General features: G+C 47.3%; 1 protein-coding gene and 1 long non-coding RNA gene across 7 annotated transcripts; one reads left to right on the top strand and one right to left on the bottom strand.

Moving 5' to 3' along the window:
* The first annotated feature begins 17,569 nt into the window (after positions 1-17,569).
* Positions 17,570-20,079, top strand: LOC120886806 (uncharacterized). The gene is made up of 2 exons (XR_005729917.2): positions 17,570-17,715; positions 19,062-20,079. It is a non-coding gene; the product is annotated as an uncharacterized LOC120886806 (long non-coding RNA).
* An 18,065-nt stretch (positions 20,080-38,144) lies between these two features.
* Positions 38,145-127,250, bottom strand: Bcas1 (brain enriched myelin associated protein 1). 6 transcript variants are annotated; one of them, XR_013439776.1, is made up of 13 exons: positions 127,190-127,250; positions 114,255-114,802; positions 90,083-90,241; positions 89,088-89,132; positions 86,713-86,847; positions 80,990-81,202; positions 71,761-71,802; positions 64,385-64,558; positions 57,507-57,572; positions 52,372-52,641; positions 45,556-45,626; positions 41,017-42,552; positions 38,145-39,740 (listed from the first exon to the last, which is right to left on the bottom strand). XR_013439776.1 is itself a non-coding variant. In XM_078051891.1 (12 exons), exons 1-12 carry the CDS (start codon positions 127,233-127,235, stop codon positions 42,486-42,488), a joined length of 1,836 nt encoding a protein of 611 aa, XP_077908017.1. In that variant the 5' UTR covers positions 127,236-127,250; the 3' UTR covers positions 38,145-42,485. The 6 variants fall into 6 exon arrangements, 1 of the variants encoding a protein (XP_077908017.1); XR_013439777.1 differs by lacking the exon at positions 57,507-57,572; XR_013439778.1 differs by lacking the exon at positions 64,385-64,558.
* Positions 127,251-143,749: the final 16,499 nt, after the last annotated feature.

Below are 143,749 nucleotides of genomic sequence, written 5' to 3'. Positions count from 1 at the left end.
CAGTCACATGGCCTCAGACTGCCACTTAGCACCAGTGTGGCCCCTGGTGAGGCGCTAACCTCATTAGGATCCAGGAGCCTCACCTGCAAAATTGGGTGATAGTGTTGGTGGAGACACCTATGGGAAGTGCTGATGGGATTCCTAGCACAGCCCAGGCTGCTCCCCAGGAAACTCGAACCCTAATCCAGACCTCAACCTGTTTTCATTTTGAAAACAAGTTGCTGAGGCTGGCCTGAACGTGCGATCCTCCAGCCTCAGACTCCCTGTGGCTATGGGCGTGTGTCACTGAACTCTACCCACCTTCCTCATGTTTTAATAATAGTGGGCACGGACTGGCACCTCATTGTGGCTTAGCTGTAATTCTTTCCATCTATCCAAAGCCGATGGCCCACTGCTGGTTCTTCTCCCCCACACAGACGTAGCTCTTTACCTCCAAGTTGTTATCACAGCCTGTCCTTCTGTGTGTTGAACGCTGGCCTTGTGGACTGGCCCAGAGTTGGCAGCAATGGCCCGAGGCTGCAGGTCAAATCTGGTGCTGCTTGTTTTTACATAGTCCACCAGCTAAAAATAAATAGCTGTTGCACTTACCCGGTTATTAAAAATCAGAGGAAGAATAATATTTTGTGAAATGTAAAAATCACTTGAAAATCAGATTGCTTTGTCCATAAGAAGTCTTAAAGGAACAGGTCATGCCTGGGCATCACTCGCTGCCCGAGTTGTCTTTGGACTTGGAAGACAAAGGAAGGTAGCTGCAAAGGGGACCGTGTGGCCTGCAGAGCCTAAAATAGTCACAACAGGGCCTTTACAGAGCAAGTTTCCTGAACCCTGGCCTAAACCTGAACTCAGAGACAATAAATCTCCATTCTCGGCAGCACCTGACTATTGGGAGGTAATTAATAAGTGGTCCTGGGCTGGGGTTGTGGCTCAGCAGTACAGTCCTTGCCTAGCATGTGCAAGGGTCTGGATTCGATCCTCAGCACCACATAAAAATAAATAAAATAAAGGTATTGTGTCCAACTACAACTAAAAAATAAATATTAAAAAAATAATAAATGATCCTATTTGTTGGTCCTTTCTCCAAACTAACTCCAGACACAAAAATAAATTTGAGATAGATCAGAGAACTCAATGTAAAAACTAGAAATAGAATCTTCTAGAAGAAAACAGAAAAGAAGACTATCAATTGCAAACTTGGGCTGGGCAGACATTTAGGACCAAAGAGGTACTTAATCATAAAATAAAATAAATGAATTGATCAACACTTAAACTTTCAATTTCTGATGATCCAAAGATCTTATTAAAGATCTACTTATTAAAATGAGTAGACAAGCCACAGTTTTGGGAGAGAAATTTTCAATAACTGTAAGTGACAATTTGTACGAAGAATATATGAAGAACTACAAATAATAATAAAAAGGCAAACTTTTAAAATGGGCTAAAAGATTCAGAAGTGCAATTGAAAATCACAAGAAGATACAATTTCTCATTCATTAGAATAGCCAAATATATATATATATATAACAAAACCCAAAACCAAAACCAAAACCCAGAAAAACAAAACCAACAAATGTTGGTGAGAATGAAGAGAAACCAGGAAGAGGGGTATTCACTGTTGAGGAAGAACTGTTTGGCATTTTCTTATAAATTCCACTCCTAGGCAACACCCAAGAGAAATGAAAACTTGTCTCCAACACAGATTAGCTGTGAATGTGCTCAGCAGCTTTCTTCATAAAAGCCACAAACAGAAACCACCCCGATGGCACTATTAGTAAAACAGATGCTTAAAAATGAGAAGCACCCCCCCATCTGTGGACTACTAGTTGGTAATGGCTAGAAAGGATCACCTGCATACAGGTGGGCCTCCAAATTGTGCAGTGAAAGACAAACATGAAGGTGCCCAGACTGCGGGTTCCACTCTTATGAAGCCATGGAAAAGACACCAGGCAGATGGTGACAGAAAGCACAGCATTAATTGCGGGGGGGGGGCAGCATTTGTGATTGGCATCACCTACAAAAGGGCCCAGGGAACTCTCTGGGCTACTGAGCATACCCATAACTTGCTCTGGGTGGACATCAGTGACAGGGGTGCATATAGTTATCAAAACTCAGCAGGAGACACTAGAATCTGTTGTAAATTATGCTTTCATCTAGATAAAGAGATAAAGACAGCTGTCCCTGAAAGGTGAGAAATGTCCCTTTGTCACAGACAGTCTGCAAAGCGTCAGCCCCTCCTGCTGCTGCCCTGGCCGAGGGCCCTCAGACTTGCAAAGGAAGAGGAGAAACCACAGTGCCCTGATGTCTGCCAGTTGTGAATGAAATGGTGACAATTCGCATTTCCTGTTTCCTAGGAAGGAAAAAACAGCAGCCCTGGGACTGCGTGTGTGTCTGGAGGGCCGTTCCTGGCCTCAGACAAGGACAGCACTGCTGACTCAGTTGGAACTGGCCACTCAGGCTTTTCTGGGACTCGTCAGTAGCCTGCTTCCTCTCAGGGCTTAAGAGGACCCCGAAGTTTACTCAGGGGTCCCCAGCATGGCAGCAGTGAAGCCTCTGGCTTTATCTTTAGAAGTTGAGTGAAGCAAAGCTGTCTCCGCAGGCAAGTTGTCAGGACCTCCACCTCTTTCTAAATCTGAGACTGCCTCTCAATCTCGCCCCACTGTATGAGTTTCTATGGCTGCTGTAACAAAGAGCCTCAAGTAATTGACGGCTTAAAACAATGCAAGTTCACTCTCTCACAGTTTCAGTGCTCCCAAGTCCAACGTGAGTTTCACTGGGCTGAAACCAAGGCCTGCCCTCCTTGTGAGGGAGCTAGGGGAAAGGCTGTCACCTCACCTCTCCAGCTGCAGAGGCCAGCCGCGTTCCTTGGCTCTCGGCTCCTTCCTTCGTTTCAAACCCTGTGATCTCTGTGCCTTTCTTCTTTGGCCACGGCTCCCCTCAACTTCTCTCTGGCTTCCTCCTCTGATTTACGGACACTTGATATAATCCAAGCTAAGCTTTTTAAGGTTGTCTGATGATAATCTTAATTCTGTCTCCAATCTTACTTCCCCCTTGTCTCACAGGGTAGCAGATTCACAGGTTCTTGGGACTTAGATGTGGTCATCTTTGGAGAGCCATCCTGCTGCACGCTCCGATGTTCAAGTCTGATTTAACTCACCCCTGCACTCTCTTGAAGTGGACCTGGATTGAGAGCTCGGTTCTGAGACTTACCAGTTGCATGGAGAATGGCAACGATCATGGTGACCTACTCTGAGAGCATGGTAAGACCCAGGCACAGAAGACACTGATCCCATTTGATGCTTATAGGATCCTTGGGAGTAGGGTTAGCAACCTTATTGCACATAGGAAAACCGAGTCTCAGGCAGTGTGCACAACCAGCCCCAGGTTGCTAGCTTTTAAATGGCAGATGCAAGTTTGGAACTTGAGTTTGTCTGACTTTAGAGTCTTGACGGCAAATGACTTATAGCAAACCTCTACCATGTCTCCCAGTGAAGCTTCCTGTGAGCAGAGACTTTATATAAGGATTCAAGATGAGGTCTGTCCAACACTTAGTGTGGGAGAAGCAGAGACATGGAACTTTCTCAGGTTTCATTACCTCTTTATGCCTCCTCTTTCTCCTTTCCTCCTTCCCTCCTTCCCTCTCTTCCTTCCTCCCAAGGTATCTGTTAAAGTGGGTGCAATGTGGCATAATAGTTGAAATCAAGGCTCCAATGCGGGCTCCCTGGGCTCAACTTCATTAGCATATCATCTGCTTCCATATGGGCCCACATCACCGTAAGCCTCCAGTTCCTCCTCGTTTGTAAAACCTGGCGTGTGATCCTACCTACTTTACTAAGCGCCGGGTGGACTAGAAACCACCCATGCACAGCACGAGGTGAATCATTATGAATCCACTCCTTACAGACCCACTCTTCATGTCCACTCCCAAAGCCAGTTGTGTGCAGAAGGGAAGAACGCCGGACCTCTGTTTGTGAGGACTGTTCTCTCTCTCTCTCTCATCCACACTCCAATTTGACATGAAGTGCAACATCACAAGGGATTGAAAGTTGGCGACCAAGACTGTTCACAGCATGGTTCTAGTGTGTGGCTAAGAAAGGCATGAAGGAGTGGGTCCCCCAGTACTCAGAGAAAGGAGGGGTTCGCTTAGGAAGATGGATGAGTGAATCTCAGTGTCTGCTGCAGTGAGATCCTGTGGCTGGCTATTTCAGTCGCCAGAAGTGGTCTATCACAGTGTTTCCTACAGCCGTTCACTTACGGGCGTCATGATTTCCACCGAATCTGTTGCCGCCTCGGATAGTGTTTACATAATATTTTCCTTTAAATCAATCCATTCTTTATACTTGATAGCATCTATATGAAAAGGAAAGTGATGTTTCTATAGTAGGTAGGAGGCTGACTGGCTTATCATGGTTAGAAAGAAACTGAAAATAAAGGCACGACTATTAAAAGTAATACATAATTTTGTCCACTTTTACCTGGAGCCATTCTGCAGCCTCGCTCTCAGCAGAACACCCTTTGGAGTGCGACACTGCTGCTGAGAGCAGTGAGGACCCTGGGTTTTGGTCCCTTGATGCTTGACTTTCCTGCTTCTCCTCATGGGGGAGGGGAGTGGGGTTAATAAAAGCACCCACCTTTCTCGGCAAATGACTGAGCTGAGCCCTTTTCACCCTGGGTCCGTCTTCTCAAAAAAGTTCCCCAGTGGGGTATTATTGTTGAGGTTCTAGCTCTGAAGAAACCAAGGCACAGAGAGGGGAAGTGGTTTTGCTCTGTCGCACAGCTCATGCATGGGGAACTACACTAGACTTTTTCTGAATCGACTCATCACCTCATGGTAGGTGATCCTTATTTGCAGTCTGATCCTTATTCCCATTTTACAATGAACTAAGTTAATGTTACATTTACTTGCTACTTGTCAGCGGAGGACCTAGATTGGAACCCAGTGGATCTGAACTATGACCTCTCACCTGACCCAGCAGCTGGGCTGCTTAGGTCACCTGCCAGGGATGGTTTCACTTCCACAACTGAACATTTATCAATCAGCCCCGGGCTCTTATCTGGCCCTGCCTGGCCGTGCCTTGTTCTATTTCCTGTTTAAGGTGGTATTAGATGACCTTGGCCTTGTAAGACAGTAACCTCTTGCCAGGAAAGTGCTCACTCATTCATTCAGCCCTCCAGCCTTATATTTTATTTAGGCTACGTTGGGTGCTCTGTGTCAGGCCCTGTGCTCTGTCCGGCCCTGTGCTACCATCTTGGACACAGGAGAGGTGCTCTGCCGTGTGGTGTGGTCGGAGACGCGTGTGCCTGAGATTCACGCCCTGTACCAGCACCCCCCAGCTGTGGGACGTGCTTTCAACCACCCCGGAGCATGAGTCTCCTCTTCTGTAAAATAATACTCTATGCAAGTTCATAACTTCTCTCCTCTGCAGGGAACTTTCTGGGTGAATTCTCACTCTATTTATATCTCCTTATTCACCGTCCTCTGTTGAACAGTGGAATATCATCATGATTTTCACTTTTTTTTTCCCATCTGTGAAAATGATACAGACTCATAATTTTATATCCTAAAACCCATGGACCAAATGCAGTTTGTAAACTAATTTTTGCTTTTTTTTTTTTTTTTTCAGAGTCCAGATGTGTTTTGTTTACATCAATGTCAAATAACACAGTGACACTTCTTCAGAGAAATGAATGGGTGTTCATACCACCTGAGAGCATTGAGGGCAACAGGTAAACTCAAAAGGGTTTTTGGTTTGTTATCAAATGAGCAACTGTAGATTTGGGAGCTGTAGGTGAGGGATTATGAGTGGGTCTTACCTATGTTTATGGTAGAAATTTTGGAAAATCACAGTAAAGTATTAAGACAAAAATAATCACTAACTAAAAAGAACAACTGGAATCTCCATATGTCATGTCTAATTTATTGGATTTTCAGTGACATCACTGAATGCTTATTCATGTTCTAGGTCAGTGGTTTTCAACCAGAGGCAATTTGGTCCCTCGAGAGATATTTGGCAATATTTGGAGACACTTTGTTTGTCACAGCTGGAGCCAGGAGTACTGGCATCTAGAGAGCAGACTGCACAATAGGTTCTCATGACAAAGCAGTATCCTCCCCTGAGATGTCAGTCTGCGTGGTTCAGGAATCCTGGTCTAGGCTCTGGGCACAAGGCAATGAGCAAAGCAGTAAAAAGTTAACCATCTACTACATCTCTAAGATATGTGAGATTTTATATATATATATATATATATATATATATTTTTCTCACATATCTTATGTGTGTGTGTGTGTGTGTGTGTGTGCGCTTTAGTAATTTGGTAGTATTCATAAATATATAGTTTTTATTTAACATGGTTTCATAAATACAAAATCAAAATTTCTAGCCAGGCACACTGGTATACACCTGTAATCCCAGTAACTCAGGAGGCTGAGGCAGGAGGATTACAAGTTCCAAACCAGCCTGGACAATTCAGTAAGGCTCTGTCTCAAAATTTAAATTTAAAAATAAATAAATAAATAAATAAAATCAAAGGCTGGGGTATGATTTAGTGGCAAAACACCCCTGGGTTCAATGCTCAGCAATGAAAAAAGAAAGAAAGAAAGAAAGAAAGAAAGAAAGAAAGAAAGAAAGAAAGAAAGAAAGAAAGAAAGAACATCCTTTTATGCCTATAAAATATTTCATCAGGAAGATTATTTTTAGCTATTCCTTTACGTAAATATTGATTTTTGCCGGGCTTGGTGGCACATGCCTGTAGTCCCAAGGGCTCGGGAAACTGAGGAAGGAGGATTATGAGTTCAAAGCAAAAGAGAGGTGCTAAGCAACTCAGTGAGACCTTGCATCTAAATAAAATATAAAATAGGGCTGGGGATGTGGCTTGGTGGGCTAGTTCCCCTGAGTTCAATCCCCACCCCCCACCCCCCGCAAATATTGATTTTTTCTCCCACTTTAAAAATACACCAGGGGGAGCTGAGGTTGTGGCTCAGTGGCAGAGTGCTTGCCTAGCATGTGTGAGGCATTGGGTTTAATTCTCAGCACCACATATAAATGACTATAAAGGTCCATTGACAAAAATAAAATAAAATAAAAGACCATGATGGACATCCTTATATGCCCATCGCTGAGGGCATCTGGTTGATTCCCAGATTCCCAGGTGGGCTTCCGTTAGCATGGGGCTGTTGGGCCAGGTGCGGGCCGGGAATCCTTGGTGATGAAACTGCTTTGCAGAAAGTGCGTCTCTCTTTTCATCAGTGCAGGGATTTCCATTTAGACACCAGAGTCTTCTGGTATCAGGAAACAAACAGCTGATACAGTGAATAACCAAAAGCGAACGGCGCGTGCGTCCACATGGGCCATTCGCTCCTCTGCACGGGGTGTGTCTCCTCTCCCTGGGTCCCATGGTGCAGTCAGGCTGGAAACGGTTCAAAGACTGGGCAACAAAACATCATTAAGAATGATTAACTTAAGGAAAAAAAGATGAGAGCCCAGGACCTGGAGGTAGAAAACCCTAGGGGGAGGCGACTGCCACTCAGAGCAGCCCAGGGTGGTGAAGACTGGGGAGGAGCCCAGGCCAATGGGACAGACTGGAGCCGAGCCGCAGGATACTTCCTTGCTGTGGTTCTCTGTAAGAACAATCCCGAGGAGTGACAGAATTCCTTTTGGAGGGTGACGAAGGGACTAAGCACGGGGCATGGGCTGATAGACATGAGAATCTGCCTTCCAGCCAGCATGTGTGAGAAGGGACAAAGAAGACTCCAGTCCTCAGGGAGGCCAGCCATCGGTGCCCTGCAGACCACCCTGAGGGGAGACCTCAGGCAGTGGGAGAAGGCCCCCACTTTCTTTTTTTTCAAAGGCTGAAGGGGAAGAGGCAGCTCATGGCGTACAGTAGGGCTGCCCGTTGTGGGAGCCACATGGATAGAGTCATTTCTCTGGCTCTATGTCACCTCCCCAGCTCTGCCTGTGCCACCACAGAGAGTGGGTGTGTGTTTCAAGGAAGCTTCATTTACAAAAGCTGGCAGGAACCAGGGCCACAGTTAGCTGACTGCTGAGCTCAAGAAGTGGGCAAGAAACTAAAATGACTTCACACCAAAACCCCAAATAGCCCAGCCAATAAACGGGCAAAGAACTAAACATGCACTTCACAGAAGAAGAGATGACAATCGATCGACAAATATATGAAAAATCATGCTCAACATCTCTAGCAATTAGAGAAATGCAAATTAAAATTACCCCGAGATTCCATCTCACTCCAGTCAGAATGGCAATTATCAGGAATACAAGGAAAAATAAACGTTGGCAAGGATGTGTGTGTGGGGGAAATACACTCATACATTGCTGGTAGGTCTGCAAATAGGTACAATCCCTCTAGAAAACAATACGGAGATTCCTCAGAAAAATTGGAATGGAACCACCATTTGACCCACTCTTCGCCATATATCCAAAGGACTTAAAATCAGCATACTGTAGTGATAGGGCCACATCAATGTTTTTAGCAGCTCAATTCACAACAGCTAAGCTATGGAACCAACCTAGGTGTCCTTCAAAAGACGAATGATTCAAGAAATTGTGGTGTACAAACGCAACAGAATGTTACTCAGCTGTAAATGAGAATAGAATTATGGCATTGGCCAGTAAATGGATAGAACTGGAGACTATGAGGCTAAGTAAAATAAGCCACTCCCCCAAAACCAAAGGCTGACTGTTCTCTCTGATATATGGATGCTAACACACGATATGGGTGTGGGAGGGAAGGAGAGTCGTTCACTGGATTGGACAAAGGGGAATGAAGGGAAGGGAGGGAGGGTGGGAATAGGAAAGGCAGTAGAATGAATCAGACAACTAAGTTATGGCCATTGTAACCCTAGACAGGTTAGTTAATTGTTTTGAACACGGGTTTTCTAGTAAACAGGGGTTCATGGACGTGCCCTGGGTTTGCTCTCAAAACCAATCAGAACAATGCCTGACAGGTTTATCACACAGCTCAGGGGCAGGAGGCACAACAGTAGCAGAGAGGATCTTGCTGCAGTCCTTACCCTTGAATTTGGGTCTGTGTAACTCTTTCTCCCATCACCACGAGCTCCTGGGGTTCAAGAGCCAGGTCTTGGGCTAGGGGCAGGGTAGCTCAGTGATAGAGCAGGTGTGAGGCCCTGGGTTCCATGTGCAGCACTGCAAGACAAACCAACGAAAACCCCACATCTTGCTCAACACCTTGACACCTGAGGGTGGCCTCTGGCAAGGTCTGAGAGCAGAACTAGGGACAGGGACAGCCATGGGGGGAAGGGAAGGCTCCCAGGGAAGTGGGCAAAGGAACTGAGTGAGGGATTTCCTTACCTGACCCCTGGACCCTCAGCCTGGACCCCCCACCCTGTCCCGCATTGCCCCACACCCGCAGCCTCGGTCTCACCCCTGAAGGGGGCTGGTCTCTCATCTCACACCCTTGCACAGTCAGCTGCCAGTTGCTGCTGTCCCCGGGGATGGGCTCGTGTGGCCGGGAGCTGTTGGCTGTCAGGGCAGCGGGGCAGGTGCTCTCCTGGCAGGAAGATCGGGGACCTGGCAGCCTGTGCCCGGAGCCCAGTCCCTGCTTGTTCCATAAAAGCCCACGTGGTCCAAACTTAGGCTCTAGCTGGTTTATAGGAACAGGGAGAGGGCCGAGCCAGCACCACTAAGTTGTCACCTGTCACTCCAAATTGCTCAGGGATGGGACTTTGAGTCGAGGATGGCAATGTTCTCATCTGGCCGGGACAGGAAGTGGATTCTTTTCCAGTGGCTCGAGGGTGTTTCCTTTGCCTGGAGGTAGTGTCACCGAGGTGACCGCGGCTGGGATCCTGGGCTGTGCTTGGCAGGCCTTTGGAGAGTGTCCCTGTCACATCTGCCTGGGTTCTGACCTTTAGCAGCAGTGGGACCGAGTCCTAGTTCTGCCACTCAAGCTGAGTGACCCTCAGCCAGCTACTTAGTGGCTCAGTCTCGGGTTCCTTTATCTGTAAGACAGGGAGAGCCGTTTCCTGATTCTTCGGTTTTTGTGAGGACCAGGGTGAATGCTTATAAAATATTTCGTCTAGTGCCTTGAATCTGATTAAGGCTCAGTTTCCATCCTTGGTGATTTTATTTGATTCACTGCTGTTGTTTGAGAAATGGTATCATCCTCTAGGTATGTTTCTCGATTGTCCTTTGCATACTACTTTGGATTTTGCCACATCTGTGGCCACCTGTACTATTACTTACTTAAGATACATTAATTCACTCTTAAAAATTTAAATACAGTACAATAAACTTGCAGATAGGATGGGTGCAATGGTGGTTTCAGATGGGCCTGTTTCATTCCTTCCTTTCAGAACCGAGTTTTTTGCTGACTCTACCATGAGGTCACAGCTTAGCTTCTGTGTAAACGAACCCCTGCGCTCTTAGGGGGGCTCGCTTGGCTAGGAATCGTGTGCCTAATGTCAAGGGATTTCTTTTTTTTCCCCTCTGTTAAATAACTTGGGGCCCTGATAGATTATAAGGAAGTGGTTACTCAGAGCTGAGCCCTCAAAGCCGAGAGGAGGGAGCAGTGGAAATTCCCCTTCCTCGCCTAAAATAACTGGCACCGGAGCCGGACAGTGTGAGCTTTGTCCTGGCTTGAAACAATATCCTTCCAAGTGCGTTTCGTATGGAAATTCTTAACCAATATATGGTGGTGGTTCTCCCTGACAGGCTAGAAAAAGATTAGTCATTCTGTGCTCCATAACTAAAAGGGCCATTGTTAGTCACAATGAGTCCCAGAGGAGTGAAAGGGAAGCCTGTGGGCAGCCGTATTGGGCTTAGCTGACTTCTCCCTGCCTCTTATCCCATTTGATTTCTTTACTATCACAAGAATCTCATCCCGGAAATAGACTGCTCTCATTTATTTGATTATTTTCATTGCATGCCTATTTGTGGCAACCTTCCCCTGGACACTCCCGAGCCAGTTTGGTGGAAATGAGAGATGGGAACGCTCAGATCCTTCTAGTAGAGCAGAGTTCAGAGGATCTGCCTCCGCTGGGTGTCTGTGGGTTCCTGTTCCACAGCAGGTTTTAATCCGGTGCCTTGAGCTGGGTCAGAAGTTTCATAATTTGAGTGAGGGCAGGTGTGTAGCCTTCGGCCAGCTCAGGATTTTTGGTTTGGATCAAAATCTTAACACTTAAATGGATATTCTGACTATTGGAGACTTCAGGAGGAAAAAAAAAAAAAAGAAAAACAGACCCAGTAAGATCTTGTGAAGTGTGTAACTCTGGTTTTGAAATAATTTAGTTTATTATCTAAAGAAAATTTAAGGCTGGGAGGAAAAAAGGGTGGGAATAAAATTGGAAAGCTATAAGTAAACTTTTTGTGTGTGTTTTAGTAAGCTGCAAGAAATTCTGTTAATGCTGTTTATATTAACCCAGCTGTGCTTCTCATCTCTCTGTCGCTATAACAAAATGCCTGAGATAATGAACTTGAAGAGAGAAGAGGTTCATTTTGGTGCATAGCTTGGGAGATTCCCCATGATCAATTGGACTCATTGATTTGGGCCTGTGGGGAGGCAGAACATCATGGTGGGGGTGTGTAGCAGAGCAAAACGGTCCATCTCATGGTTAGGGAGAAAAGATGGTGAGAGAGGAGAAAGAGCCCATCATCCCCTTAAAGGGCTCAGCTCCAATGACCTAAAGACCTTTCTTCAGGCCCCACCTCTTAAAGGGTCCACCACCTTCCCATAGTCCCACCCTGGGGCCCAAGCCTTTAACACGTGGACATTTGGGTCACATTTAATCTATTGTGATTTATTAAGATGCAGCATTCATGCCAGGAGACCTCCTTCTACAGGAAGAAGAGGTGGAGTATAAAGGTCATTTTGACTTCTTTCCTGGCTCAGACCTCTGTCTATTGGCACGCCCACGTGACAGGCCTCCTCCTGGAGAGTCTCCCTCGCCCACCAACCTTACAGGTTCGGGGGTGAAGTGCTAGGTGGGAATATACTCCATCCACCAGGTGAAGCCGGCTGATTCCGGCGTGAGTGGAGTGACAGTTGGGACTCTGAGCTCACTCCAGCCTCCCCTTGCTTCTCCCTCGCACGTCCTGCCCACCAATGCTAGGAGATGGCCCCTGAGTGTGTCCTCCAGCTCTGTGATCTCACCCCCCAGACGTGGTGGTAGCAGAGAGAAATAACAACATTGGTGACGCTGGCGATGGGACCTGCCGATTCACTCCTATGTGCATGTCCCAGGGAGCCCAGGTATAACCAGGCACCACTTCCCAGGGCTGCCCACTAAGGTCTTCCAATTGCATTCGAATAGCTATTTGTAACTTAACCTGAGCAGGCATTACTGTTCCTCCCTCAGGATCCGTCTTGTTCCTGAGCGTGTAAGCACTGTTTACAAATTCAGAGTCACCTCCGTGCTCCACAACAACCTCACGGGAAGGCCCAAGGAGGCCTGAAAGGAAAGGCCATGGTGGGTGGTGCATAATGGTGAAAAATGGCCTACCCAGGGAATGGCCAGAGAAGGCGCCAGGGGTTCTGGGCTGGGGCTGTGCTCCACAGCAGGGCAGATGCTCGCCTGGGAGTGTGGTTAGAGTGACGGGGACAAGCAGGTGATTGCTTGGCATTCCCACGGGAGAGCCTACTTAGAAATCATGCCAACATGGAGAAGAGGGGCGCGCAGAAGTGGAGAGGGCCGTGGTCCTGATCACCCTGTGCACTACCCACACCTAGCTGCGCTGAAGGGAGCGGTCAAGTGGACACTTCTGCTGGACGAAGAGATAAATTCCTTGTTATTTTTTTCCGGTGCTGGGATGAAACCCAGGACCTGTGCGGCTGAGCCAGTGCTCCATTGAGCCGCTTCCCGCCCTCCTTTTTATTCTCCATCCAGATCAAGAGATGCAGCTGTCACTCACAATTTAAGTGCTCTATCACACTCCCCTCCTTCTGATCTGGACTCCAAGGTATAGGTAAGGAGTTCTTTTGGTGAATGACTAGACTCTCTTTTTTTGAGAGGAAAAAAATCCACTAATCCAAGGATCTAATGCTGAGGCTCACCCATCTCAAGGTTGGATCCACGTGAAGGAACCAGCCTTCCCTCTCAATTTGCCCAAGGTCTTCCAATTGCACTTGAATAGCTATTTGTAGCTTAACCCGGATTAGTGAACACTTCATATGTCGGTATCTGTGATGAGCCTGAGGATTTCTTCAACCATCTTTTCTTCGTAACAGAAGTGCACACTCACGCCTGAGTCACTGCTTGGCTAATAGTTCTCTTCCCCTCTCTCTCGGCTCTTCACCCACATTTGGAGTTCATGACAACACACTCCTAAATTTCCGTCCTTAAGGAGTCTCTGTGTCATGCTCTGGCACGTGGGATGTCGCCCTGTCATTCAGGGGCTCAGGTATAACCAGGCACCACTTCCCAGGGCTGCCCACTGAGTGAGTGGCGATTTCGCCATCAGAGACATAGGCCTTTGACTTGTTTTTCCTGCAGAGATGTTTCATGCCAAGTCATCCACAGAACAGCACGCAACCGGGGACAGGCCAAGCTGTCTAGAGATGCAAAATAAAGTTTTATAAGCCCATTGCATAACCATCCATCATGTCCTGTTAGAGCGCGCCTCAGAGGCCTGCCTTCCTCTCCCAGCTCTCCAGAGAGCCGGAGCCCCGGGAAGCAAGGACCATGGGGATCCATCTCCAGGAAGGCAGACACCAAACAGGTGCAGGGACTGGAGAGGTCCAGGCCACACCCACTCGGAGGCTCCTGGTGGCTCCACAGGAAAAAATAAAGAGATGTCAAAACAAGGGTTACCCCAAATTAGGGAGTGTTTAAACTGAACAGAATAAGAGCTGACCACACACATGGGCACCCGAGTCACTGTCTGTTGGAGCGCCGTTGTGCTGAACGCAGGAGCGTGGGATTTATAAAGCAGTGTCTTAGCATGGGCCTGAGGCAGCTGGGGCTGTGCAGCAGCCACGGGGTAAAGCTGTCCCGTTCTGCATCTCTGTGAGTGTGCGCCATCCTCTTGGAGATGACATCAGAAGACCAACTGAAGGCTTAGGCCAGATGCCCCCTAACTCCTCACTACCACCAACTACATGTCAATAAATTTAAAAAAGGTTAAACATTAAGACATGATTCGATTGAGCCTTATGCCTCTTGTCTCCTTAGGCCTGAAAGGGAAGGGCCATGTGTCGGAAGGACCCATCACTTACTTGGTGGGGACTCAAGGGAATTCAGTATTGAATTCCAAAGTTGGCTTTGCCCCAACTTGCTGTGTGAATTTGGGGAAGTAGCTGGCCCTCTGTGAATTTCCTCTTTTATGAAGTGTCATGTTGGATGAAGGCCTCGCAAGTTCCTTCTAAAACTTTGTGATCACACCAGTTGCATGTGATTGGTGTAGGTGCCAGGGGCACAGAGATGAACCCACCCCACCCCAATCCAGACCTTGGTGCAGGGAACTTACATCCTATGCACAGGTGAGACCCAGGACAGGAAGTGGGGATGTCCATGGGTACGCTGATAAAAGTATCAGCTGTGCACTGTCAGAGAGGGTAACTGCTACAAAGCCAGCACAGCAATGAAAGGAGACAGCAGGGTCAGCAGAGGCCTCTGGCCTGGTTCCCACACTCTTCAAGACACTAATAAGGAGTGTTCCATAGAGAGGCCGGAGGACCCCATGAGCAGAAGGGCCACTGAAGGACTAATGGGTACAGGAAGTGACCCCCTGGTGAGTCAAGACTGGGAGAAGAGATCCCAGGAGCACCTGCGAGCAGGTAGGTCTGGATGGAACCTCCACCTGCTGTGTGGCCTCGGGTCCACCTCCTCTCTGACCCTCAAGCTCTTCATCTGTAGAAAGGACCTACGGAGCAGCTCTGTTGTGTAAGGGAGGAATGGAACAATGTCACCTGAGAGCCTGGAACAGACTGGCACAGGAATAAAGCCCCTTCCAGGATCAGGCTAGAGCTTGTGTTCGGCGCTCTTTCTAAACACGCCCTCCTTCCCCTTCCCCTGACGCACCTCTGGGGCAGACTCTGTCATGATACCACTTGGTGAGTCAGGTAAGTGGTTTCATCACGGCTTTGGTGTTATACATCATGATTACGTCCTCTGGCAGCGCCAGGGGAGGGTCAGGTGACCTCAACGCTTAGCAAGGCCGTCCGCTGAGACCCAGCTGCTGAGTGGCGGGTGGCTCTGGAGGAGGAAATGGAGAGGCATCGTGTTGGACAGAAGTGACCCGCTCCAGGCCTGCATTCCGTGGAGGGGCACGGATGCTGCCCACGCTGTGCCAACGCACATCTTGTTGGAGTTCCAATGCACGTGTGGGCAGTTAACTGTCACCACAGCAAGGCGGCCGCTGGATCGCCATCTGTCCTTATTATTTGTCTTTTCTAGGTTTCCCGTGGGTGGGATCAACCCTCCTCCCACAGAACAGGAGGCTCCTGAGACTCCCGAATATTCTGGTCCTAGTGGACCTTCCTGTCCTCAGGCTGCCCACAACACTCTGTCCTGGAGCTGGGCCACCACTGAGCTAGTCACTCACTGGCTGAGGGACATTTGGGCTCTTTTTAGTCATTGGCTATGAATAAAACTGCTGTGAACGTTGGAGAGAAAAGTTTTGTGTGGGTGTATTTTTCCCCCGGAAAATACCTGAAAGTGGGCTTGCTGGGTCATAGGCTAAATGTGGATTTCTCTTTAGGGAACCCCAAACTGTTTGACAAAAGCCACCTTGCATTCCCATCAGCACTGAAGGAAAGTTTCCAATCGTTCCCGTCTTCATCAATGCCTGGTATTATCAATCTCTTAAAAATTAGCTATTCTAGTGTGTGCATGCAAAAAGCTCATTATGGATTTTAATCTGTACTTCCCCAATGACTAGCGATTTTGAGTTCCTGTGCATATACTTATTTGATATCCTAATAACTGCTTTCATAGAACTGTATGTTCAAGCATTTTGCTCATTGAAAGATTGTATTCTTGGTAGATGTGGTGGTGCATACCTGTAATCCCAGTGACTTGGAAGGCTGAGGCAGGAGGATTGCAAGTTTCACTCTCCTCCTCCTTCCCCTCTCCCTCCCCCTCCTTCCCCTCTCTCTCCTCCTCCCTTCCCTCTCCCTCCTCCTCCCTCCCCTCTGCCTCCTCCCTCCTCCCCTCTCCCTCCTCCCCTCTCCCCTCTCCCTCCCCCTTCTTCCCCTCTCTCTCCTCCTCCCTTCCCTCTCCCTCCTCCCCTCTCCCCTCTCCCTCCTCCTCCCTCCCCTCTCCCTCCTCCCTCCTCCCCTCTCCCTCCTCCCCTCTCCCCTCTCCCTCCCCCTCCTTCCCCTCTCTCTCCTCCTCCCTTCCCTCTCCCTCCTCCTCTCTCCCCTCTCCCTCCTCCCTCCTCCCCTCTCCCTCCTCCTCCCTCCCCTCTCTCTCCTCCTCCCTCCCCTCTCCCATTCTCCTTCCTCTGCTCCACTAAGCTACCTTTAGCTCATCTATTCATTTGCATTTGATGGTTCTTTCTACCTCTGTGTAAAGGTGAAGCTCCCTGTGGCCAATTTGCAGATGCACAGAACATGATCTTTTAAGAATTCACCCTGCACAACCGCCCCTTCCCTTCCCTTCCCTTCCCTTCACTCTGCCCCTTGATCTCCTCCTTCTACATTGCCCATCTTCTCTTCACTATCCAATCCTTCTCTCCACCTTTCCTTTATTTCACTCTAGCCTCTGCGTATGAAAGAAAACGTTTGACCTTTGAGTTTCTGAGTTTGGGTTATTTCACTTAGCACAATATTCTCCATTTCCATTCATTAACCAGGAAATGCCATAATTTCATTCTTTTTTATGCCTGAGTAGAACCCCATTGTACATAATTTCTTAATCTATTCATCTGTTGATGGGCACCTGGGTTGATTGCATAATTTACTATTGAAAATTATGCTGCTGTGAACATTGAGGTGACTGTATCACTGTAGTATTCCAATTTTAAATCTTTGGGGAAAGACCAAGGAGTGGTTTTAGCTGGGTCATAAGGTGTCTCCATCTTCTTTGTGTATTCTGGATATTCTTTGTGTATTCTGGATATTAATTCCCTAGTGGAGGGGTAAGTGGCCAAGATTTTCCCCCATTCTGCAGGCTCTCTTCATGCTCTGAATTGTTTCCTTTGCTGTGCAGGAGATTTTTACTTTGATGTCATCCCATTATTGATTCTTGGTTTATACTTCCTGTGCTTTGGGGGTCTTGTTAAGGAAGAGAGTGATAGCACCTCTTAATAGTGACATTTGAAGACGAAGGGTTCTAATTTTTATGGGGACCAACATTCCATTGTTTTATGATTAACAAGAATCTTGTTGTCCTAAGAAATATTTGTCTGATCTAATTTCACAGAGATTTTTCTCCTATGATTTCTTCTAAGAGTTTTATAAATTTATCTTCCACATTTAAGCCTGTTAGTGCTATAATACATTTCAGGCTAATGTTGTACTTTAAGGGTTGAGTTTCGTTATTTTTGCAGATGGATTTCCAACTTTTACAGCATCATTTGTTGAAAAGACTCCATTGACCATTTTTTTTATTATTAAATTAACTTGGTGCCTTTTTATAAAATCAATGGACTGTATTTGTGTGAGTGTATTTCTGGATGTTCCATTGATCTGTGCATTTCTCCTTGTGCCAATGACAGACATTCTTGTCTACTGCAGAATCACACCAAATCTTGAACTCGGGCAGTTAAAAATCTTCTGATCTGGTTCTCCATCCCATAACATTTATGGAAGGTATGTATCCAGCTCTGCTCATTTATTTAGTGATTCATTAAGGAAGTATGGAGCATGTCAATGTGCCAGGCTTGGCTCTGGGGGCTGGAAGACACTCTTGGCCCTCCTGAGAGTTTTCCAGAGCTGAAGGGGGACGGGGGTTGGCTGAAGGGGGAGCGGGTTGGATAATCAGAAATATATATGTATATGTCTGTTTGTCAGATAAGCACTCTGGTGTGTGGGCAGGTAGTCATCAGTGCCATGAAGACAGACCAACAGATAGAAGGGAGGTCAGGCAGAGACACACCGAGGAGGTGACTGGAGCCTAAGCCCAGGGAAGAGGGCGTGAGCCACGCAGCACCACAGCACTGCAGCACCACAGCACCGTGGGGAATGTGTTCCTGCAGCCCAGGAGCTGTTCGCTCTGGTTCCTGCCCTGAGGGAGCCTATATTTGTGTGGAAGGAATAAAAAACCCACTTAGTTCTCATTTCTGTGGACAAAATAGAGTGGGGAGACAGCCCAAGAGCCCCAAGGGAGGAGACAGGCAGTTACCAAAGCCCCAGGCAGCCCTGCCAGGGAGACCACAGGTGGACCGGCTCCAGGGCAGACAGGGCTTGGCGGTCTCAGGGATGAAAGGCCAGCGAGGACAGGAGTCCTCCAGGTGGAGTCCCACGGACGCACTGAGCCCCAGGCCACGGGGCTGGGCACTGGGGTAAGGGCTGGATTTTATTCTAAGGCGCATCGTGCAGCAACGAGGGGCTCAGGAGTGGTCTGTGCTTCTGAGCGGTTGCATGTTATGGAATCAATTCTCTTATTTAGCTGCTTCCGTGTAACTTAGAGGCCTGGATTTCAGAAACATCTAGAGCCTGGTTGCACCATCTGGAAACTTCCAGTGAGCTCCCAACCTGGGGTGATTCATGACAATGTCAGGAATAGACACACTTCACATTCTGGCTATTGCACTCACCTGGAGGCAGAGAGGACTCTTCATTTGACACCAGAAACAGCGAGCTGCTGAGTCAGGAAGTGCTCGTTGTCTTTCCACATTTCAACCAAGTGGACTTCTGTTTATTGTTTATGCTCTCTGTCCATCCCCAGCTACAAAAAATTTTTTATTTGAAAATAAGACCAAAGTTACCAAAGGAGTCACCAATATGGAAATACTACAGAGATTATCTGCACAGCCTTCCTTTCCTGATCTAGTGGCCGTTGGTCGGATCGTGTCCTCTGGAAGCTTTCTGTGTCTTTTATGATGGCGGCAGTTTGGGACAATATAGCTGCTCCCCTTCCCTCCCTCCACCCCGCTGCCCTTGTCACACGGGAGATTTCTTCATTTGGTGTCTGTGTGACCTTTCTTCATGATTAGGTGCAGCCCGTGCATTCTTGGCTGGAAGGTGAGACATAGACGGTGTTGGATGATTCCCGGTGCAGTACATCTGGAGGCTCCTGATGTCCACCTGTCTGTCACTGGTGACAGTACACACCCCCAGGCCTTCACCCAGCGTGGAGATGGAGTGGAGGACGGGTGGAAGAGCATTGGAGGGACAGGAAGACGGAACTGGCAGCAGTGCAAACCCAGAATGAGGACCCGAAGCCTGCTGTGAGGGTGTGCTACCAAGTACACGACAAACACACACACACACACACACACACACACACACACACAAACACCCCCTGCAACACACATACCCGCCCCCCACATGCACATACCACACACAGCACACAGGCTCAGATCCTCTTTGTAGTTTTCAGTTCTCAACGAGGTCCTGTTTTAGCACAGAGGCAGGTCATTGCAAGAAATATTTGGGAGAGATTTTTCAAATTTCTGCATTTGAACTTTGCATGTGCTCCCTCCCCGCTTTTTGACTTGTTGGGTTTTCCAGCCTTTGCAGCTATGATTAGGAGGTCTGATTGCCACCGTGTGCCTTGGCATAAAGCGGTGGCGTTTGGCCCTGGCAGGTTTTTAATTCTCCAGGGTGTTTGAAATACCCAGCGCTGCGCAGACCCCACCTGGGACCCACTGAACTGGGACTCTGAGGCAGGAGGAGCTGGAAGAGCCCAGGGGTACCTGCTGCGTACTGTGTGACGACCGTGGACTCCATCTCCGCTCTCTGGCTAAGTTCCGTGGCTGGCTGACACGCACTGAGCACTTGCTGGGGCAGGCCATGTGTCACAGGCATCTGAGGGCTTTGTCTTTGCAGCCTCCATTTTCCCTTTGGGTAAAAGCTTCCTGATTCCTCTTGGGCTGCCACCACCCCCACTTTCAGCTCATGTGGTTTTGGGGACACGGACCTGTGACCTTGACTTTAGGAGTAGACATGGATCTCAGTCTTGGCAAATTGATCAACTTGTACCCAGGACTTTCACTGAGATGATTGGCAAAATGATGCTCTCTCTCATTTGGAGCTTCAAACTGAGAGGATGTAAATGTAAAATTGCCAGGGGCTACTGCAGAGAAGGTACCATCCCAAGGGTGAAACCAACAAAGAAGACAGCAGGAAAAGAGATGAACCCTGGGGGGTATGGTTTGAGTCCCTAGATCCATCCATGCCTGAAGCTATCTCTCCTGTATCTCTAAATTATAAGTCAATAAATTCCTATTTACTCAAGTCAGTTTGAGTTGAGGTTTTTGTCCATTACAACCAAAATATTCTCTTCTAAAATATACTTAAAACTAAAAAAAAAAAAATTACAGTAAGTCTAGGAAGCAGCTCTTACTAGTATATTCATTTTACAGATGCTTTACAGATCTGAGGCTCAGGACGTTAAACTCTCCAGGTGATTCTTACGTATCCTTTGATTTCAGAATCACTGATATAGGTTATAATGGACCGGCTGCTTCTTAAGGATGATATCACTTCGCTAGAGAGATTTTTTTTCCTCTTTGATATACTTTTAATTTATTTTCTTCTCCTTTAAAAAGTGAGCCAAGAACTAACACAGGCTAGTTAAAGGGGCACTTAGAATCCGGGGTGGGGAGGTCTGCTAGCCCTGCACCTCAGCACACAGAGCTGTCCGTTCTCAGGTGGCTGTGGTCCTTGTAGGAAGATGTGTCCAACACACTTCTCTGCCCTGGGCCATTTCTCGCCTCTGTTTGGCCAAGGCCCATGTCACCTAGGGAAAGGGTTTTAAGCAGGACGAGGCAACGCACTGTACGTTTTTAAACAACACTGATTCTGCTCCGTGGAGAGCGGACCATGGGCATGAGGGCAGGCAGGGGTGCAGAGGGACCCATCACCCCTATGTGGGCCTTTCAGTAATTAAACCAGCACCGTCCCAGACACCGGGATGAGTCAATCACCCTAAAGCAGAAAGCAGAGAGAGAAGCTCTCCAGCAGGCTTTGACCAGAGAGGTGTGACCAGGACAGACTCAGAACACTGGAGCAGTGATAAGGTGTGACACTCAGTGAAGGTAGCGATAACAGCAGCTACTGCTTTAAGAAGCAGGTAGGACTGCAGCCTGGTGTGACCTTTACGGCAGGTGGGGCTGATGTCATTTCTAGGAGCCTGCATAAAATTTGATAAGGCCTTTGGGAAGCTGGTGGAGCAGGAAGTAGGGATATTTATAAAGAGAAGCCGTGCCTCCTTTGACCATGGCAGCACCCTCTCTGTTTGGGGCACATGTGAGCAGGACACAGTTGGAGGCCCGGGTTTTACTGGCAAGGTTGCTTTCTACACTCACTGCACCATCTTCCAAGTCCAGGGTGTAGGCAGGAGATGCGGCCCCTTTGCCTGGTGTTCTCTGCCCGAGCCCTCACCTGCCGCCCTGCTGCCATGTTGGTTCTTTACCTGGGCCATGGTCTGTCATTGGCAGGTGGGGTCCTTTCAATTTGCAAGGCCATCTGAGGGGTCTGCATGTATTGTAAACATGACGGGGTCCTCTCTCCAGTCCCCAATTAGATTTAAAAGAAAAAAAAACCCAATTCATAATATTTAATTAGACTTTTTGAAATGACTACAACTTTGTATGCCACGCTTGCTCATCTTTTCTCCAGGTGTTCTCGTTCTTTCTCGTGGGGAAGGCCAACCCCTTCTGTGCTTAGCCTTAACTGTAACTCGTGGTGGGGTGAGAAATCCTGTGCCGACCGAGCACCCAGTCCAGTGCTCAGACTCCTGGTCCGTCAGCCCAGCACCCCCAACAGGATGGGATTCCAGGTCACCCCTCTCAATCTCCAGGGTATCTTATCTAGATACCCATGTTTCTATCTATCTCTCCTCTTTTAAAACTATGTATCTATTTGCCATCTTTCTCTCTCTTTTCTTTCTTTCTACCAAGGTATCTGTTATCTATCTATATCTATGTATCTAGTCTACCCATACGTGTGTGTGTGTGTGTGTGTGTGTGTGTGTGTGTGTGTGTGTGTTTGTGTCTACCTATTATCTGTCTGGTCAATCTGCCCATCCATGCACCTATCCATCCCTGTGTCTATCTATCCACCCATGTATGTAGTATGTACGTAGTATGTATGTAGTATGTGTCTATCTATATATTGCCTGTCTATCCACTCATGTGTCTATCTAGCCATCCACACATCATCTATTTCCCATGCATGCATTTAACTACTATGTACCTACCACCCATGTATCTGTCCATCTCTGTCTGTCTGTCTGGTCTCCCACGCCTGGCCCTACTACTTTGTCTTTCACCTTTGCCTAAGCTTCCCCAGGCCACATGTTAGGTTTTCTGTAGAATGACCTTATAACTTTAGTCCCACAGAGGACACAGGACACAGGGTCAAGTACATGAGGTGTGGTTAACTCAGGTATAGATCAGGGCTGCCTAGATGCTGGGGTGTGTGGTGGGGGTGGTTAGGTATGTAGTGGGCCCTGGCAAGAGCGCCAAAGAGGTGCCCTGAGTGTGTTTTGCGCCCGGTCTAGGGAGTGGTGCAGAGAGGCCTTGTAGAGCAATGTCTTACAACCTCATAGAGAGGAGGTCAAAGGTGAGGGCCAAGCCTGTCCTAAGGAGTCTGGGGTTCAGTAGTGCAGAACTGCTTCACCGGGCATCAGATCCAGCATGGTGTTATTCCTTCCTTAAGGAAGGCCCGGTTATTACAGAAGAAGGAAAGCCGGTGCTGCGGTCAGACCTTCTGCCCACTGCCCCCCACTACTGCCGGGATTAGCCACAGGCTGGGTTTCTTCTCCAGGGCGCCAGGAGCAGCACTGGGCACTTCCCATCCAGCAGTCCCTTGGGAAGGTGTGCGGGCATCTTAAGTAGTTAACCTCTATTTAGAAAGGAACTTTTCAATCCGATAAATATGTCCAGTGCACCAAAACACACCCTCAGAACAACCCAGACTCTTAACTCCTCCCACTACTTAAGAACTACTAATAGCTGCTTGGTACTGAGTTAGCAGCACCCCGGGGCGGGAGGGTGCTGCAGGGAGCCGCGCAGGGGAATGGGGCGAGAGGTGAGGGGAAAGGGAGAGAGACCGGGCGCCACCAGTGCTGTGCAGCTGGGGAGGGGACAACCCAAGCAAGGTGCCCAACGTCTCGGGCGCCTCCCCCTTGCCAGTCACCACCATTTTGTCGCCAGGCAGAAGTGGAGATGCGAGCCCGTTCACAGCCCGCGCCAAGAGCCCTTGGTCCCGAGCGCGCTCAGTCCAGCCCGCGAGCGCAGCGGGCTGTCGCGGTGCCCCGACGCGGAGCGCGGCCCGACCCCTTCCTAAGAGTTCTGCAAAATGGTGTCGTCCTTGTCACCGGCGCCGCCCCGCTGCTGCGCCCCCAGCGCGGCCCTAGGAGCTTCCTAGGGCCTGAGGTTAACTGCACTTCATGGCTCTGGTCCCCAGGTGACCAATATTTTCTGCCACCTACGGTAGCAGCTCACACAAAAAGTGTCCCTGGAAGGAAGAAAAAAAAAAAAAAAAAAAAAAACCAAACCCGAGCGATCGGGTGCACTCCTTGCTGGGAATCTTTGAACGCAGCTGCCCTCTGCTGGGGACACGCGAGGGCCGCGGCTCGCCAGGTCCCAGCCGATCCCGGCATCCTTCCTGGCAGGGGCCCGAGCTGTTTTAGGCCAGGGCTGGGGAGGGTGAAGAACGAAACCGAAAGTGCTGACAAGTCAGTCTCTTTTGGAGAACAGATAATGGGCTCACCTGGATCTTTTTCTGCCCATCTATTATTGAATTGTTGGATTTTATAGGTGGGAATTAGGAAAAAGAGAAGAGGCTGCAGAACACCACCAACTTTTTCCTCAAGACAGAGAGCCCTAGATCTCAGGTGGCTCAGTGGTTAGAGACAGTAGGACATACCATGACATTGTGAGAGTGGAAGAGAGCACCAAATCAGACCATTTAATCCAGCGCTGTACAAAGAGGACTTTCCAGGATAAGAATGTTATGTGTTGCTCCTGTCTAAGAGGGTAACCACCACCCACAAATAGCTGCTCAGTACTTGAAAAGAGGCTTATGAAACTGAAAAAACAAAATGTTTGCTTCATTTAATTTTTGTTTATCTGAATTTGTATTTAAATAGTTCCACATGTCTAGTGGCTTCATGTTCAGGTGTGGATCAGCAGCGCTCAGGCCATAGTGTCTGTAGGAACTGACCAGAAGCCTCAGCACAATGGTGGAAGCCCCAGGCAGAGGCTTGCTGGGAGAGGCCCCCCAACATCAGCTTGTTGAGCAAATAAAAACTCAACAATAAAAAGTCACTGTGCTCTGACTCCACAGGGATGGGAATTCAGACCCATTCTTGGAGATGAGCAGGAACTTTGAGGAACACAATTTCACTTGGGGAGTGCCAAGAGCCCAGTGACATTTCTTATGCACTGTCCAAGGCTGGCCCTGATCTTGAGCAACGGCCCTCACCCGTGGCTCTGCACTGGCAGTAGGAAAGTTCATCTTAACTTACTTCCAGGGCTTTCCTGGTAGCATCCTGAATGGGGGCTGGTTTCACGAGCCACTTTAAAAATTTCTTTAATTGTCTCCTGGTGTTATAGATTTGGCATTTTTGTTTCTAATTATACATTCCTGGGTGATGTCATGAAATCCCCAAACACCCGGAGGGGCTGTACTGAATAGGGAAAGACAATATGCTAACAAGTTATCTGGAGGTGTCAGAAAGAAATGATGAGAAACAGTACACTGGGGGGAAATGTTTTCCAGCCTGCTCTCTGGTTTTAGCAACTGCTCTGGAAGAGATAAGACACACATGGCTCTTATAAGGAGGCACTGGGGTCTCCAGGGAACATGAGGCAGAAGAAAAGAACTGGGCTGAAAACGTGCAGTCGTCGCATGTTCACGGAGAAAGAGATTGCAGCGTGGCCAGGGAGCTGCGGCAGGGACCTTTGGGGCAGAGATTCAGTGGGCTCTGGGACAACTTGACTTCAACTAGATGGTATTTGAATAATCTGCTAGAGAGAAAACAGATATAGCACACATTGTCACATTTAGCATTGAAACTCTCGGTTTGACTATGAGTAATGTGCAGCCATGCCCAGAGGTCAGGCCTACACTCACTCAAAAACAAGTGGGGAATTGAAGCAATTATTCAGATAATCCATAGACATAGTGCTATGGCCGGTGCTGCATCCTTGATTTAGCCCAGAAACAGTAATGCTATTATAAACTATTAGTGATTTGTGGAGCTATCTTGAATGTATTAAGGAAAGAAGATTACAGAAAGATCCAGAATGTCAATGGAGATGCATTTAGGTTGAGTCATACAAAGTGGGAAACTGAGGGCCTCCCACTCCCGAAAGGAACATCTTGCTTTCAGCCAAAATGGAAAAATTTAGGTTTGAATGTTGCAGATGGTCACAGACTTGGGGTCTCCAAGCCACTATTTTTGCACCTACAGCTGATAATTTTCACATTGGATTGTATTTGGCCCAACAGACAGAAAATGATAAAATAGGTCATTAAGAATTGTGAGACTTTATGGATAAAATAATATTATTTACAACTATCCCTTCATTACTACCTTCCTGCGGTTTTTAATAGGCTAGTTATTGGAGAAAAGGTGTTTCTTTTTCCTTCTTCAGTTGTTCGAAGTCATTTACCTGCCTAAAAAGAAAAACCCAAAATCAAGCAGCTAAGATTTATTTTTTCTATCCAGTGTGAAATCCAGAGGTAGGTGACTGCCAGCGTTGTTGTAGTGTGGGTACTAAGGCCAGACTTGTGGCCTTTTCCTGAGTCACACAGCATTTAGCTAGCAGGAAGGGAGAGGCACAAGCTGCACTCCTGCACACCTCCACCTTTAAGGAGCTGTTGGAAAGCCCCGCCCAGCGGCTGCTGACATCCCATTGGCCAGAAGTCTGTTAAGGCCATTCCTAGCTGCAAAGGAGGCTGGGAACTGTAGTTTTAAAAACCTCTCACGGAAGTCTGATACTCTGTTAGTAAGAAAGAAGGAAGATTGGATAACAAACATCAAGTAGACCACCATGTCCAAGAACTTTGATACAAAAGGAACAAACAGAAAAACTATACTTTTTAGTAAGTTTTATAAAAATAAGCCTAACTCAATGATTCATTTCAGCAACTTTTATTTGTAACTAATTATCAGGGAATGAAACAATTATTGTGTATAATAAATATGTATATCAAGGACAAGAGTCAAAGGGAGTGTGTGTGTGTGTGTGTGTGTGTGTGTGTGTGTTAAGGGTATGAGTGGCTTTTGGGGGGGTTTGGTTTAATTTTCTTTATAGAAATTATAGGTATTTAATAGGTTTGTGGTATTAATATCACTGATGATAACATCACTGAAAATTTCAGAGTTATACATTATAACTCTACAAAAATAAGTCATATATATTAAAAGAATTTGATTTATGTTAAGATAAACATCTCTGGGCTAATATCATAAGCACCAGAAATACTTCCTACACAAACTCAGCCCGTATCTGCAGCATCACAGCATCGTCATTGTGGACATAACCATGGAGTACCACCACCACAGCACCTGCCAGGGACAGCCATACACTTTGTTATTTAACCAGGTTCCTCAAAACTGTCGTTTCCTTAAATGACACAAAATTTTGTCAGTTGGGACCAAAAGAGTTCTTTCTATCCTTCATATTTTAAAAGGTTCTGAAAAATACACATAATTTAAAATGTTGTCGGTAGAGCAAAATTTTTCATAATTCCTAATAATATTCTCCAAGGTACGGAACTTGGCAATCATGGTTTCTTGCCTCAGAAGATCAAGATGGTCACGAATGTGGCCCCATAGCCTCTAGCCCACTTCCAGACTCAGGTGAGGTCAGAATGAGCCTCACCGCATTTCTCTGGGTCGGGGATGGATGAGGTGTGTCTTTGCAAAGCAGCTCCTTGGAGTGTGAGCTGAGTAGGATACTCCTGAGCACTAAATAAAGAGCCTCAGCAGTAGATTCTTAAACCTGAAATGCACTGTCTACAGCAAGTTCAACTTCATTAGCAATTTGAGGAGTGATTTATTGAGTCAAAGGAAGACCTCTCTGAATGGAGCTTGTCCTCCTTGATTAAAGTGGCTCAAGCAGCCGTGGCATTTGAGTGGTGGTTAGGTTCAGGTCTGAAACAATTTCTTTGTGAGTCAGCTCTTATTAGCGGGAGAAGAAAGGATGGAACAGAAGGAAGGCTGGGAACAGAGGCTATGCTGGGGCAGGGGGCCCCCATCTCACGGGTCTTGTGTGTACAGTACGGGCTGAGCTGTGGCCTGGGGCTGGGAGTTGCAACCTGCCTAGGCGCCAGGCATGGGCTGGTGGGAGTGAGGAAGCAGAGAAGGGGGCAGAATGGCAAGACTACGAATCACCTGATTCCCAAGGCCACGGCCACTGCTTGGCTCCTGCCAGATTTTTCAGGTAAAGTCCATTATCTGAACATCCAGAGGGAATCTGATTGGATAAAGTTGGATCAAATTTTATAATGCTGGGTCGAATGCGGATTGAACGTGGCTACATTTGGCAATACTGCTTTTGGGCAACAAGGTGTTCATGAGGCTCTGGGCAGAAGAGGGACGTAGTACCTCCTCCTCCTGTCCGTCTCCTCTCACGTGAGGCTCCATCTGGCTGCCATGGTGAGGAGACTTCTAGAAGAAGAGGGTAGCACAGGCAGCTGAGGGCAGCATAGGACTATCAGCTGATGACAGGAAGGCCAGGTAGGATGTCGTGGTGAGAGGGTGGGATTTGGCGAGAACAGTGAAGACGGACGGGTGGGTTGATTCTAGGACAGTACTCAGGTGGAATCACAGGAGGAGGGTCTGATGGGAAGGATACAAGTGAAGAAAGGAGGACTTGAGGAAGGGGAGTGAGTTGGGTTACAGTTAACACTGCTAATTTTCATCTTTTATGAAACTGTGAGCTGTTACATTCAAATCGAGATTTGCAGTTTCTTTTGAAAAAAAAAAAAAAAGAAAGAAAACCTGAGAGCATTGGACTTGGATCTCAATAAAGCCACAGCCACTGGAGCTATGGATGGGGTTGAGCTTGGGCAACCGGGGACAGTTGCGTGGACTCCTGAGTATTTCTTTCGCTGTTCTGGCTCCCACAGGTATTTCAGTCTATGACCCCTAAAGGGTCAGGTTGTGCAAGGTGTAGGGATAAATGCAGTCACTCAGGCAGAGCAAGAAGTCAGGAATTCCAGGCAACAAGTGCATTTCAGGACAGAGGGAGCAGGGGAAGATGGCAAAGGGGATTTAGAGAAGATAATCTGAGAGAGAAGAAAACCAGGGGGAAGAAGTGGAATTAAAAAAAGGAAAGCTCAGTGCTGCTCAGCAGGTCAGTTGCACAAAGATGGAAATAAGTTGGCTGTGTCATTGTGTGCTGCCACTGAGGAGTGGGCGTCAAAGCGTAGTCACATAAAAGGAGAAGGTACACACACTCGGATGGCCTGCAGGTGCAACTGTCTCTCTGCTCCAGAGCAATGAAATCCCACAGGTGTGCCCAGAAAGAGGGTGGTAAAGCATGCGCTTTGGTGCATTACTGTTTGTTACGGTGAAGAACTGGAAACAACCTTTTTACCAGCAGACTTATAGGTAAATAAACCATGGGTTAATTGTGCTGTGGAGGCCTGAAGAACAGTTAGAAAGATCAGACACACTGGAAAATTTCCAAAGAAAATAAACACTGCATGTACGCCCTGCTCCACTCATCCCAACAGAATGTCCATCCCTCAAACTCTCCGTGTCCTTCGTCAAAGGGGAAAGTTTCCAAGATTGGGAGTAAGAGGCCAGAAGGGACTGTATTCGCCTTTATGTTTAAATTGTTAGTAATTATTTTAACGAGGAGAATGCATTTTGTGTATCACTTGTGAAAGTGAACATTAGTCAGAGCATCGAACAATGAATCTGGCATTTTGGCAAGTGCTGCTTCAGCAGAACAGAGGGAGTGCAGAATAGATGACCACATGTTGAGGCGGAACTAGGAGACGAAGAAGCAGAAATCTAAGTTAAGGGGACAAGGAACGTAAGACTACAGAAAGGATGGAGTGGGGACCAAGAGAGTCTAGGGGATGTCTTTGTTGGTCTGCTTGTATCAGGGATGACCCAAAAACTCCACTCAAGGCGTTGGCCTCTCCTTGGAGGCTGTTGCTTCTTCAGAAGAGAAACGAACTTTGTTTCAGAGTTGGATCACACTTTACTGTGATTTGCATCCAAACTCTTCTGATGATCTCTGTGTAAGGGTTAAACATTTATATGGATAAAACATTGCCTGATGCAGAATGCGTACGATGTCCGCCAGTAGAGGGATGATTAAATGCTACCCGTGGTCATGGAGATTATTACTCAGTTATTAAAATCCTGTTTTCCAAGTTTTCTTGTAAACATGCTACAAAAAAAATCACATACAGTTGAGTCTAATTGTGCCAAGAAAGAAGTTGATGTGTACAAGAAAAAAAGAGGAGAAGCACTGAATGCTCACTGTGGTTCTCCCTGGACGACGGTGATTTTATTTTTTATGCATTTCTGTTGACGCAGCAATTTTCTACCAAAAACATTATTGCTCTTATAATTCCCCAAAGGAACTGTTTTTCAAACTGCAGTTTGAACATCGTTTATGAGGAAAGACAGCCAGGGAAGGGTTCCCGTTGGGCAGGGACTCAGGAGGCAGGCCCTCGGCGCCTGGCTTCCCTTTTGCCCACATATCAAATGTCAGGCTCCCACACGCTTACAGAGGATCTAGAGCGATCCACTTCCCCACGGCTGGGTGACAAAAGTCAGCTCCTCCCTGTGCCCAATGCCAGTGGCTGTCGTGTGTGTTAGGTTTACAAGAGAAAGCGGCCCTCTAGCAGGCTGGAGCCTCAAGCCAGAAGCAGAACTGTGGCCCGGCTCCTCAGCAGATCCCAAAGGACAGAGAGAAAACGGCTCCTCTCTCTCACACCGAATCCCCCTGCAGCCCCCAAGATGGCGGCAGGCAATGACACCTCCTGATTAACTCTGGAATCCGGTGTGCCTGTGTGGAATCTTTGGTCTTTTCACCTACCAGCTCTGTGGCTTCTGGAAAATTCTGTAACTTCTTTGAACCTCAGTTTCTCATGTGTAGAAGGGGAATGAAGATACCTTCCTCTTCCCAGCCACCACTGGGTTTCTCTGAAGATTGAAGAGGATAAAATGTACGGAGTGGAACATGCAATGATCACTAAACCAGTGTTTCATGCTCAGGAGCTCTAATTAATTATATGTCTTCACACTCTATGTTATGGCCAGATCTGCAGATTTTCTGGGAAAGGCCAAGACTTCCCAATGCTAGGTCCTTCTCCATCAGGAGTCAGTGAACGCATCTGATGACCATGGTTGCCTTCCATGCAGGGGGCTTCCGCCTCCTTCCAGGTAGATGACCAGAGTTCACAAGGATGATAGGATCCTTTCATGATGCGCTGAAATAAATCCTGGAAGCAGCCAGTCCCACCACGCCTTGGGCAGTCACACAAACCCAGGTCACTACCTTTTCTTGCTCGGTGATAATGGCTTTCTATATTTACTCTTCCCACTTGTAGAGAACTTTGGGATCATATCAAGTAGGAGAAAAATGAATTTTTAGAGCTGGGCATTAGGCCCAAGGGTTTAAAGGTGAGGACTTAATGATGTCCTGCTCACTAGGTGGCCAGTGACAGAGCTGTTGTTCCCACTCAGGGCTGCCTGGCTCTGGGGATCACTGCTCTGGGAAGTGAGCCTAGACATGCAGCCGGCTGACCTGGCCTCTCACAGAGGGAAATACATGGTTCCTCTTTGCTTTCCCTGCTCCATGAGGGAGAAGCATATCCATCTAACATGTCCTAAGAGTCTGGAGGTTTGCTGCTTTAGAAAACAACACATAGCTGGAAATATTCAGCTTGTTAAAGCCAATCTTAGAATGAGTTAGGTCTGCTGCGGGCTTTCTTCACTTATCTACTAAGAGTGAATTATTGATGCTTTTGCTAATGCGGACCTCAAAATGCTCAATCTTTTACTGAGCTGTGGTGTAAGAGAACAACTTACACCATGATTGCATGTAACAGTAAAAAGCAAGGTTTCAGAATGAAAATCTGATCACGATGCGATTTCATCATTTTGTGGATTTCGTCTTATTACTTCTTTTGGAAGGAATCCCAGTTTGGTTTAAGCTTTTTTTAGGTTCTGTTAGCAGATAACTTAAAAGGTTTTGCCTAAAATATTTATTTCCATAGTCTACAATTATCTTGGGGAAGTTTGTAAAAATTGAAAACAACAATAACAACAAAAACAGCAACAAAAACAACCCGCAATAGGATGCAGAAGTATTTATAGTGGTGTTATCTAATACGGGGTGGTCTACAGTAATTCCTTTTATAACTGGTCAGCTAAAGGGAACGCCTTCTTCAAGGCTTGACATTGACACAAGATACCTGTGGCCATAAACCATAAACATGTAGCTTACGGAAAACACACAAGGGAAATGTACACAATATCATTGTAGATACACAAAACATAAAACCAACAAACAAAATGGCTTGCCTTGAACTGGGAGTCAGACGTTCAGTGAGTACTTTGTTGAGTAAATAAGAGTTGAGAGTCTCCTACATGCTGAGGATGTTTATGACCACCCTGGGAGTCTGGGTGTCAGCTAGCTGGTCCCCTCGCTTTGAGCCCCCATAGGCTGAATCAGTGCATTAGTCAGGGTTGCCGGGCAGAGAGGAGGGCTGAGGGGACTATGGAAAGATAAGATTGTGTCCAAGGGGAAGGATTATGGTGGACCATGTGCCATTTCCCCCATAAAATTTTGAAACATCCTGGTTTAATAATTTTTAAAGAAACTAAAGGAATATCTGAAACAGCAAGGTGATAAAAATGACAAATGTTCATTTGTGCTAACTGGGCCTCAGGTGCTGCTCTGAGCAGTTTGTGCCCACACCTGATTTTCTTCTAGGATGACAGTATGGTCAACATCACGGCTCTTTACAGCCAGGAGGTGCATGGAGACAGGACACCTCCTATCAGACAGTATCTTTGAGTCTTTTGGGAGTGGAACTCCGGAAACCACATCCTCAGTTACTCCAAACACATCACCCAAGGGCACCGACAGCATCATGTGCCCAGGTCCCCCTTGGGTGGCCCCTCCCGCAGACTGCAGTGTTCTTTATTGTTCACTTCCGTGAATCCGGACTCACAGTGTGCACTGAATCAGCTGATGAATAAACCCTGTCAGTTCCCTTCTCACGAAAGAGACGGGGAGGAGGGTTGGCCACTCATTTGTTCAGAGCTATCTGTGAGCTCCCTGGGAGGTTCCTGGAGTTTCTCTTCCAGACTGATGATGCCAGCTTACAAGACAAGCACACACTCACACTGGGAAGGCAGTGACAAAAACAGGAAATTAGTTCATCCTGGGAAAATTCCAGAAACCAAGTTTGAATAATTGCTGCATGTTCAGGTGGACATAGGTTCACTCCCAGGCTGACTCACACATGTAAATGCTCCTGGCTACACTCTGACTGCAGTGTACACACACACACGCACACACACATCTTGCTGAGCAGTGGCATGAATGAGTCACTCTGGATGTGGGAGCTCTGAGCCCTCCGCCATCCACCCTTGGTTCCTCTTCTGCTCTCCCACTCACATCCAGTCCAACAGCACCTGCCGCCCCTCCCTCTCAGTATATCCAGAATCTCACCCTCTGCTCACGTTCCAGTCATCTTAGAGCTGGAGGACAGCTGTCACCTCCAAACCCCTCTCCTGGTTTCCTCCATCAGAAGGTTTGTGCAGATTGGGACATGATCACATTTTGGAAGCATCTCTATCCCCCCACTTTCTAGGTGACTTTATAGGCTGCAGTGGGAATGGGAGATCAGCAGGAGCTCTGCCTGCCCTCCTCTCTCTGCTATCGCTACAGTCCAGCTCTGGACCACCCCCAGCACACACAGGGTGCACTCACTGCCTAGTTGTCGAGTGAACACCTGTGAGTTCATTTTCTACTGTTGTGATGACTGCTCAGTCCGCACCTTCCACTTGGAACCCTTCTCTGGGCTTCCAGCCTCCCGCCCACGGGCCAGCACAGCAACCTGACATTGCTCATCTAAAGGTTCCTTGAGCTCAGAGAGCATGACCCTTCCCACGTAGGTCACTTTCCCAGTCCCTCCTGGTGGGTGCTTCTCCTTCCTGGTGGGGCTAAAGGCATCCACCTCCACCTGGTCAACCAACCACAGATGGGAGCCATGATTTTGGCCCTCTTTCTCTCTCTTGCTTCCCTAACAGGTGGAGTTAGAAATCTGCCCTCTGAAAATCTTTCCTGGAGTCCAGGCAGGCAGAGGGCTTGTTTTGGGGGGGAGTTCGCCTCTTCTTTGGAAAATAATATTAATGGAAATTTAATTACAGAATGAAAAGCCTGTTGGAAGGGAAGTGACAAATTAATCTCCTCGAAGGAGCAGAAGAAAAACACATCACATAGAACGATGGGACCCTGCCATTTCCCTGTTGAGTGTTCCAGCACCTTCCTATCAAAGCCAGGCTCCGTCTAGCTCTTGTGGCTAGGAGGGCTTTGCGGTGCCTGATAGCCCCTCTGACTTCGCCTCCGGGGCACAAGTCTCTTTCAGATGGGTCCTTTAAGCAATCACAGAGGGCTTCTTTGGTACCCCGTCCTTCAGTCTGGTGTGCTTTCCTGCTCATGATTTGCATGATTGACTCCTGACTTCATGAAATGCTGGTCACATGTCACCTTAAAGAAGCCTTCCCTGGTCCCTCTCGTGAGTGCACCTGCCTCTCTCTGTGTTACCTCTCTTCGTCCTTCACCGTGCGGTCCTCGTCCTCCTGTCCATCCTTGCTCTAGTCTTTTCTGGTTGCCAGTTTTTCTGCACTGACACAAACTCTTTGAAGGCAGGAACTTTGCTTCGCTTACTTCCTGTTCTAAGAAATTAGTACAGTGGCTTCCAGGCAACAGAGATCCTCAGTCAGTATTGCTTGACTCATTGAATGAATGAAGGAGTGGGCGAGTGCATGCAAGGATGGACGGACAGGTGGGCGGTGGGGCTTTGGACCAGCAGTGAGAATCGCTGCATCTCTGCAGGGATGGTTCAGTGTGTTTTTGTTCTCTTTTTCACAACTTTCTTCTTCCACATTTTTTTAAATTGGTGCTAGCAAAGATTTTCTCTCATTCTGTAGGTTCTCTCTTTGTTTCCTTTGCTGTGCAGAAGCTTTTCAACTTGATGCCATCTCATTTATTAACTCCTGCCATTATTTTCTAGGCTTCTTCATATGGAAGGCCACTTGTCCCAGCACCATTTGTTTAAAAAGGCTGTCTTTTCTCCAGTGAATGTTTTGGCCCCTTTGTCAAAGATCAGATGACTGTAGATGTGTGGGTTTGTCTCTGTGTTTTTTAAGCCAGTGCCATGCAGTTTTGTTGCTATAGCTCTGTAGTATAATTTGAAGTCAGCTATTGTGATGCTTCCAGCATTGGTTTCTTGACTTATAATTTATTTGTCTATTCTGGGTCTTTTATTCTTCCAAATAAGTTTTAGGACTTTTTTTTTTTTTGTTCCCTAGTTCTATGAAGAATGTCTTTGGTTTGTTGACGGGAATGGCATTGAATCTGTATATTGCTTTTGGTAGTATGGTCATTTTTTGATGGGGGTGGGGTACCAGGGATTGAACTCAGGGGCACTCAACCACTGAGCCACATCCCCAGCCCAGTTTTGTGTTCTATTAGAGACAGGGTCTCACTGAGTTGTTTAGTGCTTCGCCATTGCCGAGCCTGGCTTTGAACTTGCAATCCTCCTGTCTCAGCCTCCCAAGGTGCTGGGATTACAGGCATGCACCACCGTGCCTGGCTAGTATGGCCATTTTAACAATATTAATTCTGCCAATCCATGAACATGGGAAGCCTTGATATTATCTTTTGTTACTGATTCCTAGCTAATTCCACTGTGGTCTGAAAACACGTATGCTTTTATCCTTTGCAGTTTATTGAGACCTGATCCACTGCCAGCATGTGACCATATCTGATAAGTGTGACATGTGTACTTAAGAACATGAACTTGTGCAGCTGTTGGCTGTTCTGCTTCATAAATGACAGGGGGGTCACCGTGTGTGTGGTACTGGTCAACGTTTCTTCACCCTTACTGGTTACTGTCTTTGTTTATCAGCTACTGATGGAGGTACAGCCCATCCCTGTATGTGATTTCTTTACTTCTCCTTTTAGATCTGGCTGTTTCTGCTCTTGGCCTGCCGAGGCTGTGTTAGTAGGTACTTGTAGCAGAAATGCTTTATCTTTCTGGTGGGTAACTTGGCTGTCATAAAATGTCCCTCTTTGTTCATATTGTTTCTTGCCTTAGAATCTATTTCCCTTGATACTGGAAGAGCTGCACTGGTTTTCCTTTGTTTCCTTCAGTCAGTGGGAGCTTCCGTCTCTTATTTCATCCTTTCTGTGTGTTCATATTTAGAGATACAGTTGGAGTTGTTTTTTCTTTTCATTCAGTGTGAAATTTTTTATTGGGCTATTTAGTTCCTTTCTATTTAATGTAATTACTAATACATCACTCATATAGATTATTGTCTGTTTTCAATAGTTTCATCTGTTGTGAGCCCCCCCTTTCTCCTTTCTGACCTTTTAATGAAGAGAGGAGTTTCTTAGATATTCTATTTATCCTATCAGCTTGCTATTGCTACATTTTCTTCTTTTATTACCATATGGGTTATCTTCAACTTCTCAGAGACTAATAAAACAAATTTGACCACAATTCCACAGACATTACGGGAACTTGGGACATGTTTGTTGGCTTCCTCTGCATGCCTGCCTTTTGTGCTGTTGCTGCCTTGTTCAATTACACAATCTTTTAAACCCTACAAGACATTGTTTTTGTCTTAACAGTTGATATTTATTTAGACTTACTGACAATTTATTCTTCTGTCGCTACATTCTTTCCTACATTTTTATTCTCCCACCTGAGATCATTTTATTTCTCTCCAGAGGGCTCCTTTTGGCATTTGTGTGTGTGTGTGTGTGTGTGTGTGTGTGTGTGTGTGTGTGTCTGTCTGTCTGTCTACTGGTAAAGAATTAACTCAGTTATCATTTTCCTTCGAGTATTTATTTCCTCTTCAGTTCTGCTGGGCATTTCCTTCTGGATCTAGGGTTATAGGTTGGCAGTTATTTTCTTTCAGCCCCTTAATTCCTTCTTTCTTCCTTCTTTTTGTTCCTTTCTTTCTTCCTTGTACCTGTTTTATTCTCTGTCTTTCACAAGTTCTGCTGAAAAAAAAAATCAACTATTGGGCCTCATAGTTGTTTTCCACTGGGGCGGAACATGGCTGCATTGTCCCAGGTACCTTAAGAATATATATATGTATTTTGGCTGCTTTGGGCCATTGTATTCAGTGGATGAGGTAAATGGAGATAGTCAATGGCTTTGACTTTCCCTGGCTGTGGTTGGAGAGAGCAGGTGGAGCGGGAGGGAATGAGAGGCCATGGGAGGGTGAGAGAGAAAGATGGAGGAGAAACTGTACTTAGGAGCAGTTGACCCCAGAAGATCAGCAGCAGGCTGGGACCCAAGGAGACTGCGGGAGACAGCGGGACACCCTCCTGCAGGGAAGCCCAGCACTCCTGCGACAGTGTCATCCAATCCGACATCTGGTATTTCTCTGCTGTGTTCCTTCTGCTTCCCTGAAAGCCCTCAGCGAGGAGGCGGGTCAGCACAGGAGAAGAGTTACAATGGTCATTTCTTGGACCAGGCCCAGTTTTTCAGAGCTGCTATCTTGGGCTGCTTGGCTGCTGAGGGATTAAAGAAAAAATGCCTCCCCCGCCACTCCAGAATTTCCTGTCCCGTCTTGTGGTCGGCTGAGAACGTTTTCTCACCAGCTCTTCTTCATGGTTAGGGTGGTTAGAAATTTGCAAAGGAAATGATTAAGCAAATCCAGAGATCTTGGCCACGGGGCCTGATTTTTCAAGGCCCTCATTTTTGAGGGCTGAAGGATTTTGCACATGAGTGTTGGAGCCTCAGCCGGGGTTGGGGCTCTTCCTGTTTTTGTCTTCTCAAAACTGCTAAAGCTACTTGTGAGCAACTGGCCAACAAGATAGGGAGGGGTGGGGGGTGCGAGAGAGGGCTGCCAGCCAGCAGGGAGGAGGGGGCGCGCCCCCCAGCACTGGCAGGACCTCTGTGACAGCGGAAAGATGTTTTGAAGACATCTAGGGGCAGACTGCAGCCCTGAAGTGGGGGGAGAAGAAGAACCGAGTCCTAGCAGGAGTGGGAATGGGCTGACAGCTGCTCAAAGAGCAGCGCAGTCTCCAACCGCTCCTGCAGCGGACAGGCTGATCAGGCCCTGGTTATGTGGCAGGCGTGGTGCTGAGGGTCTTGTGTGGCACAGTGCCACACACCTGGCTGTGGCCACTGGCTCCACTTCATAGATGTGAAAGTGAGGCTTGGAGAAGTCGAGAACTTGCTCAAGGCCACGAGGCTAGTGAGCTGCAGAACTTGGATTCCAGCCAAGGCCATTTGGTCCCAAGCTTGTGTTCCTAATCACTCCTCTGTTCTGAAGATGCAGAAGGTGACAGGTCTGTCACCAGGACTGCTGTAACACGATCTTCATTGATTCAGACCCAGGGTAGGAGCTGGAGCCCTAACCATGGCTGCTCCCTGATTTTTTTCCCCTCCGACTGTGCTGGGCATTGGCCTGCATGCTCTCGGGTCTTCTTCCCAACGGCCCTTCAAACTGCAGTTTCCCAGGTTGCGTTGCCAAGTGGCTCTGGTTGGGAGAGGCCAGTGGGGTTCCTGCCCCTCCCACAGCAGATCCCTGAATGGCCCAGCTCCCCTGGGCTCCTCAGCACCCCCACCCCCGCCCCATGCACTTGGCCTTCACATCCTGGGGTGCTCATGCTCCCTGGCTCTAGTACCTTTGCCTCTCCCCTGCCCTCTGTGTCTAAGAGAAGCCCTGGCCTCTGTATCTCTGCCTTTGCTGCCTCCCTGCCTTAGGACTCCTTTGGGCCTCCTCTAGCATCTCGAAGACTCCTGTCGTATTCACTTCCCTCCGTCCCCATCCTTGGCAGGGGCTCAGTTGATCTGAGAGGACCCTAAGTGAGATGCAGACGCTGAGACCGGCACGGGATGCACTTGTTTATTGGGGAGGGGACCCCAGGAAGCACAGAGCAGGGAGGGTGGGGTCGGGAGCACAATGCGACTGGGGGCGGCTGTGTCCAGTCCTGCTGAGGACCCCGTGGGAAGGCCCAGAAGAACCTCAAGTGTGTCCCCCTGAGAGATGGGAACTGATAAATCCTGGGGTCGACGTTTCCCATGCCTCTTTGGTGGAGGGTTGCCCCTCGGGCACAAAATCTCAGATGTTTCCAGAAAGCCCCGCAGGTGGACTAAACAAGAGCCCACCGCCTCTGCAAAAAGCCACCAAAAAAGAACAAGAAGGCTGGGGGCGTTGAGCTGGGAAGCCGCCGGGGCTGCTGGGCGTTCAGCGGTGGGCCGAAGAGCCCTCGGGTGGGGCATCTGCCCCTTCTGCTGCCATGGCAACCGGGCTCCTGTTCTCAGTGGGTCCAACAAGGAAAGCCAACGACCCTCCGGAGGTTTCTCTCTGCTTCAGAACGGGATGAGCCCTGAGGAAACTGGCCTCTTTCTTGGTCTTCTCTCCTTCCTCCTTTCTCTCGCTGCCCGGCAGCTAAAGACTTGGTGGCTTTGGGGCCCACGCACTAAAGAGAGAACCCGTGTTCTCCCTGGACAGATGTCACCTGCACCCTCGGCAGGAATGCTTCCTGCGCACCTGTCAGCTGCCGGCTCTGGACTCTCCCTAAGAGACTCCCATTTCCTGCCCTCAGAGGCCCGCTCGCTCAGGGACGTGTCTTTATTATTCCCATTCTAGAGAAGGACAAACTAAGGCTCCGAGAGGCAAAGCCACTTGCTCAAGACCTCACTGCCTTGGACCTGGCTGTGGATCATCTGGGAGGATGGGTAGGCCAAATTCCAAGTCCACACTTATGACGCTTGGGAATGAACAGTTATGTGTCCTTTTAAGAGCTAAAGCCACTTAGATGTTGATCTGAGCATTGGTTACAAACTTAAAGGAAAATGATTCACTTTATAATCAACATCTGGCAGATAGGCCACTGGATGAATATTACTTGAATGTCGTTGGGATTGGATCCTACCCAAACCTGACTTTGCCACTCTCCAGCTCAAGTCTCTTCCTAGGCTCCCTATTGCCCTCCGCAGATAGCTTTTCTTCCTTTCTTTTTTCCTTCCTTGTGCTGCTGGGGAGGGAACCGCGGCCTCCTGCAGGCTCAGCATGCCCTGGGCCACTGAGCGACATCCCGAGCCCCTAGACAGTTTAAACTTCTTACCCTGAACTCCTTCCTACATGTCCCGACGCATCTGGCTGGGCCGCTTCCCGCCTCTCTCCTCCCGCCGTGCTCTGACTTGCTGAGCTACTTGCTGTGCTCTCTCTGGACTCTGCTCTAGCACTTGCTGCTCTTCCGGGGACTCTATCCTTTGTCAGTCTGGCTGTCACCATCTCAGGTGTGCCCTCCAGGTGGTCTTCTGCTGTGCCTTCCTCTGGGTCCCACGATGTCCCATGGCATCACACCATAATCTTTTGGCCTGTCTCTCCCACAGGCACGAAAGTGGGCCTTTAGGAGCTTAGGATGGGTTTCCACGTTGGGCAAAGTTGCTTTTTCTCTCTCAGCCTTAGTTTTTTTCATCTGTAAAATGATCAGTAAACAAGATTTGTGGGATGCACGATGCCTGGGACATGGCATGGCAAAGTTCAATGCCAGCTTTTGTTATCGGTGCATGTTCAGGGCCAATGCTCACTGAAGTGGCAGCTCCTCTGAGACCAGTGGTTTTCAGAGTCTCTCCTACGTTAGAACCACGGGGAGGGCTCCGTAGACAGAGACCAGGTCCCACTCCGAGAGCTCTTGATCCTGTGGATCTGGGGTAGGGCTTGTAATCTGTATTCCTAACACCATCTCAGGTAAGGCAGATCCTGCTGACCTGGAAGCACACTTAGAGAGCCACTGGGCTGGCCACCTGTGGAGGTGGGTATCTGATGAGAATGAGCAGCACTTGGAGCTAAAATATGCTCATACAACAATAGAAGGCAACCTGCTTGAAGCAGGAAGTCTCTGTGGAATATTTATTTATCAATTTATCCATGCAGCCAGCACTTATTGAGCATCTACTACTCCAGGCATTGTGCTAGACACAGACCAGAACAGAGCCATCCATGAGATGAGCCAGAAGGCCCCCCATCCCCTGCTTTGGAGAGAGGAGCTTCATAATTACCCAGGGACTATCAATCTGAATTGAAAAGGGGTGATTTGTTGGGAAATGGCTCACCTTAAAAATACCGGTATGGAGGACAGCACGCGTTCACCAAAACGGTTAGTTGACACTGACAATATTGACCCCCCACTCCCCTTGCCTGGAACAGCAGCCGTCGCTCGGCCACTAGTTTGAGGATGAAGTCAACCCATACAACAAGGCAGAGCCTCAGAGAACCAGGGTCAGACTGTGACCTGACACCTGTTGCAGGTAATGTTGTGTCTCCTCATGGTTGCCATCAGCCAGCACAGAGTCTCAGATAGTCAAAGCCAAGGCTGTTACCCAATGCCTATATGTGAAATAATCCAGATCTTCGTTGTTATTATCGTATTAGCTAATTTGACTTGGGGCTTTCTGTTACTTGGCACTAAAGCGCCCTCTGGTAGAGGTGCTCTCACTAAATGCTCCTTGCGTGCCCCCCAGCGTGCCTGTCAGCGTGCCCACCACTGCACCAAGTGGCTGGAACCATCTCCCAGCTCACGACAACAGGTGTGGAGGGTGGGAGGCAAGGTGGCTATGTGGGGCCTGATGACCAGTAAGGGTGACTGAAATGTTTCACAGTCCCACAGCCTTGGTCTTGCAGGATGGAGCACATAAGGATGGAGACACACTTGCCTTTGGAGGGTTGGGAATCATAGAAAGCAAATGACTTGCCTGTTTGGCCTTCTCGCCTGGTTGTCCTCATCAAAGTTGACTACTTTCTAGAAGCTGATCTGCAACACACTCCGGATACTGCTTTGGCCCAACTTCCTTGTTAGGCCATCTTGGGAAAACGCCTAGAGCTGGTAGGACCCCAGGTCCTGGAGTGCCCCCGTGTGGCTGGATTTGGGGACAGTCGGTGGGTAAGGAAAGACTTTCTCTGGCAATCATTAGCAGAGGTGCAGCTGGGGGCCATTTTGTCAAGAAGTGCTCATTTGAAAAACAACAACAAAACTCACACAGGCGCCTGCCAGTCACCCCCATGATGAAATGCAACCAAGGAAGCAATTAAATTCAATTAGGGGCATTTGGCTTTAAATTAGATAATGCATTCAGAAAACAGTCTGTAAACTGTAATGTGTTCCCCTTACTCCTGTGAAATTGCCTGGGCTGCTGCTTCTGCCTCTGCCAATTAGATGCCTGGGGATGGAGAGCAAAGAGGGCAGCAGAGGCTAAAGAGTCACACTCCTCAGAAAAACCAATTTTTGCTAAGGGCTGGACCCTGACGGAGCAGGGAGGTTGGGCCTGGGCTGCAGAGCTGCCTTACCCATGTGCAGAATCTGCTGTTCATAATTTCTTTTCTTCCTAACGCAGCCTGTAATTTCCAGGGGGCCAGTGCCTCTTCATTTTCACTGATAGAGCAAACAAAATCTTGACCACGGAGAAGCCTAATTCTACTCACCGTGCAAAATTGCCTTCTTAAAAGGCTTAAAGGGGGCATTGAGAGCATGGTGAAAGCCAAGCCCCCCAACCGCACGTGGCTGCAAAGCGCCCCTCACCCGCCCCCAGTGTGAGCAAGTTAGACGGGCACATTTCCCTCAGGGCAGTAGGAGAGGTGACGTTGTGTTTTAAGGCTTCAGATGAAGCTGGGACTATCTGACAGAAGAAATGACCCTGTCAAATCCTGGCTGCACAGATCTGCTCTTTTGCTAGCTCTTTGAGAAGGATCCAGAGGGACATGTTCTGGCCTCTTGGAATCTAATTTAATGGGATCTCAGCACATCTGGACTCTTTGCAAACAGTAAGGGCAGCCGAGAGAGTGAGAGGGGCGGGGGAGCCTCTGTGGGAGAGACAGACAGACTGTGCTTACATCCCTGACAACATGCTTGAAGAAAAGGGGTACAAACAACCAACTTCCCTGCTCTCTTTCCTCCCCTCCGCTGCAGCTCCTGGCGGGTTGCTTGTTCCCCAAGGTGGTGGATTCAAAGGGGCCTCCTGGGCTGCTGGGAACAGCTGCTTTTTTCAATAATTCTTCTATGGATATCAGTCAAAAGTCACCGTTAGCTGGAACTGGAAAGCAGAGTGTGTGTGTGTGTGTGTGTGTGTGTGTGTGTGTGTGTGTGTTTGTGCATGTATGTGTGTGTGTGCATGTGAGAGTGTGCACGTTTCTGTGGGTGTGCGCGCATGGTGGCAGCCATTTCAGGTCACCAGCGCCGTTCCTGGAAAGGCCACATCTTCTTGGCATGGGAGAAGATACACTTCCCTGTGCACCTAAAAATAAACCAGTACAGAAGTCAATGAATCACCCTCATCGAGAGGCACCTTTGCCCTCCCGCGGCCTGAGGCCCTGTTTCCCGGAGGGCAGGCTGCAGTGACGAGCTGTGGCCACTTGGGCTCTGCCTCTGTCCCCTTTGGGGACACAGCTGGGCTGGGCATTGGTGGAATCAGTCCCTCCCTGAATCCTAATCCTTCTGTGTCCTCAGGGCTCTCCTGAGCTCCACTGCAGAATTTCTGCCCTTTTGTACCCTAGGAGTGGAGATTAGTGTTGTTGTAAATGGCCAGGAAAGGGGATGCAACTGAAGACAAGAAGCGAGTGCGGGGAGCCAGAGACCAGGACAGGACACACACAACAGAGTGGAGTGGAAACTCGCTCTTTCCACAACAGCTGGATTTAGGGTGCCCCAGCAAGGCATTTTTTGAGTTCTCCGTGGTTTACATGTTCTTGTCTTTAAAAAAAATTTTTTTTTCATTAAAAGATTTTTCTTTTCTTTGGCCCTAGAGGAGAGCACACCAGTTATAAAACAAAAACAAAAACAAAAAACATCTGCCATGCTTCATGGAGTCAAAGAATGCTTTTTGTTTTTTCCCTGTTTTGTTTTGTTTTGTTTCTGGGAGGTATAGAGGGAGGGTCAGTCTGCATCAGTGACCCAGCCTGGCCACTCACTCTTCCCGTCCCCACCTCCTGCTGGGGACATTTCTCATCTAGGCAAAAAGCCTCCTGTGCCCAGCGAGGTGAAACTTGCAAATGATACTGTCACCTTCCTCAATGGACAGCCGCCAGCAGCTCACCAAAGGTCACAGCAGGCAAACCCTCAGGGGCTTGGGGACAAAGGAGCCGTCAGCTGCCTGATTTCCGGGATCCATCCCCTGTTCTCAGATGGCCACAGCAGAGGGACGGTCTCCCCACAGGCTTCCCGGAGGGGTCCTTCCTGCTTTGTGGAAGCAGCAGTCAGACTGGGGTGGCCCGAGAGCTCTCAACAGCGTGAAGCCAGGCACCAGTCATCTCCAGGTCTGGTCAGGACCGAAGAAACCAATCCAGCTTGAAGCAGGCGGCCTCTGGTCTCTCCTTGCACCTAGAGTCTCGATGGGTGCTGGCAGGTCCCACAGCAAACCCTCCACTCAAGTTTGGGTGATGGGAGAGATGGGACTTGGGGACATGTCTCAAGAAGCCAGCTTGCCAAAGGCCGTGGCCCCGTGCTGTGGTCCATGTAGGGAGACTGTGTTCAAGGCTCAGTTCTGATCAGTGTGGGGTGGATCTGGAGAGCAGGGAGTGCGTGTGGGTCTGTGTGCACCGCGTATGCTCCACCCCTACACTTTTCTGTTTGTAAACATGAGTGTGCAAGTGTATAGAGGTGGGCATAAATACACTTCTGGACATACACTTGTAATTGCCGTGGACACTGCCCACGCACACATCCTCTGGTTGCTGAGGGTCCCAAGCTCTCAGATGGATGGGAGCAGCTCTCTGACCCTGCCACTTCCCAGGACAGCTGTGGCTCACTTCCAGGGGCCCAGGGCTGGCCTCCTGCCTCAGGCTGGAATGAACCGTGTAGTGCAATTCGCAGGCCAACAGAGACCCCCTTTCCCCTCTGCCCACTCTCAATATATCACAAGCATTTAAATCCCTGTCTTGAGCTCTGCTCTCAGCATCCTGGCCTAAGACAGCATTGTATTAGCACTATGCATATGCTAATGCACAGGCACACACATGTGTGCACGCACGTGTGTGCTCTCCATGCGCACCCACACATGAGGAAATCCAGGAGGATCGGAGGGGAGAGAATTATCTTCCAAAGATTCCAAAAGGATCTTCCAAAGAGGAAGAGCATTGATTTTTTTCACTGGGGAAGGTCAAGCCACGTCAAACAGAATAGGAGCACCTTGCTTTAAAAGTTGAACATCAAAGGATACTTTAGAAATAAATGAATTTTTTATTAAATCAGAAAAAGAAAGATACAGTATACATGACTGTCAGTCAATCCTATGCTGCTGTGAATTACATTGTAACAGACTCATCGCCCTATTTAGTCCTCTCTACAAGGGTTAAAAAAAAAAAAACTTCAGGTATTTGAGTAACATTCTGTAAATTTTTATTAACTGGGGTTATGGGGAGGGTTTTATGAGAGCACATCCTGAGAACATTAGGAAATTACAGACAGACTTGAGATAAGCGTCAGACGGAACAGATGAAGCAAGCCCCCCAGCCATCTGAGAGACATTAATAATGTAAGCTTCGCGAGACCAGATCCTTGTTAGGGATGCGGGATGCAGAATAAAAAGGGGAGACCTTGGCGCCCCCTTGTGTTGCAAGACAAACGTGCAACCTCCTGTATTGTATTCTTGTTTTCTGAAGCTGTGATCCTTTTCCTTGTCCCTGAGCCTAAAGAACAATTGTCCCAAATCGTTTCAAGCCCTCTCCAGTCAATCGTTTCCCTCCTGTCAATAACTCTCAAGGGCCCTGTTTGAAAACCTACTCTTATTCATTCCTTTCTCATACCCCACACATTCCATTTCAGGAAATTGGCAACCGCCCAACACAGAGCCCGTGCTCTCCCTCCTTCAAGTGTGAACTTAAACAAACGGATCTTCCCCCTCCCCTCTTCAAACTTAGAGGAGGAGCATGCATTTGCTACAATGCCTCCCCCCCCCCTCAGGCAATTTTCTTCTGTGACTTCCTTGTTATCCATCTTTCATAGCTTAACACAAATGCATCCCCCCACCTCCTTCCTCCCCGGCTCAGCAGTCAACTCTCTGGACCTAAGGATTCAACCTGCGGACCCATGCTTACAGTTATTTGCTAGGAAAGACTGGACCAGAGAGATAAATAATACACCTCAATATACAACAGCTCAGGCTTAATTTGTAGGCAAAATTTCATTTGATGGCCATGAGAAGAAAAAAATATATATACAGAGTGTGTTTAGGGAGGAGATGGAGTGGGGAGAAAACATCCTGGTGGTGGGAGACCCTGGTGGGGACTGTGGTGATGTTTACTTGGATTTGCCAACTGGTCCGATGGATACCGGGTCTGTCTGCACTTGAGCATCTGACATCCGCTTTGGTCCCTGGAAAAAAAACAAAGAAGGGGTAGCCCATTGAAGATGGGTAATAGCAACAGCAAAAATCACCTTTTGGTGAGCACTTATTCCGTGCTAGGTGTCATGCTGAGTCAATGTTTCTTAGACCTGAGTGTTGGATAGGAGAACGGTCTCCAATCAGATGTCCAGATTCACTGCCCAGCTAGATTACCTTCTAGCTTTGCCAGATCTTGGACAAATTACAAATTTATCATTACAAATGAAAAAACTATTCCCAGAGGCTGGTTCCCAACACAAAGCAAGTTTATACTTATAATGCAGTTAGAACAGTCCCTGGGGTGTACACCCCACACTTCAGCTGTCCCTTCGCAATCCCTGTCTTATTCGCTCATAAGCCAACCCTGTTTTATTTTATCGGAAGTGAGCTTCTCATCTGTCTTGTGAGTCTCACACCTGCCTCCTGACAGGGTGCAAGCTCCGTGGATTCTGTCTGCTGTGTCCTCGGTGCCTTGCAAGGACCTGGCACACCGTGGCTGCTCCTGAAGGGTGAAGGCTGAGGGCACCTGCCATTGCCACTGTGGTTATTGCTGTTCTACCTGTTCTGTCCAGTAGAACTTATGAAACTGTCCCTTTCCGTCTGTAGTGATATAAGCGTGGATCAACATGTGACCAGGTCACATTAGCACCACCCAAACCAACATATCGCATGGGTTCATTTTCCCCCACCCCACCTTGTCCCCTTTACAGTTAAGCCTCCCCAGTCGAGACTGACCCCAGACCCTGGCAGCCACTGATCTGTTTCCTATTCCAGAGTTGTGCCTCTTCCAGAATGTCATGTCAAGAAATGGTGAAGTACGCAGCCTTTGAACCTGGCTTCTTTTACATGTCGTGATGGGTCTGAGGTTCACACAGGCTGGGCATGGTCAGAGGCACCAGCATTGCTGGTCCAGAGTAGAGCAGTAGGGTTGGTGGAGTATACTGGAGTGCATGAGTGATAAAGTATGTGGATAATAAGTACAGAATAGTGCAATGTGGCAAAGCATGTATGGTATACAGAGGTGGGGGCAGGTAGTGTAATGCTGGGACAGAGAAACATTGGTGGTTGGTATAGGTTATATGGTAAATATGGAAGATATTTAGTATGCATGGAATATATACATAGTATAGCCTACTGTACTAAACATAATACATACAGCATAGTATTAGAGCACATTATATAAACTACAGTATTGCCTTATATATGTAGCATAGGGTAACATACATAGTGCAGGATAATGTTGGTTAGGGTAATAAAATATACATCCTTGGTGCACATGACATAGCCCGTGTGCACAGTGCCGTGTGGTATAATGTGGTCTACATGGTAACAGAGGATCGTATAAGCCATAGCCAGCATATATAACTCTAAGGACACTGTATACCATCTCATTTCATTTTCATGCTGACCCTATGACATCAGTACTATTAGCCTCATTAAAGAGGTACCTGATGCTCGAGGTGCCGACTTGACCTGGCTGCACAGCCACTGAGACGGAGAGCTAGGCTCAAACCCAGGAGCCAGCTGCACCCGGTGCACCTCCCTGGTGTCCCGGTGTGCACACGCTTCTCTGCCAACGCTTCCTCCTTGGGAGTCCCCTGACCTCAGTCCCAATGGGCTAAACACAGCAAACTTAGGCGGCCCAGTGGACTTTCACAAGAAATGCTCTCTTATTTTAACATTAAATCTGACATTTAAAAATCCAGTGCTTTCATGTACATGGCTGCTGGTGGCACTCTGTTTAAACAGCACTTGCTCTTCAGGTTGCAAAGACCCCCTCCTTCCCCGGGGCCCACTCCTTCCTGCACCGTCTCTTTTGCGGCTTGGGGTTGGACTCTGGAGGTGGGAGTCCTGTATGTGTTGCTTTGTGTGTCAGGAGGGCGCTTCACAGTTAATAGTGCCAAAGCCACTCTCTCTTCTTTTCTCTTACCAATGTGGTGAGTTGGGCAGCGGCCACTAACCCATTTTACAGATGAGGCAAGTGAATCTCCAAGAAGACCCAGGACTGCACTGTGCCAGATGGTCAGGCCGCCCTGACCTGAAGCCTGGGCCTTGGCTCACCCCTCCCCGGCCCCTTCCTGCACACTCTCCACTCCTTCTAGTCCCTGTCCCAAGCTCCTTGTGGTGCAGAGCTGATGGGTGTAAGCCTTAGGCCATGCCCAGTGGGAGACCGTCTTCCCTGGGCAAGTCGCCCGCTGACCATCTGCTACACCTGCAGATCACAGCGCACACAGTTCCAGAGCTTTGGGGACCTGTGAGTAGCAGAAAGGTGAGGAGGACAGGAAGTTGGGGGGGCTTGGGGGAAGTGGGACCCAATCTCCACCGGCCAGGGTAGTTCACTTTTATCAGGTGTGTGTGTGTGTGTGTGTGTGTGTGTGTGTGTGTGCGCGCGAGAGAGAGAGAGAGTCCCTTTGCATAAAAAGAAGAGAAAAATCCAAGCCCCAGGACTTCCTTCCAGGTCCTTCCTGACCTGTCAGCATCAGCCAGGCAGCTCTGGGTGGGAACCCCAGCAGCTGGAGGGGGAAGGAGGAGATGAGGACTGAGAGAGGTGGGTGGCCGAGGAGGGCCTGGTGGACACGCGGTCAGAGGCAGGACCTCATTTCCTGTGGGCGACGGGCACTGCAAGGCACCCTCCTGGTGCCAGTGCTGGCACCACCAATACCTTCTCGGGAAGGGGCTGGGCAACCACAGGAATGTGCCAGCTGGAAGTTCCTGGGGGTCCCATCTCTGGAGAGTGTCAGAAACCCCTCCCTCCTGCCTCCACCGTGGCTGCAGGTCTCCTGGCAGTGGCCGGAGGCAGGCAGGAGCTGAGTCCCGCCTCCTCTCTGCCTCCAGATGCCGTGGGATGCCCAGGAGAGGACACCACTTCTGGCGGACTCATCCAAGACGTGGGAATAAGTACTCCCACCGGGAGGGCTTGCTGCCGTAACTGAGGAGATGATGTCCGTAAGAAGCTGGTCCCAGAGCAGGGACCAGTGACTACAACTGTGATTAGTGTCTTAAACGCATCCACCCGTCACCTCTGCGGCGGACATCACTAGGCTAAACCGTCACCAGCCTCCAGGCTCACAAGGACATGCTCTATCTCTGGGGTTGCCCTTGACAGCCTCTTCTGGGCCTCAGCCATGCAGCCTTTACAGCCAGGACGGGATCCCACTCCTCCTGCTCAACTCTGTGACTAGCTTCCCAGTTTACCCAGGGCCCTGGCCACGTCCTCTCCCCGCCCAGGGTTCCTGTCTCACCCCCTGTTATCCACTGTGTCCCCGGCCACTCAGGCCTCTGTCTCCTCTTCAAACACCTTGGACTCCCCCAGCTCGACCCCTCCCTGGGGCCTTATGCCATGGCTGCTTCTCCAGGAAGTGCCCTGCTGGTCTGCTGTCTGACACCTTGACCCCTCTGCTATCACCTGAGATATTTTCTCTGCTGGGACATTTCTGGATCCAATTCAAAGTAGCAATTGCACTCCCACGTACCCTGCTCATTTCCCTCAGTGACCTCCCTCACACACTGATTCCTCCTCTTCTTCTTTTTTTGACCGGGGCTTGAACCCAGGGGTGCTCTACCACTGAGCCACATCCCCAACCTTTTTATTTCTTATTTTAGGACAGGGCCTTGCTGAGTTGCTGAGTCTGGCCTTGAACTTGCCATCCTCCTGCTTCAGCCTCCGGAGCCGCTGACATTACAGGTATGTGTCACCACCTGGCCCACACTTACATTCTCGTCTGCTAACTTAGTTTACCAATTTTGTTTGTTAATTTGTAGAACAATGATGGGAGAAGAAAGGAAGGGAGAGAGGGAATATCTTCCACATCTAGAGATCAGTGCGCAGGGAGAGGAGGAGGCCAGGGCCCTGGGTAACCCGGGAAGCTAGTCACAGGGAGAAAGAAAGGAAGGAATCTGAATTATTTCAAAGAGTAAATCAAACCATAAAGAATACCAGGCCTCAGTGTCTCCATCCAGAAGTGGACTCTTGAAAACATGCAAGTAGAACCCCTAAGTGCGGCTGAAGTTGAGAACAACATTCCATTAAAGGGTAACAAATTCAAGTAAGTTATTTGATTCTTGGGCACAATATTTTAATATCCATTATATTTTCTTCTTTCTGCTCGTCCCTCTGTTTACTGGGTGCATGTTGTGTGCGTGGTCCTATTCTGGGTGTGTGGGAACCAGCCGTGACCCCAAAAGATGAAGCCCTACGATTGGGATCTGAGGTCTGATGGTAGAGGGGGTACTTCCATGTTGTGGGGAGATTGAAATAAGCAAATCTAAAATACCTTCTCCTCAGTCTGCCTAAAATTGCAACCAATACAAGGGAATTCTGCATCTGGCAGCCATTGCTCCCACAACTGGGGAGATTGAACTGGGCATTTATATCCTGTTAAATTAAATAAACAGGAGGCTTTTAGCCTGAGGCTATCTCTTTACTTTAAGTTCTATGTGACAAGCCACAACCTAGCTTACTTCAAGAACAAACCAATACCTACTCAGGAGTGTAATTTATAAACAACGAATACCTGGGTTTCTGGCAATCACAGCTGAGCGTGGCCAATTGCAGGCTGCCAGCTAGTCAGACCCCACCCAAGGAAGGCCAGTGCCTCCTCAGGCCATGCTGAACAGGACAAGGCATCCCCGTGGCCAACAGGCCAGAGGCGATGTCCCCCTCTGTCCCTGGCACACGTCTGTGAGGTCACTGCTCACGCTGCAGGGTGGAGCTCTCTGAACCTCTTCTGGTCCTGAATCCTGCCTGATTCTTGGATTGTTCTTTGCTCAAATCAACTCTCTTAAATTTAATTTATGTAGTTTTTCTGTTAACACCCCCACAACGGTACAACGTAAATGGGATAAGCTGATAATGCATTCATGCCCCATACATTCCTTCAATAAATATGTGCCTAGAGCATCGGCCACCTGCAAGACATTGGCCCCTCCAGAGGATGAGCTGGAGGAGGAGGAAGGCTCCAATATGCAGCTTTGCTCATTTGACCCGTTGGTAGTTGGACCATCGGGTTTTGCAGTTCAAAACCCAGCACCATGGACCAAGGAACCCAGGGCAGGGAATCACATTTAGAATGTGGGAAGGGACTGGGCAGATGGCCTGGGGGAGGGAGTGAGGGAGGACCCTGGATGTGGGCTGCAGGGAGAAGGGAAGGGAGAAGGGATCCCCCTGTGGTGACTTTTACTACTGAACTCCTGCTTCGTGCTGGGCACTGGGCCCCGTGGTTTAAATAGTCATTCAGTTCCCACAGGAGCATCAAGACCATGGCTGTAATCATGAGCTCAGTTTTACAGGTGGAGCCTGAGCCTCAGAGGGGGCGGGCAGTTAAACTGAGGTCATGCGCAGGACCTAGGAGGAAGGGGCTTCAGCCAAGCCTCTGGCACTGACGTCCAGCACAGACTCTCAGCTAATCCCCCTTCTGTCCACTGTCCTGTGCTATTGGGTTAGAACAGGGCTCCTCCACCTTGGTCCTGTGGATGCTCTGGGCTGGTCACTTCTTTGTTGTGGGTACTGTCCTGTGCCCTGTAGATAACTTAGCCATACCCCTGTCTCTACTGACATCTCAAGAAGACTTACTCCCAGCTGTGACTGTCAAAAACTTGTTTCTGTACACTGCCAAACGTCCCCCGGAGGACAATATCATTCCTGGTTAAGGACCCTTGGATTAGCTCCCCTCCCCTGAGCCAGGGTAAGGAGAGAGCGCAGACTGCATTTTGGATCTGTGGCCAAAGACACTAGGACCCACAGAGAAAGAGAGGAAGCAGGCTGTGGACTCAGAAGCACCAGGGCCACCCGCCCCTGCAGACCATGTTCCACCCAATGCCACAGCACTGCAGTGACCAGTTCCACCAGAACACAGCACAGAAAAAGGAGACAAAATCACTGAGAAAAGTGGGACTAGGGTTTGCACTTCTCCCTGAGGAGCGGGAGCCCAGAATGGAGACAAACTCTCCAACAGGACCACCCAGGGGCCACCAATCTGCATGCAGCCCCTTGTTTTGATGGATACCCATCTTTTCTTCAAGGGAAGGGCTTTTCTCCTGAGGAGCTGGGGAGAGCTGGGCTTCCGGCCAGGCTTCCACATTGCCAAGCAGCCTCAAGTCTGGGTTCTTAACACCGCCTTCAACTGGGGTTCCACATACACACTCGAGGACAGAGACGCGGGATAGCAAGACGATGACATTTACCACAGAACCTGAAACTTAGGGCCTGAAATCTGTGTTTCTAACAAGCTCCCCGGAGATGCTGCTGGGAGCCACATGCAGGGCAGGGGAGAGAGAGTGCCCACTGACCTCCTCGCCAGAGCTCACTGATGCCCCCTGGTATCTACGGAATGAAACGGTTATGACTGCATAAAGGGTCAGCACCTGTGCACCTGTGGATCCCTCCATCTAGAACATGCCGTGCCTTGGCCTCCCCTGGCCTGCTTTCCAGGCTAAGGTGAGGTCCTGCCCGAGACGGAATCTGCTCTGCAAGGCCTCCCTGTCCCTCCTCTCAAACCCAAGGCCAGACTCAGCCCCGTTCAGCCTTCCTTCACGAGCCTCCTTCCCCTCTCCCACCTCCCCCTACACTCAGCACCTGGCCACCCCCTCCATCCAGCACCTGACCATGAACCCGGAAATACCTATGGCCTTGTCTCTTTCCTGCTCCCGAAGCCCAGCCAGCCCTCCCCTTCAGAGGTATGGAAACTGCATCCCTTGCCTGAGAGCTCCGATAGAAGAGGCGAAAAATCCACCTACCAGGCCCTTAAGGAAGCCCCCCAGGGACTGTCGCGGTTTCTCCAGTTTCTTTGGGGACTTGCCCCCGTTCTGCAGCGAGTTCGCGTCCACTGTGACCTGCTCCGTGCACGGGGCGGGTTCTTTGGCCTCCTGCTTGCTGTTCTTCTGCTTGGTGGTCTCGGCTGCGGGCCTCTTGTCCTTGGAGGAGGCCTCTGAGCCCTTCTGGGCCGCCCCCGCGGGCGTGGGCTCGGGCTCTGGTGGCGTGGTGGGCTTCTCCGTGGAGCTGGACGTCTGCGGCAATTTCAAACAAAGCCCATTTTTAGTGACTGCAAGGCAACTGCCAAAGGCAGCGGAGTGAATGTGTGGAAGCAGGGATGTTCAAATGAGGGGTGGCGTCTGCAGGTTCATAAGTCTTGGGTGAAATGAGAAAAAAATTATATGAGGTTACGCTCGGTGCGGGACATTTCTTATCCATGAACCCTTGAGTTAATGCTATGTTTTTCCAGCAAGCGTTCTTCCTCCTTTGTTGGTACCAGAACTTGGATTGCTCTTTGGAAACCAGCCTTTTCCCTTCATGGGGTCTAAGAAAACTCATTCTATCCATGGGCAAGCACACCTGATGCAGGCCTGGCCAATCAGAACTCTGTGTGGTGATTGGGCAGCTATGATTGGTTCAGGAGAGCAGAAGAGCAAAAGCTGAGCTACTCTCAGAACTTAAGAGGCACAGATTTGAAGCTGTGAAAAGGTAAGCCTGGGGCTTTCAGAACCAACACCATTTTTAGGGTACACGTGCCTGGAAAGGAAGCCAACACAAGAAAGCAGAGCGGAGACAGGGAGAAAACGACAAGGTGTTGATGGAATCATGTGAGACCACTTGACCTAGCTGTTCTTGAAGCCCCCTTTGTGCTTAAACCAGCTTAAAATCTACTTATAACCAGATGGACTCTTCCCCTTGGGGATACCCATTCTTTTCTTTGTGATTGGATCTACCTTAATTTTTGATATGAAACTGTCCTTTCACTTCATGAAATGGTGGCAAAAGAAGATGATTGGCTGATTTTGAGTTTCGATGTACATTCTTCTATGCCACGACAAGAAGCTGACGATTGCCGTTGGTTCCTACCATCTAGAGAGCTGAAGCTATGGAGTCTAGAAAATGGTGGGTAAATTCCAGATTTACAGATCAAAAAAAGGGAAAAAAAGTTAGGAAATAGAGATCCTTTTCTTGTAATTTTCTTAAACGCCAATGCCTACAAGGGCAAGACAGATAATGTGAATGCAAAAGAAAAAAGAAAAAAAGAAAAAGAAAAAAGAAGCCAAGGGTAAGAATAGCCAGTTGGAGATCTTCTTTCCCCAGCGGTGCGAGCAACACAGGTCAAAGAAGTATTTCTCGAGTGTGAGAAAAACACCAGTTCAAGGAACGCTGGTTTTGGTAATGGGGAGATAAGCGGAAGCCGGGTCAGAGGGACTGCTCTGAACTGAAAGTCACATGCCCTGGCCAAAGAGATCCCAGCTGCGAGGCACCGGGTGGGCGTGCAGACTGCTGCTGACGGATGGGCTGTATTTTCATTGGAACCTCAAAGCTAAATCTTTTAAAAATGAAAAATGTGCCGATTTTCGACTTTAAAATACTGACTTCAAAAGTTTTCAAGCCGTGGTCACAGCAAACAAGAGGAGCCACTGAATACGTGGTCACCACCTGATCCATCGAGGTATGTGCTGTCCCCAGGAAAGAAGTTCTCTGACAGAGCTGCAGCTATGATTGAGAAGACCACAAGCAAAGAACGATCATTTTGAACCCAGTGAACCCAGCGCGCCACTTAGATGAGCCTCTTCAGCCCTGAAGGTGGCCTCAGGTGGCCACTCTCAGGAGGCAGAAGACCTTGGAGAAAAAGCACCAGAGAAGCCGAGCTTCGGCTACACACCCTCCACGCCCTGCCCCAGCCCAGCAGCCAAGTTGCAGCAAGTGCTAAGACGTCGATGTCCAAGTACCATGGACAGCCTGGAGCAGGCCTGGCCTCAGAATGACACAGAAAAGCCCACCATGGTGCTCTGCAGAGAGGTCAGAAGCCTGTGACCCATTTCTGTTGGGTGGAAGAGGTCAAGATCTAGTAAGGGCTAAAGGCTCAGGGTCCAGAGTCACAGGGCTCTGGTTTGGATCTAGTTCCATCACATCCTTGCTATGACCTGGAATAAACGGTTCCGTCTCTTGGTGTCCTTGTCTGTATGAATATGAAAAGACACCTTGTGGGGTGGCCAGGATCAGACTAGCCAGGATGGAAGGCCTGCTTGGCACAGCGTCTGGCCCAGGTGAAATGCCAGACACAAGGTGGCCAGTCACCTTTGTCCTGGAACAAAGAGGTTCCAGGACAGGGAACTGACAGCTTTACGATCAGGAGAGTCCCAGACCAATGGGGACAAGTAGGTCACCCTGACTTAGTATCCCCATTGGCGACTCCTTAAAAAGACTGTGTGGCTCTTGACTGCCTGGTACAGAGGGGACACCAGTAAATAACTGTTGAGCGTGACAAGACAGTGGCCCCCATGCCTCTCTCCACTTGTCGCCTGTCCCTTGCCCTTCTAGTCCCTCTGCTCAGCCACAAGACCTGCTTTCCCCTTGGAACAGGGCTTCACATTTCCTCTAACCTCTGTCCAGTCTGCCGCCATGCTTTCCCGCTGAGGCTCAGCTCTGATGGCATCTCCTGGGAGACACAGCCCCTGATCCCCTCTGGAGCACAGCGTTGCTTTCTTTACGCTTACAGGGACTCGGGGCTTCTCTGTTCACTCAATAACATCTATATCTGGGGATTGAGCACCTGGGGATTTATTCAGGTGCTGGGACAGGGTTGGTCTCCAGTGAAATATGTTGAATGAATGACCAGCAACTCACCCTCCAAATGCTTCCCAAGTCTTTACCTATCCGAGTCACTGTGGGGCAGGAGGCGGGAAGCACAAGGAACCAAGAAAGAGCTTTGGAGAGTTGAGGTCCACCCTCCACACGACCGCTCCTTCCTGGCCAGGCTTGGAGCACCTTTGCCATGACCTAGGTACTAACTTCTGAAGATGGTCATTGACCGTCTCCTTATCCATGGAGTCAGTTGAGAATCAAAACCATGCAAGGATTGCTCTGTCACTAAACTCAAACCTTTACTTGGGTTTGACTCCATCTCCAAATGCACAAGCATCTTCTCATCTGAGCTCTCGGGAGCAACCTCTCCTGGAACCCAGCAGCTCTGGCAGGAAGAACAAGGCTGTCTCATGCGATTCCGACTTCGGAGGCCCATCTAGCAGGAGGGCCTGGGCTTCCATCCCTAGAAGCATCCACTAAGGGTTTTACAACCGTAAAGAGGAGAATCGCAAAGGAGCAGGGAATATCTACTCTTGTCCCTCCAAATTAAATAAGTATTTGTGACCTCCCAGAGAGTAAGCCTCTCTCTTGCCTGAATTCAAGGTCCTGGAAGACCAAGTTCTCTGAGAGACTCTCAGGAGCCTCGTGGGCGAGCCCAAGTAGATTTCCACAGACTGCATTCCATTTCTGCATTTTGTTTTGCCTTGTTTGGGGCTGAGGGTAGAGGCCACACCCTGGGGCACACCAAGCACAAGCTCACCACTGAGCTACACTCCCAACCCCCGTTACAGTTTTAGAACCACCAGAAAAATTAGCATAGCGGTTTCACGGAAGATTCCAGACCAAATACACAATCACATTTACGTCCCCCCCCCTCTTGCTTTTTGAATTAGGTAAGTTTATCATGTTTGCAATGTGGTAAGCTTGGAAGTTTTGGTTCTAAGACTGTACTTTGAGGGTGGGCGTAGACGTACATGAATAAAGGAAAAAAAACAGTTTGAAGGATATGAAGAAGAAAACCCCGATTATTATAGAAATATAATTATAGAAATACTAAAAGCGCAATCATGCTGCAGGGTGGTAACTCCCAACCAGCAGCCCAACAGTGAGAGAAGGAAACAGCAACTGCTGAAGACTGAATGTGTGCCCAGGTTCCTGGGCCAAAGTCCCAACTCCAGTGTGACTGTATTTGGATGAAGGAAGTAATTCAGGTTAAAAGAGGTCACAGGGTGGGCTCTGATTCTCAAGGATGAGTTAGGGTTAATGTAAGAGGGCTCTCTCTCTGTCTTTCTGCAGTGTGAGGGCCAGGCTCCAGGGCAGCCACCTGCAAGACAGGAAGGGAGCACTCAGCAGGGACTGACCCCTGCCCGCACTTAGCCTTGGCCTTTCCAGTTTCCAGTGCTGTCATCTGAGCCCCCAGCCTACAGCATTTTGTTAGGGCAGCTGAGGGTGCCTCATGCAGCAGCTGACATTCATGGAAGCTGTTGTGCCAGGAAGGATGCTCCGTGTGCATTGACTCATCTGAGTGTGACACCCTAGAGGGTCTTCTTTTCCTAGCTCCCTCATCAATGAGGAAAGCGAGATGCTGGGAGATTTGGTAACTGGCCAGAAGTCACACTGCTAAAAAGTTGGCTGTGCCAGGATTGGCACCTGGGCAGTCTGAGTCCACGACTCAGCCTCTCGAGCATTTCTCTATCTTGCCCAAATTGAAAAAAGAGTATCGATGACATTTTTTTTCCAGAGGTACATTTTTTAAGTTAAAAGAAGAGTGCAGATTACAAAGTAGGATGGGCATGATCCCATTTTTTTTTTTAAAGAACACCTGAGGTTGTAAAAATGTCATAGCTCTGTTTTCTTAGAACAGAGAAATTATGGAAGCAAACTCTGTGACCCCATGTCTTTCACTCCCACGACGTGCCAAGCACCCTGCGACGTGATGGGAAATAGAAATGAATGCTTCATAGATGTTCCCAGGTGGGTGAGAGGGGCAGGTGGGACAGGCAGCTGAGTGACTGCAATTCGTGACCGGTGGATGAAGCAAAAACACAAAGCGGGGTGACTGGCGGGTTGAAAGGCTCTTTGAAGAGGTGACACTTGTGCTGACTTGAAGGACAGGAAGTGAGGAGGGAAGAGTGCTGTGGAAGGCCCGGTCTGCAGGTCTGCAGAGCCCAGCAGGTCTGCAGAGTCCAGCAGGCGCCTAATATGCAGCTGGTAACTGCAAATGCAGCTGGGAAGTGCACTGCAGACAGGTAGGAAGAAGAGCACACACCGCCAAGCCCACCACCAAACCAAGTTCAAGGTCACTTACATGGCAGCTGGAGTCTTTCCCGTTTATTTCTTCTGAGGGCGGGATCCCTTCATCCCCTTTCACTGACTAAAATAACAAACAGACAAGGGCCTTTCAGCTCCCATGGTATGCAAACCTGGGGAACGCGAGCAAGTTCTGGAATGATGACCCCTGCCACTCATTATTGAGACTCGGATCAAGACAAACGCAAGGCCCACCGGAAACCTGTGAGTCTTGGGATACCTGGATATCCTTCCACATGTGCAACCAGAGTCTGACAGAATCCGAGCCTTGGCCTCCAAAAACCACAACAGAAGCTCTCAAACCTAGGTTAGGTCATTCTGAGACAAATAAATGGTGACAGTACTATCAGTGCCGCAACCAAGCGGTGGTTGAACATGTTGCAAGAATGAATCTCCAAATGGGAAATCCAGCCATGTAACCCCCTGCTGGTACCATTTAGGTGGTGGGTCTAACTAAAGTAGAGATTTGAGTTAGACTGAGCATTCGCTTTCCACCCTGTAGCGCCCCCTATAGCACCCATAACAGGCCTGGCTGAGGCTGAGTTGGTTCCTTGGTTCCTTAAACCCCACACTCTGAGCTATTTTTTCTAGAAGTGTGATTCCAACACCTGCAGTGTCAGCCTCACCTGACGAGCACTCCAGATCTACTGAATCAGAAATCCTGGGTCTGGGGCTCAGCCATCTAACCAGCCCCCCCAATGGTGCTGACTAATGCTGGAATTGGAGCACCAGCACTTTAAGCTATTTGGCCACAAATGAATTCGGACCAATCCTGGGGGTTGTAGTTTTAACCGTGCATTTAATAATGCCCTATTATTGATGCTCGATAAATCTGATAATGAATCACTCAGTCCATATCAACAACACTGACTCAGGTCTAATCCCTGAATTGGTCAGTGCTTAACATCTCCTCCCAGTTGGTAAGGGAGTGCACAGTGGGGCAAAGAAGACCTCAGATTGCACTCATGTCACCAAGGCTGTGCTCTTAGTGGACAGCAGGAATCCACAATATGTGCAAAAACAGTTAACAATGTGGAAGACACTCAGATGCATTGGGGCTGAGGAGCATCATATGCCTCCTCTGAGCTGTGGCACTCATGTCTTCACAGGTAATGGCAGGATTACGTTTGGAAGCTAACTTTTGGCTGGTGCTAAGCACCAAGACACTGTGCTAAATGAGAGGACAACTTGCATAATTCATTCATCCTATTAGAACCTTAAGAAAGAGGAGGAGGCGTGATGATTTCCTTCCCTCAATATATGGACAAAAAAAGAAAAAAAAAAGGAATCTCAGAGACACCTTGGGTCATGAAACTAGCAGGGTAGAGAGACTGAGTGTGTGCTCCATACTGGAAACCTTCCCAATATCACTGTGCATGAGGAGGCACCGCTCAATCAACAATGGTTCCTGAACATCTATTGTGAAGTTGGTAACACTAGCTTCAGCCACGCGATTAGGGTTTGGGTGAGAGGGAGGGTGGTAAACCTCACAGAAGGGCATGTGTGGGACCAGCCCTTTCCCAAGGTCAACAGTGCTCTCCAGTTCAGAAGACTTGAACAGGACCTCCAAGGGCATAACAGTGAGTGGGATCCTGTGCCTTGACCCCAAACCCACACTGACAGATCTCGCACAGGGCAAAAGCCTGACATGCACTTCTGATTGGCTGGGATGGACGAAGTGGTGTCTGACAGCTCTCCATGCTTTCCTTAGGGACAGCACTGTGGCACTCCCCCAAGGTTTTCATCCTAAAGGCAAATAAGAATCATCCTGTCCTCGACATAAAATTTGGATCTGTTAACACACAAAGGGGTTTTTCCTTCCTCTGGGTCTCCTGCATTGTTCTGCTGAGGTCCAGCCTTGCTTGAGAAGGTTTAGAAGAAGAATCGGCCTCTGTTGCCTTTGCCCTCAGTCTGCCCATCACACGTGAGGGTTAGACCTTGGGGATTTCATTCAGCCTCCTGGATTCAGGCTGCATCTTTAGGGCGCTTCCTGCCTGGAACGTGTCCTCAGGACACGCCTGCCTGTCCACATTAGGTGGCATCTGGGAAATTTTGAATGGCAAAAAACAAACGAACACGTAGTCCTTCAAGCCAAAAACAGAATGGACACCAGGAGTCAGGCATGGCCCTTCCCCCTCCTCTGGAAAATAAAGCTCTCTCTTTTGCCCCCGAAGAGGGAGGGGTTTTGAATTTCCTGTCAGTTGTTTCAATTTGGTATTCGTTAGGTACTCTGCCGGTTTTAAGGTTTCAATTTGCTCTCCTCCCCTCCCTTTCTTTGATGGTTCTCGGATGAGAATTGGGGTTGAATCTAAATCCTGCTAGGTTGGCAGCGATGCAAACAGACCTTCAGGCTGTCGGGAAGATCACTGCAAAGTTTAGCCTCTTTACGAAAAAAATAGGAGTGGCTACCTTCAGCATTTCCGTGATTTTTCTCTGTTGCTCATTTGGAGGCACAGGAAGCTCAAAGCGCACAAACCCGACTGATGGCAGGGTTGTGACTCAGGGTGTCATTTAGTGCATCTGAGGTCATTAACAGCCCTCCCTCCCACCCCTCCCTCTCCATCCCTCCTTCTTCACTCTTGGTAGAGCCTCCTTCAAAGACAACTCAGGATAACAAGGTTGGGCTCAGCCATTCGAAGGGCCAGAACCACACAGGCTTATTTTTTCCAGCTGTCAAAAATAGCCTAGTTACTGTTTAAAGAGACGAAAAGTCTTTCTGAGACCATCTAGCACTTTGAAGAACAATTTGAAAGCTATTAAATCAGTTTCCAAAATTTTCCAATTTGACACTGAGCAACTTTCTTCTCGGGTTATTTTGTCCCCGAGAAGCCAAGGGGAAGCGTCTCAGGGCACTTGGCCTGCAGTGTTGGGAGGGAATCTTGTTGTGGTACCCAAGCCTTGCATATTAATGAAGTCACTTTTTATTTCTTTCACTGTGTCCTGAATTCGGCTAGCTTGATAACGCTGAGGAACATCTGAACCGTTTCCAATACATGGAGTCAGACATTCAAAATTCTAGCAAAAGCATTCAAAAAGGAATGGAAAATTTTGATGTCAACTTAATTCAACAAAAGCTGATATTTAGAAGAAGAAAAATTGGGATGAAACTTTAATGTGCTATGAGAATATCAGCGATGCTGTTTACTAGATCAACCTCACTACCACAAATGCAAGGAACTGGGGCTACTGGAAATTTCCAGGTTCCACAAAGGTAATGAGCCCAGACTCTGAGCTTTATCAAGATGCTCGTATAAAACAGATTTGGAATATTTTAGCCCAGTGAGGTAAATTTCTTTTTCATGACAGGCACATGCAGGAAACCTATGTCCGAGCTTTCCTCTTATGCCTTCCTGTACTTGCAGGTAAGAGCAGTAACCCAACACATAAAAAAAGATCTTTCCTTAGGAATCACCGCTGAGGGACACACCAGAAAATGGAGCTGACAGTTGTCCTGCGCCCAGATAGCCTCATCTTCGGCAGAAGGCCCAGAAGCAGCAGTGGCACTTGAGAGCAAGGGGAATGTTAGGAACAACAAAAATGAGAAGAAAGCGCTGTCCTCTGTCAGTGCCTGGTGCCCACGGAGGCGGTAAGCCCTGGGCTTCTCAGGTTTCTACCCTAAAGAGAGAGATGTGGGGCTGGGGTTGTGGCTCAGTGGTAGCACTTTGAAGAACAATTTGAAAGCTATTAAAGTTAATTCCCCAAATTTTCCAATGTGAAAGTAAACCTGCCTAGCATGTGTGAGACACTGGGTTTGATTCTCAGCACCGCATATAAATAAATAAAGAAAGATCCATCATCAACTAATAAAAATTTTTAAAAAAGAGAGAGATCGTGCAAGCAGCTCCAACACAGCGCCGCCACGTGGTGGGCACATGAAAAACAGGACTGTCGTCTGCTGCGCTAGTAATCAAGGAGTGCCCGGCGACCTGCAGTGACCCTGCCAGGGTAGACAAACCCTAGTCACTGGTGGAGACTGGAATTGCCCAATTAGACGCTTCTTTCAGAAACCTGCTTTCAAAGAGCAAATCAGTACCAACATTTTAATACTCAGGGGAAAATCTGAGAACAAGAACGTTGGCTAGAAGACACCTGTTTTTTTTTGAATTATAATTACCACTGCAAACCATCTACTTTCCCCTTCCAGATAGTAAATTCCAACAGCTATCAGCTTCTTAGATGAATTGTAATCAATAAAGAACTCTGATTCCTCACCTATTTTCTCATTTGGTCCTTTAATTGGCCTGGTATTAAAGCTCACAGTCTTTCTCTGAGTCTGAGAATGTTAGTTTTTTACTTATAAAATGAATGGTCCCAAATTAAGAGCTAAGAGGTGGATTAAATGAAATAATGTATGTGAAAATAATTTGGAGGAGGAACGCACTTTTCAAGTGCAAGTTGTTATTATATTGACAAATTATAAATCCCAAATCTATACATTTCTATCTGCCACCTTTGTGGTTTCAAACCTGCCTACCTGGTTTGTGGATGCAGCACTCTGCCCACTCCTTTTATAAAAATATACTAGCACTTCAGATATTCAATTTCTTGACATACAGCTGAATTAATATGTATAAGAATCTTTTTCTATTTAGGGCATGACAGATGTCTTAGATGTTCCTTGCAATTATTTTGAAATCCTGTAGGAGCTGATAGGATTTTTGCAAAGTGGTACACCTACATGCATTGAATGCAATGTTAGACTTCTATTACTGAATTCTTTTTACTTGAAATACAGTTATTTGGAAGAATGATATTCCATTTTTTATTTTCATGAGAGGTTAATTTCTGGAAAGTAAATGAATTGGGTAATGCCTTATTTTGAAGAAAAAAAATCAACTGAGAGTCAATTTGTCACGGGATACTAAAATATGCTCTCAGAAACTAAAGCGAAGCAGAGTCCAGGAAGTGGAAAATCAATGATCTGATGAATGAAGAAATCGAACACAAAACAGAGGTTTTGCAATTGAATTTTCTCTTCTATTAAATCTTTTTTTTAATCCATATTTTATGCTCACAATATGTAAAATTAGTTTGGAATTTTCACTTATTTGGCTCAAAAACATTCTCCTGGAATCCTTAATAGGACGCCAGATACTGTCTTTATTTTTAAGCCCCTGGAGCAGGCTTATTTTTTTTTCCTTCTCTCCCTTTGCATAAACCCAAAGACTTTAAATTAATTTGGAAGCCACGAACATGTTGCCAGAAAGCCAACTTCCAGGAATCTACCCAATGGGAATATTAATATGTGTATAAAAGTGAGTGTCTGCGGTTCTCAGGGAAGCACTGAGACCCTGTATGTGAGGTGAACGGGGTTAGTTCATGGTTGAGAGGATGAGGACGGAGTTAAAAACATCCATTGTCCTCACTAAAGCTTTACTCCCCCTGAGGACAGACACTGCACCCATTTATGTTCTCCCTTATGTCCCTAGTGCCCAGAAAAGAGTGGACACTGAATAATTCTTTGTTGAACGTCTTTTGTGCATTTGAATCGGTCAAAATGGCAATAAAATCTTCTAATGAAAACAAAACAGGAAAAAAATGACAATAATTAGGAAGTCTGGGATTCTAGGGGAAGTTCCAACAATCCAAAAATATGCTATTCCCCCCCCCCCCCCCGTAACTCCCAGCTCTATCCAGAAACAGGAAGGCTGATCACCCTCAATATTATGATGCACTATTTGAGGATCTCATTTGTCATGCAGAGGCGCTGCCAGAGACAGACTCAATGTTCTTTTCTTTCTTGGCATAATGTGAAAATCGGTTTAAGAATCTCAAATCTTGATCTTCCTTTTTAGTGCCAAGTTACAGAGCAAATGATCAGCAACAGAGATGGGGTTTCAGCCACACTCATGGATTGTCTACTGTGCATGCTGAGTTTCTTTTTTATTTTCCATCAGAAAAATCCAGCAGGAAAATAAAATGATTCCTGCCAACAATTTCCAACAGAATTATTTCTAATATGCGTCAACTTCCACTGACAAGAGTTTTGTTTTGTTTTTATTTTTTTTTGTGGACCCAAAAGAATTCTTTTAACAGGCTGATCTCATGAAATTAGAGAACTACTTTCTCAAAGGATTAAACTTCCCAATACTCCCCAAAATAAAGGCACACTGTAATGAAATTCTCATTTTTCATTAAAAGAGAATTAAACCAATGACCTTTTACGTGGGTTTTTTTTTTTTTTTTTTCTCCAACTGATTCGGGTTTTGTTGCATTATGTTATTTAAGTTCCTGACTATTTGGAGATTGAAAGTATGTGATTCTTCATAGGCACCAAAGATATCTGTCTACATTCTTTCCATTCTATACATAGAGGGAAAAAATGACAAATTTACCAGCTAAACTATAAATATACACTATGACAATATCATGTTATCATTTCCCTATTTGAATTCTCTGTTAGCTTTGTCTAAATTTGAGTCACACACATGTCACCTTCAGAATTCTTGACCCCTCAATGTATAACTTGGACTATTTAGTATTTTATCCACATAAATGCCTCATGTTCTTGATGTAAATAAATGCATTTTCAAAGGAAACTCCATATTATTACCATGTTGTAAGCGTCATTTGCCACCAATAGAAGGAAACTTGAAAAATAAATTAAATCAAATGCAAGCCATAATGTTAACTTTTAGGACGATGCTCTTATTTGCTAGAACTCAGCTCTTCCTTAATAAAAAAGAGAATCAGGCAGCATTAAAGAAGGTCAGCCATTCTCCGAGGCTTCCTCCGAGACTGAACCAGAGGAGGAGGGCATTCTTTCACTTGCTGGGCGTTCATGTCCCATGCACATCCCCTGCCACCGGGCACTGCCCCTTATTCGAGGCAGCGGAGCTCGGAAGTGCACGGCTGTGCTGGAAGGAATTGGCTTACCATGTGTCTGAGCAATGCCATCAGGGAGGTCCTCCGCGGCTTGCTGGCTTCTCTTTTGAGTTTTACTTCCGTGGGTTCAGGCTTAGCATCTTCTTCTTCAGTGAGATCCACTGTTTGTGAGGCTGAGTCTACTTTCTCAAACTTTGTAATTTCTATTGGTGATTCACACACCACCTGGATAGTTTGCCAGGTATTAAGAAAGTGAAACAAAACAAAACAAAACAACAAAACAAAACATACATTTGCCCAAAGCATGTTTTATAAAGGGGCCGGGGCTGTCCCTCTCCACATGGTAGCTATAGATTTGCGCCGATGACCATCTGTACCCAGGCACAGCTTCGTGTTGTCCAAAGTGCTTTCCAACAGCCAGTTTTTGAATCACTAACACACTGATGTGGACATGGCAAGTTCCCTCCCATGCGTCTACAGGACACAGAGGGGTCCCTCTGGGGACCCCCTCTTCTATTCTAGTGAGCCCACCTCTTTGATCTGCTACAAGGGCAAATCACACCTGGCCTGTGCAGAAATCAGGAATCGCCACCCTAGAGGCAGTGGCTGTGACACCTGCCATTCCACAGCCTTTGTCCCTCGCAACTATGGGAAAACTGTCCTCCTTGCAGGAAGGTGGAGAAGCCACTTGGCTGACTGGCCTCGACCTCCTCATGAACTCATTTCCCACCTCTGCAGTCACTTGCATTGCTACTCGACTGGAGTTGGGGCTTCCAGAAGAAAAATGAACTTGACCCCAGAGCTACGGCTGTGTTGGTGATGGCGCCTGCAGAGTGATCGTGGGCTAACGCCCTCTGACCACCCACTAGGGAGAAGGGTGGCCAGCGGTGGGCTCGCATGGACTATCCCATGTACTAGCACACGGGCCCCAACTTGTGCTTTTGCACGGTCACGTGCCATTTCTGTGGCCCCAGTCACATCTGGGACAGTTTCTGCGACTATAGTGGTTCCTGCAGCAGGACCACTTCCGGGAGGCATTTTTGTTTCCTCGGTTTTCCAAGCAAGAGCTGGCACAGGACCCCCACCCACCCACCCACCCAACCCTGTGCCTGTGTTACTTGGTCCCTGAGCTAAAGGGTAGTAAACAACTATTAAAAGATGAAAATATTGGATGCAGACAAAAGACGGCCCACAAATCCTAAAATATTGACTCTCTGGGCCCTTTCATCCCAGGTTTTCCATCCCCCGTCTCCAACAGAAGCACTGCCGAGCCAGGGGCCTCTCTGCGTTTGTCCCTGCGGGGCCAGACACCAGACTGCTCAGAGCCTTGTTCTCAGTGTCGGGGTGGGGGAGGGAGATGGAGTTGTCTCCAAAATACTGAATGCTTACGGACAAGCTACCTCCCCTTCCTTCACATAGTACACGCCACTGGCTTGCAGTGAGCCAAATTTTCCAAATAGAGAATTTTAATCTTTGTGTTATCAACCAAGGCAGAGAGCTGCCAATCAACAAATCAGCATGCAGAGCACCCTGGAATTTGGCAAGGGAATCAGAGTAGTCTGCCCGTGCCTCGCATTTCTTAAAATATCCACATGATTTGTGGTATTTTTCCCTTTGGAAGGAAAGGACTAAGCTCAGGTGTTAGGACTCAAAAGGCCTCCTAAGCAAGGCAGAGGTGTCCCTGTGCATGGACCAGATGGAGAGAAAAGGTGTGGTCAGGACTACCGCCAAGGAATGTCCCATCCGAAGACTTTCAAAGATAAAAACACTGGACGTGCTTGGGGGAAGCTGCTGCCACCGGCTGCTGGTTTCTGATCCCAGTCTGGCTTTAGACCAACGAGAGTCTGGGATGGGTGTCTGAAGGGGGACGTGGTTCCCGCATCTAGGCACGTTCCATTCAACTGCATTTCTGGAAAATGAGCATCAGCCACAAAAGCTCATGAGCGGGGCCTGGAACGTATCTGTCCCACAACGTGGTCAGAGAGCAGAGGCGCTGGGCAACCTGCTGGGCAGAACTCTGTCTTTACCCCTAAGTGGGCCTCATCCAAGGTCAGCATCTTCTCTGTTCTGGGTGGGGACACTGTACGCATCACAAAGCTGTTCTGAGGGTTAAATCAGGCAATTCATTGTCAGGCCATAATTAATACAGGGGTTGTGATTTGTGTCAGAGTTACACCTATTTATTCCATGAGCACAAATTACCTGGAATCACCACCACCCGCAAGTCCATTATTGAGGGGTGATTATTTTAATAACTACCTCTGACTGTGCCTGGAGTTGAGAAAGCCATGTTTTATACATAACCTCAGGAAATAGTCACAGAGACAGCCCAGGAAAGATAACGTTATCACCACTTTATAGATGAAGGACGTGAATGATTGAATGACTTGGCTAAAGTCACAGTACAGAGGAGAGGACATTTCAAGGAGAAGAGCACTTTCTGCCAGTAATTGAATATATAATAGTGGATTAATTGATAAGGACATGGAAGAAGAAGTTTGAGAGCAAGTCATTCTGGAGCTGATCCAGCAGCTCTGGGACTTCACTAAAGGACTAAGCAGCGTCTTATCCTGTGTCTCCACCACTCTTGTCATGCTGCATTTTCATTCTGTTATTTGTTACCTCATAGTCATGAAATAGCTGTTATAGCTCCAGCATCACATCCTTATCTCAATGTCCTGAGATGGAAGGAAGGTCCCCATAATAGACTTGCTCCATAAGAGACAACTCCAGACTGAACTTTGGAATGAACTTTGGAATTCGGATCCTCTAGTTCAGGGCACACAAATCTCACTGGTCATAACTAGGTCACTTCCTTATCCCTAGACTAATCATCGGTGAAGAGAACGGGTAAGAGGAAGATTAGCATGGCCCTAAAGTGGGTAATGAGCAGTTTGACTGACCCTCGATTCTGAATTCTATTTGGCCTTTGAAACAGCATGTTCTTTTTTTGTGTTCAAGGGCCTGGAAGGAAAGTCACTTCTGTAATAAAATGATAGATTGCATGACAATTACTTTGTAAACCACCCTTATCTGAGTGCCAATGGATCCCTTGTGGGGTCTTTCCAAATGCTGAGAGGTGTCAGCTCATGAATCCTAGGCTGCAAGTCCATTCTCCAAAACACAACAATTTTAGTAGGCAAAACAAATGGGGCTTCTAGAGACTTCCATCAGCTTTGAAGTCAGGCCAAGAAGTTGGCTTTCAGTAGCCAAGGAAAATCCACGACATCCGGTGTGGGAACCCAGCACAATTTGGACTAAGTAAGGATCCAATTTGCATATACAGACATGAGAATTCAATTTTTACTTGGATACTTCTCTGACTTCCTTTCAGGCTACAGCTTTGGAAAAAGTCATTCCCTATTTAGAAGATATTAGTGCATCTGTACATTTTAATTTTAGGTTTTATAGATATAATTAAAATCAGACTTATGCCATATTTATTTTTGTGTGAGCTATAGTTTAGAATTCAATCTCCCTTGCTTAACTTCAATAGGGAAGGTGTATACATTGTATAGGATTGGCCAGTATGTTTAACATGCAAAATATACCTTTCTGTAAAGGGGGTTACATATTACCTCAAATTGTATACCGTACTTATATTTTTTATTTTTAATTTATTGGTACCAGGGATTGAACTCAGGGGCACTCCACCAATGAGGTACATTCCCATCCCTGTTTTGTATTTTAAAATTTAGAGACAGGGTCTCACTGTGTTGCTTAGCACCTTGCCATTGCTGAGACTGGCTTTGAAGTGGTGATCCTCCTGTCTCAGCCTCTTGAGCCACTGGGATTACAGGCGTGTGCCTTTTGAAATTTTGTTTATATGGTTTTTCTTTTTTTATTAGAGCTGTGAGTTTTGGGAACTAATTTATAGCAAAACAGATATCCTCCACTTAAAACTTCAGCCACCGCATAATGATAATATTGGTATTTAAGGGTTTTACTTTAGATTCTTTTTTATTGGATCTATAATGTGATTATTTGGTTACAGAGAATTAGAGATTTTCTTTCCTACCCAGTAACTCTTTTTTTCTCATCAGTTTATAGCAGCCAGTTTTGCTTTGGGGCAACCATCCTCCCTGACTGATTGAAAAAGTCTCAGCCAACCAACCTGGTCTAGCTCCTTGGCATGTTGGCTCAGGGAAGGCAGCATCGGGTGGGCAGAGTGTGTTATTTTTACAATTATTCACTCCACCTTCTTGGGAAAGAATCACACATCTGTGCCCCTTGCTGGGTAACCTGCTTTAGCGAATGGGATATGAGTGGATATGACATAAGCCACATCTGAGCTGAGGCTTTAAGAGCCATTGTGGCTTCTCCCTGGCGTTCTTCTCTCCCCACAGGTCCTTGTGGAGGGACTGCTTATTTATGCTAGATCTCGGCAGAAAGAGACCACGTGAAATAGCCGTGGTAAATGTACAGCTGACTTGTGGCATAAGTGGAAAAAAAAAAAAGAGAGAGAAAGCTGTTGAAAGCCACTAAAATTTGGGGTTTGGTTGTTACTACAACAAAACCTGGCAAAAGCTGACTAACAGAGCATGTGAACACATTTGAGCCAATGAAGGAGACAATTCCAGGACATGTGGGCTTGGACCTGGAGAGATCTCTCCTTTACTGGGTGATGTGCTGTTGGAAAGCTGAGAAGGCACCCAGACCAAGAAGGCTGAGCCAAGGGATAGCCCCGAGGGAATTTGAAACCAATTCTACTTTCCAGTGATGACGCTCAATACATTCCTTTTTCTGTCTCATCCAGGTTGTGCTTGGGTTTCACTGGCGACTAAAAGTTCTCTTATTAAGAGGGAAACAGCAAAAGTGTACTTTGTCTTGGGAAGGAAGTTGTTTTCGTTAGTTAGAACATTAACTCAGTCCATTAACAGCCCAACATTTCCAAATCACCACTGAAAGATTCAATAATTTCTATAGTCTATATAGACATCATTTCTGATAGGATAAAAAGCATACCCTAGGAAAAACAGTAAACTTTTTTTTTTTCTGATTAAATGTGAATGGACCTTTCTGGGGGACAGATTGTTTTGGAAAGTTGGGCATAGAGAAATTTAAAAAAATAAATTCAATTCTATTTGACCCAGAAAAAGCCAGGAGTGAGAGCCCTCTTATGACCTGGCCAATCTCATCTGACTGCTCTGCAGCCAGGGTTCCGGGGCCACATATTGTTTTGACCGATGCCACCTCTCCCATTAAGTTTTTCCTTTTTACATATCCCTTCTCTTCATGGGGACACCCATGTCATTTTATTTGGAGATTTAATCCTCATGACTGGGAAGAACTCAAAGATGACTTTGTAGCCTGGTCACTAACGATGACATTGGGGGTCACCCAGCTTTCTTGCAAAAGGTCCTGCCTCTTGCATGGTCTCTGTGAACCCCAGCTCTGCAGCCCTAACAGCAAAGCAGTCACAGGTGACGTGGTAGGAGTGAGTCTGGCCGTGTCCTAATAAAACATTATCAGCACACACTGAGATTTGAATTACAGTTTCCACACGTCATGAAATGTTATTCTTTCCATTTTTTTTTCAAACCATTCAAAAATGTAAAAGCCATTCTTGGCTCACTGGCTGTTCAAAACAGGTACTGGCCTGGACTTGCCCAGGAGCTGTAGTTTGCTGATGCCTAAATTTCTGAGTGCTTCCTGAGATTTGGGCAGTGAGGGGAGCACAATACATGCCTTATCTCTCCTGATGCTTCCCCAAATCATGAAGTGCTGGTAATGTTCTTATCACCACCTGGAGATGATGGGGCCCAGATATGACAACTATTAACTTCACTCCCTCTGGGAGAGGGGCAGTTAGAAGATGAAATATTGAGCTTTAAAAATAGAAAAGTAAGTTCTAGGACTAAGCACATTAAACACTCTTTATGATGCTTCTTTGTTTTCTTAGGAAACTAATTTGTCTTTTTTTTCATATCCTGATCAACTTTTGTGCTGTCTTTTGGTATTCAGAATTTATGTTTTAATTCACATTCATATTACCATTTCCAGCTTCCTACTAGAAAATGAAATCAGATCAACTCTGCATTTTAGCATCTGAGCTACTGCAGACATCCCGAGGTGAGCAGCGACACTAAACATCCCCCAAAGAAGTTTCTCTTCAGAAACTTAGAACCTCGGTGCTAACTGGGGCTCCCAATTCAACCTGAAGCTGGTAACATTTAAACTTCATGGGGAAGAGACCTGTGGGCTTCCTCGTTGCAGGTTCCTGAAGGTCTAGAGACTTTGACTCTCTAGAAAATAGTCAATAAATTCATGAGAACGTTCTGGAATCATGAGAAGCCTGAGCTTTGCTGAGCTCCTCAGTTTGGTTCAAGAAATAAAGGAAGGCAAGGATTGAGAAGGGGAGCGATACACAATAAAAACAAGCAGATTGAAAAGACTTTCTCCTCAAGAGAGTCATAACAGCCATTCTAATTTCCCTTCCATATCATGGATAGCATTTCTGGAATGTATTTGGATTCTCAACATCTGTTCAGTTCCAGTAACTAGATAAAAATGAAAATGCAAACTATCCGTGGCAGTGAACAAGAGACACCAGAAGGATCCAAACATATTTTGCTTTGGCAAAATGAAGATGTTTTGTTTCTACCTTAAGGAGCTGTGGATTCACTTATCCTCACTTATAAGATTATCCAAAGACCGTGCTTCCTTCAGGAATGAGAGCAGCTCTCTTGGGCCTGAAACTCATGAGGCCCATTTATTAATCTCCCTGGAAATTTTTTTTTTCTTAAATATACATACACACACACACACACACACCACCACCACCACCACCACCACCACCACCACCACCACCACTACCACCACCGTGGCACTGCAAGTGACACCATTTCTTTGGACATGAATGTACTATCTTGAAAATTTTGAGCATCTCTTGAGGCCAGGAGTATCTGACCTTGGTTAAAGGTAGAGTGCCCCCTGTCTGTCAGATGCAGACTCACGGAGTCCCCTCTCCAAATGAGACCAGCTTCTATAGCTGCAAGATGTTCTCCTGCTTGAGGCAACTGCCTGTCCTGGGTACCAACCCAAATTAGTAAGAATCAGGATCACCATGGAGATGAAGGTGAAGGAGCAGTCAAGGCAGAAGCAGGAGATGCAGCATCATTATCCCTTATGGAAGTGCCAAGCCATTCCTACGTGCTGTAGACTCTTTCACCCCTAAATGATAACAAATGATGAAGCAGCATGCTTTCCTCCTGCAATTATTTTGCATCAATTCAATGGGAGTTTCAAAAATTCATCCACTGTTGTTCCCCTTTGGCCCCTAGTCACCAGACAGGGTGAAAGAGTCCAGAGCGGATGATTATACCTGGAGCATGCAAGAACACAGGATCCCAGGGTTGGAAAAGCCCAATGGTCCAGCATGCCCAAGCCGAGAGGGGGATGATTCTGTCATCGAATGCCTCACTTACATTTTCTTCTGCACCTGGGGCGACTGATTCCTCTTTAACTGACTAAAGGAAGATAAAAACAAATGTGAGAATCAAGATGTTAGCCCCTCTCCCCCCAAAAAATAATAAGTTACACAAAAGCAAAGGGCTCTTCGGGCTGGCAGTTCTCTGATGTTGAAATGCTCATCTAGACCTTGCTCCAAAAAGAACTTGGAAGACGCTGACGAGCGCAAACAGTGTAACAAGATAATACAAGTTGTGCATTTTAAAAGGCAAACAACTTACAGGCACAGCCAGGCTCAAATGGAACACAGAGAGGGGCTGCCACGGAAGACTGCAAGCCACAAAGCCTTGCCTGGGGGAAAGCCACGCCTTGGCCTTCACGTTTTTTCTAGTAGCTGATGATAAGAGGGAACGATTTTTAATTCGCTCAATTGATAGTCAGTGTTAGGTAAAAACAAACAAGCTGCTCAGGAATATTCTAGCAGTAGGCTGAGAAGTGCAGCCACGATCCTCAGGTTCTCATGACTGTCCTGTCACGAGCAGGTCCTCAGCCTTTTCCTGACCCTGGCGTTGGAAGCCACTTCTGACATCAGCCCTTGATCTGGGCCAGGGTCATCGTGCTGAAGTTTAAACACTCTGGGGAGAGCCAGAGGGCGGGGGTCTGATCCATGCAACTCCACACAGTTGCCCTCCCTGGAGTAATTCTGCATCTCCTGTCCTGTCCTGATATCTCAGCTCTATTCTGAAGCTCCAACGTCGGATGTCATCTTTGCCTCTTTCCTTGGGCTGTCCTTAAACTTTTTTGGGGGAGAGTGTTAGTGGTTTCAGACCAATTCGATACTCAAATTAGTAGATCTGGACTCTCCTCCCATAAACAAAGTACTTTTTAAATAATCGCAGGGTGTTCGTAGACCTTCTGCATCTCTCCTCTTTATTCCAGGGCAAGAACTCTTCCCTGCATCTCTGCTGGTACAAGGCCCGCCCTCCCCTGTAACAGGTGCAGTGTGAGCCACGCAAGGGAAGCGGTATTTACAGATGTCTTTCACAGTGGCACCTTGCTTCCACTACCCCGCAAAGTGCCTCCAAGTAGCAAGTACTGAGGGCCCCTTTGCACAGTACGGCAAGAATAGCACGGAGGGGCAAAGTCACTTGTTTAGGCTAAACAGCTAAAAAAAGGGGAAGCAGTGTTTCCAGAAGCTAAGTTTCTCTCTTTCCAACGTGACTTTAAGGATGAAAATATGTACTTTTATTTGTGTGTGTTTGCCTGGGTAAAAAAGGAGTCCATGGAAGGACTGTAACATTCCTGGAAGCTTCCGACTGTCAGAAAATGACAGCACATGCAGAAGGAATTTGGGAGGAACTCTGCTTTCTTGGAACTGTACCCTGATTGCGCACTGTTGAACACGATGCACAGGTAAAGAATCAAATGCTGTTTCAAAAGCAGAACCTCCTCAAGCCTGACCCACAGAAGTTTCAGGAATAAATAGACCATCGACGTTAGACTGAGAAAAACCCTCTTATTATCTAAAAATAGACCGGGGACGGGGGTGTTTCAACCCTCTTTCCTGTCCTATCCAGTGGTACTGAGACTTCTTTGTGTCTGTGATTTCCTAGTCTGGAAAGTCCCTGGATTTTGATTTCTCACTGTATTCTTGAAGACACTGGGAACCTGGAGCAGGTGACAGATGGGAATAGAAGGAGCTGGATCTGAACACTCAAGTTTCCTTGATCTTCGTTATGTTTTCAGACTGCCAGATCTTTCTGCTGTTTTGAAAACTGGCCTTACAAATATTGCCTGTTCCAAACAAATATTTTTAAAAGTTATTCTACCAGCAAAAGTTCCTTATTTTGTGAATTTGTCTGCGTGAGCATCTACCAAGTGCAATGATTTTCATAGCATGTTCTCATCTTTGACTTGTTCTTGTGTCACCAGTTTATTTGATATTTTCTATACATTAACCATAGATTTACTTAAATATATTTGAAAAGAAAGTTTCTTATTATTACAGTAATTGGTATCACATTAGTATTACTGTTGCTTCTCGTTTAGCTTCTTATTATCACAGTCAATGTGTACCATTGACTGTGATAATAAGAAGCTAAATGGTAACACAAAAGAAATCATAAGAATCATAAGAAACTTTATGTAATCATAAGAAACTTTTTTTCAAATGTGATACCGTTTACTATAATAATAATATGTATATAATACATATTAAAATAAATACAATGAATGAAGCAAACACTTATTAAGTTCTAATAAGGTTTAAGTCTTTGTAGCAAGGGCTAACACAGTGGTAAATGCTTGTTAATATCAAGAAGGGACATTCTTCTTGACATCACCACAAGGACAGGAATAGAATGGAAAAAGGAGAGAACTGTACTGTGCAGCCAGCGAAATGTTTTCTAGGGCTATCTCCAAGAACTGCCCCAAATTGTTTTGAACTTTTTGTACATTTGCAAATAGGGCTCCAGGTGCAGTCTGCATGTGAGCAGTGATTGACACGTGCAGTTCATGTAGAGAGGGTCCAGGTTCTGGTCACTGGTTAGCATGTGGCTCATCTGAGGAAATCTGCTACATGGTGACGGGTACATGGCGACTATAGAGTCAGGTCCAAGTTCAGAGTTTCAACTGTGTGACCTGGTTTAGTAATCACTCCTCTCTGAGCTGATTATTAGCTTGTTCGTGGTCACGCGTTGTTTCAGGAGTAAAGCTCATTCAGGGGAAAGCCTCGCAGAAACAGAGTGAGCCGCTGGCTGGGTCCAGCCCACACAGTCCTCCTGGGCCTCACAAGAGTACCCCATTTATACGGGGCTGGAGAGTCTGGAAGTTGTGTGGACAGGTGGGGACAACTCGAGTGGTGTCTATAATTAAATGCTTGTTAATATCAGGTTTTCTATAGACTCTTCTAGAAACCAGAGTATATGACGTAGAACAGAAAGAAAAATTTCAAGAAATCAGCCCCAGAAGCAGAATTCACTTGTGGAAATTAGAACTGTAGCTGAACCCATCACCTCCAGGGCCAGGGCAGCTGGTGGCTGGTGGCCACTCAGTCCAGCTCAGCTGCTGTTGAGTTGTCTGGGAAGAGAGGGCCAAGGATGGATCTTCTACATGGTGTCACTCTGGGGCCTGAGTGGCTGCAGGGGGCTTCCCCAGAGCTGAGCGGGAACTGGGGGTGTGCTTTCTTCCTGCTGCCTTGCAAATGGCAGGTGAACTGCTGGCTGGCTGCTGAGGCCCCACAGGGGTGATGGGGGTGGGGGAGAGTTGTCATGCAACTTTTCCTTGGTGTCTCTGTGTGGCTGGGGGCAGAGACATATGGCAGCCCAGACTGACTCACAGTCATCTGTCTTGGATTCCTGCACAGGATGTGGGGCATGATTTATTTATGAATCCTGAACACTGCTGTTGTTTATTTTGTACATATAAAGCACTTAGCATAGTGAGTGCTTGCACATAGTATGGGTTCAACTAATGGTAGCAATTGTTATGAATGCTGGGAAGAAGTGACATCAGCTAGGTTTGTTCCACTTCCTTAAGACTTTTCTTGATGAATTCTATGTTGTTTTGGAAAGTCCTTAAGTCTGCTCAGGCCAGAAGTATGGTTTGCTCCTGGAATCCTCATGAACAGATATTTTTTAACACTGCTTCAGGTTCTAGTTGGCATGGGGTAGGAAAGGATGTGGGTCTCAGTTACAATCTTGGTGACTCACTCTTTATAGTACAATGGCACATTGACCCGTATAAATAAAAAATGCCAGGTCACACTAACCGGAGCCCATTGTGGCAGTGTTTGGAGATCTTTACTGTGTATATTTTGGGCTGCCTTAATGAGCCCACCCAGCTGTTCAACTTGAGCAGTGTGTTTTATGACATTGTCCAAATCACTGAAAAAAAAAATCAACAGGATTAAGAGCAGATTCCAGAGAGCTCCGTGCCGCATTGTTTTCCTCCTTAATGGACCCCCTTCAGTGGCTTGCACCCCTGCACTGGATTAGCATACTTTAGACACCACTGGAGAGAACCCAGGAAGATAGTCTTCTGTTAACAAAGACAAAGGTAATGATGGCAACCCACGCTCTTGGGCTAGGTGTCACTTAACTGTGGGTTCCGTGCTTCCCGTGTGCTCCAGGTCAGCAGTCAAGGTGGATGCAGACTGCCCTTCACCTCCAGGCTCTGTTCCAGCATCTAGAAGCTTTTGCTCCCACCCTAGCGTCTTCCTTCCCTGTTGAGGTCTCAGCTCTTCTCTGCTTCTCCTGAAAGCAGACTCAGGCACCACTGCACCTCCATGGAGCTGGGTCTCTGAGCCAAGCCTGGATCTCCTGTTCTGCCTCCATTTGTCCCAGGGTGGCTTCCACGTTCAGTCCACGGTAACAAATGAAGGTCTGGACAACGTCCTCTCCCCTTTCTCTGACAGTTCAGAGGAAGCCTATGGGGTGGGGGAGCTAGGAGAGCAGATTTCTATTCGTTATTTCCACTGCCAGTGAGCGCACGGAGGTGGGTGACCTCCGAAGAGGAGAGAGGAGAGACGCTGGACTCTTCGGCACTAGGACCGGGTTTGGAAGGGAACTGCTGAGGCAGAATCAAGGAAGCAGCTCTCTGCAGAGTCAGCGAGAGAACAGGATGATTCCAGGCGAGGTCCAGGCTCTTAGATTGAGGGCATTTTTCAGGTCCTGGACCTCTTGGGGTAGTCAAGAAGCACAGTGTGAGACGAACACTCAGGTGTCAGAACAGAATCGCTGTCAGTCTCCTTCAACGAACGGGCACCTGGCTATTGCCAGAATCTATAGACAGTCCAGCTTCATTAGCAATAATAAAAAGTTGCACTGTGCAATCTACAGGATCCTGCTTAGACCTGTAGGGCTATTTTGAAGATATTCCAGAAACTAAGAAAGAGAAGCTAAATGGCACATAACCTATGACCATGAACTTGAATGACAATGACTCCTCTTCTTTAAAAGTGAATTCAGTTCTTAAATGGAAGATTCTTTAAAATACATTCACGTGGTGGCACTAAAGTCAGCAGATCCTGGTGGGTCTCCTCTAAGCATCCTTTTCATCACATGACAGCTGTTCTGGGTCGGCTTGTTTCACAGTGGGCCTGAGACTTATCCTATTAAACCCACAGTGTTCAGCCTCCAAGTAGGTGCTCCTGTGCCTCCCCAGCCACACACCCAGGCTTCCTAACCAGAATCCCCCAGGAAGGCTTACGGGTCTGCTTGAACACCTAGCCCAGGTGGCTCAGAGCAGCGCGTGGGAACTCTAAGCTTACTTCAACCTGCACTGACTGCGCCCTTTTTCAATCCCCAAGCCTTTGTGCCCTGTTCACTGCAGTTTACCCTGGACTGCAAACTTCCCTGGGTGGAATGGAGCTATGCTCACAGAATCCCAGTCCCTTGGCCTCCCAGCGATTACGAGAGGTAGCTGACGCTGATAGGGTTTGTGGTGGAGGACTCCGAGGCCCTAGGGGGTCAGCCATCTGCCACTTTCAAGCAGCCAGGGGCCTGGGACTGAGATTCGAAGGTGTATCTGGGTGATGTTAAGACCCACATTACTGTTCCACTCCAGTATTTGCCCCCCCCCCCCCAGGAGAAGGCAGGGGAGGACTATTTTGAAGATATTCCAGATACTAATTACATGTGCAGGTGTACACACAAATGTGTGTTTATCATGCTCCTCCAAATACATCGCACGTCTGAGTGACAGAGAGCCAACCATTCCTATGGTCACTATGCACTGAGGGTGGGAAGCCACATGGTCTCAGGTGCTGTGTGTGTACAGTTTCTGGTTCCTTATTACCACATTCCAAGATAAACTAAGTTCTCATTTTACAAATAAGAAAACAGGAGCTCAGGTCAAGTAATTTTTCCAGGGCTACACAGTCCATTTTTTTTCCTGATTTGCTACATGTAAGAGGTTCACAGGCTGGGGCTGTAGCTCAGTGGCAGAGCGCTTGCCTAGTATGTGTGAGGCACTGGGTTTGATCCCTAGCACTGCATAAAACACTAAACGAATAAAGGCGTGCTGTCCATCTTCAACTATAAAATTTTTTTAAAAAGAATTTCATGATTATTTATCTCAACCCTTTCATTCAACAGATGAGGAAAAGGAAAGCCAAAAAATTTAAATAACTTGTAAGACCAGCCAGCTAGTGACAGCTCAGTTGACCCAGAGCAATCAAGGGCATATTTAGTCCAGGTCACTGGATATTAAACAGTTTTTTTGAAAGTACAGTTTAATTTAAAATTAATTTCATCAAAGGTTATTTTTGTATTTTTATTTTATATTAAGTACTTCTTCAGCAATCAGGACCACAAAATCAAAATGACTAATACTTTCATCCCTTCCGCCTGTTCTGGGGAGAAAAAAAAATCTATTTCTGAAGTTCATGGCCACAGACTTGGAAACATGTTTAAAAGCTTCTCAATTAAAAGCAAGAGAAGGAAGAGGGTAGCGTTGGCTGTTAGTGAAAATGTACAAGTTGTCTAGAGTTTTCCTTTGTGTTTTTCGAGATCTGCACAAGGCTGATTTTATCATGACGGCCTTTCTAATTTAAAGAAGAGAAAGCAAAGGCCCTGGGTCTGTTCCCTACTGGAATGACCCTGTCCCACAGGAACAGGGCTCCGGGAGGGCCAGCAGCTTTTCTCCCCGCAACTGTCCTCGCCTCACCCTCCGTACCAGCTGGCACAAAAGCCCGAACACACGGGGGCACTGGGAAGGCTCCAGATGAGTGAGACTCCCCTCTTTTCCTTCCTTGCAGAACATTTCCATCTGACTGGGTTAGAGAGGGAAGTCAGGATACCAGTGATTTGGTTTGAATTCCTCTTAAGTTCACGAGGTTTAATAATCCACCGAATAAAGGTGCCAAAGGCAGCCAGCATGATACGGTCCTTGGCTGGGAGATGAATTCATGTTGTCCTGAGGATGGCTTCCCGTGGGGAGACTGGTCGAGCAGGTACGCAGAGGGAGCTTAGCGGCTTCCCCACTGGGCATCACAGGATGGAGCTGTTGGCGGAGGAGTTTCACCCTCCTGTGACATGGCGACAGGCACAGACAGCGGCTGCCCTTAGCGGCTTCTGTGGCAGGTGGAGTTGGGTTTGGCTGTAGCATGTCCTCTCGATATGGGTGCTGCTCTAATTTGCATTTCACAAGGAAGGGAAGCCGGAGAGATGAACTGGCGCTCAAAGCCAGGTCTGTCCAAACGCATGACTCTTGGTCCTCGGTCCATCACCTGCGGCATCTGCTGTCCAGCATGTGTGGTCTGTTGCGCCACCAAGTGTGCTGCTCAGGCTCACATGTGGGGACAGCCTTGCCCTGGCACGACAGCAACCCCCGCTGCTAAAGCCAAGCCGAGTTCCCCAGGTGGCTCCTGTCAGTGACGGAGCACCGTGGCGGACTGACCCACCTGGCCAGGGTGGACTCTCCATGTGGGCAGTCAGACTGTCGGATTCCCTGTGGTTGGGCCAAGATGCACCACCCTCCATCCAGCCCCCTCTCTCCTTCCTTCTCACCCACTGCAGGTGTCAGCCCTCACCTGGGCTCAGTGCTCTCCAGCTCCCCTGTACCCTCTGAGAGCCATCACAGGCAATTTCCTTCAATAAACCTCTAGGATGTTACTTCTGCCTTGGTATGTGCTTCTTCAAGGGCCAGTACTTAACATTAATGTCATTATTATATAACACTTTCCTTTAATTGGTCCTTTTAAAACTAAATACATTTATTCTCGCCCTGAGCAAAAATGCATGTTAAATCCCAAGTTTAATCTGCTACCTTTATTTCCCCCATACACGTGTGTGTATGTACACATGTACACAATAGGTACACATGTACACACACGGATATGAATGGATAGATGATAATTATTTAATTAAATGTACAAACATGGGTCACTGAGGTCATCTCTCTCGTCCCTAATATATGCATTTAACACATCAGAAATTGTTCCCTACATTATGTTGCTAGTAAAAGACTTTTAAAAATAAGTAATGGTGATTAGGGAGAAAGAAGGATGGGAACAGAATGTCAGTTGACCTCTTCCAAGGTTTCCACGAACTATCGGACTCTGTGTTCTGAGAAGAACCTGGAAGGAAGATTTCTGTACAATAGGAAACAGACTGGAAAGACACTCCGAAGTCCAGCTGGATTCTGGACAATAGGGTGAAACCGACGCCACAGTGACATCTGGATCTGTCATCTGCTCTGCACAGTGTGCCAAGTGGCACAGACGTTTTAACGAAACTGCTAAGTTGGGTATTCTCGGCTCTATGAATTTCCACACCCTCCCCCCCCCCCAACTTCTTGCTCATCTTTTGGCCGAATTTAAGCCAGGAAGGAGTGTTCTGGACATGTGTGGCAGCTGGGGCCTGCTGAGCACCGTGAGTCAGGAGTGGCTCTGGGGACTACTCAGCCCCACCCACCACTTCCTGGCAGAGCACATACCTCCCGCATGTTAATTTCAGAAGGGGAAACTATCAGATAGTGGTTTGACTTTTCCTGCCCCAGAAAACAGTCTGAGCTTGCCCTGGTGGTGACCTGGAGGACACACTGGCTTTCTCAAAGGAGAGTGGCTCCCGTAGACTGACTCTAGCTGAATGGGAAGGGATGACACGGAGGCCATTTATCCACCAGGACAGACAGGATAACGTGACATCCCAGAAGGTTCACAAAACCATGGAAGACCACAACCCTTTCTCAGGAAGCCAAGTCATTCAAAGAATGAGAAATTCTACTTGTTCATTTCAATTTCTTTCCCACAAAACACCTGTTCATAAACACGGTAGGCATTTCATTCTTCCTGGGAGTACAGCAGGGTCCTTGGTTCAATGGCAAGTGGAGTCACATTGGAGAGGAAAGCAGGAGGAAGGAGGAGGAGGAGGAGGAGGAGGAGGAGAGGAGGAGGAGGAGGAGAGGAGAAGGGGAGGAGGAGGGGAGGAGGAGGAGGAGGAGGAGGAGGAGAAGAGGCGGAGGGAGAGGGGGAGGAGGAGGAGGAGAAGGGGAGGAGGAGGAGAGGAGGAGGGGAGAAGGAGGGGAGGAGAAGGGGAGGAAGAGGGGAGGAGGGGAGGAGGGGGAGAGGAGGAGGGGAGAAGGAGGGGAGGAGAAGGGGAGGAAGAGGGGAGGAGGGGGAGAGGAGGAGGGGAGAAGGAGGGGAAGCTGCTATACTTGGTTGAGTACAGCATCTAGACCAATAGAAATAGATTCTCAAGTCATCTTAGCCCCAAGGACTCTGCAAACTTTTAAAATCCAACTTACCTTTTTCCAAAACAGTTTGCCCAGAGGCAGAGAGGTGGGTCCTGACTTCTCCTTGCCGCCTTCCTTGGCGGTTTCAGGCCCAGTCAAGGGCTGCACAGCACCTGAAGGGCTGCAGCCTTTGGGGCTCCTGGCTGTCCCTGGGGTCTCCTGGGGTGTGAAGTTGGCTTTGTCTGACTTGAGGTTGGCCGAAGTGGTGGGTGACTTCTCAGCATCCTGAAGAGTTTTAACATAGGGGGTGGGGATTCAGAATGATTGGATTATTTCAAGAGTGAAAGATCTCTTCTTTGTACCCCTGGGCTCGGGTGGTACATAATGGTAATATTTCTTTTCTTTATGATTTTCTGTATTTTCCAAATTTCATCTGTGATTATGAATCTGTGTTAAAAATCTCAAAGAAATTTGGGATATATATATTTTTTCTTTTGGAAAACAACCAGAGGATCATTCATGATGCTTCTGTGAGTGGCTCTGGGGGGGTGGGAAGGGACACTTTGCTGCTAGGATGTGGCGCTAGCTCCAAGTGCTTTTGATTATCTTCTCCTCGGGACACACTTCACGCACCCCAGCGCATGCACATTTTTTGAGAAATATTCTATCATCATGTTTGGGTTTACTAGTCCAAATGGAAAATTAAGGAAAGGTGATGATAAATATAGTTCCTGTAGAACCTCTGAAATTCCTTCCCCACGTTCCACTCTGGAGATCACGATCCAGCTCTGAGGCATAAGGCAGCTGGACTGAGCTTGGTGAAGGGGTTTTGAACTGCATGTGTCCACGAAGGAATTCTTTGCTTTTAGGTTCAGCCCCATGCTCCACAGTGGAAACGTCCTCAATGTCACTTCTTTTGTCTCAACTCCCTCTCTCCCTCCTACCCTCTTTCCCTTCCCCTCATCTCTCTCCCTTTCCCTCCTCCCTCCCTCTCCTCCCTTTCTCTCCCCTTTCCTCCTCCCTCTTCCCTCTTCCTCTCTCTTCCCTCCCCTTACTCTCTCCTCCTCCTCCTTCCTCCCACTCTCTCCTCTCTTCTTGCTCATCTTCCTCGCACCCTCCCTATCTCTCTCTTTCTCCCCACGTGACTGTGCTAAAGTCTGGTCCCAAGACATCTGATATCTGCAGGGAGGTGCTATTAATTCCTATGCTCTGTCTCCTGTTGAGTCACTGGATAAAGAATAATGGTCACATTTTTTTTTTTCTGGACATGAGTGAATACTGGCATTAAAAACTCTAATACCAGGTTGCTCTGACCTGACTTCTCCACCCTAAGCAGCTTCACTTTATGATTTTTGGATCTGGGGCAATTTGTGATTCAACCCTCTTAAATTCCCAGGGCTGTCGTATCTTCAACTACATTTTCTGACTAAAAGAAAAAATAATCTGGCGTTGAAAATGGGGTGTGGCCAAATAAGGAAGTTTCATATTATTTTTGGTACTGGACAGAGTCTTAAAGTCCATCTGGCCCAGTATTTAAATTTTCAGATAAAGAAAGCAAAGCCCGAGATGCACTGGACCAGGTGTGTAGCCTGGCCTCATGTCTGGACTGCTGACCTCGTCCCTGCGCTCACACACAGCACGTGGGCTCCCTGAGGGTGTGTCCAGTAACACGAATTCACTCTCTGGTGCAGGATGTGACATCTCGCCCAGGTTCTGAGTTGTTTACTGAGCAAACTCTAAGATCAAATCAAGACAAAGGAGTGGAGCATAGAAATGGTACTGGGATAACCCAGTTCCATTCAAGATACGCAAAGTGCGTAATGCTAGAATTTAAAATAACTTCTGCATTTTACAGAGAGTGAACTCGTGATTACGATTCAGCATTAAGAATGCTTCAAATGTGCTTGGGCCCCTGGTACTATTTTAGCCCTAAATGGCCATTAAATTCAAGGGGAAGCACCCACCCCATCTCCTAAGCAGCTTGTTTTCTTTTTTTTTCAGAAAAATATTAGGAAATATCATCTATTCATTGACAAACACATTCCGTAGCTTTCCACGAGCCATGGCGTAGGCGGAGTACCAGGGCTACGCGTCCTCTTGGAGAGAAGGACAGGGAATAAATAATTCCACAGGTATAAAATTTCAAGTGGGAAAAGTGCTGGAGGAGTAGGAGGATCGGTGCCACCAAAAGGCAAAAGAAAGCACTTCCAAACACTTAAAGCAAGAATTGCAGCCACATGTGACAACCAGGAGGGCTTTACTCAGGAAGGGAGGTGGCTGGAAATCACAGGGAGGAGCTGCCCTAGCCCCTCTGTCAAGGGGACCCCTTTTCTTGGGGGTGATCATCAAGATTGGACATTAACATGGTCTGTGGCCAAGCAAAGGGTCCCAGAAATAAGCGGATTCACAGTGTGCCTGTGGTATTAAATTCCACTGGGAGAAGTGTGGTAAGGAGAGCTTGTCCAGAAGCCTTCCCACAGGAGCTGATGACGGGAGGGTGGCTGAGCAACACCTCTACCCCCAGGGGCTTCCCTGGGAGGTGCCCCTCTCCTCCTGCTGGGTGCACCCAGAGACCATGGGCATGATAGTAAAATGATAATTCTTTCATTTTTTTTTCTTTTTTGGTACCTAGGATTGAATCCAGGGGCTCTTAACCACTGAGCCACATCCCCAGCCCTTTTTAATTTTGAGACAGTGTTTCGCTAAATTGTCAGGGCCTCGCTAAAGTGCTGAGGTTGGCTTTGAACTTGTGATCCTCCTGCTTCAGCCTCCCAAGCCACTGTGGTTACAGGTGTGCACTACTGTATCCGGTTGTAACATAACGCCCCTAATGCGCTCGTGTAACTGTTGGTTGACTCTGCATCTCCCCTGCTAGACCCCTTGAGGGAGAGAAGTTCTTGATCTCTATGACACCCTAGCTCCACTTGGGACCAAATCCTGGCACAAAACTGATGTTCACTCACTGACTAACTAAATGAAAGAGGCCAGAGAGAGCTACTCACAGGATGCTGCGGTATCCGGCTTCCTGACTCTAAAGTCCATTCATCTTTTCATCCCTGCCCACTCCTTTCCTTATGTCCCAAAGAAGTTCCTCAAACAGTGTCCATCCAAGTGTTGATTTAGCCAAATTAATAGTCTGTGTTTGCATTATGGGAGAGGCTACAAAAACTCTAACCATGATTTCAGAGGCAATCTCATGAATGGGGTTATCAGGTTTAAAATGAAAATGAAAATATAGAATGCCCCATTAACTTTGAATTTCAGATCAGCAAAGAAAAAATTTCTAGCTTCAATATGTTCCCAATATCTTGCTGGATAAATTTGTATAAAATGATTTATTTTTTTTAAATATGAAATTTGAATTTAATGGGACACTGCATTTTATCTGGTGACTGTACCCAGGAAACTCTAATGGATCAGGTAGGAATATTACACATAAGTGGCCTTACCTTCTGAGCAGGTTTTCATGTCATTAACACATGGAGTATGGGAGAGAGGAGGTGTTAGGAAAACGGAGACTTTACAAAAACCAATGAGTGAGTGGCAGAGCATCACCTGAGCCTGCTGCCTCATTGAGGTGTCCCCGAGAAAGCCCAGGAGAGGGCCAGCGTTTCAGGCAGCACAAGAACATTTTAAAGCACACCTGCCTCGCATGCTTGGAGGACACCAGACGAAGTGTCACTCTGAGGCTTCCCGTGCAACAAAGGCAAAAACAAAGACTCCGACTCAGCAAAGGAAAGCTGGTGCTTCGCTTTATTTTGGTTTAAAAGGAAAACCTTTGGTTTATGAATTCCAGCTTCCCCATTTTTTTAACCTAGAAAATTCTTTTTTTTTTTAGGAAGGAAAATTGCACTGGAGAAATGAACACAAAAGTCAACCAGATTTCTCACAGCAAAACTAGAAGGTAGCGCTTTCTCCTCTGATGCCTGGATTCCCCTTTTCTGCCTGAGGTCACCCCAGGGTACCGCTCCTCTGCTAATTATGCAATGGGAGTCATGGATAGGACCCGGCTGGTCATTTAAATAACACCGTTTTCTGTATACAACTGAATAATCAAAAGATGTAAAGAAATAATCTGTCCTAGATAGAGGTAATAGCTGAACTGCTGCATAAATGAGATCTCAGAACATTTGGGAATAGTTCCCTTACTTTATTTCACATTTACATAAAGAACACACTGGATGTAGCTCCAGGAGAGACCTTGAAGTCTGCATGTCTGTATTATGGGATCCATATAAAGGATGTCCTCTACATTTCCCCAGGGTCCTGAATCCTGTTTTTCTCCCCATTGTACCTCGGGGGCAGGATGCAAGGCCAGCGACTCCAGGGAACCCTATAAATAACAGCATTGAACTTGGACAGTCCACATATGGATAGACAGAGATCTGCACAGAGTGAAGGCAAACGCAGTGCAGATCTGGCGAGGGAGACACACACTTCCTAAGCTTTCTACGAGAGTGCCACATTGGAGCTAAACCAGGTTCCGTGGCATGAAGCCCATGATATGTTTCACTGGCCATTACTAAGCTCTCACTTGCCCGAGTGGCCCCACCACCCTAATGTTCCCTCCCTCATTGCAATATCTATTGCTCCCTCTCTTTCTTTCTTTACTGAACAAAATAAGCCTGTCTGGAGACTGAAGGGTGGTTTCATAATGTGTTGGTTATGCAAATATAGATTCAGCTACAAGAACTTTCTGTGGGGCTTTTATTTTCATACACAATCAACCCTGGGACTATCATATCCAGCTGGGGAAGTTTTTTAATAAGTTCATTCAACTTGATGGAGAATGGTTGATATTTTAAAGAAATTTCCAAGCTTGAGGACCCAATTCAGAGATCTTTTTAATTGATGGTTTCAGGCACACACTGGCATATTCTTAGACATTAGAAGAGCAACATCTCCAAAACTGGCTTCATATTATCCTGATTCCAGCCCCCCCCCCACCACACACATGGAGAAATAACTCGCTCTGCCTTCATTCATTGCTTTTGTTTTTTTCTTGCTTGGGCTTTTATGTGAATTCAGTATAAACTTTGTTAATACTGGAAATGGATGGAACAGACACACAAAGGTGAAATTGTTATCTTCAGGTTAGAAGAGTGTTTCCCAAAATGCAGGCGGCCTACCACTGCAGGGCCAGAGGTGACATTAAGTTGCATGGAAAGACGATATTCAATAGCATTCAAACCGTGAAAATACTTTTCAAACTTTCATATCATCTAATAACAGTCCAGGGAAAGACAGGCTCAGCCTGGTACTGGTGTGTCCTTAATATTCTACACCACTGGCCAGTGGCTTTCTAGTAAAGCTAGTGAGGGCACTGTGCTAGAGCTTCATGCAAACGAGGTAGCATGAAGTCAGGATCCTTTAATGAACCTTATTAAAGGTTACCCTCCTCTTAGGAGAAGATTCTGGTTCTCATGTATAATGGAAGTCAAAGTTTCTTTTTAAGATACATTTCATTGGACATGGTCAATTTCTATATAAAAATATCAAGTGATTAATATGACCTCCAACAAAAGTGGCCAATACAGTTTGCACGTGACTGGTGTTTGGGAAACACTGGGTGAGAGTAACTGCAGAACCCTGGTCCACTCTCAGAAAACCCCCCACCTGCGATGTCGAGAGCTATGGCAACGTGAAACCATTCACTGATGTTGAGTCACGTCATTTCCAATCTCCCTTTAATGATCTCAGCCTCAGGAGGCTCTGTCTACACTAAGGCACAGGTGGCGTGCCTGGCACGGTGAGGACCAGGGTTCTTCTTTCTGCTAGTTTAACGGGATACAGACCTTATGTCTAAGCAATTTCCTAAAGGCGAGGCCCAGCCGGGGGCTCTCCAGGTGCTTCTTCTTGCTGCCCTTCGCCTGGGTCTCAGATGTCTTCTGACCCACTTGCCCATCGCAGACGCTTTCTGCTTTGGAAGCCTTGCGGGCAACAGCAGTTGCAGCTTAGAATTTTGCTTTTAAACAAAATCTAGTTTTCTGTTGTTTTGAGGTGCATGAATACACTGTGACAGTTATCTTCTGGCATGTTACTGCCATCTCCCACCCATAAGACACAAGAACATTATCTTTTTAAGATGCTTTGGTAAAGAGCATATTCACAGACAATTTCAGGCACACATTGCTTTTCAACAGAGTGACCTATTTAAATGGCCCAGATTAACACATCTCCCAAAAAACCCTACAACCAAAACTAAACTCCCCACTCCCCGCCCTGTCCATATTCACTAAAGACAGTAGTAGGGTAATTAGACTGTAAAATATCAAATGAAAAGTAAATAATTAAAAAAGATAACATAGTCTATTTAATAGTGTTAAATATCTAAATGCTGCTGTCACATGGGAAGGACTAAAATAGTCCTGCTGCAGCCACTGGACGTGTTTGACTCCAGCTGCAAGCAGCGTGAGAGTTTCTGTGAGTACTTAGTGTGCCGAGAATCACCCGGAACCAAATGGGACAAGGTCACACACTTTTCAAAGGCACAAATTCAAGAACTAGAGTAGAAAAAGATGTCAGGATCACACCAGTGTCGAGTTGCGAAACTTGAGCTCTAAGAGGTCTTCTGAGGCCAGACCTCGCACACCTTGTCACGGCTTAGGTAAGAGAATAAGGTTTTAGGAAATAGGTCTAATTGTGGGTGTCATGGACAACCCAGATGAAAGGTCCTCATCTGAGACCCAGGTGAGCAGCAGGGACCCCACAGTCTTCCGGGGAAGACCATAAGATCTGATCAGCCAGGCATGTTTGGTTGGGAGCACATCTGGGTCATGGAAGGGTCTTGGTACATGAGCAGCTGAAGAGAAGGAGTGTCCCAGGTCACTTGGGGAGCCACACAACACACCCACATTCCCCACTGTTTATGGCCACTGTTCTGACTATGTCGCTTCAAACAAAGCAAAACACAGAACCAAAAGAGAAACAATTGACCCAATCATTCATGGAACTTGACCCTAGCTGCCTTGTAGGAAATGAGTAATTTTAAGGAAAATGCATATAGATAGATGCCTTGGAAATCTACTTTTCAATGGGATAAGGAGGAACTCAATGAGTATAAATCAAATGTAATCACGCCGTCCAACCTGGCTTGGATGTGACATGGAAGCAGGGGTCACCAACATCTGAAGAGAGCTCTGCCCTATCACACCTTCCCTCAGTTCCGGGGGCTGGGAGAAAGTTTGACTGTCCCAGTTTTACAGATGTGGAGACTTGATCCAGACAGGTCAGGATCACACCAGTATCTAGTTGCGAAATCTGAGCTCTAAGAGGTCTTCTGAGGCCAGACCTCGCACGCCTTGTCACGGCTTAGCTCTTCAGGATATAAGCAACAGATGTAGCAGGGGGGCTAAGCCATTTATTTCGTCCCAGTATCTTTCAAAGGACACAAGACAGTTATCTGTTACCAAGTTAACTTTCCCTGGAGGTTCTTCATGAAATTTAAACCATGTGCTCCGCCAGAGGTGACCCGTGCTGTCAAGTGCAATGGGAAAAATACCTCTAAGAAAATAGTGGCTCAAGTCACATTTATTTTGAGGAGAACTGGTTGAATTTCTAGAGAGACAGTGGAAACTCCAGCCTCCCCACTCCTACCTACATGGCTTTCCACTTGACCTATGTCCTGTGGCTACTACATTATTTCAAAAATGGTCTTTGCAGTAGAGATTTATTATTTTTTTTGAAACAAAGAACACATTTTTTTAAAAAACAAAAACCAAAACTCTGCATCTTTCTCCTACTTTAATGGGGCATTTTTAAACTATATTCCCTGGGTCTCTACACATAACAAAAAACACAAAGATGATGGTATAATTTTTAGTATTCGGCTCTTATTCTACATAAGAAATTGGTTATTCCCGCCATTATGTACAACTCTAATGCACCAATAGAAACGTGGGGGAAGAAAGAAATTGGTTATTGTGATATTATTTAACCAAAATTGGAATATGATTTAAGTTACTCACTACATTTTCATTATAATACCATTAACCTAAGTGAAATATTTAAAAGACAATCCAACAGCACTAAGTTGCTAACTATGTATGTCCATATATGTGTCTATACATTTATAAAACATATAAAGGACACGCACTTCATACAGAAAACAAATAAGCAGACTCCCTCTAAATCCAATTCTGTGCACAAACCCATACTTCAAAGGACCTACCGTATCTTCTGGATCTTTTTTAGTTTCAGCTTTGTTAGGTGACACCTTAAAAGTTTGAGAAAATCAAATGTTAGAAATCATAGCTCTTTAGGGTGATTTTTATTTCATAATTATATCACTGTTTAGGTGGTCCAGTTTACTAACACTGGCAAAGCAAGAAATAAGAAGCACTTTTAGTTCAGTAGAAACCCAAGGACCTCTGGGTAATAAAAAGCTCACCAAATTATTATTTAATAATGAAATGCATCAGATTATTCTCATTTACCACAAGTTTGACCACTATCAAAATTGTCTCCTGGAAGGCCCAGTTCCCACCGACTGCACTATTACTCCACAAGCAGGGCAACCCTGTGGTGCTAGGGGCACATTCTGTTGATTTTTTTCTTTCATTTTATCTTTTGAAGCTAGTCTTGATATCTGCAGATAGCCCAAACACTTTTGTGGCTGTTCTTATTTTTGTATGCATCAAGCCATTCTGCTCTTCTTTGAGTGTCTGGCATATGGCAAGCTAGAGGGTTTTGCCCTGGGGTGGTCAGAAATGAGCAAGCAAAGCAAAGACATGGTCCGTGTCCCCATCTAATGAAATCGGGAAAGGTAGATGTCACAAGATGGACAGCAATTTCTACAGCGTTTTACTTGCCATTTGAGTGAGAAAATTACTTTGATAGGCCAACAGCTCAAGGCAGTATTTTCCGATATTGTTTATGATCAATGACCATAAGACATTCAATTGCAATAGGATTCTATTACAGTACAGCTCATGTCACGTGGTCTGGGCACCTAGTGTCCATGTCATGGCTCCCAACTCCAAGGGCTCTCTCCCTGGAAGACTGATGAACACATTCCCACAGGAGGCACTTTGTCCCTGTTGTCTCATGTTCCAGCTGGGCCAGGATGGTAATCCATTCAGGACAGCAGCATTCAAAGATGCATTGCTCTTACAAGTAGCACAACTTTTGGGCAATAGAAATGGGGAAAGAAAGGAAACTACTCACCAGAGTTTTGAAGAAACTCATGATGGAATTGTTACTCTCTGTTGTATTTGTTGCCTGGGAGTCGTCCTTTGCAATCTCCAGTCCTTCTGGGTCCCCAGGGACAGAGCAATTCAAAGTTTCAACCTCTTGTCCTTCTGTTTCCTTGCTGTCAACTAGGTCCTAGGAGCAAAACAGAGTTTTCACAGCTGCGACTTGTTGAATGTGGACTCTCAAAGCAATTCCTTTTCTCCCTTACCCCCAATTCCAGCCATACTTCTTCTGCCCACGGGCCTACAGAACAATCAGGAGCTTATGAGAGTCCCTCTTCCTTCCCTTCCCCCTCTTCCCAACATACTCAGCATTTGCAGTTGGTTGGAGGGACCCTGTTTGGTGCCAGAGGGTAATGAACACAGCAGTGTATGGTGCATTCCAACAAAAAACCCTTTACTCCCAGTTCTGCAAAGAGACTGTGTAAGATGCTAATGTTTTCCACCACCTTCCTGGTCACCTTGACTAATGACTTGTACATCAGCCCCAGAGATGGCTCTGTCTGACTTCCCACAACCTTCGCAGTAATGAATCGTATCAACCAAAGGAAAGAAAAAAACAACCAACCCTGGTGTTTCAAAACAACTGTTCTGCTTTGCAAATCTGGGAGTTTATCGGTGCCAGGGATGTGACATGCAGATCAATTTTCTCCTCTGACTTGCTAGGGAGGTAGGATGCATTCTGAACCTGACTTCCTTGGCCCTTTGCACCTCCCCAACCCTGAGCAAGACCCTGTCATCTCTCTGCCTTATGATTGCTAAGGCTCCCAGCCCTGTTTGCTTGGGCTCTGAGTGCCCTCAATCCATTCTACACATCCCAGGCCCCATCTTCCAGTCCTTCCCTGCTCCAGTGGCCTCCCCTGGCTTGGGAGTTGGCCCATACTCTGACACAGCCTCCTGGACATCTTAAGGTATGGCGCACACCAGAGCCCACCCCCCTCACTAGCTGCTGCTTTTCCCTCCCCATTTATTTTGAATGAATTCTCTCGGAGTTTCTCAAACATACTTGTCATGGTTAAGTTGAATTGTCGACTTGGTTGGATTAAAAGGTACTGAAGATTAAAAGGCTCTGGGCGTGTCGATGGGGGCGTGTCTAGGAATGATTGGCCTGTGGGATAGCAAACTGAAGTGGAGATCCTCCCTAAGTGTGGGCAGCACTGTCCAATAGGAAGGTGGCTTGGATGGAAAAAAAGTTGGAAGAACAAGGAAGCAGCAGCAGATGCAAGCTCAATTTTTCTTGAACAGGTTCTTGATTGCTCCTGTCATCACTTGAGGGCATCAGACTTACTCCTTCACTCTTCCAAAGCGGACTCTGCCAGGTCTAGGACTAGAATAGCACTGGGTTGTTTCTTCTTGTCTGAGACTTTAGCCTCTTGGACTGCACCGTTACTGGTTCCTCCCCGTCTCCGGCCTGCAGATGGCCATTGTGGACTCTCCAGCTTCTGGACTGTAGGCCAATCTAATAAATTTTTTTAAATAATCATACTTCCTGTTAATTCTGCTCCTCTGAGAACCCTAACACAATACTGCAAGCAATTTCCAACTTCATGGCTCTTTGTCTGGAACATTCTGTCCCTCTGTGTGCCTGTCAGTAATTCACATTCATCCTTCAAGTCTTAAGTGTCTCCTTTCTGGGAGTCCACTCCTAACGAGCCGTCTTAAGCTCTCTTTTGCTCACTGTCTTCTGCCTTCTCCACCTTTGCTGTTGGCATCATTGCTTACAAGATCAGCAACACCCCATCCACCATACCATGCCAGAAGGGAGGTGCATCAGAGACAGGGATGTCTCAGGTATTGAAGGCAGCAGGGCACAGAGAAGTCATTTTATTAATATGTACTATTTGACTTCTGAATAAACAAATGGAAGAAATGGAAATTTTGCATAAATGAGAGGGGCTTTCAGTATCAACTTGCTTGTGTAATAACAGAGCAGAGGCTATTGCATCCTTTCTTTCTTTCTTCTTCTTCTTCTTCTTTTTTTTTTTTTTTTGTGGTGCTGGGGATTGAACCCATGGCCTTGTGCATGTGAGGCAAGCACTCTACTAACTGAGCTATAGCCCCAGCCCCCATCGCCTCCTTCCTGTGCGCCTCCAGTGGTTTTCATTCCCCGGTTTGGTTGGCCTTATTGCTGGGCATTTTCAGGATTCACAGTTTCACATCTGGGGTATCAGAGGCTGTACTATTGGCATCTTTCACTTTTAGTTTTAATCCCTCCTGTGTATCTTTTCTTTGAACAAATGGCCCAAAGTGAAATTTCTGCATCCAGAGGCATGCAAATTTTATAACTTGATAAATACTCTTGCAAAAAATATCGTAGGATTTCACTAGGAAGATTTCCTACTGGTATGTGTCTGCATCTGATTATCTGTCTGGTGCACTAGTAGGGGTGGCAGTGATACCTCAGACATGTCCAGGGCAGGTGGGGCCACCCTGGGGGCTGTGGTCATGCAGTGAAGCTTGGTCAGCAGGTGGGTAGAGTGAGGGAGGCCAACTCCACTCTCGCCTGGCCTGAGCATCCTCTCCCTTCCACCCCTGTGCAGTCCTGTCCTTCATCCCAAGGCCTTGAGCTTCTGGCTTCCCCAAGCCATGCCCTGCCGCCATTGCTGTTGGTTCCCTAATTTCCAGGAGAATGGAAGGGAAGCCCTTTGTTTCTACGTGGGGACTTCTAACAGTGCTCAGCGTATAAGGTGAAAAGCCCATGGAAGACCTGGCATCTCTGTCTATGTTGACTACTTCCTCCAACGGTGGAGAGCGGAGTGGGGCAGCTCTGCCCAGTATCCCAGTGTTATACTTCCTGGGAGATTCTGGAAACTCCATGTAAGCTGATATGGTTGACTATCCAACCAGCAAAAACAATTAAATTCAAAGCAATTTCAAATTATGAAGCACGGCATGTGTCCTCTAGTTTCTGAGCTAGTATGATTCAAATATGATTATCTAATCTTAATATATTATTATATATTACAGAATAATATGCATTGTCAAATGTTTTGCATTCACAACTCCCACTGTACAAAATGCAAGCCACTGTACAAAAAATGCATTAAACATAAGTTATTTAATTTTTACAACAATTTTCTGAGATAAATGTTATAATTTACAGTTTTTCCAACAATGATGTGAAGCTCAGAGAGGTTCGACAACTTGTCTGAGAGGAGAATGTGGGAATTCTGACTCAGGACTGATGGAACTGGAGGTCTGAAATATTACCATCCATCTTCCCCTGCATGTCAACGTGGCAAAACTTAAGTAGCAAAGCAGACATCTTCAATGTCATGCTGGGAAACTGAGATCCTCATGAAGCGTGTATATAAGTATATACTAAATCCATAAATTCTCAGAAGATCTTTCAAAGCTTAAGTCTTCCAAGAAGTACAGCACTTACAATTGTGCACACCTCATTGCCTGTATTTCTTGAACAGTGCTTCTTTATGAAGCATTGCAGAGCCTTAGTTATCAGGTGCCTTCTGGAATCTGCTACGTCCTTTAATCTCTGCAGAGACTGTGAAGAGCATTTCACAGACGAGGAAACTGGGGCCAAAGAGGAGTAAGAGCATGTCCAAGGCCACACTCCTAGCAGGTTCAATTGGTGGTGACTGTGGTCCTGCCTGTCCAGCACTCCTTACTCCTTGTGACTATAGGACCCTGCTCATCCCTAGGGAGCGGTCCCCATTCATCCCCATCCACACCTTTGCTGACCTGTGTTCTTCCCTGGTCACTCTACTGAAATGGCCTCAGCCTTCTTGTAGCTCTTCAAACACTACAAACAGGCTCCTGCCTCAGTGCCTTTGCATCTGAGTTTCCGTCTGCCCTGCATCTGAACACTCCATCTCACGGCCTTCAAGTCCTTCCCAAATGTCACATTTTTCTTGAGGACTCTCCTCACCTTCTACCTTAAATAGCCACAGCTCCTTCCCAGAATGCCCTGTTGGTGCTCACCGTCTTATTTTTCTTCTCCTGGCAAAGTTCACTTCTAATGGGTCACTGGTTCCCCTCCTCCAGGGGACATGTGGCAGTGTTGGTGATGTTGGTTGTCACAGCTGCATGGTGCAGCGGCTGTACTGTATAAAATATTCACCTGCTTATTTTGGTTTTGGGTTGTTTTTTTTTCCCAGAGTAGAAAAACAGACGAAGGTGGGAGTTTTGTTCCTTTTCTCCCCTGTATTTCTCCTGCACCTGGCAGATGCTCAGTAATTAGAAATGAATGAATGATGCTAATGAAACTAGCAACCTTCAGCTTTTACCATTCCATCTTCAGATACCCTGTCTTCTCCTTTCCCCTCTCCTTCAGGGACTCCAAGTGCTCATATTCTCGTCACCGTCCAGCATATTGATGTCTCTTTCTTCTTGGAATTCTTCTCCCCTGTTTGCTTGTGGACAGCGCCCACAGCTGCGTCTCCAACTCCTCTAATCTGCGTTCTCCCCTCTGCTGGGAGTCTCATCTGTGGATTTCCACTCCACACTCTGTAGCTTTCATCTCTAGACATCTGATTTTGTTTTTTAAAATATATCTTCTGTGCCTCTATTCAACGTTTTTAAACACACAGAACCCATTTATCCTTTTCTTCCAGTTCTAACACCTGAGCCAGTTCTTGGTTGGTTTCCGCTGACTTTTTCTCACATCACGAGACATTTTCCTGCTTCCCTGATGGTTTTTGGCAGGTGCCAGACAATGAGCATCTCCCCTGACCAGGCTCTGAATGTTGTTGGTATTTCTATAAACATCTTGGGCTTTGTGCTAGATATGATTAAAATACTCGAAAAGAGAGCTGATTCTTTCAGTCCTTGCATTTCAGATCTGTCAGGCAGGACCAACGCCCCACGGGGTATAGAGAGGGCATTTCCCCAGGTGAGGATGGGTTACCTGGAGGACTCTGACCCAGACCTGGTGAGGAACGCGGCTCCCTGGCCTGGCCCTGCACAAGATGGAGAGAGGACTTCCACTTGGGGCCTTTGCACCTGCGTTAGCTTCCTCATGTGAGCGTCATCCCAGGAACCACCAAGAGCTTGGTCTCAGGGGCTGGGCTCCTCTGGCAGTGAGTAGGGGTGGTCACGGCACACGTCTGGTTCCCCGTTTCCCAGAGATCACTGGCGCCTGGTGCCTGATATCCAGTGTCTTGGGAGCTGTAGTTGGGTTCCAGTTTCATCTGTTTCAGGCAGGAGGGTGAGGCCAGTTCCTGTCACTCCTCCTTGGCCAATAGCTTCTATTCTGCTGTTGTTAATAGTGACCCTGCTACTGATATTATTTACAAATGGATGAATGAAAACTGCCAATGATCAGTGTTTTGCTTTTTTCCCCAGGGACTGGGGTTGATCAAGTCATTTTGGAAACGAGAATGCCGCCCCACTACCCCCCAGCATGTTACCCCTCACATATTTCTGGTCATTTCCCTCTCCTCAGGACCCAGCATGCTGAGCCACAGTTACCCATTTGTCAGCACTCTCGGCTGGACTGGGAACTCTCTGAGGACAGGTACCATGTCTGAGCTCTTCACAGCAGGACCAAGGAGTTCACAGAAGCACGAGTACTCGGGTGGCCCCACTTCCTGCAAGTTAAGAGACCTCACGCGGCCAGAGTCTCAGCCTCTCTGGGACACAAATGTCAACATGAAAACGCCGTGTAATTTGTAAAGTTCCTGACACAAAACAGATCTGTGAGAAACCCTGTGGCTGGAGGCAAGGCGTTCCCTAGCCTTCCAGCACCATGCTTCTCTGGCTCCCCACACCTGGGCCCTGGGAGCGCATCCATCCTTCAGCCACGGCTCCGGCTCCCTCCCACTGAAGCCCTGTGGGTAGAGCTGCCCATAGCGATCTGTCTCCCTTCTGAATTGCCATCCACTGTCCCCCTCTGCACCCATGTGGCACTCAGCTACCTACCTAGACCAGCCTGTTGCCATCCACTGTCCCCCTCTGCGTTACAAAGAGGACTTCAAAGGGATGGTACATAAAGCACATTTCTGTGAATATTTTTAAGGTGATCGCGGTGTGTGTACTTCACACAGGCTCCATCCAGCTCCGAGATTATGTCCTAAATGGAGACGGACTTCTTACTTCTTGTGAAATGCCTCATAAAGAGTTGGAGCTTCGTAAAACTATAAGCAAGTATAAACTACAGCCTTGACAGTCTCATTATATTTTCTGGTTAATTCCACGAAAGAAACTTTTTGCTTTCGGGGAGAGGTGCTTTTACAAAACAGGCTCTAATAGGAGTTAGATTTTTTATAATTACAAGTCATAATTAGGACCCAACTTGTTGGACGGTTGGTCAGGAGGATGTTGAAACTTCTGTCAAGGGTTGTTGAGGGCCGGTGTGCCTCGTTTTATTTTGGTGGTACATGTACACATGAGGTTACTCTTCAAAAGTGTGTTATGGACTGAAAGTTTGCGTCGCTTCAAACTTTGCACGTTGAAATCCTAACCTCCACTGTGATGGCATTAGGAGGTGGGGTTTTTGGAGGATGATCCATATTAAGAAGTAGAGCCCTCATGAATAAGATTAGGATCCTTACAACAAGACACCCCAAAGACTTCTCTACTTCCCTTTCTGCCTCTCAAGGATATGAGGAGAGTTCAGCAGTCTGCAAGCTGAGGGAGGGCCTCACCAGAGCACGACTGTGCTGCACCCTGCTCTCAGACCTCCAGCCTGCAGGGTGGCTGAAATCCGTTTCTATTATTCATAAGGTATGGTACTTTGATGGCAGCCTACACTAAGACAATGGGCATGAGAAAAATATTTGTGGCCTCAAACCTCTGGTAGTATGAATGTGTTTGCCTAAGTCAAGCTGAGTTAAGGTAAATTTTAAATAAAAATATCATGTATAATTAAACAGGTTGTTTTGAAAATGAGCCATAATGAAAAGTGGGACAAGAAATAAACCTGGACTGAGAAGCTCCCCACTGGGCCTAATTAGGGTGTCTCCTGGGAATGACGCCTCGTGTCCACCATTCCTTTATGCATCCTCATTCATCACCTGTGTAGGACATTGACCCTGTATGAGCTTTGCAGAGGCCACACAGCCTCAGCAGGGCCCTGTGTCCAGCTGGCCCGGACTCGACTCCTGGCTCCTGTGCACTCCTGGCAAGTGTCCTGACGTGTGTCTCCTTTGCTCATTTGTAAAAGTGGGGAAATGAGTAGCACCTGACTGTCAAGGGTGCTGGTCTCATAAATGGGATAATCCACATCAAGGACTTAGAACAATGGGTGGCATACAGTAGGCACTCTATAGATGTTAGCTATTATGATTTTTTAATCACCAGCACTGTTTGGAGCCCTGTGGGATTTACAGAGATGAGTCTGATGTTCCTCCCTTTTAGGTGCCTACCGTTCCTCCTCTTTATTAGCCTTCCTCCCATCTCTTTGACCCTGTACCTACAACCCCCAGGCCCCGGGGGGGTGGTGGGAAGTCCACCAGTGAATTTATCTCCCAATTCTATTCTGGGCCAAGAATAAAAGTCTCCCTCATGGCCTAATCGCTGCTCTGTTTTGCTCTTGGTTCCAAGAGGGAAAAAGGAGCCAGGCTTGGGGGTCAACAACAGGAAGCATGTCAGTGTGCACCAAGCCTGGGAATGACTGAACCAGACAGACGGACGAGGGAAAGCTTGAAGGCAGCACACCCTCCTGGGCCTTGGAGCCCAGGCGGTGTGGTCGTGCAGGGGCGGGTGGGGTGCAGATGAGGCAGAGAGAGGGGCGTGAGGCAAAGGTGGGAAATAGAGGCAGACATGGCTCGGGGGTCTGGGGGGCTTCAGGGCAGGTTCTTCGGGGCAGCTGAGCTGCGGGGTGTGAAGGCAAGGTGGCTGGGAGGACAACTGGGAGTTGGACTGAGGAAGCGCTGGGTGGCTGCTTGGGGAGGAGTCTGGGCCCAGGAGTGTGTGGCACAGGGCAGTTTGAGTGGGAGCACCCATGCCCCAGAGACCCCACGTGGGTGAGCACCACAGAGCAAGGCCCAACAGCTAGGGGAGAGCACGGGCAAGGCGGGAAGACGTGGGCCTCCTCCCTCGTCCATCCTCCCGGAGCCCCCAGGCCTGAGGGACAGGAGGGAAAGGGCAAGGACCTCCCGCCATGGGTCAGACCAGGGCTTGGTTCCAGAAGGAACTGGGAGGCATGTCAATATGTATGCAAGGGTGACATTTTGACACGGATAGGGTGGACTTTGGAATCACAGCAAGCAGATCTGTGATGGTACCAGGAAGGAGGAGCATAGGAGCTGTTTATCCAATATCGGCCCCAATGGTCTAGGCACTGGGATGGGGGGTGACACATTCCTGGGCTCAGGAGCTGAAATTCTAGCAAGGGAGGAAACCAAACCAGACTGAAATACAGATAAACCAGTAAGTGCAGCAGCGGCCCAGGTGGGAGGCCTGCTCAGGGAAAACCGAGGCAAAGGGACGGAGGGCCATGGACCTCGGGCTACTCGTGACAGTGGCGAGGTCCTCCAGGAAGCTGGGCCTGAGGCTCATCTGCAGCTCTGAGCCACTCTGTCCAGCTTCACGGGCTCCCCACTGCCCATCACTGAGAATGGGAGGGGCTCATATGGGCTCCCCCCAGCTCCTGCCCAGACCCAGACCTTTCTAAGGGTCCAAGAAGCAGGGATTCTTCTCTGTGATCCCAGGGCGGGGCACATGGGGATAGTCACCAAACCTCCTGGGAGTAAAATGGGATGCTGTGAGGCTGACCAGAGGGGAATGACCAAAAGGGAATGGGTTGCGAGGCTGCCAGACTCTGCACGGATGGAGGCAGCCATTAGGAGGAACCTGCAGTGAGGGGCGCCGTCTGCACAGGGGAACAATGTGAACCCCTCTTCACCCAGGTAGAGAGCCCTGACTGGAGACGACATGGTGGACAGAGACCCCAGCTTCATGTTCTGCCCTGTGCCATCTTCTGCAGACCCCTCTAAAGGTGTCCACGGTGCTTTCCTGATGCCCACCCACAGCCCTGGCTCACGGCTTGGACAGCAGCAGAGGACTTGCTGCAGTGCCAGCAGCTGCTCCACCTTGAGATCTTCCTGGGTGAGAGTTCTGGGGCCTTTCAAATAGAAATTCTCAGCTTGAACTTGAGCCCTTATTTTGCGGTAGTTTTTCCTGGACTTCCAGACTTGCACTGACGCCTTCTGGTGGAGGATAGCCACCTTCTCCTGCTCCTCCCACAAGGGACAATAAAAGACACTAGAAATTATTTAAAAACAAACAGAAGAACTCTGAAAGGTGTGGAGGAGAAGGCTGGCCAGCCAGGGACCTGAGGAGCAGCACAGGGGTGAGTCCCTGGGTCCCCTTATGTCTTTATATATCCTGGACCTGGGGTGGAAGAAGCCGGCAACCTAGAAACACCAATGGGTGCTGGCCCCTCCAAATCCTCCCCAGACCTGTTCTCTCTAAGTAGAGGACAGGGGTGCTCTAGTAAGAGAAAACACCCAGCACTTAGAGCAATCCTGCAGAACAGAGAACCCAGGAGGAGACCCACACAAGTACGCCCATCTGATTTTTGACAGCATCATAAAATCAACAAGGAAAGGCTCTTCTCCACAGATGGTGCCAGAGTCACCCACGGAGGGAAAGGAAGAACCTCAACCCGGTTCACACCTGTGCAAAAACTAGCTCAAAACGACCACTGACTTCAGTGAACAACGACAAATACAAAACTTTTGGAAAAAATAGGATTTCTGGGATTCTGTGGTCAGGCAAAGAGGTTTTAGATATTCTGCTGAAAGCACAACCCTTTTAAAAAAAGGGGGGGAAATTCATGAGTTGGATTTTGTCAAAATTAAGATTCTGTGCTGCAAAAAATCCCATTAAACAAAGGAAAAGACAATCTGGAGGGTGGAAGGGAATATTTGCAAACCATCTCTCTGGCAAGGCACTCACACGTGGAGTACGAAAAGAACTCTTAAAACTCAACAGCAGAACAAGAGACAAAAATCCAGCCAGAAAACAGGCAAGTGACAGGAAGAGACGTTTCACAGCAAGGGATGTATACAGATGGCAAACAAGTGCCTGGGACATGCTTTCCGGCTTCACTAGGGAAATGCAAAATAAAACCAAACCAGAGGTCACTACACTCTTTTAGAATGACTAAAGTAAAGAATAACAGCAATACTGAAGGCTGATAACCATGGAGAGAAACTAGATTACCTGTAGATTGTTGGTAGAAAAGTGAGGGATACAGCCAGGACAGAAGTGATTTCAACAGTCTTGCTTTCTCTCTCTCTCTCTCTCTCTCTCTCTCTCTCTCTTTAAAGCTAACTATGCAACAACAAGAAAACCAGCAATTGCACTCTGGGCATTTCTCCTAGAAAAATGGAAAGTTAAATCCACACAAAACCACTTCTTTAATGTTTATAACAGCTCTGTCTGTAATAGGCCCCACATGGGAACAACAAATGCTTCTCAGTGGATGAAAGGTTATCCTAACTGGGCGGTCCTAGCATGGAATACCAGTCAGCAATAGAACAGGAAGGAGGGGACAATATCTACTGATGAACTCAATGACCTGCACCAGTCCCGGAGAATTATGCTGATGGAAAATAAATGCCTCTTGAAGGAGTACGTTCTATTTATACACCTCCATGGAAGAGCGGACTCTGGGAATGAGGGACATGTGTGCTGGGGGCTGCTGGGGCTCAGGAAGAGGGCGGAGGTTGGGGGAAGTGGGTGTGCGGACAGCAGGCCCGCAGAAGCCCCTGGTGGTGTTGGCAATGAGTGTCCACCTCAATGAGCTGGTCAGGATGCAGCACCACGGGTCTGCTGGACGTGACCACTGGGCGGCGGTGGACTAAGGGCTCTCTCTGCCCTCCTCACAACGGCATGGGAATCTACAATAATGCTGAGGTGACAGAGTTAAAAAGAACCTTCACGGGACAGTGCCGGAGGAGTGACAGCTCCAGGAGTCTGGGTCTGGAGTGGTTAATGATTTAGCATGAGGTGTCAACATGTAAAATTAACCTGCGGCCATGTGATGGGCCAGCTACGACTCGTTTGAGGAATGTGAAATGAGAGCGGAGAATGTCCATGGTAATAAAAACGATCAAACTATCTTTATGTTGGGCTTAACTCGAAGCGAGGTAAAAAGGATCCCATAGAGTATTTAGTTTTTTGCTTGTTTGTTTTTGGGTACTGGGATTGAACCCAGGAGTGCTTGACCATGGAGCCACATCCTCAGCTCTTCTTATTTTCTATTTAGAGACAGGGTCTCACTGAGTTGCTTACAGCTAAGTCGCTGAGGTTGCCCTTGAACTTTCAATCCTCTTGCCTCAGTCTCCTGAAGTTGCTGGGATTACAGGCATCACCACCATGACTGGCCCCCATTTAGTTCTTCTTTTTTTTGGGGGGGGGGTACCAGGGATTGAACCCACTGAGCCACATCCCCAGCCCTTTTTTATGTTTTATTTAGAGACAGGGACTCATTGAGTTGCTTAGGGCTTTGCTAATCACTGAGGCTGGCTTTGAATTCCAAATCCTCATGTCTCATCCTCCTGAGCCACTGGGATTATAGGCATGTGCCACTCTGTCTGGCCCCATTTAGTTCTTGATGAATGAAAAGAATAACTTCTTGCCTGGGGTTGTAGAGCAGAGCTGGGAGGAGAGCCCAGGCTCGGAGGTAAGAAGCTGGTGAGACCTGATCTGGCTGAGCTCATTTCCCTTCTCTCCGGTACTTATTTGCCCATTATCTTCTTGCCAGGGGCTTTCCTACATTAAATTCCTGGCTTCCCTCCCTTTTCCTTGCTACATACATTTCCATGCTGTTACCATGAACCTCGCAACCTATTTACCCAGAATCGCATGGGAATTTAGTAAGCAATAGAGATGGCACCTCGAAGGCTTCGAATGGAAGGACTTGTTAATAAAAATGTAGGGACAGCAGAGCAGCCATCTGGGGGGAAAAATTAACTTGGTGACACCAAGTTATACCAGGAAAAAATCCAAACGAATGAAAATACTACAAGAAAACATGGGGAGAGTCTTATAATTTTGTATTTAGAAGGTTTTTGTAGCTATGACTCAGAATCTAAAAGTCATGAGAAGAAAGATGGAAAAGTCGAAAAGATCAAATGTTTACACAGAGACTCATTGGGCATTGGGCAGATGGGGTGAAGAACACCCTGGGGCCATGGAAAGAGTACAAATTAGTTCAGTCCTGATGGAAGGCAGCTTGTCATTGCCTGCCAAATTTTTAAAGAGGATGCGTTCTTCTACCCAGCAATCCCACTGCTAAGAGTTGATTCTAAACCTAAAATTCACATGTGTGAAATATCAGATGTCACAAATGAGGAAGTTCTTTATGTGCCGATATAGAAAGATTATTAACTGGAAAAAAAGCATAGACGAGAATGGAGTGCATATTATATTATCATTTGTGTAAAAAGAAGAAATAAGAATTGGTGGTTTATTTCCTTATTTATGCTCAGAGAAATCCTAGAAAGACACATTTAAAAAATATAAACTGATTATCTATTGGAGAAGTGTTCATGGACAAGGATCGTGCTTTCTAACTTTTTGTTTTGATCCAAGTGAATGTCCTACCTACTAAAATTAAAATCAAGACAGAATGTGCATGACTAGTTTAAAAATCTAAGAACATCCACAGGGCCAAGCTAAACACAGTTGGAAGGAGGACCCAGCCTTCCGGCTGCCGATCCCAGGCGGCACCTTGACAGTGTTATTTGTCCTTGACAGCAAATAATTTGTCTTTGCTACTCTCATCCGGTCCTCAGATAATCATTCTCAGCAAACAAAACTCACATGAAGCAGAAACGCTCTTAAAGAAACACCTAGAAGCTCCTTTTAAGAAGGCAGGAGTTGTGGTGTGGATTTGTAGTTCTTCTCTAAGAAATGTGTTTTCTTTTTCTTTCTGTTGGGTTTCAAAGAGCAGACAGACAGGAACACCGGTTAAGTGATCACAACTTGTCATGCTGAAAGATAACTCTGCTTTATCATAAGTTGATGGCTCTAATGAAGCCCTTAGGAACTTGAGCTGTGCATCCTCCACTGCACCTAGCTAGGTAGGCCGGGCCTTGGCCAGCACAGTGCAAACACAGGGCAAAGCCGGATCCGGCTGAAGCTCCTGTCTGGAGCGCTCCGGAGGCACCTCGCTGGATCTCTGCTAGGCACCGAGGCAATGCCTCGAGCAGACACTAAGATGGGACCCACACGGGAACACGTGTCTGCAAAGCAGAAGTGGGTCCCATCCTACCCTTGCTCCACTCCTTCCCATCTGTTGGAAATTCGAGCCACATGCTGCCTGGGATGAAAGGAAAGAGGGATCTATTTCCTCCCTCCCCGTGGGATGTCCAGGGTTGAACCTGCCAGGCGTCCAGCGGGTCACTAAGGCTACACTTTACTCCTCCCCAGAGCACTGTCACAGACACAGCAAGAAAAAAAATGGCCTGGTCAATTCTCCAAGCTAGAATTCCTCCTCCAGCTTGTCTTCAGAGGAAGGTAGATTAGCAAGCAGGAGGGACACTAGGACCAAGGGCTAAAAGCGTTTTTCAGAATCTGAACATTTCCTAAACAGACTGAAGTTTCTCTCTCTCTCTCTCTCTCTCTTAATAAGAAGCTCTCAGCCACCTAAGGAGCGTCAATAACGCATACCAACGTAGGAAGTGCTTACTTTTATTTTCCCCACTGTGTCTATCCAAGTCACATCAACTGATAAAAGTGCATCTGCATCTTTCAAGCCCATGGCGACAACAGGGACAAAACACAAATGGTGCCACCGTAGGAAATGCCGATTATGAAGGTGGTTCCCCAGCTGCCCATTTGGCACAAAATCTCTCTCCGAGTTTCCTCTGGAGATGGCTTCACATGGGCCATAAGCGTATTTTAAGAGTCAGTGTTATTCGTGAACAAGGACTTGCCACGCACAGTCCGCACCGATTGCTCTGGGTATTCGTGAGCGAAAAACAAGCTCCTTTTGGAGCCACTGTGACCAGGACCCCCCCACCCCTAACTCCAGCGCAGTTTCTGCAGCTCCGGGATTTTTCGGCCTCACAGCGCCGCCTAGTGGAAGAGGCGGGGAATTGCCTCGACTGGAGCATTTCCCTCCGCTTAAGAGGGTTCTCTACACTACCCCTTTTACAGAAAAGAGACAATATTGATAAATAAAAAGTGGGAAAGTATATCCCTCAGGCCATTATGAAAAAATAAGTGCTATTATCAGTTTGCAAATTTTCATTCCACACTCCGCTTAGGTGAAGGCATGGATATAAATGTGGGCAGGCAGGTGGAAGTGGTTTCTACCCCAAAGAGGTCATTCTATTCTGTTCTGAGTGAGTGCATCCACGGGTCAACCTCTGCTTCTTGGCCTGCCTTGTTTATGGGTTCGGACGCATGGTGCACCATAACCCTCAGGAAAGCTCTCATTGAGGGTCTTTCGCTTCTCAACTTTTCTTTTACAAATAATACTGGAGCGTTTTTTTTTGTTGTTGTTGTTTATAACATTTTGCTCAACTTTTCAATCACTTCCTAAGTGTAGACTGTCTCAGTGCAGAAGCGTGTGTGCTTTAAAACTTTAAAATTTCGTGTTGCTGAAGTATATGGTTAAAATGAGATTCCTAGAATGATCCAGGTGAAATTATCAGAGATAATGATCTGGGAAATTATCAGAGACTTTGGGGAAAATTAAAATAAAACATCCAAGTATAAAACCTAGATTTTCATTGCTTTCTGTGATGTTTTCTAAGAAGGGAATTTAAGCCTAGAACACGTGGTCTAAAAATTTCCATTTACCCATTTTTCTTCCTCTTTTGGGGGAAGAGAGACACAATATTGTTAATTTTAGCCTCTTATACAAACTGAACCAAGACAGGCTGAAGGATCCAGAGAGGCTCTTCATTGTAGATCACATCACTGCTGTTCCCCACTCCGTGGGTATCATCTCAGCACCCTGAAACTCATTCCTTAGAGCACTTGTCTAGCACGTGCAAGGCTCTGGGTTCAAACTCTAGTACCACAAAACAAAACAAAACAAAACAAAACACCAACCTCATCCCACATCTTCTCGTGGGAAGTCCAACATGGGTCTTTTACATGATAGATCCTCATCAACCCACAGCTGTTCTCACATGGACAGGTTCTATTTGTAGGATGAAATAAACCAGATGCTTGCCGTGGGCATGGGGGATGACAGACAGTTATCTAAGAAAGCAATGTTTACTCCTTATAAACGAGACTTCCCATTTTCTCTCTCAACATCTCCTATTTGAGGGGCAAGTGACTTTTGTCAGCTTGACTTCCATTGACCTGACTTACGACCGCTTGAGAAAGTGGGTAGAGAACTTAGCCATGCAGTGTCCCTCTTGTGCTCCTATTTCGGCAGCAGCCATTACTTTGGGGGATAGTCCCATGCTATGTGAGTCAGCACATGCTTAAATACAGTCCATTTAGGTATAATTTGAAATAGAAAAATACATTTGCGGCTGGCCAGGGGTGGGCCGAGGGTAATTCCTAGGATGGGCTACACTGGAGAAAAGGGTTTTGTAGAAGGTGCCTGTTTTCCAACAGGTGCGGCCTCTACACTGATGACGGCACTGCACCTTTATTAGAGGAAAAATACCCAACTTTAAAAAAGCTGCCTCAAAATGCAGAAGCTGATACCCCATAGCTAGAACAGGTTTCCTGTCTCTTCACCCAACACTTCCCAATAGTGAGATAGCTGGTTTGAATGCTGCCAGAAGCCAGCTGCACATGACCTTAGAATTGTTTGGCATCGTACAAAAGGAGAAAAAGTCACAACTTTGTCCTGCACTTTTAAATAAATCTCTTTCCTGCCTCTGCCCCACCAATTTCAGCTGACATTCTTTTCTTTTCTCCATGTCCTATTTCAAAACTTTCTTTATTTTTCTCACATTTTTTTCCTACCCTGGAAAGGTTTGTTGTTTCTTTTCTTATTCTTTTTTAAATTGTTGATCTTTCCACTCGTGTGAAAGCGTCCATGGTGTGCTCTGTTCTAGTCATGTTGGAATCTGGGATTCATATTTCTAACACAAAGAAGGCACTCATGTGTGTGTTGAGTGACTAAGTGAGAGTACTCCTCCTCCTGTTTATTGTTGAACATCCGCTGACTGATGGATGCTCAGGGTGGAATGGCAGACTAGTAAGCAGATGCCCCCTAAACAGCTTCAGCTTGAAGTAAGTGCTATGGGGAAATAGTTTGGGATGGATGTATTTTACTTGACCCTCAATTCTACCACATGTGAGTGCTGTAATGAAAGATGGCTCAGTGGCTGCACTATTAGGGGGCACTAGGGAGGGGTGGGGACTTGGGCGAGGTGGTGAGTAAATACGCCATTTCAAAAGACAGTCACCCCTCACTTTCCAGCTGGCTCTAAATGCCTGGTTGGTGTTTGCTGGAACGGTTCCTCTGAAGGTCTTGCTCTACTTGTCAGATGGCTCAGAGCCTAATTAAGTCTGAAAACACTTGGTGAAGGTTAAACAGATATACTTGCTGCAGGACTTCTCAGGACCTTTAGAAGGCTGGTGTCTGCTGAGTTTTCAGGAGGAAAGCAGATAGTATTTTCTGAAATGTTTTGGGGGTAGAGCCCTATTTCTTGGCCCATCTCGTTGGACTGATGTTCGGGAGAATATAGAACTTCAGAAAATTTAAAAGATATATGATACTTCAAGTTTCAAGGCATTTCCTCATTTTGAACTTCCAGACACAGTGGTTAAGCATGTGGGGCCTGTAACGAATTCCAGCTCTGCCACTTGCTACCCAAATGGTCTCCCTCAAGGCATTTCACCTTTCTGTGACTTCGTGAACTCTCTATAAATTAGCGATTATTACAGGCTTTGAAGGAATGAGCTAGACAGGCTAACCCTGGAGGGAAAGATGAATCAATTCACTAGATTTCAATTTGATCAACACCATAACAGGCTAAAGATCAAACAAAGAGTTCCAATGGGTGACGGCAGTTTATCCCAGGGAAAGCGTGCATACCACACCTGCATTTTGAAATCACTTTCTATTTAAAGTTATGTTAGGCAAGACAGATAATATTCCCAACAGCACATCCTAATGGTCTTCCAAAGGTAGTAATTTGAGGTGTAGCATCTTGGCCATTTTCAGGTTCGCCAAAAGAGCACCCCTGCAGCCAGCGTGCACAGCTATCAGGAGCGCCAGCTGCCCAAGGGACCATCACACCCCTTAAGATCACCATGCGGATATGTGCAAAGGGTCACTGTGATAGAACAGCATTCTTCAAACTCTAATTTTTTTTTACCATTAGTGGACTGGAAAACGATTTGGTGAGTCAAAACCAGCATTATAAACCCAAACAGACTAAAATAGAAAAATTAGAAAATACTAGCCTGTGTGACATGCTATAAAAATGGAATTACTTTGTGACCTTCAGTTTGTGCATGTGCATGTGTATTAGGTGAAGAATTGGCACCTGCTTCTTACTGTGGGGCCATGGTCAAGTTGGAAGCTAGTCTAGGGGGTGAACTGGAGTCGGTCCTGGATGGGGTGCCTAGCAGCCTCCAGCTGTTCCACACACTAAAGCTACAAGGTTGGCACTGAATGTCTACCTTGCATTGTTATAAGGCTCAAAGCAGACAACGGATGCAAAATGCTTACTGCTGCAGTGGAATCCCATATCTAATGTTTCCTGGTGCTACCGTGGAAAGTCGGTATGGAGGTTCCTCAAAAGACTAGGCATGGGACCACCATGTGACCCAGCTATACCACCCCTCGGTACTCATCCTAAGTCACCTTACTACAGTGAGACAGGCACACCCACGTTTACAGCAGCACAATTCACAACAGCCAAACTATGGAACCAACCCAGGTGTCCATCGATAGAAGAATGGATTAAAAAAATGGAGTTTTATTCAGCCATAAAGAAAAATGAAATTTTGTCATTTGCAGGAAAATGGATAGAACTTGAGACCATTATGTTAAGTAAAATAAGCCAAACTTAGAAGGTCAAGGGTCAAATGTTTTCTGTCTAATGTGGAAGTTAGAGAGGAAAAAGGAAAAGAAAGGGGGTGGATCTCATGAAGATCAAAGGGAGATTTGTAGAGGAAAGGAACTGGGGGAAGGGAGGAGGAGATGGAGAAGGAGAGAGGGGACGTGCTGGCTAAATTCTACTTTTATAATGTGTGCGTGTGCGAATATGTAATAACAAATCCCACCAGTATGTACAGCTATAACGCACCAATGAAAATATGGGAAAAATGTTCCTTGATGCTAAATTCATCACAATTATAGAGTTATGCAGAAGGCCCTGCCTGCTCCTAACATGCCTAATTGAAGACGGACTTTTCCTTCTTCACTAATGAAGCCTTTAAGAGAGTAGTTCCCTTTACTCATCCAAATGTCACACCTGGTGGCCATAAGGTAAAAAGCAAAACAAATTATAAAAACCACAGTGTATAACTCACTTGGCCTTCTGATGTGGGAATTAGGTGACTCATTTTTTTAATCTTTAAATTTGGGATTAACCTGGCATTTCCCATTTTGCATATATTAACTTTTTGAATCATACTTCCTCAAATGAAATATTATTCAACTTTGTATAAGTTGCAGCCTTACTGCACAAATTTCAAACAATTGGACTGGCTCTAGCTCAGCGGTTCCTTCAACACAGAATCTACAATCAAACAATTAGTAAAAACATTAGTACTGAGTGTTTAAGAATACAGATTTTTGCAAAGGCAGGAGGATTGCAAGTTTGAGGCTGGCCTCAGCAACTTAGTGAGATCCTGCCTCAAAATTAAAAAAGAAAAGGGTTGAGGATGTGGCTCAGTGGTGAAGCATCCCTGGGTTCAATTCTGGTATGTGAGTATATATACATGTATAAATGTGTATGTAAAGGAAGAAAGGAAAAAAAGAAGACAGATTTTGGACATGGATGATTCTAGTTTTGCTTTAGCTGTGTGACTTGGACTGAGTGACTTTGTTTCTCTGAACTTTTGATTTCTTCATCTGTAAAAAGTTGAAAATGAAGAAATTTTCTTGTAAGTTTTGATGGGGGTTCATGAGATGATTCCTTCAGAGTGATTTTGTCACAAAATCTGACTTAACACATAGCAGAAAGAAAGACAGTTGAGGACTTCCTATTGTCGGAAACCACCTGGGAATGGGGGCATCTTGTCACTTCATGAAGAACTTGACACTTGAAGCTGAAGTTAATTTTTGATTAACAGGAAAAGAGAGAGAAAGGTAGAGAGAATCCTGGGAAGCAGATGGCCACCACCCAAGTCATACGTTGGCCACAGTGACTGCAGAAATTCAAGAGGCCGGGGGAAAATACAGTTGGGGGAATGGGCACGGGAAAGGTTGTGGAAACACTTGACTGTCAGAATTGGGCCTGGAGTACGGGCTTTAAGTCCCCAAATAACTTCACAACTTGTGCATCTTTCGCCAAGTTAGCCTCGTGCATTTCGTAACAGCTCTCAGATTAGATCCAATTGTGCTATTATCTCTGAGAGTTTGGGTTAAGAACTGCAGGAATGAAAGGTAGCAAGAATAAAATACGGAGCAGTCGGCGGGGAGGAAATCCATGATGCTAATAATAGCTAGCGTTTCTCCTTTTCAAAATGTAATTTCTCAGTGCTAAATATATAACGTATCTCATTTAATGTTCACAAGCGTGAATCACGTGAAAATGTGCTAAATACTATCATGATCCCCACTTCACCAATTAAAAAAAAAAAAACAAAAAAAACCCAAAAAACCCTGAGGCTCAGAAAGGTTAAGTAGCTTGCCCAAAGTTGCAAAGCCAGGCGGTGACGCAGGCAGAGAGAAAGCCCAGACTAGTTGACTTCAGTGTGTACATTTTAATTCAGTGCTAAATACCATGTGGAAAAGGACCCTGGGAACCTGGGCTCTTTGGTTCCCATTCTACCACTAGGGATCAGTGGCAGGAGGCAGCTGCCATTGACTGAGACGAGCAAAGCCGTGGACCATGCCCAGGGCAAGCTGCTCTGGGTGGTGAATGAAGAGTTCAGCTGGGGACACGCTGTGGCGGAGGTGGGCGGTGGATATTCACAGGGAGGTGCGGAAATTCAAGCAGACCCGCGGAGAGGAAGCTGGACACTGAGGTCCGACTTCAGGGGTAGATCTTGTCAGCAGGTCACTACATTCAGACACGAGGGACCTGGGGGATTTTCAAAGAAGTGTATTTAGAGAAGACACCCAAGAACAGGACCATGGGGAGCTCTGACAATTGGGTGATAAGATGAGCAAAGACACCAGGAGCAGTGGCCAGGGAGGTGGAGGACCTGGAAACCAAATGAGGAGGATGCTTCAAGAAGGAAGGTGTGGCCTGCCGCACGGATTCAACTGAGATCAGATCCTCTGGGATCAGTGCTGAGACTTTTGGTATTTGGCAGCTGTGAGGAGGGCAGGGGGCAGGCACAGCATCATGGAAGCCTTAACCAAAGCTCGAATGGAGTGTGTTCAAGGGAGAAAAAAAGAGGAGGCAGGAACACTGAGCATGGTTCTTAATATCCATAGCCCGAGCAATGATGATATCATACTATCACTATAAAGATCATTTTTCTTATTAGGTGATATGCTCCTCAAAGAACTAGAAATGTGATTTATCTTTCGTGCTTTGCACAGGGTAGGTGTTTAAATAACAATGGCAGAATTTAACTAAAACTTTAAAAGAAACATTCTCTTTGTCCCACGGTACATGGTAACACTTTATGCATCCCTCACCCGGCCCTTCCTGCACAGACACCTCTGGGGAGGACCATGTGGAAAAGAAGAAGAAACTTAGTGTGTTTTTCTTTTTGTTTTTTTTTTAAACCAATAAAGGTCAAGTTTCCATTGCATGATCACTTTGTGCATGTGTGATGAATCTCTTAAATGCTTATCTTAGAACTTGGGTTCAGGAGGGGGAAGAGGGGAAAAACCTCAGCCCTGCCAACACGTTGGTTTGTGTGAATCACAGCTCAGTGGAACCTTTCAGGCATATAATTTATCTTTTCTTTGGCCTGTGCAGTAAAGGCTTCATTTGTTCGTGAATTCTTGCCTTGTTTTAATGATGTGATGCTCTGAATGTAGTTTTATGAGGCACAAAAATAAGATTGTCATTCTGAAAACACAGAAGATTTGTGTGCTTCCCCCCAGAATGAAATAGTGGCATCTCTTTCCCAATTCACAGTCCTGTGGCTTTGTGGCTGGAATTCCAATCCACTGAGGAGCAAGTGTGAAAGTTGGGGGGAGGGTTATGGGAGGGGGAGGGGGACTGCTGATGAGCCCAGAGTATAATTTACCCTAAGAATTCTGAGTCAATACATTGCATCCTGTCTATGCACAGGACATTTTCTGGTGGTGCCCCCACCCAGAAAGCCGTTGACTGTGAAGTTTTATTCTTACTTTCTGAGGGCTGTGTTCTCTCATGGCACTTACAGAACAATTGGTCCCCCCTCTGAATACAGGACTGTGTAGCCAGGGATCTGCTGAGAAACCTTAACAAATCAGAAGCCCATTTTGGGGGTTAAAAATTCTTCAAGACGTGTGCATTTGAAAATCACACAAGTTCCCAGGTTGACGGAGAAATGCCTGTTTCTTCACTTTTTTTCATGTTTTCTGTGTACATCATGCAGGTTGAGCACTGAATACTTCAAATTACCACCAACCCAAGATGGAAATTTGCAGCATATTGTAACAAAATCCGATGCAGATTTCATTGGTAAATTGGAGGGCATTAGCTCACTTATCCATAAAGGAAAGCAGGTTACAATTTTTGGGTATCCTGAGAGATTATTGTAACTTCACAATATCACTCCTGGGTTTGCTGTGCTAGATACCTCCCATGGTTCCAACACAAGCCCCCACCTTTGGGCTCAGATCTCGCCTTGAAATCCATTCCACAAATAGAGTTGCCATCCCTTAGAGGGTGTTTTCAATAAAGGAAGCTGAGATAATAAAGCACAACTCTGAGCCAGGTGTGATGGTGGCACACATCTGTAATCCCAGTAAACTCAGGAGGCTGAGTTGAACTTTCGTAAATTCAAGGTCAGCCTCAGCAACTTAGCATGACCCTGTCTCAAAATAAACTAAAAAGTGTTGGGAGTGTAGTTCCCTGAATTCAATCCCCAGTATTGCACATTCAGGATCAGATGCAGAACTGGCTTACTAAGATGGGGATTTGGATGAGTCACCAAGCAACCAGGCAAAGATGGGAAAACAGCCCTTCATTCCTTTTGCAAATAACTCAGTCTTTTCCTGACTCAGGCAATGGATGGGCTTTGATTCCCACACCCCAGAAATACCCGACTACCAAAAAAATGGCAACCTCAGAATAGCTTTGGGAGCCATGGCCAAATGACAACTCCACAGTGCTTCTCTGCTCAGGCAAAGGGAGCAAGCAGTCTCTCCAATGCTCATGAGAACCAAACAGCAGTAGACAACCTCAGACCAGGGCCTCTTAGACTCCTGGGGTGTCTGTCTGATCCACTGCTCCCTGGCTGGGGGTGGGGGGTGGATCCTTCTAAGTCTGGCCACCCCCGGCCAGCACCGCTTCCTCAGCACAGCATGGAGCACCCTGCACAGCACTGAGCACCCTGGACAGCCATCACAGGTTTATTTATTCGTGTTTTCTTACTGGACACTGAACTCCTTGGAGTAAACACCCTAACCCTGTCCACCACAGTAGCTCTGTGCCTCAGGCTGCTCCTGGGCACATCTGAAGACTCACTTTTCATTAATACAAAAGCTATTTAATAGACTCCTTGAACTAGTACAGCTTGGGAAGTGGGCATTTGAAGGGACTTTTCTTTTTTAACTTCTGAAAAAAATTTTGAAAATACTTTCAGTCAAAATTTATAGGTCTGGGCATGGGGGTGCATGCCTGTCACCCCAGGCAGGAGGCTCAGGCAGAAGGATTGCAAGTTTGAGACCAGTCTCAGCAACTAAGGCTCCAAGTAACTTAGAGAGATCCTGTCTCAAAATAAAAAATAAAAAGGGATGGGGATGTGGCTCAGTGGTTAAGTGTCCTGGGTTCAATCCACAATACCACGCCCCTCCCTGCATATTTATAAGGACAGCAAATGCTGCCGGTAAGAGTCTTGACATGTGAGCCTTACTATGTTTTCCTAATTTCAAATATCCAGAATTTTTGGCTGGTGTCTAATAGTCTCAATATGGTGCTTTACAGCACCCAGATGCATTAAAGCCATTGATTAATGTGATATTCATTTTCATTAAGAAAAACAATATATGCACAGTGCTTAGAACACAGCCTTGAATATTATAAGGACTCAAAAGATGAAAGCCAGTATTATTAGCATCTTAGCCGAACATCATTACATTGTCATTAAGACAAATATATTGACAGTGGTGATATTTAACCATGTCATAAAAACTGAGCCCATCTGATTTTTTTCTTTGTTCTATATTTAACTAGAAGCTCCTACTTTATGCTTACATTTAAAAGAATATGTTATTGAAAATGTCTGTTAACCAAGAAAAGAAGTGCTTCAAAAATACCCTGTATTGACTTCTATTTCCTTCCACATTCAAGGAGTTATTTTCCTGCCCAGAATACAAGCAAACTCTTTCAAGGTTAAATGCTCTCTTTACTGTCAAAAGAGCTTGGCTTTCTTTGCTCAGGATTCAGGATATCACCTTAAAAAAAAATCTACTTTTTACAAAAGTATTAATTTAGCTTGTTGGAAAGTAACCAATACATAAAGTAGTCTGTGGAGCTGTAAACGACACCTTCCTGCAAGAGATAGTTAAAGATCAATCCAGGTTCTTCTGAGCAAAGCATGAAATGTGTCCCAGCTAATGCCTGAAACCACACCGTATGTCAAACACGCTGCTGAGACCAGGCAGGGGATTTAAGTCTTTTAGGAACCATTTTTATTCCACTAATGCCTTTCTGTCCGGACTCCAGTGATCACAAATGCGACCTGTCTGCCTCGCCTCTGATAAATGGAAGGATGGGTTCATCTGCATGTAACTCACCTTCTCTTTTCTTTTACATAAAACAGATGTCCCGGCTGTTATTGTTCTCCAAACAGATGTTTCTGCCCAAAGAAACAACCCTCTGCTATTTGTCCTAGAGGGGCGCACGGCTTGACCCCTGTCTAGGACGCGGGGTGACTGTAGGGTGATGCATGTGCCCCTGTCTGGGGTCTTGGCCCATCAGGGCCTGCAGCGCACCCTGGGCGTCCCGGGTCCTGGCACGCGCTCTTACCTTCCCTGCAGGGACCGCATCGCCCTGCCCCGGGCCTCCGGGGGCCTCCTCCGCCTGGTCCTCGCTCTCCGCCCTCCTGGCCTCCTCCTGGATGTCAACTGCTGCCTTGTCCCGTCCCTTGTCCAGTTTGAATAATTTGTCAAAAAAGCTGGTGTCCTTGGCGGGGGCCGCCCCTGACTCGGGTGCCCCGGGGGCAGAGAGGGCCTGGTCCGGGGCAGGGGTCCGCCCTGGGGTTTTATCCGCGGCCCTGCCCGGTGCAGCTGCGCCCGGAAGCGCGGGCTCCTCACTCGGGTCTTTGTTCCCCGGAGCGTTATTGGAGCTGACATCAAGCTTCGCGGGTCCGCTGGATGAATCCGTGCCTTGGTCTCCGGTACGTCCTGGTACAGGCCGAGAGAGAGTCAAGAAAAAACGAGATTTAGCAGCTGGTGCCTCGGGTTTGGCCTCTTTCCCAAGATTCTTTCCGTTGGCATCGGCCACAGCGCCCATCTCCATTGTCTTGGGGGAAGAAGTGGTCACATTATCCTCCTGCACGCTTATTCCCAGATCCACTGTAAACACAAACATAAACAGAGGTCATTCAACGAGCCAGGAAATTCCAGGATGAATAATGGACTCCAAACTGTTGATACACAAAGGCACACAAAGGCCGCCATGCAAAGGGGGACCTTGCTTTCTCCAGCTGCTCCGCAAAGCAGAAGTTCGCCATCCAGATGTCCAGTGACCTGCTCTTCCCAGGAGGGGCACGGCAGGTTGGCGGGAGGGCAATCCCTAGGGGCCAGGCACTGCCTGAGTGACACCCAGCCACAGTTGTCTTCTATCTCCACAGGAAGATGGGAGAAGCATTTATCGGACAGTGGTTAGGAGCCTGGATAGATTAAGGAAATAGATTAAGGTCTTTGGAACTCCCCAATGTTAACTTTTGGGATCAATCATTCTTTATTATGGAGATCTCTGGCCTGGTCCTATTGGGTGGATGCCAGTAGCATTCCCTTCTTGTGACCACCAAACATATCTCCAGATTTTGCCCAATGTCCCCCAAGGAGACACTCATGTTTAAGAACCACTGAGTTAGACTCTATTTGAATCCAAGTTATTTATTTTTTCTCTGCTTCAATTTTCTAGCAAAATAAGGCAAATAATAGAACCTGCCTCATAATTTTGTTGGGAAGATTACATGAGTTGATATTGTTAAGGTACAAAGGAGGGGGTCAGTACTATACTAAGTGTTCTAAATGTAGTGAACCTTAGCCAATACCATTACTCAGGAGTGAGAAGCTGATATCCAGAGAGGTTGATCTACCTTCTCAGGGCTTCCCAGCAAGCTGGGAGGTAGCTGAGCCTGGCACAGGTAGAACCCAACTCTTAACTTCATTGCTTTCTCATGTTAGCATGAACGGTTAAAAGTGTTGCAGATTGCTGGGTGCTGTGGTGCATACCTGTGATCCTAGCATCTTGGGATGCTGAGGCAGGAGGATCACGAGTTCAAAGCCAGCCTCAGCAAAGGTGAGGGTCTAAGTAACTCAGCAAGACCCTGTCTTTAAATAAAATATAAAATAGGGCTGGGGAGGTGGTTCAGTGGTCAAGTGCCCCCGAGTTCAATCCCTGGCACTGCCCCCATCACCACCAAGAAAAAGTTTTGCAGATTGATACAAGTAATACTGGCAAAGTTTGCACTTTGAGGACCAGCTAAGCAGATGTCTTCCCAGGAAGGCTAGTTGGACCTCAGACCCCAGTAGAACTAGACCTCTTCTCTGAAGGAGCACTTTCCCAACACCTGCCTGTTTGTGCTTTGCCCTCTGCCTCAACTTAATTGAGCTGCTTTTCCCTTTAAGCAGTGTGTTTTGGGGAAGTGGGAGGATAGCAAGAATTTGGGAATCACCATTAAGGATCTTCTGGACCCTCCCTTGATGAACCATGTGGTCTTGAGCAAGTCTCTAAAATTCTCAGCATTTCCTCATTTGTAAAACGGGAACATTCGCGGCTTCCTCACAGGCTTGTCATGACTGACGCTGGGGGAACCTCGCACAAAGGACTTGGCACAATGCCTTTACCATGGCGTGCACCTCATAAAGTGACTGCCCCCCTGGTTATTTTTTAAAACTCCTCCCCTGCCCTTGATAACACGGCATCGTGTTTGATACACTTGGTCAGGAGATGCTTCTTAATATGTTGATAGGAAGACAGACGAGGGGAAAGGGAAAGGGAAGGCTCCCTCGCTTATATTGTACCTTAATATATGGCAATCACCTCTCCCTCCCTCCCTCTCCCTCTCCCTCTCCCTCTCCCTCTCCCTCTCCCCCCCCCACTCTCTCGTTGGTAATTGTTTTTGCCAAACTCTAGTATCTCATAGTGTCTAAAGTCAGGAGCAAACATACAGGAGAGAGGGAGCTGGATTCTTGCTTAGCACGGCAGCCTCCTCCATCAACACGGAGGGGCAGGGAAGTGGTAGAAGACCAGGCCAGAGGCTGGTGAGTGCTGGGGTTCCTCCTACACCCCGACCTCAAGGCCCCTAGCTCGGCTGCTGGCTCTTCTCTACCTTTTACCTGTGGCCCAGGAATTGGTACTGGAGGTAGGTGCTGCAGGAGAGAGAAGGACAGAGGGAGAAGTGACAGATGGAGCTGGGCACCTGGTGAGCACAGGAGGCAGCTCTGACACATTCAGAGAGGATATAAATGACTTGCGGGCATGGGCCACACCAGGAGCAGAGGAAACAGTTGACAAAAAGGAAGAGGCTCGGGGCAGAACAAGGAAGGGACTTTCAAAATGCCAAGAGCATCAACTGGCTCCTTTCAGTCTGCTTTCTCTGTTCCTCACTCCCTGGCTGGGAACCACAGAACTGGTTGTGAGAGTGTCAATGCTAGAGACATTTCTTTCTATGGAAAAGAAGCCCAACGTCCCATGGATAGACTTTTAAAAAAAGTACCAGAATTTTGCTTTGCTAAAGGGCGAATCCCATGTATATTAGCAGATGTAAACAATAGCTCTTGGTTTTCTTCGATATGAGGAGGCTGATTCATAGTGGGGTAGGAGGGGGAGCATGGGAGGAATAGACGAACTCTAGAGAGGGCAGAGGGTTGGGAGGGGAAGGGAGGGGCATGGGGTTAGCAATGATGGTGGAATGTGATGGACATCATTATTATCCAAAGTACATGTATGGAGACACGAATTGGTGTGAAATACTTTGTATACAACCAGAGATATGAAAAATTGTGCTGTCTATGTGTAATAAGAATTGTAATGCATTTTGCTGTCATAAATAAATAAATAAATAAATAAATAAATAAATAAATAAATAAATAAATAAAACAATAGCTCTTGGTATCAGAAAATCGGCAAGGTGTTTTCAATGACTTAATAATAACTCAGTGTCCTTAGATGGCACATTCTGTGACCGCTGAAGCTCCAACTCCAACCTTGGGGAGGCACCCCCCGGTTGATCACCTGGGTTCCCATTTTCCTTGCTAAGATGCTCAAGTCCTAGGTGGGCACATGATCTAAGCTTAATTAATAAAAAAAATAAGTCCTGGGTCTTTTGCTAAACCTACCAGAAGAAAATTGTGCCCTTTGTGCTGGGGTTGGCAATCCACCAGGTCATACATCTAGAGGTGGTGCTGGCTTTGGCTACAACATTGGGGTAGTGACCAACAGATGAAGGCAGAGACAGGAAATCCAGAATGTAGACTCCCAATGATATCACTTGGGCATCCAGCTGTGCCTGAAATTGGATTTTAGTGTCACATGAGCCAATATTACCTCCCCGCCTCCTTGTTAGTTTAAATTGAGCACATACTCAGTGATTCAGAGAGAATTTCAGGGAACTGGCCAGTACTTGTTTCTCTTGTTATTTAGTAGGAATCAACTCTCCCCTAAGAGAGTGGTCTCTAAGCTCTTCAAATGTGTCCAAAGAACCAGTGAGCTCTGTGAAGTTGGAGGTACATGAGATGCATTCTCTAACATTTCATCTTAACAAAAAGGGAGAAAATCATAAGGGAAAGAGAGATTACAGTCATCTGAGACCTTGGATATCAACTCTTAAAACAGATAAAATATGTTTTAAAACACACTCACACACACACACACACACACACACACACACAACCAATCTATGTGAATTGAGTTAGGAGAAATGCCATTGGAGTTACAAGTTTTGTCCTCTTGCAAAAATAGGGAATATTTACATGCTTCTCCACATTATCATGGAAGAAGTAGGTTCCTTCTAGAAGACTGGAACTGAGCTTTCAGTTCCTATGAAAAATCTTGGGGGAAACCCATCTTAAATCTGGTTTCGATAAAAAAAATGTTCTTGGAAAGCAGACGAGCAGATGACATAGCAAAGAGATTTTACTTTTCATGGAGGAGAAAAAAAGTCTAAGAAGAAAAAAGGAAATCAAGTAAGAATATTTGCAAATGGCAGCTACCAAATACTTAGAAGGTGAAGCCGAAAAGTTTGACCTCTTTCATGCAGAAGAGGTAGTTTGTACTGTGCATGTGTTCTTTTAAAGGAAGTGATTTTATCTAGATGTGTGATTGGAAACAATCCCAGGAACATCTGCGGGTAACTGTAAAGAACTTAGATTGTGGATCAGAGGGACCCAGTTTTGATTTTCAATCTCTCAGTCACTAATTGGGTGGCTGGGTAAGTTACATGGAATCTTTATGCCTTAGTTTTCTTATTAAATGGACACGAAAGTAACAGAGCCTTCCTCAAAGGCCAATTGTGAGGATTAATCGAATTATTCCCTATAAAGTGCCTGACACATGCTGGTGGGTGGGTGATGTTCAGGAATCAGTAGTTGGTTGTCTTTGTTCTATTTTTATCCTATTGCTATGATTATTATTTTCTATTTCTCAATATAGGCCAGAAGGGGAGGAATGATTCAAATGGTTTCACCTGCAAACTAAAGTGCTCTGGAAAGGCTTTTAAGAGCAAGAAGCCAGAAGCTTCTAGAATATCCTCATCATCTGCCAAGCACCAGGTCTTCTTAGTCTAAACAGGGGGCTTCATCAGAGTTCTGAGGGTGCACGTACACCTGCGTTGGTATTGCAGTTTTCAGAACATCCAAGGAAGGCTTATCTGCTGTTGCTGCTGTTTTTCAAGTGTCAGAGCTGAAATTTTCACTTGGTGCAACTTCAAAAGCACCAGCCCACGTTCTGGGAGTGTTCCAGGAGTCAGGCAGCCGGGAGTATGTGCCGTGTGAAAAGGCCATTCATGAAGGCACCTTGACATCGCCCCAGGCTGGGTGCTGTGGCACCCCCACTGTACAGGTGGGGAGACTGAGGTCGGAGGAGAGTTCCTAACACTGTCCAACTCATAAGGGGTGGAGTCAGGGTCAGACCCATGTTTGCCCGATTCCAACTCATAATGACACAGGACAGCAGGAGCAAGAACAGGAAAGGAAGGAGAACGGGAAAGGAGGGGAGAAGATGAAGTGGACAAGGTTGGGTTCATAGCATGGACGGATTTCCAAGAAAAACTTCACACAGATGCGGGGTGGGTGGGTGGGTGGTATACACTCTCATATCTAGGAAACACTGGGATATGATTTTTGTTTTAAACAGAAATTAGGTGGTGTCATTTTCCTGGAAAAAAAAAATACAAAGAAGGCCTCACCCTGACTAAAATCCAGTCCCGACACGACCCTGGGCCCCAGCCCCTAGAACCCCAGGTCACACTGTGCTCTTCCTCACACACTCAGTATACAAACCGTTCCCACCTGAAGCTGTTCATGTGCTACCTGTTCTTTCCAGCTGCGAATGTTTCCCTCCAAGGTCTTCCCATGGCTCCCTCCGAATCGTTCAGGCCCCAAGTCGGTGGAGGCTTCCTTGACCACCTGTCTGAGGGAAGTCCACCTGCTCACCCTCCTTCACTCTCTGGAGTACAGGGAGCATCTGCTGCTCTCTGGATTGATTTCAGAGCACTAGTTCCCCCATGTCTGTGATTTTGACTATCATGGTTTCAGTAACGTGTGGTCAACTGAAGTCCCAAAACATGATTACAGCATAGTGCGATGAGAAAGTAAAATAGTTTGGGAGAGACCACATTGACATAGCTTTTATGATAGTACAGCATACTGTTATTCTTGTTTTATTAGTTATTATTACTCTCTTACTATGCCCGGTTACAAATTAAACTTCATCACAGGTATGCATGTATCGGAAACAACCTAGGTTTGGTGCTATGGGAGGTTTCAGGCACCTGCTGGTGAAGGAGCACGTCCTGGGGCTACTGGAATTCCTCTTTTTCTGCTTCCTCCCCACTAGCATGGACGCCCCAAGTGGACAAAGCCTGGGTGCCTCTGATTACAGCCCAGTGCCTCCGGCAGTCTTGGCAGTAGGGTGAAGTCAGGTAAGGTGGTGAGGCAGCAAGCAGAGAGCCTAGGGAGTAGGAAGGCACCTGGCCACGGACCACAGTGGTGACAGAGGCAGAAACAGCCACCTTTGTAACCGGATGGCTGCTGGAAACGGATTTCTTTTTGTCTGAGAACTTATTGTCCAAATCCTCCTGGTTCTGAAGGTAAAAGAGGATAGCAGACACTGATAATTTTATTTGCAAAAAAAGGTGTCTACTTAGGAAAAGTATTTCCCAAACGTCCTCTTCTATGCTACGCTGTCCTGTGTGTCACTATACGGATGGATCAGGATAAAGGATCGAGTGGCCCTACAATGCAACACTCACTGCAAGGGGAAATTGTAAATCTTGCAAAAGACACAGGAGTTTGTAGAATCGTGTGAATTCGCATTGGCGAGCTGCTGGGATCAAATACGGAACTGTTGTTGGGCAAGATCTGGCAACGTGAGCGGTCCATCCGAGACCAGGGGAAAGTCAGGATGAGCTCTTCAAAAGAGAATTCTATTTGAATTTGATATTTGAATATCAAAGGATTCTGATAGGCCCTTGGGGAGACTGATGAAGACCTCAAAGGATTTGCAAACTGACCCTTCTGCGGTCAAGAGTCAAATGACACTTGAGACAGCTGTGGCTTTCTGTGTTGTGCAAATGCATCTGCTGTTTTAAGTCTTCAACTCAGGACTCAAGTGGGAGATACTCATCGCTTGGAGGAAGGCGTTAGATTTGAACGTTTCATTGAATGATCACATTTCATGCTTTTCATCTCAGTATTAAAAAGCCAGGTTGTCTTTGCCAAGAAATCCTAGCATAAATAAAAGAAGGGAATTGGTTTGGGGCATGGAGGAAGAATTCCTGACTATCAGCTTGATCCAACATGTCTGGATACTCAGGGACGAAAACGCTGAATCCAAATAGAACGTGAGTGAAAGATAACCACTAACCCACTGTGTCCAGAGAGACCCTCTGAGGGGGCAGATTATCAGCCACTGTGGGGCAAGACTGTGAAAGCAACATGCACGGACCCCACTCTCCTCTTGGCTTGAGCATCAAGCCACTATCATTCATGTGGCTACAGAATCTGGAATGTACAAAGCTAATGCAAAACCAGCCTCTGCTCCAGCACAAGCAGATTCTCAAAGACACAGCAGATGTTTGAGTTGGTCTTGTGGGTTTTCCTTTTAATAATTGGAGGATAATACACATGTAACATGTGCTTACTGCGGGGAAGTGATTCATCTCTCTTAACCTTTTCCTTCCCTGCCTCTACCTTCCGCTCTTCTTTCAATAACAAACATCAGCAACCTGAAGGGCCTCATCAAACTCTGATGTGCATAGATATTCATCTATGGTGGTTGTATTTGTCATTGTGCATTTTTATAAAAATTGGATCATGTTAGAAATATATTCAATTGTTTTTTTTCACATCATAGTTTCTCCTCATGGCCCACATACCAAATCCATCTTCTTTTTTAAGAGCTGCATAATATTCCTGATCTACCAGAAGACATTTAGATCATTGTCTAATCCATGGATACTCTGTTCTTTACACGGTTCCTTCCATGTTTACCATAAACAGTGCTCCATGTTCATAAATCCTAAACTCGTATTTTCCTCCTATAAACTAGAGGCACAAATGTAGAATTGCTATAGCAATGAGCAGATAATTAAAAGCAAACAAAACCAGCCAGATTACTCTCATGAAAGGGTCCAGAGACTCCCACTTCCAGAGGGTGTGACAGTGTATCTTTCCCCACTGATACAGTATGAAGCACCCTCAGATGGTAAGCAGTTCAGTATTAGAGCCCCCAGCTGCAGACAAAGGCAGGCTTTGATGATGGGGGGGGGGCCTGGTGAAGAAGAAGTCATGCACAAGAAGACTGACTCTGAGAACATGAGCCAGGAGACAGAACCAGCAAGGGCTCTGGGGAGAAGGGTGCAGAAGTAGCCATATCAGGATGGCCTTGCTCTCCCACAGAAAAAGGACAGTCAATGGACACATAGAAAGGGGCCTAGCAGTGTCAGAGAAAACCACGACAGAGTGCCAGGTCACACCCACGAGGCTGGGCCAAACCAAACAGGCAGACAGCCACCTGGAGAACCGCACCTCCACACAGTGCCCGTGGGAACGTGAAGGGCACAGTTGTTCTGGTCCTCAGAAAGTCAAACGCAGAGGCACCGCGGGAGCCAGCATTTCCACTCTTAGGCACAGCCCAGAGAATGAAGACGCATGCTCATGGAAAACGGTGCCCGAACGTTCAGCGTAGAATTCTTCACGACAGCTCATGGAAGCCACCCCCATCTCCATCCCCTTATGAAAGAGTAAGCAAAAGGAGGCCCGCTGAATAGAGGAGTATTTACCCATCAAGGGCGTGAAGCACTGGCACAGGCTGCCACGTGGATGAATCTCCCAAGCGCTGCCCTCGGTATGAGAAGCCAGACAGGCTGAGTAAGCAAGGGCATGTGGCGGGAGGCTGGGGGCGTCGGAGCTGGAGTCCGTGGTGCAGAGTGTACACTGTGCCTACGCCCCACTGCATCTCATGGCATGAAACAATGTCCCACTAATGAAAAGAAAAGAAGTAACAGGAAAGATTTCCAGAAAAGACGGAGGGGATCCAAAGCAGAGGGAAGGATCAGTTGACTCGTCTCCTGTTTTTCGAGGTGGGCTTGCAGCAGCGGCCGCTCTTAGTAATCTCTCATCCAGGGGTCTCCAGGCCATGTGGGCCTTGCATCCTAGACTGAGAACAATAGCCATGGGGACATCTCCATATTCTGGTGTGTAACCTCTTGCTTGGAAAATTCAGAAATTTGAACGGTTTACGTTGCTTGGAGCAATGCACTCCCCCCGCCCCCAGGCCATTTTAAAAAGGCTGACACATGAGCCCTGCAGGCAGCTTATTGGTATAGGATGAGACCAGACCACGGTGCTATGAGGTGAACGGCCCCTGGAAGTGTCCACCACCGTCCCTCTCCGTGGAAACATTGATGGGGAGCACACACAATGGGTAGGATGCCCAGTGAGCCCAGCAACCAAAACAGCCCACTTGGAGTTGGCTCTGGGACTTCAGGGCTTAGTTCCTTGCAGATGGGAATGATATTTTTTTTAAAGCTGTCTTTGTTGACAGGTATAAAGTAGGGGGAGGATCAAGACAACACAAGAGGTGGCCAACTATGAGATCTGCTTACGTCCCAGCACCATGTGTGGCCAGCACAGTGTGGAGGTTTCTCAGAATTGGGGAATTTCAAGTCAACTCTTAAAATCAGGCTGTCACTGAAAAGCCTCATTATCTGTGAAGGGATTCCCACAGAGAGCTGCCCCTGGAGCCAAGTGGAGACAGGGAGCATCTCTGGTTCCCTGCAACCTCCACGATGCGATGCGCAGAGGTAAGCCCTCCTTGCTGCTCTTCACTACCCGTGAGAGCAACGGAATCTCCTGGGGATTCCAGGAAATAGAGCCATCCAAAGCCCTGGAATATCTGATACCCTTTGCTAAGTTCTGTGTCCACTACAACAAAAGGTTGCAAGCACTGCTTTTATTTGAGTTGTGGAAACAGTTTTGTGTGTATGTTTTTTTTTTTTTTTTTTTTTTTAAAGAGCAGCCAGGCATGTGGCACACGCCTGTAATCCCAGTTACTAGGGAGGCTGCAGCAGGAGGACACCGAGTCCAAGACGAGCATCTTCAGCATCGAGAGGCTCCATCTCAACAACAGCAAGGACAGGAGACCAATTAGGGGAAATAGCAGGTACCGAGAGAGCACATATATTTGTACCCATCCAGGCCAGGGACGCTGCCCCCTAGTTTTCTCTATCTAGGTGGCTATGATTTATGACGTTGGTCTCCCAAGACACTTTGCTCAAATGATAATTGCGTCTATTCTCCCTCCCTGCTTATTAGATCATAAGCAGGAGCACTTTGCTCAAGTAAGAATTTTCAATTAAAAAATCTCCATATATGTACGTATGTATGTATATATATATGTGTGTATATGCACATATTTATGTATATTTATGTAATCTTTAAAAGCAAATTTAGGGGGTTCTTTTCAGAAACAATTGACTGTGAACAAAAGGGAAGATTTTAATTTAGAGGCTCCTTATCCAAGTGAAACAGAGACATTCTTCTGCTTCTGAAAAACGATGTGTCCTGGCAGATAAATGGCATGTTCGTCCCTGCCATCCATTAGCAATGAGGACCGGGCATTTTTTTTTTTTTTTAAAGAGGGGACTAATGTGATGGGCTTGCTAGAAAAGAACCAGAGAAAGAGAAAACGGAGGTATTTTCATTTCCTTAAAGATCTGTGAAGTTTTAGGCATCAATGCTCCGGTGGGGAATCTGGCTGGTGATAAGCTGGGACGTCGGAGCAGAGGGCGGACTGCTTGCAGTGGCCCTGACTCCTTTATGTCGTCACCATGGCCCTGTGCAGCTGCTGTCCTCAGAGCACCCTTATGAGGTCAACGTCATGATTCCCATTTCCAGATGGCTCTTGATGGTATGAACACCTTGCCGGGGTTACATAGGTAGTGGGTGGCAGAGCCAGGACCTGTGCCAGGGTCTGGGAGACTCCAGGGCTTCCGTGTGCTGCTGTATCAAACCACCACAGATGTTGTGCCGTACAGATAAGTTACCCCACACTTCTGAAGGTCATGAGTAAGAGATGCGTCAGCTTCTAGAAACTCAAGGCAAAAGCCTGCCTCCTGTCTTTCTCAGCCTCCGAGGCCACCTGCGTTCCCCGGCCTGGCGTCCCCTCCTTCACCTTCAAGGCCAGCACTGCAGCATCTTGAAGTCCCTGTGTGACATTTGCTCCTTTACTACACCTTCTCCTACTATGTCCCTCCTGCTTCTCTCCTTGTAAGACCCCAGTGAGGACATTGGGCCCCACCAGGTAACCCAGGTTCATCCCCATCTCAAGATCCTTAATCCCTTCTGCAAAGTCCGATTTTACTATGTAAGGTGACACAGTCACAGGTTCTGCAGCTCAGATGTGGTCATCTGGGAGGAGGAGCGGCATTGCTGTAGGTTCCTCCCTTACCCATCACATTCTGAGGCCTCATAAATAAGAAATTATACAAATAAACTGTGTTCCCTAGTGCACGTACTCAGCCGGGGGCTGGTGATCCCAAGGGGGCCAAAACTGGTTCTGCAGGGAGGATGGAGGGTTGTATTCTTCCTGTGTGCAGAGCGCAGGTGCCGGGCGCGCAGGTACACGGCACCTGTGCGCCCCTCAGTGTGGCCCGCCGGGTTCTCTGGGCTCTCAAGGCTACAGGCCTCCTGTGAGGGTCACAGTCCTTCCCATCTGGTCCCCTCTGCCCTGCTGCCCACGTCTCAGGTCCTCCTGAGGGAGAAGGTGACTCCAGTTCTCTCAATTGGCCATTTTTTTTTTTTGTTGTTACTGAAAACGTTGGCTTTATCTGCTCACTCAGAGTTGGATTTGATGCTAATCCTTGCCATTCTGCTCTTTAGGGGGGATGCATGGCAACTTTTGTAAAAACATAAATTGGAAAACAATTATCTTCCGAGAGGTTAAAGCCAGTTGGGGTATTTCCTCCCTGGAATATCCAGGCTTTAGTCTTTATCTCTTCCTTTTAGCTTTAGGTAAGTAGCTGTCATCTCAGACAAGGCCAGAAAATGATTGCTGAATGTCACTGGGGGCTGTGGCATCTCCCGGCTCATGGCTTTCTAAATGGAACACTGTGTTCTCTTTGTAGGATGATTAATCGGGTCTGGCCTGGAGGAGGGGGAAGGGATGGCATATTTCGTGGCTTCTAACTCTGGGATTTCGGGGCCGTCAGAGATTTTGCTTTTCCTTCGGAGTTCCCAGAGTCTGCATGTGAGCACACACGGGGAGCCTGGCCGTCAGGGCAGCAGGGGGAGGCGGGTCCCCTCCAAGATGGTCTGAGGGACCGAGATGCAATAGCTTCTTGTGTCATATGTGTGAAATGACAGGTTCCATGTCACTGCATTTGGAGTGGGGATCCTGACCGAGGGCTTCTGATCCAAAGTCAAACCCCTCTGCTGCCTGATCTACTGTAATCCTGGTCTCTCCCGGCTTTCAGTCACATCTCAGAAGAGATGAGGATGGTTCTGGGTTGAATTGTACTCGCCCCCCCCCCCCAAAGATATGGCAGTCCTAACCCTGTGAAAGTGACCGTATTTGGAAACAGCATCTTTGCAGATGGTCAAGTTAAGATCAGGCCACGAAGGTGGGTCCTAGTCTAATGACTCTTATTAAAAAGACACAGAGACAGAAGTGTTCAAAGGGAGGGAGGGTGCGGTGAAGGTGCAGGGAGAAGATGTATCCACCAGCCCAGGGGACAGGACTGGGACAGCCCCCCCCCCCACCCCGACCCCGCCCTTGGAAGGAGCCCATCCTGCCAGTGCCTCAGTTCCAACTTCTGGCCTGTGCACAGTGAGACAATACTTTTCTGGTGTTTAAGCTGCACAGTGTGTGGTCATTTGTTATAGCAGCTCTAGGAAACGAATTTGGGTGAACTTTCCAAGGAGGCCTATGGCTTGCCTCTTCCGCTTTGTTTGCTATGAACAGGAATGAGATGGACCAGAGAGCAGCAGCCCGCCCAGCATGGTACTGACCTTCATCGTAGAGCTGAACAGTGTGGGTGGATATGATCACTGGCATCCCATTCTGATCACACGTTTCGGATGCCTGAAACACAACAGGTGTCTGTTACTGGGCAGGTCTTCAGGGAAAATTGGAAGAACTCCGGGAATAGCCTGAAGATCACTTCCCAGAATTAAACTTCATTTACAGGCTGTTTCTGGTCACTCCTGAGCTTTCTATCATGCCTCAGAGTAATGAAATAACCTCTCCAGGGCCTGGATTCCCCCATCACATGCACTCTCTGGTTTATGCCTGTCTTAGTGAGTGTCATAGTCAGGCAGGCACCTGCCCTGGGGCACCGAGGCTCACCGGCACTTACCTAACCAGGATGGAGCAAGAATTTAACATGCTGATTCCCAAACCTGGGGGTTAGCTCACTCCACCACCTGACACACACCAACACAACCATCAGCCAGGATGCTGGTCAACAAGCCTGTCAGATACAGGAGGTGCAGTGTGGTGTGCGCGCGCGCGCGTGCGTGCGTGTGTGTGTGTGTGTGTGTGTGTGTGTGTGTGTTTTATGTGCTCTTCTTCATACTCCCTCTCTTTATCTTCATTGTTGTAAACACTTTATAATTTCAGGGCACTGCCCTGATTATTTTCCTCTTCTGTTACTTAGTATAGATACTTTCAAAGATTATCAAGACACATATACACACAAACGTTCATACTCACATGGGAAGAAAAACAGTTGCACAAGAGTATGTCATATAATGCCATTTTGTGATCCAATAATCTAATTATACTCCTAATCATTAATATCAATCGAATCTTAATTATGTTAAGTATTTAACATACTGTCTTGTTTTGATACTACTATTAATAGTAAGACCATATACTAATAAATGCAGAAGGTAAAAAACTAAAGGCCAGCTCCTAAAGGTGGGACTCTCCTCCTAAGGAGGGAGGAGAGAGAAGGCTTCCCTTTGTGTTTTGTAATGGTCAAAATTGTTTAAAATAAGTCTGTGTTCTCAAACCTATCAACACCACACCAAGAAAACATCAGATCACATGGCTCAGACGATGCTACCAGCTCTCCTGGGGATCAATATTTATATAAATTTGATGTATTGAGTAAATAGACTATCTTAAGTATTTCAGAATCAATTGCCTTTTTAAAAAAAATCAGGGGTTGGAGATGTGACTCAAGCGGTAGCGCGCTCGCCTGGCATGTGTGGGGCACTAGGTTCCATCCTCAGCACCACATAAAAGTAAAATAAAGATGTTGTGTCCACCAAAAACTGAAAAATAAATATTAAAAAATTCTCTCTTTCTCTCTCTTAAAAAAATATCGGCAGATTTCATTAACACTGTTCACTAATTCCTAATGAACAACAAGAATCTGAGAATGCCAGCCATCCTGGGGAGTGCGTTGGCGGGGGCTATGGCCCTCCTGGTGGTGCGAGTTGGCTGGGCCCACCGATGGGCTGCTGGCCTCCAGTTCTCTGCCCGCATTGCCTGGCTCCTGGAGGCCTGAGGTAAGCAGGCTTATCTGGACTTGGAACCATCTGGGGAGCTTGGGAAACCTGCAGTGCCCACCCCACGACCAGAGATTATGATTTTAGGAGGTCTCAGGTGGGGCCTGGCATCGGGAGTTCCAGAGCATCCCAGGTCACGCTGATATACACGCAGGTTGAGGCCCACGCTGAAGCATTCTCCTTCCCAGGCTTTCTTCAAACCCAGTCTTCTGTTCTGAGTAGGAAGCCCCTCTCCTCTGTGATCAACTTGCACGCATAGGTGTTTTTCCTGTCGGGATTTCCTCATTTAGCAAGGCTTCCAGTGTTAGGCTGAATTGATATAAAAATACTGATGGTAGAAATTTAGTCCGTTTGCTTCTGGAAATAGAAGGTCCAAGGAGAAGCAATGAGTGTCCTTGGCCTTCGCTCTTGAGAGCAGCATGGGAGAGGGACCCCTTCTTAGCATGACTGTACACTCCAACAGCAGGGAGCTTTGAAAACCCCCAGCCTGCCCAGCTCCCTCACAGTTTCTGGCTGAACTGGTGTAGAGGGCAACACAGGCATCGCAAGACAGTGGTGAGATCTGGAACCACAGATGCAAACCTGGGTTCTCACCCTCAGCCCTGTGCATATGTTGGGGCAGATGATGGTTTGCTATGGAGCGGGACCACCTGTGTATTACAGCATGTGCAGCAGCAGCCCTGTCTCTGTGCCTTAGACATCAGAAACACCCCTCCTGGGATGTGACTATCAAAAATATCCCCAGACATTGATAGGTGTCCCTGCAAGGATCGGCTGACAAGATGCTACAGTTGAGAGCCCATCTGGGAGTAGGTGACGAACTGGCTTCCTAGGGACCAACCACCTGTGTTCCAGAGGCGCCCATTTCTGCAATTTCTGATTGAGTCTGAAGAAGAGCCCCAGAACCTGCATTTTTAACCTGCTCCTTGCTGGACCCCAAAGGTCTGAGAAGCCAAACAGCAATGAGGACAGGAGTTCTTCTTTAGCATGGCTGTGACGGGCACTGGGCAGCCACGGCTGCTTCTGTCTGTGACCACTACCAGTAGCCAGTTCCCCGTGTCCGCAATGGCCCTACCTTATAAGCCTCCGTTTCTGGTTCTTTCTCTTGGTCTTCAACTCTTTGTGGAACGCTCATTTGGTTGCCCATTGTTCCTGCATTAGACAAAGAAAGAGACCGGGGGAGAGAAAGGAATTAAACCCAAGCCAAACCAAAGTCTTCAACTGACCCTTGCAGCCAAGGAGCAGACCCCCGACGGTGGCTCACGGATGTTATCACAGGCCCAGGTTAGAACAGGTGCTTATATTCACTTTGGGGGATGAAGGGGGCAGATTTTGGATCCTCACACACATCATTCAAATGCGGTTTTCAGTAGCATTTCATTGCTGGGGAAAAATATTTATCAATGTGAAGAGGTATTGAGGGCAAAAGATGTTTTCTTCAAACACTTTTAGTGGGATTCCCAGCTATTCTATCAAGGAGACCTTAGAATAAGAGTAATTGGAATTTACTTTCTTCTAATCCTCACTCAATTAATCCCATTAAAGCCTCTCATAGGGCTGGCATCTCTTTTTCACATTACATGACAGAGGACAGGGAGGCAGCGTGGGTAGGAGGGTTCTGGATGATCACTGACGTGGTCACTGTCCCAGACTTGGAGTGCTCCCAGGCCAGGGCGGAGTCTGCCTTCTCCAGCATTTTACCTCCTCTTTCTAGTAGTGTGTCTGCATTTATTAGGAGCTTAGGGGTTATGTGTGAGTTGACTGGAGGGAAGAACCATTGGTAACTGTCTCCTGTGTCAGACCCTGACTCAGGTAATGCCACGCCATCTCTTCTCTCAGAGCCTTGGTGTGTCATAGTGATGATGTGACCCATTGGCCTGATAGGGGCTCCAACCATGGTTTCCAGGCACTTGGCCCACAAGGGCTCATTCCTCCCTGCAGTGCCCCTGACCTCTGGCAGGCAGACGGGACAAGCACATAGAAAATGAGGCCAATAAATACCTGCAAAACAGGTATTACCGCCATCTCATTCTTGACATGAGGAAGTTGAAGCCCAAGGAGGTTAAAATGCTTCCCACAGTTAATGGGGTAGAGGCAAGAGATGGGCACTGTCTGCTCCAGAATGTTCTGCATATTATTACCTCCCCTTAGAAAGAAGGGAATCGAGGCTCCAAAGCTCACTAAGGACACAGCCACAGCATGGCACGGGTGGTGGGGGGGCTGGATGCCGAGTATGTCTGATCCTAGAACTAGGGCCCTTTCCCCCACTCCAAAGACCTGCTGTCTCACTACCCCACATTCTTTTTCCAGTTAGCCCCTCTCCAAAGTTGGGCCACTGGTTCATGTGCTCCAGTGGCTTTCAGAATAAAAACGAGGAATTTTGGTTTCTGGTTGACAGCAGTCAATGTGTCTACAAGGACTCCTGTGGGCTTCTCGCCCTGGATGTGAGTTTTTAATTCCCGGTAAAAGATACATAGAGAAATCAGAAATTAGGGAGGCTAAGAAAGGGCCATGGCTCCCACCACCTGCTCCTTCAGGGGAATTTGGTACATAATCACATCTGGGGACTTTGTTTGTCTTCTAATCACACGGTGTCACAAAGCTGAGCACTATTGAAACCCACAGCACACTTGTTATTCTGCAACATTTCCCATTTGTAAATTTCATGATGTGCATGCTTACAATGGGCCATCACTTCCATCTATACATGGGACATTAAGAATATAATGCAAGACCCTCAAGTCCAGGTCAGTAAACAACAGCTGTGGCCAAATTCAGCTCATGGCCTGTTCCAGTACCGCCCGTGAGCTAAGGATGGGCTTCATATTTATAAACAGTTGAAAGAGTTCAGATAAAGAATCATGAGGTGCGATACATGAGCATCATATGAAGGTCAAATTTCAGCATCCCTGGTTGGAGTTTCATTGGAAGACAGCCCTGCCCATTTACTGATGCATTGTCTAGAATGCTTTTATGCTACAATGTCCGAGTCGAGTTGTGACAGAAAACATGGTCTCTACAGCTTAAGATAGTTACTATTGGGCCCTCTCCAAAAAGGTCACTGACCCCGCTCAGGATCGACCTTGGGGAATGAGGCATCTGAGAGATTAAGCGCTGCCCCTGGTAAGACTGGCCAGGATTGCAACGTACCGTACCCAAAATAATGACACAAAAACTCTAGCAAGCACAGTCATGATAAAGCAATAATAGTAACATCATTTGGTTAGAGCGCTCCATGTGTCAAGACGAGGTTCTAAGAGCTTCACTTGTTGTGAAGCTAATTTACTCCTTGTAACACATCAGCAAGGCAGTGGAATTATCATTCTAGATTTTCAGACGAGGAAAATGAGGCATATAGGTTAAATGTTTTGGCCAAGGTCATACATAAACAGGTGCATATGTATATACACATGCAAGAATATATTTACTCACCCAATTTCTCCATCTACATTTAGCTTTTAACAGGTTTAACATTATTTAATGATGGGCCTACAAACATTATAAGTATTCATTTGAATTTGATCCTTTTGGGGAGCTACTTTCAATAAGTGCTTAAGGTTATGATGTATCTGGGGCTGGGAGGTGGGGCATATCTGCAGGCAGAAGAGAACTTCTCCCCCCCACGGAGCTGGGGTTACATGATCCTGATCACTGTGCTTTTGAAGTGGCCTCTTGGCAGCTTCAGGGCCAAGAAGACTGAAAGGAGAATCCAGCCACACATCTTCTGCAGGGATCACCTGGAATCAGGTAACACCCCTTCTCATCAGCTGTTAGAACTTGTGAAACTGCTCCTGCCTGACCTTCTGTTTGTGAAGAGCAGGATTTATATGGGACAAAAGCAGAAGGCTGCTGCTGCCACCTACTGGCGGATACATGAATTTACCCCACCTGCAGGCTAGGTCAGAGGGAGTGGGTGGGGAAGGTTTGATGATTGGCAGTCACTCCTCTGCTAACCCTTGGCAAGAGGACTGCAAGACCTCCGATGCCCAAAAGTTCTTTAATAAAACAATAATGATCACCACAGCTGAGGAGCATGAGGAGCCCCACCACGGGCCAGCCCTGTGTCCTCCGCCCTGGATATAGCACAGCGTGATTCAAAGATAGGGATCTGGGCTCTGGCGTTTGGGACCCCTGCTGACCGCATGCTGAAGGAGTGATGTGGGTGAGTTTCTGAGCCTCCCTGGGCCTCACTTCCCTCCTCTGTAAAATGGGATAGTAATAGATCTCATCTCAAGGGGTTGTTGTAATAATTAAGCCAGTTAATATACACAAGCTGCCCCAAACAGGGCCTGTAAGTGCTGGCCATGTATAGCATTATTGTTGTTATTATCACTGCTGTTCATGGCCAGTTTGCCCCGAAGTTCCCTGATAGAACCCACTGAGGAATCTGGCAGCATCTCTGATTCCCAAGACCCTCTCACCCAAGTCATTTTGGGGTCCTGGAAGCTGTACTTGTAGCAATTGCTGCAGTGATTCTTGTTATCAGTTACCTATAGAAAATTCTAGAATGGTGACTGTATTCGAGGTTGTCCCAGGAAGGAGGACCTTCTGGGATTGCAGGACTTTCATATTAGAACCTCAAAGTCCTGGGAAACCAGAATGACTTGGGGAGCACATGAGCCGCTCAGGACTCTGAGGCAGGGACCCTCTATGCCTGTAACGAGACGCGAGGTAGCTCAGACAGTGATTCTATCTGTGATGAAGTTCTCTCCAGTCATCCCCAACATGAGAAAAATCAACCAGATAGGGAGTGTTTCCAGATGAACTGATTCATTCAGAAGAGCTGGCTTTGTTTTGAAGACAGAGAGTGGGCCGGGGGAGAGTAAATTAAGAATGTAGGTGTGGTGTTTAAACACCCTTTCTTCAGGAAGCATTGATACTCCTTGTTTTGCTTTTACAGCCTGATTCGACATTAAGCCCTGTAAGCTGCCTGAGGGCAGGGTTTTGATTTTGAAACTGGATCCATGTTTGAGGCCCCACCACTTTGCAAGTGTGGGTTGAGGCTACTGCTGGGGTTCAGGGGAAAAAGCCTCTTTGCTTCCCCTTCCTGCCTCAGGTCTTGGGACCGTTCCTCAGATTGGGCAGTGCATAGAATCCCCTGCAGGTGGCATTTTGAGGCCTCTGTGCCCAGGCCTCAGCCAGGCTGAGTGCAGGGATTCTTAGCTGGGGTTCCACACCATGAGCTTCAAGCTTTCCAGTTGGGTGTCTGGGGTTGACCACCGCTGCTGTGGACATGTTGGGGGTGAGCAGGCAAGCATCCTCCGGGGCTAGAGCTCTTTCCTGAATGCTGCCTACCCTGACACAGAGAGCCAGGCTCAGGGATCCTCAAGTGGAATAATGACCTTGGCCTTCAAGGGCAATAAATTGTGGCTGGCCTGGGCTTCTTCAAACATCCACTACCTTCTAGCCTACTGTGTTGCTAGCTACTGTCTTGTCAGCCTATAAACCCAGAGAAACATCCTGCCTCCGCTTTCCTCCACCCAGGGTGTGTGTGTGTGTGTGTGTGTGTGTGTGTGTGTGTGTGTGTGTGTGGTTATGCCTGCTGCTAAGCCTCTTCCCTTCCAGCTGGAGGTGCAGAAGTGAGGACAGGCCCTGTGAAAGGAAGTGAGGCTGCCTGAGTCCAGCAACTGTGCTCTGCTCCTTCACCAGGAGAGAATGAATGCAGTGAGACAGGCCTCTCTAATGTCCCCAGATCATGAGCTCTAGCAGGGCACCTGATCCTTCTGACCACATCTTCCTTGTGGAAAATGGCAGTGACAGTAGTAGCACGTGTGGACTTTTCTGTGTGCATGCAGTTCCGATTGCCAGGTTTGGCTTCTCTTGGTTTTCTAGGTAACCTTCTGGGTTACTTTATTTTACCAATTTTCTGATGCAAAACTGAGGCAGGAAAGGTTTCAGTACTTAGTGTGCTGTCCTCAGACATCATGATATTTTAGGGAGGGTTAGATGAGGCAGGCATGTGCCTAACCCCCATGCATTTGGAGGTAGAGCCTATAACCAATCAATCAAGGTTAAATGAAGTTATAAGGGTGGGGCCCCCCTCCAACAGGATTAGAGTCCCTAGGAGATGAGACACCAAAAGACTCTCTTTCACTTACTCTTCGACATGGGAATGCGTAGCTAGAAGATAGCTATCCCGAGTCAGGAAGGGGCCTCTGTCCAGAGCCTATTGACCCAAGCTTTGATCTTGGATTCCTAGCCTCCAGGACTTTGGGAAAGTAAATGTCTATAGTTCAAACCGCCCCTTGTCTCTCCCCCACCTATGGTATTTTTGTTATTGCAGCCCAAGTAGACTAACACTGACCATCTGCTATTAAGTGGGAGAATCAAGACCTAAATTCCTGGAACCAGGTCCCAGACTTTTAGCTTTCACTTTCATACTTTCTCCTGTCTCTCCTGCATGCAAATTATGCTATAATAATGTTAGATACTTACATGTAATACAGTAGAACATAGAATATAAAGTATTTGTGGCATTTCCATTTTTTTGTGAAAAGAAAATCATAACTAATCAAGGAGCATGGTATGATCTAAAGTGAGGAATGCGAAATGAAAAGTTCCCTGGTGATCACAAGGTCGAACACAGGGCTTGGCAGGAGACAGATGTGTGAACGTCAGCTACCACTAACGTTTACTCATTTCTCTTGGTAGCCTTATGATCAGATCTTGGTGTCCTGATTCATGAGTCAATCTGCCGCTCAGGAAGTCACCTAGAGCCCCGTCTTCCACACCAGTCGGGGTGCCTCTGACCCCTCGGGTACAGATTGGCAACGAGCCCTCCTGGGAGCAGGCCAACACCCAGCGCCATTCAAGCCAGTGGAGGAAGAGCGTTTCTGAGGCTCCTCACCAGTGGTGTTGAGCGACTGTGGAGTGGAAGGGGAGGTCCCTGAAGGGTGGAATGGTGACAGAATGAGTCACCGAGTAAACAGGAAACACCTTCCATCAACTCGATGGAATGTAGGCACATGGTGGGCCCTCCCAGCTGAGCCTAGGCCAACATGGTGAGGCTGGCACACCCCGCAGATCAGCCCTGTGGCCCCAGCCCCCAACCCCAGGGCAAGGTCAATATGTGGATGAGTAAAGAGAACAGATCCACCCTGCCAGGTCCTACATCCTACATCTGTGGCCCTCCGAGCCCCAACACAGAGGCAGGAATGCCGTGGCAATGATCAAGCTTGCCTTGTACAGAGGTGCAGGCTGCTTTCTGCTCCCTGGGGTGCAGAGGACTGAAATGCAGTCCTCAGTGGGCCCCCTAACCTTGAGTCTTGGGGTGGGACGTCCTGAGCCCAGGGAAAGGGGTACTTTCATTGGAGCCTGCTGAGCGCTCTGGAATGCTTGCTGATGAATTTGTTGCTCGATTGTGTTTGCGTAAGTGGTAGATGATCCTAGGAGGCACAGCGCTCTCCGTCTGATTCTTAGTATTGCACCAAACATCTTTAAGCTAATAATAACAGAGGAGCACTAATTGAAGGCTTGCTATGTGCCGGGCAGGGCCAGGTTTGTTGAGCAGAATGCCAAGTGCAAGATCCCTCTCAGGCGGGGAAGGAGCAGAATCAGCCCTGAAGAGTGAGTGCCTCTCTGCATCTTCCCTGGCTTCACCCTTGTCCTGGCCCTGGAGCCAGGCATGCCCGTGCTGGGTCTCCTTTTCCCTTACAGAAGCCCATTAGCCCCCATTCCCTAGATGGAGAAACTGAGGCCCTGAGGGCAGTGCCTTGCCTGTGCACAGGAGTCAAGCCCCATTTGTTGGTTCAATGGATAAAGAAGAAGAACAGGCAGAAAGCTACGGAGACTTAGTGCCACGGGACTTAGGCACTGATCCTTAACACCCCACAGCACAGCAGTCGGCTGAGACAAGAGAAGCTGCCGTCACTGAGACCGTCTTCACACACTGACAAGTAGCAGGACGGGGGATCCCAAACAGGGAGTGGGCCTTCCAAAAGCCTGTGCCTCCCTCTCACAGTGCATCTTGTCATACAGCAGCCAGGAAGGAAGGGTGCACAGGCCTACTCTTTTTTTGCAAAGCACAGACCCTTTTTCTAAAAAGAAAATGATCCTGGGATCTCAGAACTCTTTGGAAAAAAGAATCCTCTGTGATTTAGGACATTTGTCTGTCTTTCCCACTCTTTCTTAAACTGGAAAGCACTCTAGGATGTGCCTCTTTGTCTTTTATCTAGGGGGAAGGTGGGGTATACATACACACCAGGGCTTTAAGCCAGCTGGGGCACAGCATGCTGGGATTGGGTGAGGCCCTGAAGGCGTGCCCAAAACCTCAGTTATCAAGAAGGGTGCTATTTTAACACAGTTGTTGCAAACCAAAATTAATGTTGGCACTGATCTTATTTTTACTGAGTGGGTTAAGGTTTTGTTCATCACGGCCAGCTTGACATTGACGTTTACTTTTTAGGTTTGTCGTAGAATTGATCTTGATGGCTAGGTTTCTCGGTGGCCCTTCAGTTTTGCCCACTCACTTCCTCTTCCCCACCAGCCTTGACTGGATCCCACAGCTTCCTGTCTGGGAGACCTGGGAACAGTCCCTCCCTGTCCCAGCAAACTTGCTTCTTTGGATTGAAGATGGAGCCGAGGGTGACAGCAGGAACCAAAGCAGCAGCTGGAGTTATCAGGGCAGAGGTGTCTGGGCATTAGTCCTCTCAGTCCTTTGATGTCAGTGCGGTTACATCCATTGTACGGATGAGGAAACTGAGCCCCAGAGAGCTGAAGGAGGTTGCCTCAGGCACCTGGCCAGCTGTAGTGGGTCTGAGATTGGCATCCTGAGGTCTGCCTCCAGGGCACCTGGGTTCTCCTCACTCTGGCTTTTCCAGGTAGGAAAGTAGCTCAGAGGCTGATGCAAACACCCATGGTCACGCAGCAGGGGTTGGAATCCAGCTCCTGCCTCACGGAGTGATCTTTAAGGCAACTATGATAATTTGCAGGAAGAACCAAATTGACAGAAGACACTGAGTCCTTTTTCATCTCCTCTGGCTCTTAGATAGGGGCAGACTCAAAATCTGCTTCCTTCCAGGGAATGCTTACCCTGAAAGAGGCCCCAAATTACACAGCATGCCCTTCTGACGGCCACCCTGCCCTGTGTCCTGCAAGGACCCTCAGTGGTTCCATGCAAATTGGAGCAGTTTCCGTGGCCCTGGGCCCGAGACGAAACCGAGGCTCTCAGACACATACCCAAGATGCACAGTAGATAAGCAACAGAGCAGGGGTCAAACTCAGCCCTGCAGCCTGCACCTCTCCATTCCACCACCAACCACAACCAGGTCCCCGGCTCTGAAATGGTTACCTGTGGGATCCCCGGTGGGAGTAGCTTCGGTCTCTGGGAGTCCCCTGCAGCTTCTCCTGCTCTGAGTTCTGAGTCTCTGGCTAGTGCTGCCCAATGCCAGGCTAGCAGTTGAGCCCTCTGCTTCCTGGTCTGCTGGGGCCTGCTGCTGAATACACAGCGCAGGGCAAACACAAGCCTGGGTGGAGTCGTGCCCTCCCCTCGGGTCCTATAGAAGCAGGTGCTCTTCCTGGACTCAGCTTCCCTCACCTCTCCAAGAACAACAAGGCACCTGAATTCTCACACACTGACGCCTCCCTGGCGCTCCAAACATCTTGTCCAGAGCCCCTCACCCGCCGGATGCCCAGGTGGCCTTGGGCATCCAGTCCCCTTCCCTGGTAGCTATGGGTCCTGGTCAGAGCAGGAAAATGAGGACCGGGAGCTTTGGCAGTTCTGCCCACCTCCCACCCTCCTGTCTCCCAGGCCTGACCCCCAAGCGGAAGGAAGTCACATCCTGCTGAACACCAGGCCTGGAATCCTTGTCCCTAGAGGGCTTTGGACGCGGGAGGCAGGTGACCTAAAGGGTGGCCTTCTGAAGGCAGATCATAACATTGAGAAGGCATTCTTTCCCTCTGCAGGCCAGAAACTCAAGACGGGTTACTTGATTAATTTTATCTCAGTAAGGATGTTTATCCAAGGCTCTTGTGAGAACATACGGAACACATTATGAGAACATAAATTAAAACACAGAAAGAGAAACCGGGGTGCAGTGGCGAAAGCCTGTAATCCCAGCTGTTCAGAAGGCCGAGGCAGGAGGATCGCAAATGTGAGGCCAGTCTGGGTGACTTAGTGAGACCCTGTCTCAAAATAAAAAATAAAAAGTGCTGGGGGTGTAGCTCAGTGGTAGATCATGCATAGGACCCCAGGGGTCCCCAGTACCAACCACATTCAAGGCAAAAAAAATAGAGATGCAAGGTGGGAACATCAAATGGGAACAGGATCAAAAATAAACTGCATTGGAATCTCCCTCTTTCTCTGGAGGGTACACAAGCGTGACTTGAGCTTCCTAGCAGCCAAAGCAAAAGGAAAACATGGTCAGTTACACTACTCAGGGTTCTTGAGAAAACACTGGAGAGAGACGCAACTAGTAATTACGGTGGCTTCACGCCACACTGTGCTCGGGCCAGCGCTCACCCTGAGGACACCAGGCTACAGATAGGCCGGGGCTGAGAGAAGTTAATCAGGGAGGCCCGGTGGCCACCCTCCCTGGGCTCATTGTCATAGAATGTGAACGTAGAATCACAAAGCACTGTCCTCCTGGTGAGGGAAGAGCCCCGCGGTCCAGGTGCACACAGAGGGAGCCGGAGGCGTATTTCAGAAGCCAATTTTAAGGGGCAAAACACTAGTTCCATGAGGGGAGCCTTCAGGACCAGGCGCCATAATTAGGGCAACAAATGTGACTCCACCTCAGCGCTGTGCACTCCAAGCTGGGACATAACAAACCCAATTATTAGGCAGCTGCTGTGTACACACAATGTGCCAGTGTAAGCTTGGCCTGCCCTGGGCTAGGATTCTGTAGACCGGCTGTGTGATTCTGAGCAGGTCGCATTAACTCCCAGCTCCCCGGCAGCCCCAGGGCTGTGAGTTCCTTCGTGTTTGTTCTGCACCTGTTTTTGTGTCTCCGACTCACTATAAACCGAGCTTGGTGATCTGTCTGTGGTGGAGCAGATCTCTGCGCCACTGGCTGTTCACTCTCAAGTCACACATGACAAGAGCTGCCACGTGGGTGGCCTGTTACTCTTTGCAAAACTTTGGAATCCATCTGCCCATCTATCCATCCATCCATCCGTCCATCCATTCATCTCATTTATGTGTAGATCAGACTGGGATTTTCTTGCATTCATTTTATAGAATATGAGGTTCAGGGCCTTGATGGTTAGGTAGTGAAAGAAAACCATCCAGGCAGGGCCTGAGCCGTGGGTCAGGCAGACGGCAGACCGTCCCAGGTGCTGCCCGCGGGAGTCAGAGCAGTGGCGGAGGCTGGGCAGGCTACTCAATCTGTATGACCCAGTGCGAAATCAAAACCGCCCGCCCCTTCTTCTGAACACAGGGGAAGGTACTACTAACAGATTTAAAACGGTTTTCTCCTTTATTCCACATTCTTGCCCTCTGTGCTTTTCACATATCTGCTATTCTAAGTCATTCCAAGTAAAGAAGAAGTAAGAACTTAAGCTATCACTATGAAATTTCTCGTTTGCCTTTACGTTGTGCAGGGCTGCTTTGAAACGCCCTGAACTCCTGTGCAGAATCGCCACAGTCACACGGGGGCCTCCAGCTGGCGCACACAGGTGTATTTCGCTCTTACAAAACAGTGTAGGCTCTGCACAAACCACCCGGCTGTTCCTACCTCCCTTTTCCACTGTCCTGCCTTCCACCGACACGGCCACCCTGGGCTTCCTGATGAGTGAGGGGACTGGTTGGAAGCAGCCTCTGGGTTTCTGGTGTCTTTCTTTCTAAGTCACAGTGGTCAGCAGAAGTGGGCAGCGTGAGAAAGGAAGGATGAGCCGGCTCCTGGGGGGCATTGCCCTCATCCATGCTGGGGACAATTTCTGATTTGAAGGGAAAGCGTGGATTCCCAGGACTGTTGGTGCCCTGCACACTCAGTTGTTAATGTCACACTTGTACCTTTCACCTGCCTTCGGGCTTGCTCACACCCCACGTGGAGAGCCCCTGGAATTGTGTCTTGGTGGCATCATGACTGCTGAGTGTGGACGGTGGCAAGGATCAGCGGGCCTGTGTGCTGTGTGCCTCTGAGCCCTCATCTATTGCAGGTCAGATATTCTTGCATCACCCAAGTTCAAAGAGAGCACTATTAAGAATTTCAAGATGGCGGCCACAGAGTGGTAAGCCGCGACCAGGGCCCTTGGAGAGTGCAGACGTGGTGGGAGACTTGCCCCCTGGTATGGACTTGGCAGTAGGGTCCCAGTGGAGCTCCCTCGAACACCTGCTTGATGTGCTCACCCTCACGCCCGGCTTGGTTCACCTCCTAGTCGTCTCGCCTTACCACCTCCACCCCTCTTCAAATATTGACAAGCTCATGAAGCTGTCAGCTGCTGTTATCAAACTGCTCTCCCCAGCATCTGGTTGGAACTGTTTGTTGAGTGGAAGGAGTTGTGGAATTCTGAAGTCTCCCCCGTGGGCTTTTCCAGGCCAGGCCCTGGGCAGCTCTGCTTATGATCCAATCTCCTCCACCTAGACCTTGGCCCCTCGCTCACTGAGCTAACCTCGACCATGTTTTCCATCACGGAGCCCAAGGGGCACCACTCAGAGGTTAAAGGTGGTCATGCCCACGTGGCCTGTGGATGATAGTCTGGAAGCCCACCCTGCTCCAGCTGAAGAGTAAACCTGACATGGACCTTTGTCTTTTGGTGTCTGTTCATCCTTGGCATTTTTCAGATTGCTTTCCTGCACTTTATCTGATGTACTCATTATCATTGTCCTCTGACTTTAGTGTCCCTCTGAGTGAAGACGAAACAAAAGTTCAAACAAGATCAATGACTTATTCCTTTCAAACCCTGGGCTTGAGTCAGACGTCTCAAGGAGAAACCCAGGGATCACTCTTGGGTAGGAATCCCGATCTAGAGTCACTCAGCCCAAGAAAGAATTCTGGCTGCAACTGCAGATTAGTTGCGTGACCTTGGGCAATTGCTTGCCCTCTCTGTGCTTTGGTTTTTAACATATATAAAATGGGAATACTGGCAGAAGTGCAATCACAAAGTTGCTGTGGCAGTTAAGTGAGATAACGCTTGATGTGGTGCCCCAGTCACAGCCTGAGTGGTTCGCCACAGTCATGAAGGGATGGAGCTGGGATTTAAACATGTGCCATTGGCTTCAGAACTGAGGCTCTTTACAGCAAAGCTTTCCGTATGCACATGCAAAAATGCAAAGTATATAGACACGCATGAGCAGATAAACACACCGGTAAACAGTTAAAGGAGGATGAAAAGTGGAACCCGCACTTGGACCTCCGAGTGTCGGTGACTTGATTGTGCTTATCTGTTTGAAATCTCTGAGCTCTGCACTGTATTTTTAACTTAATATTTCAGGAACTACCTTGATGCGCCTGCACACTCCATGGTGTGCAGCTCACACTGGGCTGGGAGAACACTGCAAGGACAGGTCAGAGATACTTCTGTTGAGAGCAGCCTCCCCCAGCCCTGGAGAGGGGGGTCTGCTGCCGTAACTTCCCCTCCTCCTGCACGGGCTGTCCATCACCGATGCTGCCTAGGAGGGCAGGGTAGCAAGAGGGTGCAGAGCGGGGCCTGGAACCAGAGGCCTCTTTACAGCCTCATTCACCTTTGGGCTGTGGAGCTGAGTAACAACAGTGGTTACACAATGTTAAACATGGACTTTAAGTCCCCATGTGGACTTAAAAGCCATCCAAGTGGTAAATTTTATGTTATGCCTATTTTATTACAATGCAAGATGCCTCATTGTTGGGTTCCTCTCGACAAAAAACACTCAGGGTCACTCCAGGGGAACTGGGCTGCACGAAATGACCACGCAAGAGACAGAGATACCTTTTTCTTTGGGAATCCTGGATGGCTCCTCTGACCTTAAAGGTCCGTCTGCAGAAAGAGAGCCAGCCAGCGCATACTGAACCCTTTTATTGAGGAGAAGCCCTTCAAATGAGGCAAGGGGTCAGGTTTCGGGGGGGGGGTTTGAGTCTAACTTTGTGATGTCTGCTGTCAGCAGGTTGACTGACATCTAGGAAGGCCACACCCAAAGGCAGAGCAAGAGAAGGGGACACACAAAGGGCGTTTCCATGGAACTATTCCAAACAGGGCACAGGGGTAATATCACAAAGGAAGAGGTAAGTGTAGCTCAATCCATGGGGCCACACGCCTATGTCTGAAGACACATTCTGCTACTTCGAGGATCGGGGCAATATCCTGGTCACTACGAAAGTGACCCACAGAGCCTGTCTGATCACGGGAAGGAGTATGTGAAATCATTCAGACTGGCTGCTCACATCTCATTAAGTCTGAAAACCTGATAAAATAATGATTACTTTTTTCAAAGATTCCAAATTCTGCATCAGAACAGCCTGAGTGTATCCCAGGCACTGTTTCAGATAAGGTAGTTTTAATAAGGCAGGTGGTGATTCTAAAGTGTCAGGGTAAAGAGTCACTCGTTTAAGCAAATCACGATTCTTTTCTTGGAGCAAACTCATGGCTGAAGGAACAAGTCCAGGTTCTTTTAGCATAGACAGTGGGAAATGCCCGATGGTGACCAACGTTGTCTGCCCCGTGGACAACTCACCTAGATGGCTATTCATTCATCCCTAGATGTTCTCAGAGCACCTGCTATTAGCCAGGCCTTGGGTGAGGCCTTGGGGCTCAGCTTGTGCATGGTCTCTGTCTTCAAAGAGGGGGGCGTGGACAGGTCAGCAGGTGACCATAATACCAAGCTATCCAGAGAAGGAGGGAAATTAAACTTAAAAGAAGGGGGTTGGGGGAAAAGGAGTAGCAGAACGATGCTTTGGAAGGAGAACAGAGAAGGTGTGCTCACTGGAAAGAGAGGAGTATACCATGAAATTTCCTTTCTTTTCTTTTTTTAGCTATAGATGGATGCAGATTTCTTTTCTTTTTTTTATTTTTGGTACCAGGGAACCCAGGGATGCTTAACCACTGAGCCAGATCCCCAGCCCTTTTTATTTTTATTTTTTTATTTGGAGACAGGATCTTGCTAAGTTGATTAGGGCTTTGCTATATTGTTGAGACTGACCT

This window comes from Ictidomys tridecemlineatus, chromosome 5, assembly GCF_052094955.1.
Source record: "Ictidomys tridecemlineatus isolate mIctTri1 chromosome 5, mIctTri1.hap1, whole genome shotgun sequence".
Taxonomy (NCBI): Eukaryota; Metazoa; Chordata; class Mammalia; order Rodentia; family Sciuridae; genus Ictidomys; species Ictidomys tridecemlineatus.
The sequence above is the reverse complement of the archived record's forward strand: the minus strand, read 5'-3'. Positions and strand labels throughout refer to the sequence as shown.

Excerpts from the sequence above, each read along its gene's own strand:
- Bcas1 (XM_078051891.1), bottom strand. The coding sequence starts at position 127,235 with ATGCCAGTGATCATATCCACCCACACTGTTCAGCTCTACGATGAAG. Across the intron at positions 90,242-114,254 it reads ATGCGGTCCCTGCAGGGAAG|GACCTAGTTGACAGCAAGGA; the intron begins GTAAGAGCGCGT and ends TTTTGCTCCTAG. Across the intron at positions 86,848-89,087 it reads AAAAAGATCCAGAAGATACG|GCTTCCAAAGCAGAAAGCGT; the intron begins GTAGGTCCTTTG and ends GTTGCCCGCAAG.